Source organism: Loxodonta africana, chromosome 4 (genome assembly GCF_030014295.1).
Source record: "Loxodonta africana isolate mLoxAfr1 chromosome 4, mLoxAfr1.hap2, whole genome shotgun sequence".
Taxonomy (NCBI): domain Eukaryota; kingdom Metazoa; phylum Chordata; class Mammalia; order Proboscidea; family Elephantidae; genus Loxodonta; species Loxodonta africana.
Genome location: NC_087345.1, coordinates 184,804,088 through 184,948,266, shown reverse-complemented (window position 1 = coordinate 184,948,266; position 144,179 = coordinate 184,804,088).

Below are 144,179 nucleotides of genomic sequence, written 5' to 3'. Positions count from 1 at the left end.
AAGCTCCATGAACCCCATATAGGTCAGACTCCAGAAGAAAATCACCAAGACGTATCATAATCACACTCACTAAAACCAAAGACAAAGAAATAATGCTGAGAGAAGATTGAGAAAAACAAAAAGTCACATAGAGAGGGGAAAAATAAGACTAAACTCTGATTACTTGGCAGAAACCATGCAGACAAGAAGGCAATGGGATGACATATAAAAAAATTGAAAGAATAAAATTGTAAACCAAGAATAATATATCCTGCAAAACTTGTATTCAAGTATGATGGTGAAATTAGGACATTTCTAGATAAAGAGAAATTAAGGGAATATAAACAAAATCAAACTTACAAAAATTATTAAAAGGACTCCTTTGGTTTGAGGACAAACAACATCTGACCATAGCCTAAATCTAGGACACAAGATTGCACCAGACAGATACCAACCTAGGAAATGAACTCTCAAGGTCTATTCAAAACCAAAAGATTTACAAAGAGAACCAGTGAGGTTAATCTGTAAATAACAACAGCATCAGAATAAAAGAGAGACTAAACAGTGTAGGTATAGAACTTTCTAAGGGAGAGAAAGGCAAGGTGACACCAAGGAATAAAAAAAAAAAAAAAACTAGTGCAATAGGCTGGTTCAAACCTAGGATGATATGGGTAAATTTCAAGGTGATCACAAAGAAAGTTAACAAACCTACTAATCAAAATAAAGAAGAAAAACATAAAGTCTCAATAAAAACAAAATCTACAAAAACAAAAGAAATGAAACAAAAAAAAATCCACAAACAAAAGGAATTCAGCACAACAGAGTAAGAGAAAATGTCAGCACCACAAAAGAAGCACTACAAAATGATAGCAATAAACTCACACCTATCAATATTTACAGCAAATGCAAATAATTACACTAAATGCACCCATAAAGAGACAGAGAGTGACAGAATGGGTAAAAAACCCGGATCCATCATATGCTGCCTACAAGGGTTACACCTTAGAAACAAAGAAGTAAATTTAATAAAAATCAAAGGATGGGAAAAAATGTATCAAGCAAACAGCTTCCAAAAAAGGGGAGGAGTGGCAATACTAATCTCAGATAAAATAGATTTTAAAGCAAAATCCACTATAAAAGGGAGAGAAGGGCACTATATAATGATTAAAGAAACAATCCATCATGAAGACATAGCCGTAATAAATACCTACACACACAATGACAGGGCTCCAAGATACATAAAACAAACTCCAACAGCACTGACAAGAGAAACTGGCAGTTTTACAATAATAGTAGGAGACTTCAACACACCACTCTCAGTAAAGAACAGAACATCTAGAAAGAAACTCAACAAAGATACAGAAGAACTAAAAAGCACAATCAGCCAGCTTGACCTCATAGACACATATAGAACACTCCTCTCAACAGCTGCAAAGTACACATTCTTTTCCAATGCACTTGGAACATTCTCCAGAATAGAACACATCTTAGGCCACAAAGCAACCCTCAACAAAATTCAAAAATTGAGATATTACAATGCTTCTTCTCTAATCATAACCACCATCAAAGTAGAAATTAACAACAGGAAGAGCAAGGAAAAAAAAATCAATTACATGGAAACTGAATAACACCCTGCTTAAAACCTCTGGGTAAAAGAAGAAATCAAAGATGGTGTCAAAAATTCCTAGACTCAAACAAGAATGAAAACACATCATACCAAAACCTTTGGGACACAGCAAAAGCTGTGTTCAGAGATCAATTTATAGCACTGGATGCACACATCAAAAAAGAAGAAAGGAAGAAAATCAAAACATTAGCTATACATCTCAAACAAATGGAAATAGAACAGCAAAAGGAGACCGCAGCCATTAGAAGAGAGGAAATAATAAATATCAAGGCAGAAACAAGTGAAATTGAGAATAGAAAAACAAAAGAAAGAATCAAAAAAACCAAAAGTTGTTTCTTTGAAAAGATAAACAAAATGACAAACCATTAGCCAAATTGGCAAAAGAAAAGCAGGAGAGGAGACAGAAAACCCAAATAAGAAATGAAATGGGGGACATTACAACAGACCCAACTGAAATAAAAAGGAACATAACAGAGTATTATGAAAAACTATACTCCAACAAATTTGAAAACCTAGATGATATGGACAAATTTCTAGAAACACACTGCCTACCCAAACTAACACAAAATAATGTTGAAAATCTGAACAGACCCATAACAAGAAAAGAGATTGAAAAGGTAATAATAATTAAAAAAAAAAAAAAACTCCCACCAAAAAAAGCCCTGGCGCAGATGGCTGCACTGGAGAATTCTACCAAACATTCAGAGAAAAGCTTACACCAGTACTACTCAAACTATCTCAGAACATACAAAAGGAAGGGATACTTCCAAATTTATTCTATGAAGCCAGCATAACCCTGCTACCAAAACCAAGCAAAAACACCACAAAAAAGAAAATTACAGACCAATATCTCTCATGAATATAGACGCAAAAATTCTCAACAAAATTCAAACCAATAGAATTCAGCATCATATCAAAAAATAGGATTCATACCAGGCATGCAAGGATGGTTCAATATTAGAAAATCAATCAATATAATACACCACATAAATAAAAGAAAAGAAACACATGATCATGTCCATTGATGCAGAAAAGGCATTCAACAAAGTCCAACACCCATTCCTGATACAAACTCTCAATAAAGTGAGTATAAACCCACTGCCGTAGAGTCGATTCCGACTCATAGTGACCCTATAGGACAGAGTAGAACTGCCCCATAGAGTTTCCAAGGAGCGCCTGGCAGATTTGAACTGCTGACCTCTTGGTTAGCAGCCAAAGTAAGTATAGAAGGGAAATTTCTCAACATAATAAAGGACATGTATACAAAGCCAACAGCCAACATCATTCTTAATAGAGAGAGGCTGAAAACACGCCCCTTGAGAAAAGGAAAGAGAAAAAATCTTTGAGGGTTACGAGGGAGGGGAGGGTTGGGGATGGAAAAAACACTAAAGACAATAGACAAGTAGTAACTTTGGTGAAGGGTAACACAGTACACAATACTGGGAAAGCCAGCACAGATTGTACAAGGCAGGGTCATGGAAACTGCATAGACACATCCATATTTCCTCAGGGACCGAATTACTGGGCTGGGGGCTATAAGGACCTTGGTCCTGGGGAACACCTAGCTCAGTCAGCACAACAATAGTTCATAAAGAAAATGTTCCACATTTTCCGGGGTCAAAATTGGTTCAGAAACACAGTCACTCAAGTAAATAACTATTACAGTAATAAGCACAAGAGTAGTGTCTGAGTTCTTTAAAGTCTGTGAGTCGCCATCTAAGATATCCCACTGGTCTCACCCTTTTGGGAAGAAGGGAAAATGAAGAAAACTAAAGACACAAGGGAAAGATCAGCCTAAAAGGCTGATGCATCACAACTACAAAAGCCTGCACCAGTCTGAGTCCGGTACAATTAGATGGTGCCTGGCTACCACCACTGACTGCTCCGACAGGAATCACAGTAGAGGGTCCTGGACAGAGCTGGAGAAAAATGTAGGACAAAATTCTAACTCACAAAAAAAGACCAGACTTACCCACCTGACAGACTGGAGAAACCCAGAAACCCTTTTAGCTCAGTAATGAAGTCAAAGATTAAACCCACTGCCGTCTAGTTGACTCCAAGTCATAGTGACCCCATAAGACAGAGTAGAACTGCCCCATAGGGTTTCTAAGGAGCCGCCGGTGGATTCAAACTGCTGACCTTTTGGTTAGCAACTGTAACTCTTAACCACTATGCCACCAGGATTTCTGTTCAAACATAAGACACGTCAAGAAAACAAAATGAGACTAACAGGGCACACCAGCCCAGGGGCAAAGACTAGAAGGCAGGAAGGGACAGGAAAGCTGGTAACAGGGTAACCACGGTGGAGAAGGGAGAGTGTTGACATGCCATGGGGTTGTTTACTAATGTCTCAAAAATATATATGTACTAACTATTTAATGAGAAGCTGATTTGATCTGTAAACCTTCATCTAAAGTACAATAAAAAGTAAAATAAAATAGAAAAATATAAATGCTGTATTAAAAATATGTGGGAAAATGTTCACTATGTCTAATAACCAGAGAAGTGCAAAATATCATTAGTTGTCTTATTACATATACTAACTAACTAACTATACTCCCAGTGTTTGGTGCTAATAAATGGATACACTCAAAATTGCTAGTGAAAATTAGTACAGTGTTTTTGAATAGCAATTTGATAAAAAGAGAGAGACAGACAGGAAGAGAGAGCGAGAGAAAGCACAAACATATTATGCTCTTTAACCCAGTAATTTACTCCTGAGAGAGAAGTCATCTTAAAAAAATAATAAGTAAACGCATATGAAATATCCATTGTAGTATTATTTATCTTATGGGCAAATTAAAAAAAAATCTAACAATAGGCAAACAAATTAGGGAACACAGTATTGAGAGGAGATTCCGAAACCATTAAAATATCTAATAATAATCTGCTTTCGAAAGGGCAAAATCTTCAAGGGACTGAAGGGAATGGTGACTCATGGTGTTTAGTCAATGTGTTTGTTCAGCGCTGATTTTTATCTTAATATCTTTTGCTTTTATAAAGTTGGGCAAAATTATTTTAACCAATATACCCTGTAAGGTGGAAAAACATTTTGATCCCTTTGTAAGATTAGAAGAAAGAGAGGGAAGGTAATTTAATTGCCCAGAATCACCTTGTAAATTGGCAACAGGAGTTGAACTTTATAACTTGGACTAGCAGATTTAAAACTCAGGTAATAATCTCTTGACCGTACGCATCTGTATTAACTGAAATGTTGCTGTTCTCCAAAGGGTCATACCAGGTGTCTTAGAATCAAAAATAGGTTGCATTTATCTCTCACCCTAAATGACCACATTCTTCGGGGTGCATTATGTCTCAGGAACAGACAATATGAAGGAATAAGGTTACCTGCTGAAAGCCTTAGTTTTTATTTGTTTTGTTCTATTTTAAAGTAAACATATGCTCTATGTAGTTACTTTGATTTCAGCATAGTGTTAAACTCCTGCCTGGTTTAGCAAAGATGGATTCTCCATCTTGAGTTTATTACTTTAATAGTTATTCACTTGAGTGACTGTGTTTCTGAACCAATTTCGATCATGTCGTTGGTCATAGTTAAAGTAAGACAGGCAGACCAGGGTCTTTTCATGTTTCTTACCATGGGTAATTGCTATTTCTACAAATGCCAAAAAGTGCAATGTTTCCAAAGAGTGAACAACACTGTCAGTTGAAGGGCAGCAATACATGAGAACTATTTCAATGCTTTATGGGTATTGATTTAGGAATAAACAAAAAGGAATCCATATTTAATACTCAGTATTGCCTTTTATAAAACTAGTGCTTACAATCGTCAGATATCTTTTAATACGGTGGATCTGGAAAGTGGCTAGAATAGCATCTTGATATTTCTTACAGAAAAAAAAAGAAATCATGATTATCTTTAATTCTTCTTTAGTCTGTTACCTATCAGGCTTGCCAGATCATGTATACCAAAGATAATTGCCTACATTCAAGCCATAGTTCTGGCTTGAAATATGTCCTTTCTTGCTAATTTTGTTTTGTTTTGTTTTGTTTGGGATGAGCTAATGTAACAAAGAAAAAGGTTTTGAGTGGCAGTTGTCCTTATGTCCACAAGGGAATTGTAATACAGGCCATATACTAACCGAGAATAAGTGGCTGTTGATGAAGTCATGAAATGGCCCTGGTGTATTTTTATACATAGCTTAATGCTCAGACAACCGAATACTCAACCAGCAAATATTCAATGACTACTCTGAACAAAACAGTGCTATACAGGAGTAAGGGATGGGACTTAATCTCCCTCCTCTATTCAGGGGGAGATAAGAAAAAAGTCCATCGGGTCTTAAGGGGGACCTGAACAGAAGATGTTTCCATGCAGGTATTGAGGGATCTCATGGATTCCATTTGAAGCTTTCCGCACATAGAGGGAAGGTGCCTCTCTTATGCTCCATCAGGTTTCCATTAACCTGTTCACTCCTGCCGCTCCTGGGAGGGCACAGCACTGCTCACATACAAGGCAGGTGGGGTGGTACAGAGTTCATGGCCAAGCCTGATGAAGGCTTGATACACACAGGAAGGAATACAAGATGGGAATTTGAAACTGTGGCTCAAAGACGAATACTCATAATTATATAGTAAGCAGTCCTTTCAGTTCTGAGGTGGTCTGTCCATGGATCTAATTGTTCAAAGAACAGCAAGACCAGAGTCCATACTCTCTGACCTTGCAGATTCTTCCCCACGAAGGTTACATTGACCAATGGAATTTAGGGTGTTCCTTCAGGAAGAACTAGGAAAGCACTGGAGAGCTGAAATCATCTACTTTATTAGGGTCTTAATTGGTGTAGATTCTTTGCGCAGCTTCTTTTCTGGTTGCTTAGATAAGTGAAGGGCAAACAAAATGATACAGAATTTAAGTCACCATTTTCACCAGTCTTAAAGCTCATACCAGATTTCATAGCCTGGTCTGGCTCAGATGGTGAACTTCTTTGAAGTAAAAATGAAGAAGCAAGACTAAATTAATGTAAGGTGAGTCAAGAGACCTAGCTGACTCTCTGGTTGTGGTGGAAAATGGTAAAAAAAAAATAAACAAAATTTAGAGTTGCTCTTATAACTTGACAAGTTTCACTGTTCTATCCTGTTGTTTGAAGCATAAGGTAGCACAGAAATTGATCATTTGCCACTTGTTAGCCATGTTTAGTTATTTATTTTTAAATATACTTTTTTTTTTCTGGAGCAGTTTTAGGTTTAAAGAAAAACTGCTCAAAAAGTACAGGGTTCCCATATACCTTCTCTCCCTCAGCCAACGGTTCCCCTATTATTGATCTCGCATTTGTGTGCCACATTTGTTACAATTGAGGAACCAATATTGATATATTATTATCAGCTAAAATCCACAGTTTATATTAGGTTTCATTCTTCGTGTTGTACAGTCCTACGGGTTTCAACAAATGTGTAATGTCATGTATCCACCATTACAGTACTATGCAGAATAGTTTCACCACCCTAAAAATCTTCTGCACTCCACCTCTTTTGGGGGGCATATTATTTAAAAAACAACAAGAAAATAAAACATCACAATGAAATAAATGAATAAATGATATGAAAAAAGCAGGTGAGTGAAGAAGACATTTAAATATGCAAAAACGTGATCACTTCTGTAGTGGCCACAAAAATTCAAAATTTAACAACAATGTCATGTGATGTTATAACTATTTCGTGGACAAAAAAATAACAGAAGTATCAAGTGTGGGCAAGGAATTGAGAATGAGAACTGTTCTTTCCCCGTCGAATTGTCTTGGCACCTTTATTGAAAATAAATTGGCCATGGACTCTCATTGACCTTGACTTTCATTTCTATTCCATTCATCTATGTAACTATCTTCGAGCCAGTATTGCACTGTAAGTTTTGAAATCAGGAAGTATGAGTCCTCCAATTTTGTTCTTCTTTTTCTATATTGTTGTGCCTACTCTGATCCCCTTGTATTTCCATAACTTCATTGTAACTGAAAAGTTCTATCTGGTTTATTGTAATTTATGTCCAAAGAAATAGATATGTCCTGCCTCTGGAGGGATTTATCTCAAGTATCTCAGATTTTCTAAAACAATCTCCATTTATGCCTTATATCTCAGCATAATTATTAAATGTGCTGTCCTTGTATTCCCAGAGGAGTCCTACTTTGGAAGATAAAGTATTCATTCTCATTTTAGATCATATTAGAGCTGCAAACCCCTAGGCCTATCAAAATAGGGAATTGAGTCTGTCAGAGAACAGCTACAGTCCATGAGTCCATTTCAAATACATGAAGCTGTTTAAAATCTTCATTCATATCAACCTGTTAAGATAACTGATCCATCGCTTTTAATGTCAAGTTTTGTCTCATAGGATATGCTATGAGAGTTTTAAAAAGTTCTGTCTTCTTCACTTACTTTCTTTCTCCTTTAAGACAAGGGGAAAAGACATAGAGAAAGCATGCTTATTTAATTTCCTTCTTTATTTTCTCCCCAATATTATTACATTTGAAAATACTTTTGAAGATTATTTCTTGTTTAAATATTTTCTATTACTGTCATATGAACAAAGGAGACCTGGTGACACAGTGGTTAAACACTCAGCTGCTAACTGCAAGGTCAGAAGTTCGAACCCATCAGATGCTTTGTGGGAGAGAGATATGGCAATTTACTTCTGTAAAGGTTATCACAGCCTTGGAAACCCTATGGGACATTCTACTCTGTCCTGTAAGGCCAATGTGAGTCAAAATACCTTCAATGGCAATGGGTTAGGTTATAAGGACTTAACATTAAAAGAGTTAAATTTACAAATAATGCCCAATAATACTCAATACTAAATAATACCCAATGAAATGTTATCAGTGCATTGGTCACATGATATAACAATATTAATAGCAACACTGACAATCATGAAATTAGGGAAGTTGTAGCTACATGGATTTATAACTGGATTTTTTAATTACTTTTAACTCTGAAGATTAAAACTTTGTATGAGCCTAGAAAAAAATATATGAGTACAAGCTTCATCTTCCAATCTAATAGCTTTAAAAAGAATTTTCATAAAGGAAAAATTATTTGAAATTGCTGCTAAATATTTTAATTTTAAGTGGGTTTTTAGTTTCCTATCTATTCTTGGGCATTTACTTATAAAGGGCAAATCTCTTCCATATAAAGAAACATTGCAAAAGTTTTGCTTTGCTTGAGGTGACAAATGTTTTAATGTCAAAAAAAAAAAGGAAAAGAATGCATTGGTATTTTACACTTTCTCTTTTCTGTATTTCAGTTTTTTTGTTACAATTAACCAATGAACTCCCAGTAAGGTCGAGAACAAAAGCGCTGAGTGTTGGAGAAGCCTGAAGAATCAAGTCATGGACTGTAGTAAACTCCTAAATTCCTTATGAAGAAAGTTTCAGTGAATATATAAATTGAATATGCATCAAGTTCTATATTTTTTTCAAGTTAAAGATCACTTCTAAAGCAAGATGTCTCTCTGCTTGTGTCTCCTTTTCTCACACACACACACGCACACAACATGCACATACACACACACGTGCACAGGCACATAAAGAGGTGAAAAAAATTCAGTTTTCAGAATTTGTATCACATGCAGATTGTTTAAAGAAATGGAGCATGGGCCAGTTGGTTGCATGCCATTGACAATGTAGGAGGAAATGCAAAGATCAAATAGGATTAACAGAATACGATGAGAATCGCATGGTCCAGTCTACCAAGGAGCCTTTCTGAGGTTATAATTTATACAGTAGAATAAAAACAGTGTACTGGGTTGGATGTAATCTTTTGCTTACAATGAATAAAAAAATCACTTTATAGTTACTCATATTTTGAAAAGTATACCATTCCACCTGAACAAAATACACATTACCTTAAAATATATCATATTAATGAATTATTATTATGTAACTAAGTACTTAGAATAAATGCTTCTTGGGAAATCAGAAATAGCTCAACTAAAAAAGGAGTCTTCTATTCAATAAATGAAATTATATATGCATGAATGTATATATTTCCACATTCGGTTGGATCGCCTTTCTTGGAAATAGGCATCAATATGGATCTCTTCCAGTCAGTTGGCCAGGAAGCTGTCTTCCATATTTCTTGGCATAGATGAGTGAGCACCTCCAGCACTGCATCTGTTTGTTGAAATATCTCAAATGATATTCCATCAATTCCTGGAGCCTTGTTTTTTGACAATGCCTTCAGAGCAGCTTGGACTTCTTCCTTCGGTACCATCGGTTCCTGATCATATACCACCTCTTGAAATGTTTGAACATCAACTAATTCTTTTTGGTATAATGACTCTGTATATTCCTTCCATCTTCTTTTGATGCTTCCTGCGTCGTTTAATATTTTCCCCATAGAATCCTTCACTATTGCAACTCGAGGCTTGAATTTTTTCTTCAGTTCTTTCAGCTTGAGAAATGCTAAGAGTGTTCTTCCCTTTTGGTTTTCTATCTCCAGCTCTTTGCACATGTCATTATAATACTTTAGCTTGTCTTCTATAGCTGCCCTTTGAAATCTTCTGTTCAGTTCTTTTACTTCATCAATTCTTCCTTTTGCTTTAGCTGCTTGAGGTTCCAGAGCAAGTTTCAGAGTCTCCTCTGACATCCATCTTGGTTTTTTCTTGCTTCCCTGTCTTTTCAATGACCTCTTGCTTTCTTCATGGATGATGCCCTCGATGTCATTCCACAACTCATCTGGTCTTCAGTCACTAGTGTTCAGTGCATCAAATCTATTCTTCAAATGGTCTCTAAATTCAGGTGGGATATACTCAAGGTCATATTTTGGCTCTCATGAGCTTGCTCTGATTTTCTTCAGTTTCAGCTTGAACTTGCATATGAGCAATTGATGGTCTGCTCCACAGTTGGCCCCTGGCCTTGTTCTGATGATGATATCGAGCTTTTCCATTCTCTCTTTCCACAGATGTAGTCAATTTGATTTCTGTGTGTTCCATCTGGTGAGGTCCATGTTTATGGTTTCCGTTTATGTTGGTGAAAGAAGGTATTTACTAAGAAGAAGTCGTTGGTCTTGCAAAATTCAATCATTCAATCTCCGGCATTGTTTCTATCACTAAGGCCATATTTTCCAACCACTGATCCTTCTTCTTTGTTTCCAAATTTCACATTCCAATTGCCAGTAATTTTCATTTTACTTGGATCCACACTCAACAGCCATGGAAGCAGCAGTCAAGAAATCAAAAGATGCATTGCATTGGGTAAATCTGCTGCAAAGGACCTCTTTAAAGTGTTGAAGAGCAAAGATGTCACCTTGAAGACTCAGGTGTGCCTGACTCAAGCCATGGTATTTTCAATCACATCATATGGATGTGAAAGCTGGACAATGAATAAGGAAGACCGAAGAAGAATTGATTCCTTTGAATTGTGGTGTTGGTGAAGAATATTGAATATACCATGGACTGCCAAAAGAACGAACACATCTGTCTTGGAAGAAGTACAACCAGAATGCTCCTTGGAAGCAAGGATGGCGAGACTGCATCTTACATACTTTGGACATGTTGTTAGGAGGGATCAGTCCCTGGAGAAGGACATCATGCTTGGCAGAATACAGGATCAGCAGAAAAGAGGAAGACCCTCAACAAGGTGGATTGACGCAGTGGCTGCAACAATGAGCTCAAGCCTAACAACGATTGTGAGGATGGCTCAGGACTAGGCAGTGTTTTGTTCTGTTGTGCATAGGGTTGCTATGAGTCAGACCTGACTCGATGGCACCTAACAACAACAACAACATATGTGTGTGTATATATATATGTGTATATATATATATGTATATATATATATTTGTGCCATATATATGCATACATGAAATCAGTTGTGATTTGGCAAACTCATTCTCTAAGGTACTCTAGTCTATATGCTTATCTATACAATGTCTTCACAACTTGTATTGTTTCTGCACAGGACAAAAACTGTAGACTTTCAGATGATTTTCAAAAAGTGAAAAATTGGAATACTTAACCTATAAATGCTAACAAGCTAGAAAAAAGAATATAAACAAAATTAACAATTATAATATGTAACCCACTGTATTAAGAAACAAGAACTTTTAATGTGCAGTCCTGGTCACTATAAGTCAGAACTGACTCAACGATAATGGATTTTTTTTTTTTTAACCTAAGAAGACCTGCTGGTGCAATGGTTAAACACTCAGCTGCTAACCAAAAGGTAGACTGATTGAACCCGCTAGACGTTCTGTGAAAGAAAGATGTGGCAGTCTTCCTCTGCAAAGATTGTTGTTGTTAGTAGGTGTGGGTCAGGTGGACTCTGACTCATAATGGCCCAGTGTACGACAGAACAAAACACTGCCTGGGCTTGCACCATCCTCTCAATAGTTGCTGTGTTTGAGCCCATTGTTGTAGCCACTTTATCAATCCATCTTGTTGAGTGTCTTCCTCTTTTTCTCTGACACTCTATTTTACCAAGCATGATGTCTTTCTCCAGGAACTGGTCTCTCCTGATGATGTGTTCAAGGCATGTGAGGTGAAGTCTCACCGTCCTCGCTTCTAAGGAAATTCTGACTACACTTCTTCCAAGACAAATGTGCTTGTTCTCCTCACAGTCCGTGGTATAGTCAATATTCTTTGCCAGCACCATAATGCAAATGCATCAATTCGTCTTCAGTATTCCTGATTCATTGTTCAGCTTTCACACGCATATGAGGCAATTGAAAATACCATGGTTTGGGGAAAGTTGCACTTTAGTCCTCAAAATGACATCTTTGATTTTTAACACTCTAAAGAGGTCTTTTTTTTTTTTTTTAAAGAGGTCTTTTCCAGCAGATTTGCCTAATGCAATAAGTCGTTTGATTTCTTGACTGCTGCTTCCATAGAAAATGATTGTGGGTCCCAATAAAATGAAATTTTTGACCATTTCCATTTATTATGATGTCGCTTGTTGGTCCAGTTGTGAAGATTTTTGTTTTCTTTATGTTGAGCTGTAGTCCATACTGAAGGCTTTGACCTTCATCAGTAAGTGATTCAAGCCCACTTCACTTTTAGCAAGCAACGTTGCATCATCTTCATATCACAGGTTATTAATGAGTCTTCCTCCAATCCTCATGCTGTGCTCTTCTTCATATAGTCCAGTTTCTTGTATTATTTGCTCAGCATACAGATTGAATAAATATGGTAAAGGGATCCAATCCTGATTCACACCTTTCCTAACCGAAACGTCAGCAGTTTGTACCCACCAGCTGCTTTGTGGGAGAAAGATGGAGCAGCCTGCTTCCATAAAGATTAACAGCCTTGGAAACTCTATGGGCAGTTCTAATCCATCCGATAGGGTCACTATGAGTCACAACTGACCAAACGGCAATGGACTTGGTCGGGTTTTGGCGAGTACTTACCTAAATGTAAATTGCTTTGTGGTAAAATTGTACTGCAATGAGATGAATTAACACAGTGGCTGCAACAATGGGCTCAAACATACCTACTATTATGAAGATGGCACAGGACCAAGCCATTTCCTTCTGTTATACATACGATTGTTATACATAGGATTGCCATCGGAACTGACTTGATGGCACCTAACAATGCAACAAAACTGTACTAGTCTCAGCTATTTGTTCATGGTGGAAAAGATCCAAAAAGAAAATTTGGGAACAAATAGTAGCTATTTATTTTTATTTTGGCTGATGAATTTACCATTTAATTGTTAGACATAATACCATTCACTGCAACTAGAAAAACCAGCATCCCCCCCACCAGGCTTTTGCAATTGTTTCATGAATCAAAGAGCACTTGTAAGCTGCAAAGGTAATAATAATAAAAATGCACCATAATTTTCTCTAACCAATTATCATATTTCATGCCTTATTATTAAATGGAACTCTAAATTCTTCTACTTAGGTGGAACCATGGATTTTTGTTGTACAAAAGGCCTCATTCAAACATATTGCTATATGATCTATGGGACACACAGTTCCATGAGGTGACTTGGGCCATTTGTGATAATAAAGGCTAAAGCTCAAATGTGTACGCTGGTATCAAGCATTCTCTTTTCTCCACCTCCCACCTCTCACACAATCTGGCAAAACAATATTATCACAATTTTTTTTTTATTGTGTTTTAAGTGAAAGTTTACAAATCAAGTCAGTCTCTCATACAAAAATTTATATACATCTTGCTATATACTCCTAGTTGCTCTCCCCATAATGGGATAGCACTCTCCTCTCCACCCTGTATTCCCGTGTCCATTCAGCCAGCTTCTGTTCCCCTCTGCCCTCTCATCTCCCCTCTAGACAGGAGCTACCCACATAGTCTCATGTGTCTACTTGAGCCAAGAATCTCACTCCTCACCAGTATCATTTTCTATCTCACAGTCCAGCCCAATCCCTGTCTGAAGAGTTGGCTTTGGGAATAGTTCTACCATCAGGCTTACAAAGGTCTGGGAACCATGACCCCCGGGGTCCTTCTAGTCTCAGTCAGACCCTTAAGTCTGGTCTTTTTATGAGAATTTGAGGCCTGCATCCCACTGGTCTCCTGCTCCTTCAGGAGTTTTCTGTTGTGTTCCCTGTCAGGGCAGTCATCAGTTGTAGCCGGGCACCATCTAGTTTCTCTGGTCTCAGGCTCATGTAGTCCTTGATGTATGTGGGCCATTCTGTCTCTTAGGCTCATAATTACCTTGTCTCTTTGGAGTTCTTCATTCTCCTTTGCTCCAGTTGGGTAAAGACCAGTTGATGCATCTTAGACAGCACTTACTAGCATTTAAGACTCCAGAAGCCTCTTACCAAAGTGAGATGCAGAAAGTTTTCTTAATAGATTTTATTATGCCAATAGGTCTAAATATCCCCTGAAACCATGGTCCCCAAACCCCCACACCTGCTATGCTGGCCTTTGAAGCGTTCAGTTTATTCATGAAACTTCTTTGCTTTTGGTTTAGTCCAGCTGAGCTGACCTCTCCTGTATTGTGTGTTGTCTTTCCCTTCACCTAAAATAGTTCTTGTCTACTATCTAAAAAAAAAAAAAAAAAAAATTTTTTTTTTTTTTTTTTTACTATCTAATTAGGGAATACTCCTCTCTCTCCCTCCCTCCCCACTCTCGTAACCATCAAAGAATATTTTCTTCTGTGTTTAAACTATTTCTTGAGTTCTTATAATAGTGGTCTCATACAATATTTGTCCTTTTGCAATTGACTAACTTACTCAGCATAATGCCTTCCAGATTCCTCCATGTTATGAAATATTTCATGGATTCATCATTGTTTTTTATCGCTGCATAGTATTTAATTGTGTGAATATACTATAATTTCTTTATCCATTCATCCGTTGATGGGCATCTTGGTTGTTGCCATCTTTCTCCTGTTGTAAACAGTGGCCTCAATGAACATGTGTGTGCATATATATTGTTAATGGAAAGACTCTTATTTCTCTAGGATGTATTCCGAGGAGTGGGATTGCTAGATCAAATGGTAGTTCTATTTCTAGCTTTTTAAGGCAGTGTCAAATCGATTTCCAAAGTGGTTGTACCATTTTACATTCCCACCAGCAGTGTATAAGTGTTTCAGTCCCTCCACAACCTCTCCAACATTTATTATTTTGTGTTTTTTGGATTAATGCCAGCCTTGTTGGAGTGAGATAGAATCTCACTGAAGATTTGATTTGCGTTTCTCTAGTGGCTAATGATCATGGGCATTTCCTCATGTATCTGCTAGTTACCTGAATGTCTTCTTTAGTGAAATGTCTGTTCATATCCTTTGCCCATTTTTTAATTGGGTTATTTGTCTTTTTGTTGTTGAGTTTTTGCAGTATCATGTAGATTTTAGAGATCACATGCTGATCAGAATTGTCACAGCTAAAAACTTTTTCCCAGTCTGTGGGTAATCTTTTTACAATTCTTTTGAAGTCTTTGGATGAGCATAGGTGTTTGATTTGTAGGAGCTCTCAGTTATCTAGTTTCTTTTCTGGTGTTTGTGCATTGTTAGTAATGTTTAGTATACTTTTTATGTCATGTATTAGGGCTCCTAGCGTTGTCCTTTTTTTTCTTCCATGATCTTTCTAGTTTTAGATTTTATATTTAGGCCTATTATCCATTTTGAGTTAGTTTTTGTGAGCGGTGTGAGGTTTGGGTCTTGTTTCCTTTTTTTGCAGATGGATACCCAATTATGCCAGCACCATTTGTTAAAGAGACTGTCTTTTCCCCACTTAACAGATTTTGGGCCTTTGTCAGTTACCAGCTGCTCATATGTGGATGGATATATGTCTGGATTCTCAATTCTGTTCCATCAGTCTATTATCTGTTGTTATACCAGTACCAGGCTGTTTTGACCACTGTGGTAGTATAATACGTTTTAAAATCAGATAGTGTTTCTCCCACTTTGTTCTTTTTCAGTAATACTTTACTTATCTGGGGACTCTTTCCCTTCCATATGAAGTTGGTGATTTGTTTCTTCATCTCATTAAAAAATGTTGGAATTTGGATTGGAATTGTATGGTATCTACAGATAGCTTTGGGTAGAACAAACATTTTTACCATATTGAGTTTTCCTATCCATGAGCACAGTATGTTTTTCCACTAATATAGGTCTCTTTTGGTTTCTTACAGTAGTGTCTTGTAGTTTTCTTTGTATAGGCCTTTATCACAAATGTTTTAAGTCCTCTTCTTCCCCATCAAATCTGTTTTATGAACCATTGTCTTGAAAAATGGATCCTGGCTCATGTTACTGATTTGTGGTACTCTAGGGCAAAAAAAAAAAAAAAAAAAATTTTTTTTTTTAGGGTCAGCTCATTGGGTTTAGGGGCAGCTCTGTATATATATGGGAAAAGATATCATGATACTGCTGATTTTCTTTTTAGTGACACTTTGGTGATCCTTATGTATTATACCCTGTAAGAAGAGAAATTACCCATTCATGAAGGACAAGAAAAGTTTTTGACAGTTAATTTTGAAGCATATTTTATTTTTAAAATATTGTAGAGGGAACCTGTATGATCCAGTGAACAATGTTTCAATGATGTCCTTGGAACAAATGTGATAGCAGATTTCAAAAGTAGTATATTGGCACTTGCATTTTAAACAAATCTCCCAAGCGAATGTGTTTGCCAAAGTTTGAAAAGTGGTGCAATAAGTGTTGATAAATGCTTATCTGTTGACTCAAATTTAAAAACTTTGGCAAGATTACTTATGTATGACAAAGCTAGAAACTGTAACATAACACTCTAAGAACGATCCCTTTCCCCTTAACCATTAAATTCTATGACCAAACCCTGAGCATAGAATAATAAGTAATGTATATGATATTCCAATCTATAAAAGACACATTTATAGAATTACAGATAAAGGTTTATGCCAATGAAGACTCATGGCTGCAATTTTTGAAAGATTTAGAGCAGGAAGCAGCAATCTACAGCCTGTGGGCCATGGCCTGATTTTTGAAAGATGGGCAAGCTAACAATTGTTTTTACATTTTAAGCCAGTAGTTAAAAAAAAAAAAGTAGAAGAACATGTGATGGGACCATGTTGTTTGTAGTTGCCACTGAGTCAGCTGTGACTCACAGTGACCTCACATACAACAGAAGGAAACCTTGCCCAGTTCTGCACCATCTTCATGAACATTTTTCACTCAAGTTTATTGTTGTAGCCACTATGTATGTCATGTGCTTTCCAACTCAGAGGGTTCATCTCCCAACTGTATGAGACAATAGTCTGCTGTGATCCATAGAGTTTTCATTGGCTCATTTTTGGAATTAAATAGCCAGGCCTTTTTTTCTTAGTCTGTCTTAATCTGGAAGCTCTTCTGAAACCTGCCCACCCACCGGTGGCATAGCTTCTAACATCACAGTAACACAGAAGCCACAGTATGACAAATGACAGATGGGTGGTGAGATAGAGGCCATATATAGCTAATAAAGTCAAAATTATTTACTATCTGGACTTTAAGGAAAAAGTTGCCAATCCCTGATTGAAGGGAATGTTTTTCTTTAATTCTACAATGAAAATGCTTTTGGATTAATTTTAATAATGTTTAAGAAATAAAGAATCTTATCAGAGAAATGTAAACTATTAAAAAAAGGGGGGGGAATTCTACAACTGAAAAGTATATTTGAAATGAAAAAAATTACTAGATGGATTTACCAGCGGCTTGGAGACTACAGAAGAAAGGGTTAGTTGACTTGAACATTAATAGACATAAATTATCCAATATGAACAGAGAAAAAAGGATTTATTTTAAAAAATTAAAATGAGTAGAATAATCCTCAAATCTGAGTAAATATAGCCACTTCACTGTCAGCAGGACAATGTACAGAAAGGTTCACAGTTGGCCCATGAAGGGAATAAGGCAGCAACGGAAGGTTTTTGCTTCAGAAATAGCACTTACACTGGAAAAGTTTATCAAACAAACAGCTTTTCCACATTAGTATTATGTAATGATATTGATATTATTAGTGAATACCAATCTAAGTCTCATTATTGTAGCTAGAATGGTCCTGTGCACATTTTGGATTGGGAGAAATTAGTTCTCTCTTCTACCGAGAATTGAAATAAGATATTGAAGGCAAAACTCTCTTGAAAAATACAAGGTAGTATTGAATTAATTTAAAAATATTTAGAGGTCACTATTTTTTTTATCAGTATGTCACTGGGTTTTTATCTGTATGTCAGTTATTTTATTAGATGCTGGAGTTTTGATGGTTGGTTTAAAAAAACAAAGACATGATACCTCAAGGAGCTTAACATCTAGAAAGAGACATAAATATTGATCAGAAATTAACATAAAAGAATGTGCAATTGCTAGAAAAGAGAGTCTCATGGTATTATTGAAAAACACAATATGGGGAATTGGAATAAATACTGATGTTAGGCAAGGCTCATATGAGTGGTGGTGATTGATTTTAATAGGAAGGGAATTAGGAATTAGAAGATTGAGGCAACACAGTAGTTAACTGGGTGAAGGATGGGGGAGAGTTCATTTGAAGCAGAGGGATGTGCACACTACTTTAGTAACGTTTTGACTCAATATAGTGAGCCATAGGGTTAATGATTAAGGTGAGGCTGGAGTTATTCAACGATGAAGATAATCTTGTGAACTATGTTGCCAAACTGAGTTAAATAAATGTTATTTCTCCTTAATATACACAATTTATATTGTTATTCTAAGTCAAAACACTCAACAATTATACTTTTTTGGTTTACTTTTTATTTTAATTCTAAGTTAAGTATTTAGAAAAAAATGTGCAGAACTTTTATAAAATATGTTCTGCCATTTTAACCAATAGTTGTAGGAAGCATGTGCTTTTACATACATGTCAAAGATTATATGATAGAGTATATGATTTAAGAAAAGAACTATGTGAAAGTGAATACTGAGTTCTGTAGATAGGAGAAAATGACATGTCTGAGAATTAACCAATTTTTCAGAGCATAGGAAAAATTAACTTGCGGCACTATGATTAAGGAAACCCTGGTGGCGTAGTGATTAAGTGCTATGGCTACTAACCAAGGGGTCCGCAGTTCGAATCCTCCAGGCGCTCCTTGGAAACTCTATGGGGGCAGTTCTACTCTGTCCTATAGGGTTGGTATGAGTTGGAACCAACTCGACGGCACTGGGTTTGGGTTTGGTTTGGTTTACTGTTATTAAAGTTTTGCTTAGAGAAGTATTCTACATATTATACAAGAGCTCCTAGTCTGAACATTAATCTATGAATAATGTAGCATTGTATTCCAAAACTTTTTCATAAATATCTCAGTAATTTTGGTTAATTTTAGTGGTTATAAACACTTTATATGTTTCCCCCTTTAGGAGGATCAAATGAATTAAAATTTCTACACATTTGTTCTTTCAACATGTGGATAAGAAAGACATGATTCCTTTTTACTCCTCAATGTGAGTTTATATGGCATCAAGTAGAGAACTGCTTCCTTGCATTTCAGCATTGTTTTTGAAATTTATGGTAAACATTATCTTCTATGAGCATGTAGGGAGAGGCAGGGTACTTGGGATTTCTGATCCACTCCCAGAAAAGTACCTATTTATAAGGAACTCTTTCCCATCACTCACTACATACAGATAGTGCCCACACACTACTCCACACTGACTCTGAGATCAGTCATATTCAGTTTATAATTTTTGGTTTCTTGGGGTGGGTATTACTGTCCACTGTACTTGTGTGTTTGTGTGTGTCTTAGTCACCTAGTGCTGCTCTAACAGAAATACCACAAGTGGATGGCTTTAACAAAGAGAAATTTATTGTCTCATAGTCTAGTAGGCTAAAGTCCAAATTCAGGGCATCAGCTCCAGGGGACAGCTTTCTCTCTCTGTTGGCTCTGGAGGAAGAATCCTTGTAATCAACCTCTTCCTGGCAGAAGAGCTTCTCAAGCGCAGGGACCCCAGGTCCAAAGGATGCGCTCTGCTCCCGCTGCGGCTTTCTTTTCTCTATGAGGCCCCCAACTCTGTGCTCGCTTACCTTTCCTTTTTTCTCTTGAGAGATAATAGATGGTGCAGGCTACACCCTAGGGAGACTCCTTTTACTTTGGGTCAGGGATGTGCCCTGGTAAAGGTGTTACAATTCCACCCTAATCCTCTTAAACATAAAATTACAATCACAAAATGGAGGACAACCACACAATACTGGGAATCACGACTTAACCAAGTTGACAGACACATTTTTTGTAGACATAACTCCTTCCATGACAGTATGTGAGAGAGAGAAAGAAACAGAGAAACAGAAAGGGAGTAGGGGTAAGAGGCAGGGAAAGAGAGAGACCCTCACTTTTGAAAAAAAAAGAGAGTCGTTCGTCAGTTATAGCTATCCACCCTTCTTACCAGCATAGAACAATTGAGACTCAAGTTTTACATGAGGACTGTTTGTTACTAATTTTTCTTTTACAGTGTTAAATGTTTGAAGGTGTACATTGACGTTAAAAAAAAAAAAAAACATATAAATGACTTCAAAAGAAATTGGTAATTCTGATAAAAATGCTTGAGGGAAACAGTGCTAAGAGCTTTATAATACATGATTTTATATAATCCTTACAATTGTTTTCTAATATATAAAGTACTTTATCTCAATTTTATAAGTTAAGAAATTGAATAGGTTATGATCTCTAACTCCTATTATTTGTGAAAAATATCATCTGATTTGATCAAGGTATATAATTTTTTTGCAAAATGTGAATATTTTTGCAATGTGAAACTAATACATTCTGTGAAATATTAAAAATGCATCTCAGAAGAATAATCTTGTCCAAAGGGAACATGTTTATTATTATCAACCTCTCATAATGTACAATTAGTAATATACCATAAAAGTCAATTATAATCCAAAGCAGAGTCACACAAACTGCATGTTCCCCTGACACATACCTCCATCCTTAATGGAAACTCCATGCCAGTAGATTAATTGTTTGGTTACTAAGACATTTTTGGTAAAACTGGATTAAGCAGTCACCTTATAAAAATAATGTCCAGTTTTGTAACAGGCAGCCCATTTATGCTAATGTTGCTTTTTCCTTCACTTTTTACTCTTCAGATGATTCTATGATTTTTCAGTACAACCATTGTTGATCTTATTAATGATACTGCCCACTCCAAACCACTCCCTCAGGCTAGCAGGGCACTTCCCCTTTTAATATATTGCAGTGCACTAATGGGATTACCATTTACTTTTCCTCAGTTAGATGAAGGCAGAAATTTTGACTTCTTAAACATCTTCCCTAACAAGTAATCAATATTAAACAAATACTATAGAAGTCTCATTACAATTTTATTAAAATAGCTGTTATGTTGAGAGAGAATCAGAAAGCCTCCAGAATTCTCACTACTGAAAATAAATATGCATGTCTGAATTACTCAGTTATTAAAAAATATATATATTTATTATGAAATACTGAAGTATACGAGGAAGAGGAAAACATGCTGTTATTTCACTACTCAAACATAGCATTAATAAAATAATCATCTATATAAACCAAACCTGTTGCCCTTGAGTCTCTTCTGACTCATAGCAATCCCATAGGACAGAGTAGAACTGCCCCATAGGGTTTCCAAGGAGCAAGCAGCTGGTGGATTCAAACTGCAGCCAGGCTCATAACCACTGAGTCTATACTACGTTATATTATTGTTATTTGAACATTTGTTCTTGTTACTACATATTACTATGTAATACGTACACATTCTAAATTCTCACTTTCCTGACTTTATGTTAATTTATATAACCAATTGTCTCTTGCTAAACATTTAAGCTATCATTTATTTTTACTCATGTTATAAAATGTTGTGAAAAACTTTCTTATTGACTTAGGCTGTATTTCTAGAGGTGGTATTTCTCGGTCAAAAGGTTTAAACATTTGTAATGTTCCACAACTGCCGTCCATAAAGTTTACATTAATTTGCAACTTTGCTATCAGCATATAGGTGTCTATTTTCCTGCGTTCTTACTAACGTGGGGAATTACTATTTACAGTAATATTTTATGTTTAATTATATCAATTTGGCAGTTAAATCATGCTTCACAGTGGCTTTAATAGTATATTTTATTGTTTAAGGCAATAAAAATATTTTAAGTGTTTACTTTTTTTTGGAGTTTCCTTTTAGGTATCGCTTGTTCATACTTTGCCTATTTCTTTATTGTAGTGTTGGCATTTTTCTTGTGGACTCAGATGGGACTTAAATAAATGAAGAATATTGATACATTGTATCATACGCATTTTAGATTTGTTTTCTATTAATCTTTGCACTCAGAATGTCAACATTCACTCAGGAACAAATTATGTATACAAAATACCATGAAATAAATGGTAGAGTCCATTTGTAAATAACTACGATAAAAGTGTGAAGTTCTTTTATTTGGAAAAAAAAGAATCTCATAAACATACAAGTAAATAATGGATTGCAATTGGTTTTAACAATCCTTGGCAGGATATTATAATGGACAAAATCGTCTCATACTAATATTGGTAATATTAATTGTAGTTAACATTTACTGAGTGCTTTCTATATGTAAGGCACCATGCCAAGCTCTTTACATCCTCAAAACTACCCATGAAGTAGGTACGCTTTTTACCTTCATTTCATAGACAAAGAAAATGACACTTGTAGAGTTAAATACACCAGGTCACAAAATTAGCAGTTGTTCTACCACAGTTTTACTTCAGCTCAGATGACAAACTGTTTTGCCCATAAAATTACCTTCTTTTGTCAAGGAAGAATGAGATAAATAAAACCTTGAATTAATGTATTAAATCGAAGCATATAAAATTACTTTTCTTGTAGGTACATAAAGATCAAACATTGGTAAGCTTATATTGTTCAAACTAATTATTTTGGAACTGTAGCAAAAAGTGAACACAAATTGTCAAATAAGATTAATTACAGGAATACCGTTATAAAAGTCAAATCAATGTATATTATACAGGGCAAACCTAAGACTGATAGAGCTTAAGCAGTTTTTCCAGGAACTTACAAGAATTATAACTTCAGAAACACTACTCCATTACTAATGTCTTGAACATTCAAGGCATTATTTATTTATTTTTCTATTCATCCTTGGTCGATTTCTTTTGCCCCATCACCACCAAAATTTAGCTTTCTCCTTTTGTCTCTGCACTGTTTTTCAAACCATGCCCATTCTCTCTCCCTACTCCTTTCATCTTACTCTGCTTCTTTCCTCCTCTCTGTTTCTCTTCATTTCTCTAAATATTTATTGAGAAACTACAAACACTATGTGGTATTTATTTTCTAAATTTTCGTATGCAGTGGTAAAGGGGACACAGTCTTTTCCTTTAAGGAGTTTAACCTCTAGGAGGCAGTGGACGAGAAAGTAGGCAATTTATTTCCAAGTAAAATGAAATCACTTGGAAGGGTTACTTACAGTAATCTTGGACAATAGTGGGATGCATTTCCTCCTGGGAGAAGACTTGGAAGATAAGATGTCTAAGGAGGTGGAGTACACACAGAGCATGGCAATTTTGTTGACCTTAGGAGGCAGGAATCAGAACTCAGGGCTACTGAACTGATTGAAATCTGTGAAACTAGGGACTGGAAACAGATAACTACACTTAATAACCCTACATTTATAAAATAATTTTAATTTTTAATTAAAAACCTTTCCACTAAGTAAACATTTTGTTGAGATAGTTTCTTAGGTGAAATTTATCAAAAAAACTAAGAAAGAAATAATGCCAATCTTACTCAGGCTCTTTAAGAAATTTGAGGAGCAGGAAACACATTCCACTCATTTTATATGATACCAATATCAATATGGTATTAATACCAAAACCTGACAAAGATATTAAAAAAAAAAGAAATTACAAATATCATTCATGAACATAAACCCAAAATATTAGCAAATCAAATTCATTAATATGTAAGAATAAAATACATCATGATCAAGTAGATTTTTTCTTTTTTGTTGCTGTTGTTGAGAATATACATAGCAAAACACACACCAGTTCGACAGTTTTTATATGTACAATTCAGTGACATTGATTACATTCTTCGAGTGGTGCAACCATTCTTACCCTCATTTTCCAAATTGTCTTCTAAGGTTCCTATTAAATCTTCCCAGTTACTGTCATCCATTTGATCCCATATGGATAGATCATAAAAGAGCACAATGCTCAAGGCAGACAGTCTTTACTAGTTAAGCTAAACTGCTGTTTGGTTTTAAGAAGACTTCAGGGGATATTTTTGGTCTAAGGTTTAAAGATTATCTCAGGGCAATACTTTCAGGGGTTCATCCAGGATCTATGGCTCCAGAAACTCTGGATTCTGTATGAATTTAAAACATTTTTCCTGGCAACCTTTTTAAGAAGCCTTAGTAAGTTAAGGAGCCCTGGTGGAGAAGTGGTTAAAAGCTCGGTTGCTAACCAAAAGTTCAGCAGTTCGAATCCACCAGCCACCCCTTGGAAACCATATGGAACAGTTCTACTCTGTCCACAGGATCACTAGGAGTGGAATTGACTTGATGGCAATGGGTTTGGTTTGGTTTAGTCCACTAAACTGTTGTTTGGTTATTAAGAAGACCTCAGGGGGTGTTTTTGGTTTAAGGTTTAAAGATTATCTCAAGACAATAGTTTCATGGGTTTGTCCTAGGCACCAGAAAGTCTGGAGTCTATGAGAATTTGAAATTCTGCTTTGCAGTTCCCCCCTATTGATCAGGAGTCTTCTGTAGGATATTTTATCAAAATAACACACTGATTTTTATCTCAGAAAGTCAAAGTTGTTTGACATTCACAAATTAATATGTTTTACAATGTTGACAGAACAAAAAAAACCCATATAATCATCTTAATAATTGCAGAAAAAACATTTGCCAAAATTCACTAAGCATTTGCAATAAACATTAGCAAATTAGAAATAGAGGGAACTTTCTCAACTGATAAAATGTACCTACAAAAAAATGTTTAGCTAATATTGTACTTAAAATGAGAAACAAAGCAGGTCCAACACAATGCTACACACAGAAGCACCAAGCCATTTCTCTAGAGCAAAGACCCAAAAAACTAAGTAAAACAGAGACAAAAGTCAATCCTCCAAGCCTAAGCATCAAATGAAGAGATAACTCAACCAAGCGTCGAACGGAATAAGAAACTGGCAGAGAACAGAAAGCCAGGAGAGATACAAGTGAATGTCACCTATCAGCTAACACAGAATAGATTCACCACCTTGTACTCCTGTTGGAGATTAGTGGACAGAAAGTTCAGGAAATCAGATTCAGGGAGCTCCCAGAAGAAGACAGAGCACCTGGTAACCAGTGACACACACAACCATTCTTCCCATTGCTCGGACTCTGCTGCTTCCCTGTGGGCCAACCCACCATTTCCGTCCATGCACCAACCTGCTGCCTCCCTGAACAGGCCTAGGGACCACCGCCCTGGAGGTGCCAGGTCCATGCCATGCAGATTCGCCCCACCCACACCAGTTGGCTCCTTCAGTGCCAGTTCTTGGTTGCTGGTGTTGCTTTTTCCACTTTTTTTTTTGGTTTCTTCCTTGCCTCTCACCTCCTTTCTCTCCAACACCTGGCTCTCTGTGCCATCATTGTTTCCTCTTGGCAGGCTGTGAAGTGCTGCTTAGGCTGGGGAACTGCTCCCCAGTCCATGCCGCCACACAGGTGGGATCCCTGGTGGCTTTTTCAGTGGTGGGATCCTTGGTAGCTTTTTTAAAATTTATTTTTCTTTTATGTTTCTTTGTTTTCTCTTTTTCCCTTTTTTAATTTTTCTTAATTTCTTAGTTCCCCACCTTTTCTACTTACCTTCATTTTCTGTCTCCTGAATACCTGTCACTGTGTGCCGTCTTGGGCCCTTCTAGCCAGGCTGTACTGCTTGCCTAGGGAGCCACTTCCCAGGTCTGAGCAGCTGCATTGGTGGGATCCCTTGGGGGTATTTTTCCAGATTTGCTTTTTTAATTTATTTTTTCTCATTTTATTTTTTCATTTTGTTTTTCTTCATTTCTAGGTTTCTAGTCTCTCCACTCCAATGCCAGGCGCCCTCAGCACTTTTTTTTTTTTTTGGCTACAGTGTCACTTTCCTCTCTCTCTTCTTTCCCATACCCAACCTAGCTCTACACATCACAACCTTCCCCCTCCCCCTCCCTCATGCATATCTGCAATGTGTGATGAACATCACAGCCCTGAGCAGCACAGACAAGGCCTAGTAGATAGAACCTGCCCTGCACTGACCCTCAGCTCAAACTGTCAGCTCCTGTATGTGCCATAAACAACTCATCCCAGCCCCTCCCCTTCAGCTGGACCTGCCCTGCTGCAGCTTAGCTGAATAAGTGGCCCTGCCCAGTGGACCAGGAGGTGAAAAATATAGCACCCAAAGATGAGCAAACAACAAAGAATGCACAGGCTGCCTGCTCAGACATGACATAACCAAATAAAATGAAAGAGCAGAATGAAACAAACAAATATACAATTAATAAATGAAGAAAATAACTACTGAAATGTCCCAAAGACAGGAAACAATATCTAAACATATAAAAAAAGGATAGAAAGTTTCCAAAAAAGTCCAAAATAAAACACCAGATGACTTTCCAGTAGAAGAAAAAGCACTGGAACTACCTGATATGGAATTCTAATCTCTAGTATTCAGAGCTACCCAAGAGTTGAAGCAAAAATCAGACAAAAATGAGGGAAAAACAGACAAATTCTTGGAAAAGGAAGACAAATTCTTGGAAAAGGAAGAGAAATTCATGGAAAATACAGATTAAAAAATGGAAGAATCAGGAAAATAATGCAGGAACTAAGCGTAAAAATAAATTCAAACTAAAATCATACGAAAACAATAATAGAAATTCAGAAGATAAGCAACAAGATCTCAGAAATGGACAATGACATAGAAGGTCCGAGGAATAGGTCTGAAACACTGGAAGACAGGATCAGCAAAATTGAAGACAAATACTTGGATACCACTTTGTTTGAGGAAGAATCAGAAAAAAGAATGAAGAAACCCTGACAGTGATGTGGGATAAAATCAAAAGCAAAAATTTGAGCATGATCTGAGCTCCAGAACAGAGGGAGAAAACAGAAAACACAGAGAGGATCATTGAAGAATTGTTGATAGAAAACTTCCCTAATATCATGAAAGAGGAAAAGTTGACCATCCAAGACTCAACAAACTCCATGTAAGACACACCCTAAAAGAAAATCATCAAGGCATATCATAATCACACTCCCTAAAACCAAAGACAAAGAAAGAATCCTGAGAGCAGCTTGAGAGAAATGAAAAGCCACATACAGAGGGGAAGTAATAAGACTAAACTATGATGACTTGGCAGAAACCATGAAGGTAAGAAGGCAATGGGATGATATATATAAAATCTTGAAAGAAAAAAAATTGCCAACCAAGAATAATACATTTTGCAAAACTCTCTTTCAAATATGATGGTGAAATAAGGACATTTCTAGATAAACAGAAATTAAGGGAATGTATAAAAACCAAACCAAACTTACAAAAATTATTATAGGCAGTCCTTCCATTTGAAAACAAACAACATCAGACCACAGCCTAAATCTAGGACGCGAGATTGTACCAGCCAGATATCAAACTAGGAAATGAGCTTTCAAGGTCTGTTCAAAGCCAAAAGATTTATGACAGAGAAGTTAATCTGTAAATAACAACAATGCCAGAACAATAAAAGGGAATATATGGTATAGGTATAGAATTTTGTAAAGGAGAGGAAGGCAAGGTGACACGAAGTAATAATAGGCTGGTTCAAGCCTAGGAAGGTTAAGTGTAAATTTCAAGGTAAGCACAAAGAAAGAAACGTACTCATCAAAATAAAGAAGAAAAACATAAAGTCTCAGTTAAAACAAAATGTACAAAAAAAAAAGAAAGAAATGGAAAAAAAGAAAACACAAACAACGGGAATTTAGCAGAAGAGTAAGAGGAAGAAAGAAAACATCAACACCACAAAAAAAAAAGCACTACAAAATGACAGCAATAAACTCATACCTATTAATAATTATGCCGAATGTAAATGACCTACATGCACTCATAAAGAAACAGAGAGTGACAGAATGGATTAAAAAACAGGATCCATCAATATGTTGTCTTCAAGAAACACACCTTAGAAACAAAGACATAAATTTATTAAAAATCAAAGGATAGGAAAAAAATATATCAAGCAGACAGCTACGAAAAAAGAGCAGGCATGGCAATACTACTCTCAGATAAAATAGCTTTACAACAAAATTCACAGTAAAAGACAAAGGCACAATATAATGATTAAGGGGATGGCCTATCATGAAGATATAGCCATAATAAATATCTAGGAACCCAATGAGAGGGCTCCAAAATGCGTTAAAAAAAAAAAAAACGCTAACAACACTGAAAAGAGAAATTGACAATTCCACAATAATAGTATGAGGCTTCAACACACCACTCTTGGAAAGGACAGAACATCTAGAAACAAACTCAAAAAAGTTACAGAACATCTAAAGGCCATAATCAGCCAGCTTGAACTCATAGACATATATAGAACACTCCACCCAACATCTGCAAAGTTCACTTTCTTTTCCAATGCACATGGAACATTCTCCAGAACAGAACACATCTTAGGCCATAAAGCAACTCCCAACCAAATTCAAAATATTGAGATATTACAAAGCATCTTCTCTGATCACAACACCATCAAAGCAGAAATTGACAACAGAAAGAGCAAGGAAAAAATCAATTACGTGGAAACTGAATAGCACCCTGATTAAAAACCATTGGGTAACAGAGGAAATCAAAGACAGAGTCAAAAATTCATAGAATCAAACAAGAATGAAAACACATCGTACCAAAACCTTTGGGACACAGCAAAGGTAGTGCTGGAGGTCAATTTATAGCAACAGGTGCACACATCAAAAAGAAGAAACGGACAAAATCCAAATATTAGCTATACAACTCAAACAAATACAGAAGAGCAAAAGAAACACAAGCCACCAGAAGAAAGGAAATAATAAAGATCAGAGCAGGAAAAAAAAAAAAATCAAGAATGGAAAAACAACAGAAAAAAATCAACAAAACCAAAAGTTGGTTCTTTGAAAAGATCAACAAAATCAACAAACCACTGGTCAAACTGACAAAAGGAAAACAGGAGAGGACACAAATAACCAAAATACAAAATGAAATGGGGGACATTACAGCAGACCCAACTGAAATAAAAAGAATCATAGCAGAGTGTTATGAAAAACTATACTCCAACAAATTTGAAAACCTAGAGGAAATAGACAAATTTCTAGAAGCACACTACCTATCCAAACTAACACAAAATGATGTTGAAAATCTGGACACATAAAAAGAGAAGAGATTGGAAAGGTAAAAAAAAAAATTTCCCAACTAAAAAAAAAGCTGCGACCCAGATGGTTTCACTGGAGAATTACACCAAACATTCAGAGAAGAGCTTACACCAGTACTACTCAAACTATTTCAGAACATAGAAAAGGAAGCGGTTACTTTCAAATTCATTCTATGAAAGCCAGCATAACCCTAATACCAAGGCCAGGCAAAGACATCACAGAAAAGAAAATTACAGACCAATATCTCATGAATATAGATGCAAAAATTCTCAACAAAATTCTAGCCAATAGAATGCAGCATCATACGAAAAAAATAATACACCACAACCAAGTAGGATTCATCCCAGGCATGCAAGGATGGTTCAACGTTAGAAAACTAATTAATTTAATCCACCAGAGAAATAAAAGAATCACATGATTACCTCAATTGATGCAGGAAAGGCATGACAAAATCCAACATCCATTCCTGATAACAGCTCTCAATAAAATAGGTGTAGAAGGGAAATCCTTGACATAATAAATGGCATCTATACGGAGAACACTGGTAGAGTAGTGGTTAAGAGCTGCAGCTGCTAACTAAAAATGTCAGCAGTTCGATTCCACCAGGCACTCCTTGGAAACACAAAGGGGCAGTTCTATTCTGTCCTATAGAGTCTCTATGAGTTGGAATCAACTTGACAAAAATGGTGATGGCTTTTGGGTATACAAAACCAACAGCTAACATCATTCTTAATGGAGGGAGGGGAAAACACTTCCCTTGAGAACAGGAACAAAACGAGGATGGGCTTTATCACCACTCCTATTTAACATTCTACTGGAAGTCCTAGCTAGAGCAATAAGGTAAGAAAAAAGAAATAAAGGGCATCCAAATTGGCAATGAAGAAGTAAAACTGTCCCTATTTGTGGATGATAGGATACTATACACAGAAAACCCAAAGGCCCCAGGAGAAAACTACTAGAACTAATAGAAAGATTCAGCAGATTAGTAAAATACAAGATAAATATAGAAAAATAGTTGGATTCTGATAAAGAGAACAATGAAAAGGAAATCAGGAAAATGATACCATTAAAAAAAAAAATTTATAATAGCCCCTAAAAAAAACAAACAAACAAACCCACTGCTGTCAAATCGATTCTGATTCATAGCAACCCTACAGGACATGGTAGAACCGCTCCCATAGAGTTTCCAAGGAGTGCCTGGTGGATTTAAACTGCCAACCCTTTGGCTAGCAGCCATAGCACTGAACCCTGGTGGCGTAGTGGTTAAGCATATGGCTGCTAACCAAAAGGTTAACAGTTTGAAACCACTAGCCGCTTCTTGGAAAGCCTATGGGGGAGTTCTACTCACTCCTATAGGGTTGCTATGAGTCGGAATTGACTCTATGGTTACAGGTTTAAAAAAATAAAATATTTAGAAATAAATCTAAACAAGGATGTAAGGACCTATAAAAAGAAAACTACAAAACACTACTGCAAGAAGCCAAAAGAGATCTACATAAACGGAAAACATACCATGCTCGTGGATAAGTAGATTCAACATTGTGAAAATGGCAATTCTACCCAAAGGGATTTACAAACACAATGCAATTCTGATCCAAATACCAACAACATTATTTAAAGAGATGGAAAAACTCATCATTAACTTTATATGGAAAGGGAAGAGTCCCTGGATAAGTAAAGCACTATTGAAAGAAAAAATAGGAGGACTTGCACTATCTGACCTCAGAACCTACTATACAGCTACAGTAGTCAAAATGGCCTGGTACTCGTACAATGACAGATACATTGACTAATGGGACAGAATTGAGAACCCAGATGTAAATCTATCCACCCATGGTCACCTGATCTTTACCAAGGGTCCGAAGTCCAACAAATGGGGAAAAGAAAGTCTTTTTAACAAATGGGGCTGGCAAAACTGGACGTCCATCTGCAAAAAAATGAAACAGGACTCTTACCTCATGCCATACACAAAAACTAATTAAAAATGTATCAAATATCTAAATATAAAGCCAAATACTATGAAATTCATAGAAGAAAAAATAAGATCAAATCTAGAGGCCCTAACACACAGAATTAACAGGATACAAACCATAATTAACACAGAAACTCAAGAAGATAAGCTAGATAAATGGGACCCTTCAAAAATTAAACACTTATGCTCATCAAAAGACTTCACCAAAAGAGTAAAAAGAGAACCTACAGACTGGGAAAAAATCTTTGGCTATTACAAAGCTGACAAAGGCCTAATCTCTAAAATGTACTGTAAAATCCAACACCTCTACAACAAAAATACAAAAACTCAAATAAAAAATGGGCAAAGGACATGAATAGACACTTCACCAAAGAAGACATTCGAGGGACTAACAGACACAAGAGGAAATACTCAAGATCACTAGCTGTTAGAGAAATGTAAATCAAAGCCACAATGAGACACCATCTCACCTGGTCATTACTGGCACTAATTAAAAAACCAGAAAATAGCAAATGTTGGAGAGCCTGTGGTGAGATTGGAACTCTTATACACTCCTGTTGGGAACGCAAAATGGTACAACCACATACGGAGCTTCCTTAGAAAGCTAGAAGTAGAAATATCATATGATCCGGCAATCTCACTACTAGGAATATATCCTAGAGAAATAAGAGCCGTCACATGAATAGACATATGCACACCCATGTTCATTGCAGCATTATTCACAATAGCAAAGAGATGGAAACAACCCAGATGCCCATCAACAGATGAATGAATAAACACACTATGGTACATACACACAGTGGAGCACTACGTAACAATAAAGAACAATGATGAATATGTGAAGCATCTCACAATGTGGATGAATCTGGAGGGTATTATGCTGAGTGAAATAAGTCAATCACAAAAGGACAAATATTGTATGCGATCACAACTATAAAAACTCATGAAAATGTTTACACATAAAAAGGAACAATCTTTGATGGCTATGTGGGAGGGCAGGGTTGGGGATGGAAAAAAGCTAAATAGGCAATAGATAAGTGATAATTTTGGTGAAAGGTAACACAGTACACAGGGGATGCCAGCACAGCTTGTACAAGGCAGGGTCATGGATGCTCCATAGGGACTCCCTGAGGGGCGAAATTGCAGGGATGGTGGCAGTGGGGACCGTGGTCTCAGGGAACATCTAGCTCAATTGGCATAACATAGTTTATAAAGAAAATGTTCTACATTCAATCTTGGTGAGTGGCGTCTGGGGTCTTAAAAACCTGTGAGCGACCATCTAAGATACTCCACCAGTCTCACCCCGTCGGGAGCAAGGGAGAAAGAAAAAAACTAAAGACACAATGGAAAGATTAGTCCAAAGCACTAATGAACCACAACTAGCACAACCTCCACCAGTATGAGTCCAGAACAAGTAGATGGTGCTGGGCTACCACCACTGAATGCTCTGACAGGGATTACAATAGAGCGTGCAAGACAGGCCTGGAGAAAGATGCAGAACAAAATTCTAACTCACACAAAAAGACCAGACTTACTGGCCTGACAGGTACTGGAGAAACCCCGAGAGTATGGTCAACAAGCACCCCTTTAGCTCAGTAATGAAGTCACTCCTGAGGTTCACCCTTCAGCCAAAGATTAGACAGGCCCATAAACAAAACGAGACTAAAGGGGCACACCAGCCCAAGGGAAGGACTAGAAGGCAGGAGGAGACAGGTAAGCTGGTAATAGGGAACCCGAGGTTGAGAAGGGAGAGTGTTGTTGACCTGTTGTGGGTTGATAACCAATGTCGTAAAACAATATGTATTCTAAGTTTAATGAGAAGCTGGTTTGTTCCATAAACCTTCATTTTATAGTGCACTTAAAAAAAAAATCAGAAATCCAGTGATGATGTGGACTGTCACCACTTCTATTAAATGTCTTACTGGAGTCCCTAGATAAAACAATAATAGAAGAAAATGAGGAAACATCAGAGTAATTGAAAAGAAAGTGGTAAAATTGTCTTTATTATCAGAGGTCATTATCATTTATGTATACAATCCTTAGGAATATACAAAATATGTATCAAATAATAAGTGAAAATAGACTGGTGGCAGGATGCAAGTTCAAAAAATAAAAATAAATTTCATTTTTATATTCTAGCACCAAATAGTTTGAAATATAAATTTAAATATAATAAATGTATTTTTAAGTACCATTTAGAGTAGCATGCTGTTGTTAGTTGCCTTCAGTTCCAACTCATGGCAACCCCATGTGTGCAGAGTAGAACTACTCCACAGGATTTCGAAGGCTGTAATCTTTCAGAAGCAGATCATCATGCCTATCTTCTGAGGCAACTCTGAGTGAGTTCGAACTCACTAACCTCTTAGCTAGCAGTCAAAGGCTTAACCCTTTGTGCCACTCAAATACTTCTTAGAGTAGCATAAAAATTGTAAATTACTTGCATTGAATTTAACAAAATTGTAGATCTCTACACTGAAAACCGTAAAACTTTATAGAGATAAATTAGAGAACTATATAAATTGAAAGATATATCATGTTCATGAATTGGAAGATTTACTGCTGCTATAAATGTCAAGTATGTTGATTCCAAATGTATATCTACAGGTAGAGAAATGGACTCTGGGCAGTCCCATAAATTCAGTGAACTCACCATGACTTGGTCCTGGCTCCTATATCCTCCACATTAACTAGGTTCCAAAATAATGTTTCAAGTCCTAAGGTATCAAGGCCATTTGGACTCTATGTCCAACCTAAAAACCAAACCAAACCCACTGCCGTTGAGTCAATTCTGACTCATAGCGACTCTATAGGATGGAGTAGAACTGCCCTGTAGTGTTTCCAAGGAGCGCCTGGTGAATCCGAACTGCTGACCTCTTGATTAACAGCAGTAGCACTTAACCACTACGCCACCAGGGTTTCCCTACAGTTCCCAGTATATCTGGCTCCTCCCTAGCATGTAGGTGTCCATGTAAACATTCATATGCTCACTTGGAGAAGTACTGGAGAAATCATTACCATACATACTTGCCTTGGTATTTCTGAGTCTTTCCTCATGGAGTCTCAGTCTTCTCTTCAGGAAACGGATTCCAAGTCTAAAAATGAACTCACTTCTAGAAACTGGGGAAAAGATCACAACATTGTTTTTGTGTAGTGGCTCTCAACTACCCGATCATCAATCCATTATTTTGTTTGATTGTATAGAAATCACCAATACCATAGCTCATTACAGAATATATAGTCGAATATTAACCATCTCCATAGATTTCTGCAGGTCAGAAATCTCTGAGTTGGCATTTCATTACAATAATTGTGCCTACCTTACATAATGAAATCAAAGGGCTGAACGAAAGATTCCAAAGGGTGGTTCAAGAAGACAAAGTAAAGTATTATGATGACATGTGCAAAGACCTGGAGATAGAAAACCAAAAGGGAAGAACATGCTCAGCATTTCTCAAGCTGAAAGAACTGAAGAAAAAATTCAAGCCTTGAGTTGCAGTACTGAAGGAATCTATGGGGAAAATATTAAATGATGCAGGAAGCTTCAAAAGAAGATGAAAGGAATACACAGAGTCACTATAACAAAAAGAATTGGTTGATGTTCAACCATTTGAGGAGGTAATATATGATCAGGAATCGATGGTACTGAAGGAAGACGTCCAAGCTACACTGAAGCATTGGCGAAAAACAAGGCTCCGGGAATTGATGGAATACCAATTGGGATGTTTCAACAAACAAATTGCAGTGCTGAAAGTGCTCACTCATCTATGCCGAGAAATTTGGAAGACAGCTTCCTGGCCAACCAACTGGAAAAGATCCATATGCATTCCTATTCCAAAGAAAGGTGATCCAACCAAATTTGAAAACTATGGAACAATATCATTAATATCACATGCGAGCAAAATTTTGCTGGATTGTTCAAAAGTGACCACAGCAGTATATCCACAGGGAAGTGCCATAAATTCAAGCTGGATTTAGAAGTGGACATGAAACAAAGGATATCAATTGCTGATGTCAGATGGATCCATACTGAAAGCAGAGAATAACAGAAAGATGTTTGCCTGTGTTTTATTGGCTGTGCAAAGGCATTTGACTATGTGGATCATAACAAATTATGGATAACATTGTGGAGAATGGGAATTCTGGAACACTTAATTGTGTTCATGAGGAACCTGTACATAGATCAAGGCTCAGTTGTTTGAATAGAATAAGGGGACACTGCATGGCTTAAATTCGGCAAAGATGTGTGTCACAGCTGTGTCCTTTCACCATACCTATTCAATCTGTATGCTGAGCAAGTAATCCGAGAAGTTGGACTATAAGAAGAAGAATGGGGCATCAGGGTTGGAGGAAGACTCATTAACAACCAGGGTTACGCAGATGACAAAATCTTGCTTGCTGAAAGTGAAGAAGACTTGAAACACTTACTGATGAAAATCAAAGACCACAGCCTTCAGTAGGATTACACCTCAACGTAAAGAAAACAAAAATCCTCACAACTGGGCCAATAAGCAATATCATGATAAAGTGAGAAAAGATTGAGGTTGTCAAGGATTTCATTTTACTTGGATTCACAATCAACACCCAAGGAAGCAGCAGTCAAGAAATCAAAAGACGCATAGCATTGGGCAAACAGCTGCAAAAGTTCTCTTTAAAGTGTTAAAAAGTAAAGATGTCACCTTAAGGACTAAGGTGTATCTGACCCAACCTGTGATGTTTTCAATCGCCTCATATGCATGTGAAAACTGGACAATGAATAAGAAAGATTGAAGAAGAATTGACACCTTTGAATTTGGTATTGGCAAAGAACATTGAATATACCATGGACTGCCAAAAGAATGAACAAATCTGTCTTGGAAGAAGTACAAACAGAATGCTCCTTAGAAGCAAGGATGATGAGACTTCATCTCACATATTTTGGACAAGTTGTCATGAGGGATCAGTCACTTAAGAAGGGCATCATGCTTGGTAAAGCACAGGGTCAGCAGAAAAGAGGAAGACCCTCAACGAGATGGATTGTCACAGTGTCTGCAACAATGGGCTCAAGCATAACAACGATTGTGAGGATGGCTCAGGACTTGGGAGTGTTTTGTTCTGTGGTACATATGGTCGCTATGAGTTGGAACTGACTTAACGACACCTAACAACAACAACAACCTGCCATAAGGAAGTCATTCTCCCCCCCAAATACAGTAGAAATAAAAATCATTGCCCTAACCCATACTTTTCACAACCTTGAAGCATATTCCCATCTGATATCAAAATATATTCTCATATACGGCAAGTCAACTCAGTGTAGAGAGAGTGTAACTTTCTCTTATTTAATAGCGGTAATACATGCATAAGAAATAAGTGGCATGTTTGTCAAAACTGTAGGTTTCTGAGGCATATCTCTGATGTACTGATCAGAATATCTTTTGCAATTCCAAGAAATCTTCACTTTTAAAAGGATATCCCCCATGTCATTCTGAAACACACTAAAATCTGAGGAAAAATTACCTCAGTAGGGAAGCTAATCCAAGAAATGACAGACAGGTACAGTGGTCAATTCAAGAAGTAATTTGGACAAATATGGTTACCGTATGTTTATTCAATATGACACAATGAAAAGAGATTCCAAATGGCGGTTAGGCAAACTTGATTTGTGTTTATAAATTCATTGCTGACATGTTGATTCTGACTCATCAGAATTCTATAGGGCAGAGTAGAACTGCCCCATAGAGTTTCCAAGGAGTGGTTGGTGGATTTGAACTGCTGACCTTTTGGTTAGCAGCCATAGCTCTTAACCACCTAGTCACCAGGGCTCCTTGTCAATTTATTCATAATAGTATTAGGTGGTACCAGGATGGATGGGAAGCAAAGTTAGCCCTTCAGAGAAGGGATGTATTAAAAAACCAGATACAGTTTTGGTAACTTGGAGTTTAGAGCAGAGCTCTCCTCTAAGAGAGGAAACTGACGTATGAGTCTGGTAACTAGGCAAATTAGCAAATGTTTATTAAGAGACAAACCCTGGTCTAAGGATAGCACTGACATCAGGTAGGGTTTTAGGAGTTTCTGGGAATCAGGGCCTACATTGACGATCAAATTTTCCATTTGATTATTGGTTCTGTGATCTTACTAATAAGATGATTTAATTCAAAGCTCCGGGAAATTGCAAAATGAGGCTTCTGACATGCCAGATTTGACCCAGAGTCAGCCCCTGTGAGTGACCTGTTGGTAGGTCTGGTTATGAGCTGCTACGTGCACAACAAAAGTAAACCAACGCATTTGAATCAAGATGGTATTCCATCCCGTGACACTTCATTAAGCTCTCCCTAAAGTCCCATATTTTTAAATGTAAACACAATAGTCAGTGAATAATTCATCAGCTACTTCATTTTCTCTTTTACCAGTATGTCTTCCCTCAATATTACTATTTGAGCTTCAGTTTTACCAGTTATCATCAAGTTGACTCTGAATCATGGGGACCTCATGCGTGTCAAAGTAGAACTGTGCTTCATAGGCATTTTAGTCATATAGTGCTGCTATCGGAAACCCTTGTGGTGTAGTGGTTAAGTGCTGTGGCTGCTAACCAAAAGGTCGGCAGTTCGAATCCGCCAGGTGCTCCTTGGAAACTCTACGGGCAGTTCTACCCTGTCCTATAGGGTCGCTGTGAGTCAGAATTGACTCGACGGCAGTGGGTTTGGTTTTGGTTTTTTACTGCTGCTATAACAGAAAGACCACAAGTGGATCATTTTAACAAAGATAAATTTATTTCCTGACAGTAAAGTAGGCTAAAAGTTGAAATTCAGGCTGTCACCTCCAGGGGAAGCCTTTCTCTCTCTGTTGGCCTTCTCATCAATCTTCCCCCAGACTAGGAGTTTCTCTGCGCGGGGATCTTGGGTCCAAAGGACGCACTCTGCTCCTGACACTGCCTTCTTGGTGTTATGATGTTCCCCCTCTCTGCTTGCTTCCCTTTGCGTTTTATGTCTTGAGAGGTAAAAGGTGGTTCAGGCCATACCCCAGGGAAACTCCCCTTACATTGGAGCAAGGATGCGACCTTAGTAAGAGTGTTACAATCCCACCCTAATCCACTTTAACATAAAATTACAATAAACAAACGGGAGGACAACCACACAATACTGGGAACCAAGGCCCAGCCAAATTGATCCATATTTTGGGGGACACAATTCAACCCATGACAACAGGGCTTTGAATGGCTGCTTTTTCAGAAGCAGATCACCAGGACTTTTTTCCTAGGTGCTTCTGGACACAAACTGTCAACTTTTTGGTCAGCAGCAGGTGAGGTAACTGTTTCCGCCACCCAGAGACCCTGCTTCAGCTTTACTTCCCAGTACACTGTCGCTCTTAGATTCTTCCTCTTCCAGGACAGCACAAGTGATGACTCTGGGGGCTTTAACCGAGCAGGTCTTATTAATGCAATTACTGAAAAAATACATTTCAAATGCTACCTTACTTTGTTCATGACATATTTAAAAAGTAATCCCCCCAGTTATAAAAAATGGATATTATTTCCATTTCTGCTTTTGTGCTGCAAGTACCTTAGTGTGGTTGAGAAACGCCGTTCAGTTCTTGATTTTTTAAAAAGTATATGCAAAGCATGTCATTTTCACAGCATGTTTCAATCCATATTAGATTTCTTAACATGGTATCTTATTCCAGTCAAGCTATTTGAAGCTATATTGATTTAGAGATGTTTTAGTCTGTTACTGACCACTCTTTATCTGCGTATGAAACATTTGTGAATTTTGCTTAATGAACCAGTAGCAATTGTTGCAAATATTTAATGCATTTTTCAATAACTATTGAAGTATGTAGCTAATCTTGGTAACATCTTTAATTGGAATCATTAGACAAACACTATTTTCTCAAAAAAGCTTGTTTTTATAACTTTCTTTGGGCTTTTTTTTTTTGGGCTAGTTGCATTTGCTTTTGAGAGCTATCTGAGATGTATATCAGCAAGTATACATCTTTTTTTTTCTTGATATGTTAACGCCCCATCTACAATGTTTTTAAAAAACATAGTCCAGCTTTGAGATGAGTTTTATAATTGCTTTCAAGTCTATTAAAAGTTTTCTAGACATATTACACAAAGGAAAAAAATAAAGTAAGTTTCTAATTAAATTAAAATGTTGTTTAGCTATTTGTGAGGCACCATGTTGCAACAGAAAGAGAGGCAGTGACCTAGTTATTTAATGATTAGAGTTTTAGTCCTGACTGTCAGAAACTAATTCATTTCCTATATCTGAGCTTACATACCCTTGGTCAAAAACTAACATATTTATGTATTGGAAAGGAACCCAGGCTAATCCTGCCACCTCTAAAATGTTTACTTTCTAAGTATCATTTGAAGATGTGGCATTACCAAAAGTCTATATTAGAGAAAAATATCTGAAAATATCAATTCTAAATTATAGTTTGACTGACTCCTTTCCATGTCTGGATGGATTAGCTATTTACTTAACTGACTAAACAGTTACTTGCTTTGTCCTAGAAGGGGAAGATCAGCTCTTCCCCACGGAATATGTTGTTTTTTACCCTCCAACAGGGTCTTAGTGCATGGTACAGCTTAAGAGTCCTAGATGTTGGTAGAAGACGTTAGTGTTTGTCTTGAATCTATAACTGGTTGTGAAATTAGCGACCAGTGGCTTCAGCCTTCACACCCTATTTTTCTTGCGTGGGCTGTGTATGGAGGAACATTGAAGACCACTCAGCCATTGTACTCTCTGGCCTATTGGTGTGGGACAGAGTCCTCTATCATATTATGGCAGTGACTTACAACTATAGACTTCTAGAAGGGCGTGTGAGACATAGGCAACTAAACCAACAAATCTATGAAAATCTTCTGGAAGCAGTTATTACCACCCTGGGAAACAAAGCATCTCATCATTTTGAGGGGTTGAATTGGTAAGCAGTGGGCTGCTTCTTCATTGAGCACAGTGTGCATCTCTGGAAGTATAGTACACATATTCCCAAAAGAAAACATTCGTTTTCACCACTCATCGGGGCCTCAATACGTAGTTTGTTACAAAGGCATTAACTTTGCATAAGAAGAAAAGGGGTTTTGTCCCTGGTCTCCAATTAGAACTGAAAGCACAGTCAGCCTCTCAATAATACACCTTAACTACTACAGGCTTTCATATGAATTTCAGATTCTCTAAGGACATGCATGAAGCTGTCAGGAAAAAATGTGACAAAACATGGTGAGGTTGATGTGGTTGGGTTGATAACAAACCAAGGAAGCTTCTGCTGGTTTTAGATTTCATGCTGTGTGCATCTCAATCAAATATAAGGGTAACACTGGCTAAAGTTCCCCATAAAGGAGCCCTTTCCCTAAAGAACTACAAAAAATGACTCAGATTGTTTCATTTCTGTTTTTCTCATTTATTTTATTTTCTTCCTTTTTGGAAGCCTCTTCCTGAAAATTAGCTGAGCAGTTGAGTTAAGCAAGGGCAAAATTTCCTTTGATGTGAAGCTGGCCTAAATAGTGATTTTGGAACCATCCCAAGTACATAGTAAAGAATGTCTAGCATTCCAGGTCCATTAAGGAGTGATATGTAACCACTTCCAAATGTTTTCTGCTTTACTGATACAAGACCACTTTATAAAGTGGCAGTTAAATACAAATAGGCTTTTAACCTGAAATAGAAGCTCAATATTTCTCTATCCCCTTTAATACAAATACCGTTTTTGAAAACACCAACTCTTTTACCTTGATAAGGTACGTGGCTTAATTGATACTGTCATAATAGAATATTTTTCTCTGTTATTTGAAAGCAGTATAGTAACTGAAACCAATGAAACGATGAAAACACATTCCCCTTTTTTTCCTGTTACTTAATCACTTTGAAATATATTACATTTCTTTTCAATTTCACTAAATATTCTTTTTCATTGTGTGCATGTATATCTTATGTACATTTTGTAGCTTTATGCAATATCAACAATATTATTATAGAGGAAGTGCAAATAATTTAGATCGCCATTTATTCTTAACTCTATTGCTTCACTTGTACCAATTATTAAGTGCAAGATATTTTTGTCTTGTTCTATTCCAGTCTATTACTTTTTATAAATACAATTTTTATTAGGAAACACCATGTAACATTTATTATTTATGTTTGAGATTTGAATAAATATTAAACCAGTTCCCATCGAGTAGATTCCAACTAGTATAAAAAATGACATGCAAAATTTGAACAAATGTATAATCATTTATCTTCTAAACGTGTCTGTTGATGGAGGAAACAGCATAAAGAATTGTGTACCCTGGATTCATAGATCAAGATCCAAAGTCAAATTTCTTCTTGAGCATAGTCCTCTCCGCTCAAACCAATCGTGCTCTATTATACTTTACTACAAAAATATGCCAGACGTCTGGTAAAATATATAAAATATAACAAGATAACATCTTGAAATTGGTAAAACAAAAGTGGAGACACATACAAGATGCAAGTATGTGATTACAAAGCTTCCCTAACAATGGATATACTTAGTTCATGACAGATCTTCTTAACCATAGATGCAGATTAAACAGGTTTAGGTAACTTAAAATACAGATTCCCAGGCCCCTCACACTGAAAATCGGATTTGACTAGTTACTTAGTTACAATAGAGAACAGACCACTTATTAATACTGTCCTTGGCGGCTAACCAGAAAATCGGCAGTTTGAACCCACCAGCCGCTCCTGGGAAGAGAGATGTGGCAGTTTGCGTCCATAAAGACTTACAGCTGGAAATTCTATGGGGCGGTTCTACTCTGTCATATAGGGTCCATATGAGGCGGAATGGCAACTTTTTTTCTTTTTTTTTTTTAAAGTAAGATTAAAAACAAGTTAATTGATTTAGGATAAGCACAACAGTTTGTGGTCCTCGAACTGAGTAGATTTATCACAGGAGCGAAGCCTAAGAAGGACGTATGGTAACATAATGAACAACGTCCTTAGCAGTATCCCTATAAAAGATAGAATCGTGAAATCTGCGGAACTCTCCCTATAACAGCCATGATTTGTAGCACCCCATAGGTTGCATCGCTATTACATTTGTCAGCACTTGTGTTATTAAAAAAAGCTAAAAAATAGAAAATATCCCAGACTGGAGAAATCTACAGAGCTGGAATTTACAGCAGTTTAACACCTAGCATTTAAGGGTTAGATACAGACTAATTCTCACTGTATTGACTCTGCTAAATTGAGCAAAAAGACTTCCATCACTTAAATGAACAGGGGAAACAACCTATAAAAGTAATTAGGAAGGGAAGAAGAGTAAAATTTGTACGATAAATGGTAAGAAGAGAGTTTGTTTTGTAAGGCTTGGACATTTTGCAATAGCAAGGATAGTGTTTTATAAGTATCATCAATCTTTGTAAAGGGCTGAAACTAGTGAAAATTGAAAACAATGAAGCTCTGAAACTCAATCTATGCTGTTTGGCCAGAGAGTCTTAGATTTAGATTTTATGAATCAAAACTTCAACTGTTTATGTCTATGCCTGCATCGTTTGGTGTTGCGGGGACAAAATTACCGTCAAGACCAACTAAAATGTTGGCGTTATTGAGAAGCATCAAATGCTTAACTTTAAAATCACAAAAGACAGGTTGTAAAAGCTTAGTACTGTAACCATCAAAAGGACATATGATACAATATAAAAATCAACACTCTTAATGATGATTCAGGGATCAATTATCAGTGGCATTACGACTAAAGGCAGGATCATTTCTATTGATACTTCCATGATTGTTGTTGCTATAGTTGCTGAATGCTACTGAACCTGCTAGCCAACCTTTATCATGAACATTAAATAACTTCTCATCTCCAGTTTCCAACGTTCTGGGAGAATGGAGGTTGGAAACCTACATTTGAAAGGTTGCCATATGCTGATCTCATATTTTTTTTTTTTTAATGAAAGGCTTGTTACCCAAATATTTCCAATTAATTCAATGAGTATCTTCATATTTTATACAAGTAGAGATATCTCAGATTTTACACTAAAATAAATTTTATTTCATGTGTAGCAAAACTCGGGAGTAAAAGTCTGTAGTCCCACCCTAAAAAATTTTGGAAAACCGTGGCTGGTTACTGAAGTTCCATGTACACTTCTGATCTCCAATCACTAGAGAGAAACGATGAGCTCAGCCCTTGGTACTACTAATAAAGACTCACAGCATCAGACTATTCTAGTCTCCAAGGGGAAGATATAAGTTGTGAGGAACATCTCCTGGAAATTGGAAAATGAAAGAAAAAAAAATTACCTCTGTTTTGGGCAACTATTTTTGTTTTGTTTTAGTAAAATAGAATGTCAGTGCCTAAAGACACTCGAATGTGCTTGAACCCAGTTCTGCAGGACAGACTCAAGGAACCAAAAGATCTAGGTTACTTATTGACAGACTGATAAAAAGATACATGTAAAAAACAAAAACAAAACCCAGTGTGAAGCAGTGAACACAGTAGTAACAAATATAAAAACAATGAGCACAGGCAAATACCAAAGGTGAGAACAGTGAGTATTGACAAAAAAAAAAAACTTATCACTGATCCACCAAAGAAGAAAAAGTACTGAAGAATTAACAGAAAAAATTTTCAAAATCACTATAAACAATGTACGCTCTTTTTTGGGGGGGAGGGGGTACTTTTTTTTATTGTGATTTAAGTGAAAGTTTACAATTCAAGTCAGTTTCTCATGCAAAAATGTATACACGTATTGTTATGTGACCCTAGTTGCTCTCCCTACAATGTATTAGCACACTCCTCTCTACCCTGTATTTCCATGTCCATTTAACCAGCTGCTGCACCCTTCTGCCCTCTCATCTCGCCTCCAAACAGGAGCTGCCCACATAGCCTCGTGAGTCTTCTTGAGCTAAGAAGCATACTCCTCACCAGTATCATTTTATGTCTTATAGTCTAGTCTAATCTTTGTCTGAAGAATTGGCTTTGAGAATGGTTTTAGTTTGGGGCTAATGGAGAGTCCAGAGGCCATGACCTCTGTGGTCCCTACAGTCTTAGTTCAGACCATTGAGTCTGGTCTTTTTACTAGAATTGCAGGTCTGCATACCACTTTTCTCCTGCTCCATCAGGTACTCTGTGTTGTGTTCCCTGTCAGGGCCGTCATTTGTGGTAGCCAGGCACCATCTAGTTCTTCCGGTCTCAGGCTGATGGAGTCTCTAGTTTATGTGGCCCCTTCTGTCTCTTGGGCTCATATTTTCCTCGTGTCTTTGGTGTTCTTCATTTTCCTTTGTTCCAGGTGGGTTGGCACTAATTGATGCATCTTAGATGGCCACTTGATATCTTTTAAGACCCCAGACGCCACTCACCAAAGTGGGATGCAGACCACTTTCTTAATACATTTTGTTATGACAATTGACATAGATGTTCCCTAAAACCATGGTCCCCAGACCCCCAACTCTGCTACTCTGTCCTTCAAAGCGTTTGTTGCATTCAGGAAACTTCTTAGCTTTTGGACTAGTCCAGTTGTGCTGACTTTCCCTGTGGTGCGTGTTTTCCTTCTCTTCACCTAAAATAATTCTTGTCTACTATCTCAGTGAACACCCCTCTCCCTCCCTCCCTCTGTCCCCTTTGTAACCATCAAAGAATGTTTTCTTCTGTGTTTAAAACTTTTCCTGAGTTCATATAATAGTGGTTTCATACAATATTTGTCCTTTTGCAACTAATTTCATTCAGCGTAATGTCTTCCAGATTCCTCCATGTTATGTTTCACAGTCATCTTTGTTGTTTATCGTTGTGTAGTATTTCACTGTGTGAATGTAACATAATTTGTTGATCCATTTATCCACTGATGGGCACCTTGGTAGTTTCCAACCTTTTGCTGTTATAAGAGTGCTGCAATGAACATGGGTGTGCATATATCTATTTGTGTGAGGGCTTTTATTTCTCTAGGATATATTCCAATGACTGGGATCGCTGGATGGTGTGGTAGTTCTATTTCTAGCTTTCTAAGGAAGGGCCAAATCGATTTCCAAAGTGATTAAACTATTTTACATTCCCACCAGCAGTGTATAAGTGTTCCAGCCTCTCCACAACCTCTCCAATATTTATAATTTTGTGTTTTTTTGGATTAATGCCAGCATTTTTAGGGTGAGGTGGTATCTCATTGTAGTTTTGATTTGCATTTCTCTAAAGGCCAGTGGAAACCCTGGTGGCTTAGGAGTTAACAGCTACAAACAGCTATGGCTTTCAACAAAAAGGTCAGCAGTTCGAATCCACCAAGCACTTCTTGGAAACCCTATGGGGCAGTTCTACTCTGTCCTATACGGTTGCTATGTGTAGGAATCCACTCAATGGAAACAGGATTTATTAATGGCTAATGATCGTGAGCATTTCCTCATGTATCTGTTAGCTGCCTGAATGTCTCCTTTGATGAAGTGCCTGTTCATATCCTTTGCCAATTTTTTAATTGGGTTGTCTTTTTGTTGTTGAGGTTTTGCAGTATCTTGTAGATTTTAGAGATTAGATGCTGATTGAATTTGTCATAACCAAAAATTTTTTTCCCAGTCTGTAGGTAGTCTTTTTACTCTTTTGGTGAAGTCTTAGGATAAGCATAAGTGTTTGATTTTCAGGAGCTCCCAGTTTCTTAGTTTCTTTTCTGGTGTTTGTGCATTGTTAGTTATGTTTTGTCTTCTGTTTATGCCATATATTAAGGCTCCTAGCATTGTCCTTATTTTTTCTTCCATGATCTTTAACGTTTTAGATTTTATATTTAGGTCTTTGATCCATTTTGAGTTAGTTTTTGTGCATGATGTGAGGTATGGCCTTGTTTCATTTTTTTGCAGATCAACGTCCAGTTATGCCAGCACCATAGAGACTGTCTTTTCCCTATTTAATGAACTTTGGGCCTTTGTCAAGTGTCAGCTGCTTGTAGGATGATGAGTTTATGTCTGGATTCTTAATTCTGTTCCCTTGGTCTATACATTAGTTGTTGTACCGGTACCATGATGTTTTCATTACTGTGATGGTTTTATACATTCTAAAATCAGGTAGTGTGAGGACTCCCACTTTGCTCTTCTTTTTCAGTAAGGCTTTATTTTTCCGGGGCCTCTTCCCTTTCCATATGAAGTTGATGATTTGTTTTTCCATCTCATTAAAAAATGTCATTGGAATTTGCATAGGGATTGCATTGTATCTATAGATCGTTGAGTAGAACAGGCATTTTTCACAATGTTGAGTCTTCCTACCCATGAGCAAGGTATGTTTTTCCACTTATGTAGGTCTCTTTCCATTTCTTACAGTAGTGTCTTGTAGTTTTCTTTGTATAGGCCTTTTACGTCTCTGGTTTGATTTATCCTTAAGTATTTTTTCTTCTTGGGGACTATTGTAAATGGTATTGATTTGGTGATTCCTTATTTAACATTCTCTTTTTTTGGTGTAGAAGAATCCAACTGATTTTTGTATGTTTATCTTGTATCCTGACACTTTGATGAAATCTATTAGTTCTGGTAGTTTTCTTGTGGAATATTAAGGTTTTCTGTGTATACAATGATATCATCTGCAAATAGATACTTTTAGTTCTTTCTTGCCAATTTGGTTGCCCTATATTTTATTTTCTAGCCTAATTGCTCTGGCTAGGACCTCCAACAATATTGAGTAAGAAAAGTGGTGCAAAAAAGATCCTTATCTTGTTCCCGTCCTCAAAGAGAATGTTTTCAGACTCTCTCCATTTAGGATGATGTTGCCTGTTGACTTTGTATAGATGCCTTTTATTATGTTGAGGAATTTTCCTTCTATTCCTATTTTGCTGAGAGTTTTTATGATGAATGGATGTTGGGCTTTGTCAAAGGCCTTTTCTGCATTAATTGATAAGATCATTGGTTCTTATTTTATTTGTATCGTTGATTACACTGATTTTTTTTCTAATGTTGAACCATCCCTGCATACCTGATACGACTCCCACTTGGTCACGGTGAATTTTTTTTTTTTTTGATGTGTTGTTGAATTCTATTGGCTAGAATTTTGTTGACAATTTTTGCATCTGAGTTCATGAGGGATATTGGTCAGAAATTTTCTTTTTTTGTGGTGTCTTTATCTGGTGTTTCTATCAGGGATATGCTGTCTTCATAGAATGAGTTGGGAAGTATTCCATCCTTTTCTATGCCCTGAAATACCTTTAGTAGTCGTGATGTTAACTTTTCTCTGAAAGCTTGGTCGAATTCTCCAGTGAAGCCATTAGGGCCAGGGCTTTTTTATCTGCTGGAAGTTTTTTTTTAACTATCTTTTCCATCTCTTCTTTTGTTATAGGTTTATTTTGTTATTCTACAATTGTTTGTGTTAGTTTAAACAGGTAGTTTGTTTCCAGAAATTTGCCCATTTCTTCTGGGTTTTCAAATTTGTTGGAGTACAATTCTTCATAGAATTCTGTTATGATTCTTTTAATTTCAGTTGGGTTTGTTGTGATATGCCCCATCTCATTTCTTATTTGGGTTACTTGCTTCCTCTCCTGTTTTTCTTTTGTCAGTTTGGCCGATGGTTTATCTATCTTACTGATCTTTTCAAAGAACCAGCTTTTGCTCTCATTATCTCTTTTGATTGTTTTTCTATTCTTTCTTTCATTTAATTCTGCTCTAATTTTTATCATCTGCTTTCTTCCGGTGCCTGAGTGTTTCTTTTGCTGTTCTCTTTCTATTTGTTCGAGTTCTGGGGTGAATTATTTGATTTTGGCCCTTTCTTCTTTTTGGATGTGTACATTTATTGCTATAAATTGACCTCTGAGCACTGCTTTTGCTGTATGTCAAAGGTTCTGGTAGGATGTGTTTTCATTCTCTTTGGATTCTATGAATTTTTTTTATTTTGTCCTTAATTTCTTCTTAACCCGATAGCTTTTGAGCTAGGTGTTGTTCAGTTTCCATGTGTTTGATTTTTTTTTCCCTATTGATTTCTACTTTTATGGCTTTATGGTCAGAAAAAAATGCTTTGTAATATTTCAATATTTTGGATTCTGTTAAGACTGATTTATGACCTAATATGTGATCTATTCTGGAGAATGTTCTATGTGCCCTGGAAAAGAAAGTATACTTGGATGCTGTTGTGTGGAGTGTTCTGTTGGTTGATTGGGGCATTTAGATCTCCCATATCTTTATTGAGCTTCTTTCTGGTTGGTCTGTTCTTCACTGAAAGTGGTGTGTTGAAGTCTCCTACTATTATTGTGGAGCTGTCTATCTGTCTTTTCAATGCTGTTAGAGTTCGTTTTATGTATGTTGGAGCTCTGTCATTCTGTGCATAAATACTTAATATGTTTATGTCCTCCTGGCGTATTGACCTTTTTATCTTTATATAGTGTCTTTCCTTATCCTTTGTGGTGAATTTTACTTTTATTGCCAGAAATTAATATTGCCACTCCTCTTCTTTCTTGATTGCTGTTCGCTTGATATATATATTTTTTTCCATCCTTTGAGTTTTAGTTTGTGTCTTTAAGTCTAAGGTATGTCTCCTGTAGATAGCGTATAGACTGATTATGTGTATGTGTGCCTTTTTTTCTTTTAAATCCATTCTTCCACTCTGTCTCCTTATTGGTACATTTTGTCCATTTATATTCAGTGTGATTATTGATAGTTATGAGCTTAGTTCAGTCATTTTGATGTCTTTTTTTGTGTCATTGACAGTTTCTTTGTTCCACTTAATTTTCTGTGCTGAGTCATTTTTCTTTACATAATTTATTTTTTTTTCATTGTTTTTGATATTGCATTTGCTGAGTCTTTGTTTTTGTTGTTTTTTATTTTGATGTGTAGGATTGTTATTTTCCTTTGTGGTTACCTTAATATTTGTCCCTCTTTTCCTAAGTTTAAACCAATATTTTATTTCTTTCTATTGCCTTGACTTCCTCTCCACATGAAAGATCTATATTTTTTAGTCCCTTTTTTTTGTTTGTTTCAGTGTTGTCAACTTTTACATATGACATCTCTGTTTCCCTGTTTTGAGCATTTTTGCTTAATTTTTTTGTGTGTGTGTGTGTGTGATTTCCACACCTGGGTCAATATCTGGTTGCTCTGTCCTGTGTTCTAGTTTGGGTTGTTATCTGATATTATTGACTTTCTAACTGGTGGACTGCCTTTAGTATTTCTTGTAATTTTGTTTTGATTTTTGCAAGTTCCCTAAACTTCTGTTTGTCTGGAAAAGCCCTAATTTCACCAGCATATTCCAGATACAGTTGTGCTGTATATATAATTCTTGGCTGGCAATTTTTCTCCTTCATGGCTTTATATATGTCATCCCATTGCCTTCTTGCCTGCATGGTTTCTACTGAGTAGTCTGAGTTTAGTCTTATTGACTACCTTTGTAGACGGCTTTGCATTTATCCCTAGCCACTCTTAAAATTCTCTCTTTATCTCTGGTTTTGGCAAGTTTGCTAATATATGTCTTGGTGACTTTCTTTTGGGATCTACCTTGTGTGGGGTTCGATGAGCATCTTGGATAGACACCTTCTCATTTTTCACAATATTGGGAGATTTTTCTGCCAACAAATCTTCAGCAATTCTCTGTGTTTTCTGTTATCCCCCCCACCCCCATTCAGGTACTCCAATCAATATTGGTTGTTCCTCTTGATACAGTCCCACATAATTCTAAGGGTTTCTTCATTTTTATTTTTTTGTTAATTCTTTTATCCGATTTTTCTTACATAATTTCATGTCCAGTGCTTTATCTTCAGTCTCACTAATTCTGGCTTCTATTTCCTCAAATCTCCTCCTTGAACTTTCTAATGAGTTGTCTAATTCTGTAATTTTGTTGTTAATCTTCTGGATTTTTGTTTGCTGTCTCTCTATGGATTCTTGCAGCCTGCTAAATTTGCCATTGTGCTCTTCTATAATTTTCTCCATTGCTTTGTCTGTGTGTTCCTTGGCTTGTTCTGCATTTTGCCTGATCTCCTTCCTGATCTGTTGAAGAGCTCTGTATATCAATCTTTTGTATTCCACCTCTGGTAATTCCAGGAAGTTCTCTTCATCCAGAAGATTTCTTGATTCTTTGTTTTGGGAGCTTGCTGAAGCCATTGTGGTTTGCGTGATTTGATATTGGCAGTTGTCTACAAGCCATAAATGAGTTATTGTATTTATTTATTTTATGCTTGCTTAACTGTGTTGTAGCTTCTTTTTTTGTTTTGTTCTGTTTTTTGATACGACCAAATAGGCTGCTCTAGTGAGCTAGTTTGATTATTGGTGCCTTGAAGCTCTAGCCTCCTGTCTCTAGATGGTTAAAGCTGTTACTAGGTATGTGAGCCCAGGAGTCCATTCACTTTTCTGGTATGGATTTAGCTTAGGTGTCCAGGTAGTCAGTCACCAAATGTGCAGTGCAGACTCTCACCTATAGTCCTAGAGGAGCAGGGGTGATTGGTGTAGGCACAGGTATCTGGGTGCAATAGGGGGTCATGCACTGAGTAAGGCAGGGAGCTGACAGCCACCCCTGAGTATCTGTGAGGAAAGTGTGTCTCTGTTCCCTAGGGTGCATAGGTGGGTGGGTTTTGCATGTGGACTATGGGTACCCAATGATGTTGACTGTCAGGACTGGGAGGCACCACTTATTCTGAGACCCCTGTTGCAGGTGGCTAGCTGTCATGGGAGGAGCCACTATTCCTCAGGATCTTGATGTGGGTAGATGAGGACCCTGCTTAATAGGCAGAGCGGTGTCAAATGACATGAGCTTGCCTCTCCACCATGTAGCTAAAACAGCTGAAGTTAGACTTCAGGTATATACCCTGTTGTACTCTGCTAATGAGAGCCTACACTGTTGAAATGGTCCCACACAGGTCTAAGCAGAGGTGAGAGGAATTCAAAGTCCATGGACCCCTTATGTCTGTGCCTAGGCAAAGGAGCTGTTTCTGCCCTGAGATCCCAGCTTAGTGGAGCTGACAGATTATTTTTTCCCTGGTTGTTAATTTGTTCCTTCTCCAACCCTGGGAGAATGACTCAGGGTGAGTGCAAGTTCCTTCTTCTAGCCCCAGGGATGCAGCCAGTTGTGACCCAGTGCAGAGTGGGAAGAGAGCAGATAAGTGGGTGAGAGGTTTTTCCTGAAGGGATATTTTTGGATTGGGGTAGGTTAAATGCAGGTACTTATCATTTGCCAATTGTGGGTCGATTCTTTCTTGTTCCAGAGGGTTGAGCAGACTCTCTGCCATTTGGCCTCTCTGATGTGAAAAATGTATCCCAAATACCTCTGCTCACCTCACCACACTCCAACAGCAGTGGAATCGGCCTGTGGAGTGCTGTTTCCCACTGGGTCAGGTTTGGCAATTCCTTGTTGCTTCTGAACCATTTTTCCCTCCCCTGCCACTCAGCCCCATTCTTCGACCCTACTTTTGATGTTTGGGGCTCTTAGCTTGTCATATATAATTGATTCACTTGTTTTTTGGGGTCTTTGTTGTAAGAGGGACCACAGGAAGCATCTGACTACTCCACTGTCTTGGCCCCACCTCTTCTGCTCTTCTTTTTTTTTTAAAGAAAAAGAAAGGGAACATGAGGTACTTGATATTCCAGTGTTTTGCTATGTGAGTGCTCAGAATTAAAGATAATTTCTCTCTGTTTACCAATTATCTCATCCCTAGTCTTCCCTCTGTGTGGTGTGGACTCTGGATTATCTGTGTCAGAGACTCACAAGGTTACATCTCATCTGAGGCTTGACTGGAGAAGAATCTTCTTCCCAGCTTACATGGTTATTGGCAGCATTTGCTTTCTTAAGGGTGTCAGAGAGAGGGCCTCAGTTTAATGTTGACTGTAGGCCAGAGGTTGCCTTACTTTGCTTGCTTCATGTCATTCTCCAAGTCCAGCTCACAATATGTAGCTTGTTTCTTCAAAGCTCCCAAGGGAGAATCTCCTTGAAAGAATCAAATGAAAAATTCGTGCAATATAGTCATGTGCCTGTAATTAAGTACATCCCTTTGCCTATGCTGTATTCTATTGTTTAGAAGCTAATCACAGGCCACACCCACACTCAAGAAGAGAAGATCACGCCAAAGGATTCACAAAGGTATGAATACTAGAAGTCCAGGAACAAGGGGGCCACATTAGATTCTTTCCACCACAAATATAAGATGCAAAATCCTTAATAAAATGTTATCAGATCAAAACAGCAATGTACAAGACAGATTATGCACCATGACAAAATGGGGTTTATCTCAAAAATACAAGATTGGCATAATATTAAAAAAAAAATTAATTCCCACATTAACAGAGTAATGTAGAAATATAGAAAAACTCAATAAACAAAGAAAAGCTTATTCATAATTTAATTCAGATCACTCAGGATATATGATTTCAAAATGTAATGTTAGATAACAATAATTAAGACAGTGTAGTAAGGATAGACAAATAGATCAATCTAACAAGTAGACCACAGTTAATTTTGTCATGTAACTGTGTAGTGCCCTCCTGGTGTGACTGTGAACTCACTACTGTGACTTGCTTTAGCCAATGTGACGTTAACAAATGTGATGTAAGCAGAGAAAAAATGCTTGTGAATTATGATCTGTTATAGATTGAAGTATGTTGCCCAAAAAATACATGTAGTAAATCCTAACCTCTATGCCTGTAGTTATAATCCCATTTGTGAAAGGGTTGCCTTTGTTATGTTAATGAGGCAGGATTAGTGTGGGGTGTATCTTGAGTCAGTCTCTTTTAAGATATGAAAAGGTTAAACAAGCAGAGAAGAGATCAGGATAATATAGATGCCAAGACACATGGAGATCTCCAAAGAATCGGGAAGCAGAAGTTGAAGAGACAAGGACCTTCTTCCAGAGTTGACAGAGAGAGAAAGCCTTCCCTTAGAGCCAGTGTTCTGAATTCTGATTTCTAGCCTTCTAAACTGTGACAGGGACCAGTCCCTAGAGAAAGACATTATGCTTGGTAAGGTAGAGGGGCAACGAAAAAGAAGAAGACCCTCAATAAGATGAATTCACACAGTGGCTGCAACAATGGGCTCAAACATAACAAAGATTATGACATGACGGAGGACCGGGCAGTGTTTCATTTTATTGTACATAGGGTCACTATGATTCAGAAGCAACTCGACAGCACCTAACAAGGGGCTGTGAGAAAATTAATTTCTTTTGTGTGTGTGTGTTTGTACACAGAATGAACACATTTATTCAAATGTAGCAACTCTTCAGAAGCCACTTATATTTATGAACTATTAATTTTCTAAAATTTTGCAATCTAGGTTGTTATCACAAGAGAAATCTATAATTCTGTAGCAGCTTTTGTGATTAGTCCAGATCACTTTTATTCTTAAAGAATCTCTTTACTGATTTTTTTATGCTTTTTTTTTTAATACTTTAGATGATGATTTAGAGAACTAGCTTCTCATTAAACTCTTAGCACACATATTGTTTTATGATATTTGCTAACAACCCCATGACATGTCAAAAGTCTCCCTTCTCGAACTTGAGTTCCCTATTACCAGCTTTCCTCTCCTTTCTTGCCTTCTAGTCCTTGCCCTTGGGCTGGTGTGCTCCTTAAGTCTTGTTTTTTTTTATGGGCCTGTAATCTTTGGCTGAAGCGTGAACCTCAGGAGTGAATTCATTATTGAGCTAAAAGGTTGCCTGGGGGCCATAATCTCCTGGTTTTTCCAATCTCTGTTGGGCCACTAAGTCTGGTCTCTTTTTCTGAGTTAGAATTTTACTCTACATATTTCTCCAGGTCTGTTCAGGACCCTCTATTGTGATGCCTGTCAGACAGTGGTGGTAGCTGGGCACCACCTAGTTGTACTGGACTCAGACTGGTGGAGGCTGTGGTAATTGTGATCTATTAGTCTTTTGAACTAATCTTTCCCTTGTGTCTTTAGTTTTCTTCATTCTCCCTTGCTCCTGAAGGGGTGAGACCAATGGAATATCTTAGGTGGCCGCTCACAGGCTTTTATGACCCCAGATGTTACTCACCAAAATAGAAAGTAGAACATTTTCTTCATAAATTATGTTATGGCAATTGAGCCAGATGTTCCCCGAGACCGTGGTCCCCACTGCCCCCATCCCAGCAATTTGGTCCCTCAGGAAGTTTGGATGTGTACATCGAGAGTCCATGACCTTGCCTTGTACAAGTTGTACTGGCTTCCTCAGTATTGTATATTGTCATACCCTTCACCAAAGTTACCACTTATCTATTTTCTATGTAGTGTTTTTCCATCCCCACCCCTCCCCTCCCTCGTAACCATCAAAGATTGTTTCCTTTCGTGTGTAAACATTTTCATGAATTTTTATAATAGTGGTCTCAGACAATATTTGTTCTTTGTGATTGACTTATTTCGCTCAGCTTGATGCCCTCTAGATTCACCCATGTTGTGGGATACTTTGCAGATTCATCATTGTTCTTTATCAATGTGTGTATGTACCATGGTTTGTTTATCCATTCATCTGTTGATGGGCATCTAGGTTGTTTCCATCTTTTTGCTGTTGTGAACAATGCTGCAGTGAACACAGATGTGCATATGTCTATTCATGTGAAGATGATTATTTCTCTAGGGTATATTCCTAGGAGTGGGATTGCTGGGTCGTACAGTATTTCTATTTCTAGCTTTCTAAGGAAGCATCATGTTGTTTTACAAAATGGTTGTATCATTTTGCATTTCCACCAACAGTGCATGAGAGTTCTAATCTCCTAAAAACCTCTCCAACATTTGCTATTTCCTGTTTTTTTGACTCATGCCAGTGATGCAAGGGTGAGATGGTATCTCATTGTGGTTTTGATTTGCATTTCTATAATGGCTAGTGATCACAAGCGTTTTCTCATGTGTCTCTTAGCTGCTTGAATGTCTTCTTTGATGAAGTGTCCTTTCATTTCCTTGTTCATTTTTTAATTTGATTATTTGTCTTTTTGTTGTAGAGGTGTTGGACTTTTGAGATTAGACATTTGTCACATTTGTAATAGTCAAAAAATTTTTCCCAGTCTGTAGGGTCTCTTTTTACTCTTCTGGTAAAGCCTTTTGAAGAGCACAAGTGTTTAATTTTTAGAGGATTCTGGTTATCTAGCTTATCCTCTGGAGTTTGTGTGTTGTTAGCTATGGTTTGTACCTTGTTAATGCCTTTTATTACAGTTTCTTGCATTGGTTCTATTTTTTCTACTATGATCTTTATAGTTTTTGGTTTTATATTTAGCTCTTTGATCCATTTTGAATTAGTTTCTGTATGTGGTGTGAGATATGGGTCCTGTTTCATTTTTTTTTTGCAAATGGGCCTCCTGTCTTGCCAGTACCATTTGTTAAAAAACTGTCTTTTCTCCATCTGATGGACTTTGGGCCCTTGTCAAAGATCAGGTGAACATAGGTGGGTGGATTTACATCTGGATTCTCAATTCTGTTCCATTGGTCAATGTGTCTGTCACTGTACCAGTACTAGGCTCTTTTGACTACCATAGCTGTAGGTTCTGAGGTTAGGTAGTGTGAATCCTCCTTTATTCTTCTTCAATATTGCTTTACTTATTAGGGGCTCCTTCCCTTTCCATATAAAATTAATGATTAGTTTTTCCATCTCTTTAAAGAACATTGTTGGTATTTGGATCAGGGTTGCATTGTATCTGTAAATTGCTTTGGGTAGAATTGTCATTTTCACAATGTTGAATCTACCTATCCATTAGCATGGTATGTTTGTCCTTTTATGTAGATCTCTTTTGGTTTGTTGCAGTAGCATTTTGTAGTTTTCTTTGTATAGGTCTTTCATATCCCTGATTAGATTTTATTCCTAAGTATTTTATTTTTTTAGGGGCTATTTATTATAAATGGTATTGTTTTCCTGATTTTCTTTTCATCATTCTCTTTTTTGGAATCCAGTTGATTGTTATATGTTTATCTTGTATTATGCTACTCTGCTGAATCCTTCTATTAGTTCTAGTAGTTTTCTCCTAGATTCTTTTGGGTTTTCTATGTATAGTATCATATCAGCTGCAAATAGGGAGAGTTTCACTTCTTCATTACCAATTTAAATGCCCTTTATTTCTTTTTTCTTGCTTAATTGCTCTAGCTAAGATTTCCAGCACAATGTTAAAAAGGAGTGGTGATAAAGGACATTCTTGCCTTGTTTCTGTTCTCAAGGGAAATGTTTTCAACCTTTCTGCATTAAGAATGATGTTGGCTGTTGGTTTTGTATAGATGCCCTTTATTATGTTGAGGAATTTCCTTCTATACCTATTTTATTGAGAGCTTTTTTATCAGGAATAGGTGTAGGACTTTGGTAACTGTTTGCTTGATATATTTTTATCCACCCATTGATGTTTAGTACATTTACATCTTTGTTTCTAAGGTGTGTCTCTTGTTACAGTATATTCATGAATCTTGTTTTTTTATTCATTCCTTCATTCTTTATGGGTACATTTAGGCTGGTTACACTCTGTGTAATTATTGATAGGTATGAGTTTATTGCTGTCATTTTGTAGTGCTTTTTTTGTGGTGCACTCATTTTCTTTGTTTCTCTTACTCTCCTGAGGTGAATTCCTTTTGTTTGTAAACTTTATTTTCATTTCTTTTGTTTTTGTAGATTTTTTTCTAACTGAGACTTTATGTTTTTCTTCTTTATTTTGATGAGTAGGTTTGTTAAGTGTCTTTGTGGTTACCTTGAAATTTGTACTTATCTTCCTATGTTTGAACCAGTCTGTTATGACTTGATATCACTTTACCTCCATTAGAAAGTTCTATACCTACACTGTTTATTCCCGCCTTTATCATTCTGACATTGTTGTTATTTACAGATTAACATCCTCTGGTTCCCTGTTGTAAATCTTTTGGTTTTGAATAGTTTTTGAGAGTTCATTTGCTAGGTTGGTATCTGACTGATGCAACCTTGAGTTATAGATACAGGCTGTGATGTGATGTTGTTTGTTCTCACACCGAAGGACCAGCTTTAAAAATTCTTGTAAGTTTGGTTTGATTTTTACATATTCCCTTAATTTCTGTTTATCTGGAAATATCTTAATTTCACTATTGTATTTGAACGAGAGTTTTACAGAATAAATTATTCTTGGTTGGTAATTTTTCTTTCAAGGTTTTATATATGTCATCTCATTGCCTTCTTGCCTTCATGGTTTCTGCTGAGTAATCTGAGTTTAGCCTTATTGTTTCCCCTCTGTATGTGACTTCTTGTTTTCCTTGATCTGCTTGCAGGGTTCTTTCTTTGTCTTTGGTTTCAGGGGGTATGATTATGATATGCCTCTGTGATTTTCTTTTAGGGTTTATCCTGTATGGAATTTGTTGAGCTTCTTGAATGGTCAGTTTTGCATCTTTCATGATATTAGGGAAGTTGTCTGTCAGCAATTCTTTAATGGTCCTCCGTGTGTTTTCCTTTTTTTCCACCTGCTCTGAAACTCTGATCTCTTGCAAAGTTTTGCTTTAGATTGTATCCCATGGATTTCTTCATTTTTTCTTTGTTCTTTTTTCTTATTCTCCTCAAAGTGGTATTCATGTATTTGTCTTCAATTTCACTAATCTTGTCTTCCACTGTTTCAAACATGCACCTTGGACCATCTATGTCATTGTTCATTTCTGAAATCTTGTTTATCTTTTGTATTTCTAATTGTTGTTTTTGATGATTTCTAGTTGTGAATTTAATTTGACATTTTGTTCTTGTACTACTTTCCTGAATTCTTTCATTTTTTGGACTTTATTTTCTATGAGTTTTTCTGCCTTTTCCATGAATTTGCCTATTTTTCCTCATTTTTGTCTGTGTTTTGCTTCAACTGTTGGATACCTCTGAATATTAGAGATTTGAATTCCCTATCAGGTAGTTCTAGTACCTTTTCATCTACTGGAAAGTCATCTGGTGTTTTATTTTGTATGCCTACTGAAACCATCCTGTCCTGTTTTTTTTTTTTTTTTATATATATATGTTTTGATATTGTCTGCTGTCTTAGGGACATTCGATTGTTATTTTTCCTCATTTATTGATTGTAAGCTTGTTTCTTTTGTCTTACTTTTTTGTTTTATTTGGTTATGTCTGAGCAGGCAGGCCATGCATTCTTTATTGTTTGCTTATTATGGGCACAATATTTTTCACCCCCTTGTCCAATGGGCAGCACCAGTCACTCACCTATGGTGCAGCAGGGCAGGTCCAGCTGAAGGGGAGAGGCTGGGATAGGTTGTTTTTGACATGTACTGGAGCCAACATGGGGTTGGAGCAGGGCAGGTTCTGGTACGATGTGTCTGTGCTCCTCAAGGTGTAATGTTCAGCTTACAGTTCAGGTAGGCAGGAGAGAGGCAGGGGGTTGTAATGTGTGATGCTAAGATGGGTATAGGAACAAAAAGAGAGAGGAGAGAGAAATAGGAGACAAACAAAAGTGTGCTGAGGAAGACTGCCATTGGAGCAGAGACATGAGAATCTGAGCAATCAAGAAAAACAAAAAGAAAAAGATAAAATTTAAATAAATAAAAATTAAAAAGAAAAGAAAAGAAATGCACCTTGGGATCCCACCAGCAAACGGGGAAGTGGCTCCCAGGCTTTGGGGCACAGCACATCTAGAAGGGGTGGAGATGGCACACAGCACCAGGTATTCAGGAGTTAGGAAAAGAAGGTAAGTAGAAAGAGGTGAGAAACTGAGCAATGAATAAAGACAAAAAAGAAAAGAAATGACCCAGGGATTCCAATCATGCAGTGGTGCAGACTGGGGAAGTAGCTCCCAAGATTTGCAGTACGGCCTGGCTAGAAGATGGCACACAGACAAAAGGGAAAAAAGGAAAAAAAAATTCCCATGGGAATCCCATATGTGCAACTGCAAAGACCAGGGAAGTGTCTCCCAAACCGTGCAGTACATCCAGCATAGAAGGGACTCCAAGCTGTGAAAAGAGAAAGAAAACAAGGAAATGGCCAAAACAAAACAAAAAAGGCCCCAAGGATCTCAGGAGTGGTGTGAACTGGGGAAGCAGTTCCCAGTCCAGTGAACGTTCACAGCCTGTCGAGAAGAAGAAAAGATGGCACACAGAGTCAGGTGTTTGAAAGAAAGAAAGGGGGAGGAGGTGAGAGGCAGGGAAGAAACCAACAGAATTAGCAAAAAGCAAGACCAACAACAATGAAATGGCCCTGTAGGAGCTGTCCAAGGTGACTGGCAAATCCAAGCTACATGGAGCCAGCTTATCTCGGGCTTGATCACTCAGTGGAGGCTGAGCAGGGGGGAGAAGGATAGGGGGTGTGAAAGGGTGTAACACTGGTTACCAAGCACTCTCTGTCCTGATGGGAGCTCCCTGAAGTTACTTACCCTTACTCCCTGCCCGTCAATCTCTGACAGGAGTCCAAGATGGCAAATCTGTGCTGCGTTAGGGATAAGGGATCTCCACTTATGTCTCTCCACCCTCTCTGTTCTCTGTCAGTTTCTTAGCCCATTTTGTGCTTGGTTGAGTTCTTTACCTTTTGATTTGACACTTAGGGTTCCAGGGTTGATGTTTTTCTCTGTTTTACTTAGTTTTTCCGGTCTTTGCTGTGGAGGAACAGCATGGCACTTCTGTCTACAGTGCCATGTTGGCTCTGCCCCCAAGAAAATAATTTTTTTATTGTTAAAGCCATCAACTTGTGGTATTTCTATTATAGCAGCACTAGATAACTAAGACATATTCACTTATTCTTGCACCTCCCCCATGACTGTGGCCATAAGAACATGCCCAAGCTGGCCTGATAAAGGATGGAAGACACAGGCACCAGACACTCCCAGTGCTCTCTCCAAGATCCAGTCAACTAACTGCAGTTATGCGAGTGAACCCATCCAGGAAAACAGCATAACTGAGTCCAGTCCAAATTGCAAATCTTCAAATTTATGGGATTAATAACAGCCTATTATCTGAGGCAACTGACTTCGAAGAGGCGTGCAATGAACCATCACTTGTAGTAGATAACTGATACACTTGTAATTAATCTTTCTCAAAATTCCATTTCAAAACTTTCTCATTTTTTATTTTAAAAAGTTATTAGCATTACTGAAATATATTTATATGCGATGGATAATTTTGTGTCAACTGGGGTAGACTATAGTTTCCAGTGGTGTGGCAAAACACTAGACTAGTCAATGTTCCATAATGTCATGTCATGTCATGTCATGTCATGTCATGTCATGTCATGCAATCACTTTCCATAATGTAATCTTAAAGAAATGCAACCACTAATTCAGCTGAAAGGGAACTTTTCTTAGGTTGTGTTCTGCCTTCAGACTATAAATATTTTATCAGAACTTGTTCTTTCTCCACTTTGTACCTTTCTCATCACCTGACCTACAAATCTTGGGATGACTCAAGCCTACAGAAGTCTATAGTCTGCTCTTTCTTTCTCATTCTATAGGTAATATAATATAATAATAAATATATATATATACACACACATGCATTCACATATATATGTATCTATATTTGGTGGTGGTTGCTGATAAGTTGATCCCCTGGTTCTGTTTCTCTAGAGAACCTTGACTGAGACAGTGTGTGAATGTGTGTGTGTGTGTGTATGTGTGTGCACGTGCGTGAGAGGCAGAGAGAGTGAGATAAAAGATTGGAAAGCTTGGTAATTTCCTTTAATAACATAACAGCTAATTTTTCTAGTAATAGTGTTAGTACTGCCCCAAGGTCTCAGATATCCACATTTGATTTTGTAGAGGCTATTTTTATTTATAAATAATTGTTTCCTAGTAAAATTTCTGGAGCCCTGGTTAAGACCTAGAGCTACTAACCAAAAGGTCAGCAGTTCGAATCCATCACCAACTCCTTTGAAACCCTATGGGGCAGTTCTACTCCATCCTATACAGTCACTGTAAGCCCAAAGCAACTCAATGGCAAATGTTTTGGTTTTTTGAGTTTCAGTAAAATTTCTAGACGTTAAAGAGATTTATTTTTTCCACTACTTTTCTGAAATACTACCAAATTTTCTCCAATTTGTGCAAGGAATATTTTTCTACAAAAAGATTTCTATAAGATGGCACTTAACATATGCACCCATCAGGGTCAGATCTTTTGTTTTGAAATATGTGATTCATCTGCCTATTGTCTCCCACATTTTTGTAAAAATGGCTCTGAGAATTGTCTTATTTATTTTCATAGAGAATTTATTTATTTATTTATTTCATAGAGAATTCCTATTTTTTATGCCTTAGTTCATGCCCAACAAGTGCACAATACTTTTAAAAATAACCTATTTTATTTATATTAATATCAAAAACTACTAAATTACAAGTATAATTACTCTCAGCACTTAGAGAGGGCTCTTAAAGTGCAATTAAGAACAATGTCAAATAATGAATGATAATTAATTGCTAATTAGATTTTGCATTTAGCACCTACTCCATCTGAAAATTTGACTCTATGGATCATAACAAATTATGGATAATATTGCAAAGAATGGGAATTCCCGAGCACTTAATTGTGCTCATGAGGAACCTGTACATACATAAAGAGGCAGTCATTCAAACAGAACAAGGAGATACTGCACAACTTAAAGTCAAGAAAGTTGTGGGTCAGGGTTGTATCTTTTCACCACAGCTATTCAATCTGTATGTTGAGCAAATAATCCAAGAAGTAGGACTGTATGAAGAACAGGGCATCAAGATTGGAAGAGGACTCATTAACAACCCGTGTTATGCAGATGACAGAACCTTGCTTGTTGAAAGTGAAGAGGACTTGAAACACTGACGCAGATGAAAGACCACAGCCTTCGATGGATTACACCTCAACATGAAGAAAAATCTTCACAACTGGACCAATGAGCAACATCATGATAAAAGGAGAAAAAGATTGAAGTTCTCAAGGATTTCATTTTACTTGGATTCACAATCAATGCCTATGGAAGCAGCAGTCGAGAAATCAAAAGACACATTGCATTGGGTAAATCTGCTGCAAAGACCTCTTTAAAGTATTCAAAAGCAAAGATGTCACCTTGAGGACTAAGGTGTTCCTGACCCAAGCCATGGTGTTTTCAATTGGCTCAAATGCATGGGAAAGCTGGACAATGAATAGGGAAGACTGGAGAATGGATGCCTTTGAATTGTGGTGCTGGAGATAAATGTTAATTATACCATGTACTGCCAAAACAAAGAATAAATCTGTCTTGGAAGATGCACAGCCAGAATGCTCCTTAGAAGCAAGGATGGTGAGACTAAGTCTCATATACTTTGGACATGTTATCAGGAGGGATCAGTCCCTAGAGGAGGACATCACACTTGGTAAAGCAGAGGCTCATTGAAAAAGAGCATAACAATAATTGAGGATGGCTAAGGACTGGGCAGTGTTTCTTTCTGTTGTACATCGGGTCACTCTGAGTTGTAACTGACTCAATGGCACCTAACAACAACAACAATTACCTGAAAAATTTAACATAAAATATATCCATTCTTATAAGTTTTTTAGCATTTTTTTTAAAACCTACTAGAAACCTCTCAAAAGATATTTTTCAATCCAGTTATTTCCTTTTTTTTAAAATAATTTTTATTGTGCTGTAAGTGAAAGTTTACAAATCAAGTCAGTCTGTCACATATAAACTTATATGCACCTTACTACATACTTCCACTTACTCTCCCCCTAATGAGTCAGCCCGCTCCCTCCTTCCAGTCTTTCCTTTCGTGACCGTTTTGCCAGTTTCTATACCCTCCTATCTCCCCCTCCAGACAGGAGATGCCAGCACAGTCTCAACTGTCCACCTGATGCAAGTAGCTCACTCCTCATCAGCATCTCTCTCCAACCCATTGTCCAATCCAATCCATGTCTGATGAGTTGGCTTCAGGAATGGTTCCTGTCCTGGGCCAACAGAAGGTTTGGGGGTCATGACCACTGGGATTCTTCTAGTCTCAGTCAGACCATTAAGTCTGGTCTTTTTATGAGAATTTGGGTTCTGCATCCTATTGTTCTCCTGCTCTCTCAGGGGTTCTTTGTGGTGCTCTCTTTCTGGGCAGTCATCAGTTGTGGCCAGGCACCATCTAGTTCTTCTATTCTCAGGATGATGTAGTCTCTATCTCATGTAGCCCTGTCTCTTGGGCTCATAATTACCTTGTGACCTTGGCATTCTTCATTCTCCTTTGATCCAGGTGGGTTGAGACTCATTGATGCATCTTAGCTGGCCGCTTGTTAGCATTTAAGACCCCAGACGCCACACCTCAAAGTGGGATGCAGAATGTTTTCTTAATAGAATTTATTTTGCCAAGTAATTAAATGTTCCCTGAAGTCTTAGTCCTAAAACCCCCACCCTTGCTCTGATGATATTCGAAGCATTCAGTTTATTCAGGATACTTATTTGCTTTTGGTCCAGTCCAGTTGTGCTGACCTCCCCTGTATTGAGTGTTGTCCTTCCCTTCACCTAAAGTAGTTCTTATCTACTATCTAATCAGTAAATAATCCTCTCCCACCCTCCTTCCCTCCCCCTCTCGTAACCACAGAACAATGTGTTCTGTCAGTTTAAACTATTTCTCAAGATCTCATAACAGTGGTCTCATACAATATTTATCCTTTTGCATCTGACTAATTTCACTCAGCATAATGCCTTCCAGGTCCCTCCATGTTATGAAATGTTTCACAGATTCATCACTGTTCTTTATCGATGCATAGCATTCCATCGTGTGAATATACCATAATTTATTTAAACATTTCTCTGTTGATGGACACCTTGGTTGCTTCCAGTTTTTTGATATTGTAAACAGTGCTGCAATGAACATGGGTGTGCGTATATTTGTTCATGTAAAGGCTCTTATTTCTCTAGGATATATTCTGAGAAGTGGGATTTCTGGGTCGTATGGTAGTTCTATTTCTAGCTTTTTAAGAAAATGCCAGATCAATTTCCAAAGTGGTTGTACCATTTTACATTCCCACCAGCAGTGTATAAGTATTCCAATCTCTCCACAGCCCCTCCAACGTTTATTATTTTGTGTTTTTTTGGATTAATGTCAGCCTTGTTGGAGTGAGATGGAATCTCTTCGTAGTTTTAATTTGCATTCCTCTTTTTTTTTAATGGCTAAAAATCGAGAGCATTTCCTTATGTATCTGTTAGCCACCTGAATATCTTCTTTAGTGAAGTGCATGTTGATGCCCTTTGCCCAATTTTTAACTGGGTTGTTTGTCTTTTTGTGATTCAGTTTTAACAGACTCATATAGATTTTAGAGATCAGGCGCTGGTCGGAGATGTCATAGCTGAAAATTTTTTCCCAGTCTGTAGGTGGTCTTTTTATTCTTTTGGTGAAGTCTTTAGATGAGCATAGGTGTTTGATTTTTAGGAGCTCCCAGTTATCTGGTTTCTTTTCATCATTTTTAGTAAAGTTTTGTATTCTGTTTATGCCTTGTATTAGGGCTCCTAACATTGCCCCTATTTTTTCTTCTATGATCTTTATCATTTTAGACTTTATGTTTAGATCTTTGATCCTTTTTGAGTTAGTTTTTGTGCATTATGTGAGGTATGGGTCCTGTTTCATTTTTTTTTTTGCATATGGATATCCAGTTATGCCAGCACCATTTGTTAAAAAGACTATCTTTTCCCCAATTAACTGACACTGGGCCTTTGTCAAATATCAGCTGCTCATATGTGGATGGATTTATATCTGGGTTCTCAATTCTGTTCCATTGATTGGTCTATGTGCCTGTTGTACCAGTATCAGGCTGTTTTGACTACTGTGGCGGTATAATAGGTTCTAAAATCAGGTAGAGTGAGGCCTTCCACTTTGTTCTTTTTCAGTAATGCTTTACTTATCCGGGGCCTCTTTCACTTCCATATGAAGTTGGTGATTTGTTTCTCCATCACATTAAAAAATGTCGTTGGAATTTGGATCGGAAGTGCATTGTATGTATAGATGGCTTTTGGTAGAACAGACATTTTTACTATGTTAAGTCTTCCTATCCATGAGCAAGGTATGTTTTTCCAATTAGGTAGGTACCTTTTAGTTTCTTGCAGTAGTACTTTGTAGTTTTCTTTGTGTAGGTTTTTTACATCTTTGGTAAGATTTATTCCTAAGTATTTTATCTTCTTGGGGGCTACTGTGAATGGTATTGATTTGGTTATTTCCTCTTTGGTGTTCTTTTTGTTAATGTAGAGGAATCCAACTGATTTTTGTATTTTTTATCTTGTAACCTGAAACTCTGCCAAACTCTTCTATTAGTTTCAATAGTTTTCTTGAGGATTCCTTAGGGATCTCTGTGTATAAGATCATGTCATCTGCAAATAGAGATAATTTTACTTCCTCCTTGCCAGTCTGGGTGCTCTTTATTTCTTTGTCTAGCCTAATTGCTCTGGCTAGGACATCCAACACAATGTTGAATAAGAGTGGTGATAAACATAATCCTTGTCTGGTTCCCTTTCTCAAGGGAAGTCATTTCAGGCTATCTGCATTTAGGATGATGTTGGCTGTTGGCTTTGTATAAATGCCCTTTATTATGCTGAGGAATTTTCCTTCTATTCCTATTTTGCTGAGAGTTTTTATCATGAATGGGTTTTGGACTTTGTCAAATGCCTTTTCTGCATCGATTGATAAGATCATATGGTTTTTGTCTTTTGTTTATATGGTGGATTACATTAATGGTTTTTCTAATATTGGACCAACCTTGCACACCTGGTATAAATCCCACTTGGTCATCGTAGATTATTGTTTTGATATGTTGTTGAATTCTATCGGTTGTTGAGGATTTTTGCATCTATGTTCATGAGAGATATAGGTCTGTAATTTTCTTTTTTTTTTGTGGTGTCTTTACCTGCTTTTCGTATCAGAGATATGCTGACTTCATAGAATGAGTTCAGGAGTATTCCATCCATTTCTATGCTTTGAAATACCTTTAGTAGCAGTGGTGTTACCTCTTCTCTGAAAGTTTGGTAGAACTCTGCAGTGAAGCCATCTGGGCCAGGGCTTTTTTTTTGTTGGGAGTTTTTCGATTACCTTTTCAGTCTGTCTTTTTTTATGGGTCTATTTAGTTGTTCTACTTCTGATTTTGTTAGTTTAGGTAAGTAGTGTGTTTCTAGGAATTCATCCATTTCTCCTAGGTTTTCAAATTTGTTAAGAGTACAATTTTTTGTAGTAATCTGATATGATTCTTTTAATTTCAGTTGGGTCTGTTGTGATATGGCCCATCTCATTTCTTATTTGGGTTATTTGTTTCCTTTCCTGTATTTCTTTAGTCAGTCTGGCCAATGGTTTAGCAATTTTGTTAATTTTTTCAAAGAACCAGCTTTTGGCTTTGTTAATTCTTTCAATTGTTTTTCTGTTCTCTAATTCATTAATTCAGCTCTAATTTTTATTATTCGTTTTCTTCTGGTGCCTGATGGATTCTTTTGTTGCTCGCTTTCTATTTGTTCAAGTTGTAGGGACAGTTCTCTGATTATGGCTCTTTCTTCTTTATGTATGTGTGTGTTTATTGATATAAATTGACCTCTGAGCACTGCTTTTGCTGTGTTCCAGAGGTTTTTACAGGAAGTGTTTTCATTCTTGTTCCATTCTATGAATTTCTTTATTCCCTCCTTAATGTCTTCTATAACCCAGTCTTTTTTGAGGAGGGTATTGTTTGGTTTCCAAGTATTGGATTTCTTTTCCCTGATTTTTCTGTTATTGATTTCTACTTTTATGGCCTTATGGTCTGAGAAGATGCTTTGTAATATTTCGATGCTTTGGATTCTGCAAAGGTTTGTTTTATGACCTAATATGTGATCTATTCTAGAGAATGTTCCATGTGCACTAGAAAAAAAAGGATACTTTGCAGCTGTTGGGTGGAGTGTTCTGTATAAGTCTTTGAGGTCATGTTGGTTGATTGTAGCAATTAGATTTTCCATGTCTCTATTGAGCTTCTTACTGGAAGTCCTATCCTTCTCCCAAAGTGGTGTGTTGAAGTCTCCTGCTATAATTGTGGAGGCATCTATCTCACTTTTCAGTTCTGTTAAAGTTTGTTTTATGTATCTTGCAGCCCTGTTATTGGGTGCATAAATATTTAATATGATTATGTCTTCCTGGTAAATTGTCTCTTTAATCATTATATAGTGTCCTTCTTTATCCTTTGTGGTGAATTTAACTTTAATGTCTATTTTGTCAGAAATTAATATTGCCCCTCCTGCTGTTTTTTGATTGTTGTTTGCTTGATATATTTTTCTTCCATCTTTTGAGTTTTAGTTTGTTTATGTCTCTAAGTCTAAGGTGTGTCTCTTGTAGGCAGCATATAGATGGATCGTGTTTTTTAATCCAGTCTGAGACTCTCTGTCTCTTTATTGGTGCTTTTATTCCATTTACATTCACAGTAATTATAGATAAGTATGAGTTTAGTGCTGTCATTTTGATTCCTTTTTGTGTGTGTTGTTGACAACTTCATTTTGCCACTTACTTTTTTGTGCTGAGACATTTTTCTTTGTAAATTGTGTGTTCCTCATTTTCATAGTAGTTGAATTTATTTTTGCTGAGTTGTTATGTTTTTCTTGGTTTTTATTTTGACTTATGGAATTGTTAGACCTCTTTGTGGTTACCTTAATATTTACTCCTATTTTTCTAAGTAAAAAGCTAACTTATATTGGTCTATATCGTCTTGTTTTCCTCTCCAGTATGGAAGATCTATGCTTCCTGTATTTAGTCCCTTGTTTTTGATTATTGTAATCTCTTACATAATGACTTCAATGATTCCCTGTTTTGAGCATTTTTTTTTGTTTTTTTAAATTAATCTTATTTTGTTTTTGCAATTTCCTTATTTGAGTTGATATCAGGATGTTGTGTTCTGTGACCTTGTGTTGTGTTGGTATCTGATCTTATTGATTTTCTGACCAAAGAATTTCCTTCAGTAATTTTTGTAGCTCTGGTTTCGTTTTTGCAAATTCTCTAAGCTTGTGTTTATCTGTAAAAGTTTTAATTTCACCTTCATATTTGAGAGAGAGTTTTGCTGGATATATGATCCTTGGCTGGCAGTTTTTCTCCTTCAGTGCTCTATATATGTCACCCCATTGCCTTCTTGACTGCATGGTTTCTGCTGAGTAGTCTGAACTTATTCTTATTGATTCACCTTTGTAGGTGACTTTTCTCCCTGGCTGCTTTTAAAATTTTCTCTTTATTTTTGGTTTTGGCATGTTTGATGATAATATGTCCTGGTGATTTTCTTTTTGGATCATTCTTGTATGGGGTTCAATGAGCATCTTGGAGAGATATCTTTTGTCTTTCATGATGCCAGGAACATTTTCTGCCAACGGATCTTCAACTATCCTCTCTGTATTTTCTATTATTGCTCCCTGTTCTGGAACTCCAATCACATGCAAGCTATTCTTGATAGAGTCCCACATGATTCTTAGGCTTTCTTCATTTTTTTAAATTCTATTATTTGATTTTTCTTCAACTATATTGGTGTCAATTGCCTTATCCTCCACCTCCCCCACTCTGCATTCCAGTTCCTCAATTCTGCTCCTCTGACTTCCTATTGAGTTGTCTAATTCTGTAATTTTACTGTTAATCTTTTGGATTTCTTAATGCTGTCTCTCTATGGATTCTTAAAAAAAAATTACACCTTATTAATTTTTCCACTATGTTCTTCAATAAACTTTTTGATTTCTTCAACTGCTTTATCAGTGTGTTCCTTGGCTTTTTCTGTAGATTGTCTTATTTCATTTCTGAGGTCATCCCTGATGTCTTGAAGCATTCTGTATATTAGTTTTTTATATTCTGCATCTGGCAATTCCAGGATTGTATCTTCATTTGGGAAAGATTTTGATTCTTTTGTTTGGGGAGTTGTAGAAGCAATCATGGTCTGCTTTATGTGATTTGATATTGACTGCTGTCTCCGAGCCATCTATAAGATATTGTAATGATTTATTTTATATTTGCTCACTGAGTCTTATCTTCTTGTTTTGTTTTGTTTCAAGATACCCAGAAGGGCTACTAGATTGCACTATCTTGATTGTTGTAGCCTTTGAATCACTTATTCCTATTACTAGCTGGTTTGAGCTGTTACCAGATATATAAGCCTACGAGTCCATTCACTATTCTTGAATAGAATCAGCTTAGGTGTTCTGATTTTGGGTCACCAAGTGTGTGGTGTAGACTGTCACCTATTCACTTAGAGGAGTAGTGGTGACAGTTTTGTGCACCAGATTCTAGTAGCGGCAGTAGGTCGTAATCCAAGGAGGGCAGGATTCTTACAGCTTCTCCCCACATTCCAGTGAGGTAGGTGTGTCTCTATTCATAGAGCACTTTGGTATGTGGGCTCTGCAGCTGTAGCTTAGGCACCCAATGCTTGTACCTCTAAAGATCAATAGGCATCACTATCCTCAGACTCCTTTAGCAGGTGGCTAGGTGGTGTGGATGGAGCTTCAGCCCTCAGTTCCCCACTGTGGATCAGTGAGGGCTCTGTTTAATAGGTAGAGATGTATCAGACCTGGAAAACTTGTCTTTCCACTGCTCAGCTAAAACAATTACAGTCAGATCTCTTTCAGAATTGCCTTTGCATTATAATAGCCACCTTGTTCCCCGTAGGGATGAAAGCCAAAGACTGTGGATCTCATATGCTTGGCTGGAGCTGGTTCTGTATTTTTATTCCAGTTTAGGGAAGCCGGGGAGGATTTTCCCCACCTGGGTTATTAACTGCTGCTTCTCTCAGGTCAGGAGAATGGGTTAGGAAAAAAAAAAAGAAGAACCTGCAAAGCACTTCACTCCCTGGCCCAGGAAATTCCAGTGTTGATGAAGCTGCCTGGGGCAGGGAGGGGAGGGATCAGATAGATAGGAGAGAGTAGCACAGCAATATAGACAAAGTTACTTATCTTGCTTGGTGATGACAGTTTTATCTGAGATTCTAGAGGGGCTTGTAGCCTGTGTTCACTGGCTGTGTCAAGATTGCCCCCTAGGGTCAGGCCTGTGTCCAGTGTTTGTGCTGCCTCAGGAAGCCATGATCAGCTTCTCTGCTCTTAGTCCAAAGCCCAGCACCAAGGTTTTCTGTCTGGGATGTTGCACTCCAGGCTCCAAAACCTGTTGCTGCTTTCCCGTGATTTCTCCTCCTGTCAGCTGTTTCATTGTGCAGCCTGCATAGGCTGGCTGGGTTTCCACCGAGGTTACTTCAGGGGGCTAGGGCTGCATCCCGTGCTTGCGCCATCTCAGGAAGTCATGCTCAGCTCCTTTGCGCTTAGTCCAAAGCCCAGTGCCAAGGTTCTGTGACTGGGATGCTGGCTCCAGACTCTGAAAACAGTTGCTGCTTCCCCATCGCTGCTTTTTCTCTTGTCAGCCGTGTCAGTGTGCAGCCTGCTTCCGCTGGCTGAGTCTCAACTGAGGTCACTCCAGGGGGTTAGGGGATAGGGCTGTGTCCCCTGCTTACCCCTTCTCAGTAAGCTGCAGTCAATGCCACCACTCTGGCACCAGAAGATTGCGAGGGCTCAAGGCTGTGGCACCGGGCTTGGGTTCCAGAAGAGGTAGCTGCTTCAGGGCATGGCTTTTTGTTCTCGTATCACTTTTTTTTTTTTTTAAAAAAAAGGTCAACTCCTTAGTTCTGTGTTTGATGGTCAGGGCTCATAGATGGTCATGTATGTGATCGATTCACTTGTTTTTTCAAGTCTTTGTTGTAAGAGGGATCCTCGGTAGTTCTACTTAGTCAGCCATCTTGGCCCTGCCTTCAGTTACTTTCATTATAAGAATTGTGAAGGAATTTTGAAAAGCCACATAACACTTAGGAGGAGCAAAGTGACAGTGTTAAAATCCTCAATGATATTTCATAATGGGAGAGAATACCAGAAGAAACCCCAAAGAGTATATTATATCAAAATAATATTTTTCTTGAGTCAGTTGCAAGATCGGAGCTTTAAACAAATACTCAAAAATAAAGCTATGGGCTAAAAACAAAATTTGCTTCAGTTCATGTTAATTGAAAATTTTCTCCTATTGTATTGAGGTATAATTTATGTATAATAAACTACACATATTTAAATTGGACAACTTGAAATTTTTGATATACGTATGTATGCATATATATATGCATATATGTATATATGTACATATAATGAAACCATCACAATAATGATGTGCAAACATTTCCAACTCTCCCAAAAGTTTCATATGCTTCTTGTGCAACTTTTTGCTTCCTTCAACCCTGTCCCAGAAATCACTGACCACCTGCTTTCTGTCAGTATAGATTAATTTGCATTTTCTAGAATTTTATATGAACAGAATCATGGAGCAGGTGCAGTGGTTTATCTGGCTTCTTTCAGCACGATTATTTTGAGATCTACCCAATATGTTGTGTGTATCAGAAATTTGTTCTTTTTAGTGTTGAATAGTTTTCAATTGAATGGGTATACTGTATTTTGCTTATTTATAAACCATTTGATGTACATTTGGGATGTTTCCAGTTTCTTGCTATTGCAAATAAAGCTGCTATGAACAATCATATACAAGTCTTTCTATGGACACATATTCCCTTCTCTCTTGGTCAAATACCTAGTGTTGGAAGAACTAATGGCTGCCTATGTTAAACTTATTAAAAAAAAAAAAAAAAGCCAAGCTCTTCTCCCAATTGGTTATATCATTCTTCCCCACAGTATATGAGAGGTCCAGTGGTTCCAGATCCTCCTTAACACTTGGTATAGTTAGTCTTTTTAACCTTTGCCATTCTAAAAAGTGGATAGTGGTATGTTATTGTGGATTTAATTTGCATTTTCTGCTGGTTAATGAGGGTGAGAATCTTTTTCATGTATGTGTTGGCTCCATGGTTGTGTGGTTGTGAAGTTTTTTTTTTTTTTACATTTTATTCTGGATGTTTTATAGTTTTAGGCTTTATATTAATGCCTATGATCCAACTGGAAACCCTCGTGGCATAGAGGTTAAATGTTATGGCTGCTAACCAAAAGGTTGGCAGTTCAAATCCACCAGAAGGTCCTTAGAAACTCTATAGGGCAGTTCTACTCTGTCCTATAGGGTCGCTATGAGTTGGAACCTACTCAATGGCAAAGGGTGTTTTTCATGACCTATTCCAAGTTTTTATTGTGTATGTGATGAAAGGGTCAATGTCTAATTTTCCAGCTTCATGTTGAAATGACTTTCCACTGTTCATTGAATTGCTTTGTCATCTTTGTCAAAATCAATTTATGATATGCATGTAGTTCAATTTCTAGGCCAATAATTCTGCATCAGGGTACTTTTTTTCTTCCAGGGAGCATTTTGCTGTGCACGGAGGCATTTTTGTTTGCCATGACTGGGATGTGTTACTGGTTTCTAGTGGGTAGAGTCTAGGGATGCTGCTGAACATACTGAACACTGGAAGAAATATTTCTTAAGTGTATATCTGATAGAGGACTTGCAACCAGAGTATATAAAGAAGTTTCAAATGAAATGATAATAGCTAACAACCCATTAAAATGGCAAAAAATTTAAACAGACCATTCATCAAAGCAGATATACAAATGGCAAATAAATGCAGGAAATGATACTCAAGATTATTAGTTTTTAGGCAAATACAAATTAAAATCACAACCCAATACCACTGCATGCCTATTAAATTTCTAAAATTAGAATGGTTAACCATACCAAGTGTTGACAAGAATGTGGAGCAACTAGAACTCTCATACATTGCTCATAGGAAGATAAAATGGTATAAGTACTTTGGAAAAGATGTTAACTGTTTCCTAAAAAAGGTAACATCTATCGTATAATCCAGCAATTACATTCTTGGAAACTTACCCAAGAGGAAAAGAATATGTGCCTGCAGAAAAACTTGTTCACAGCAGCTCTATTTGGAATAACTAAACTGTAAACAACCCAAATGTTCATTAACTGAACAAAATGAGGTATATCCACAAGTTGTGGTATATCCATATGATAGACTATTTGTAAGCAATAAATTGTTGCCACATGTAAAAACATCAATGAAACTGAAAATAATCATGTTGAGTGAAAGAAGCCAAATAAGAGTGCATGCTATATGATTCCATTTACACTATAGGACAAAACGCTTATGTCTTAGTAAAAGCAAATAAGTACTGACAAACAAAAAATATTTCTGATATATTTGAAGTCTTTTTATTTATTATTTTGATGATTCTACAGCTCTATATAATGGCTTAAGCACGATAATGCCCTAGGAATCTGAAGGAGTTGATGCAATTCTCCTTACTCACTGACTAATTATTGGATAAATCCACATTCTTGCGTGTGTTTCTAAATGTAAAAGTAGACAAAAGAGAGCATTTTTGTAATAAGTATTTAACATAATTTCAAAATACTATTAAATTAAACTTGTTTTTCCAATAACACTGGTGAGGAAGTTTATTTCCTGAGCACAAAACAAGAGAATATTAAAGAGGAGAAACATAAAATCCTAATAGTTAAGACCATAGGTAAAGAGCAGCATAGACCTTTAGACATAGTTCATAAATCTGGAAAAAAAAAATGAGGCATAAGGAAATCATATTGATAGATTTAGTTCTTACAAACTTATTTGCTCTTGTTTGCAATGAGAAAAGTTTTTGGACAAAAATTCAGACTAATGACATTCAATATAAATTACTATAGAGGCATTTGACTTCACAAAGTATAGATTATACTAGAGGAGAACACTTAGATGTTTTCTCTTGAAGACAAAGAGCCAATGGTGAAATACACCTACACACACAACAGCAAGTTTTCTAGGTATATCATGATAAAAAAGCTTCAGTTCTTGGGTCAAGCAGACCTATAGTCAAATCCCAACTCTGACATTCATTCATTCATTTATTCAGTTAATTCAGCAATATTTATTGGGAGAAGTCTGTATACAAGTATCTAAAGGGATTTATATATAATCATGATAAAAAAATGTCTTTGGTAAATTCATGGAGTACACTATCTGGTAGAATGTGACAGAGAAAAAACAATAAATATATCAAGTTGTCAAAAGTAGTAGCAAGTAAACAAAGGTATTCATTATTAACATGGAAAAGAGGGGAGATGCAGGTTAGAAAAAAAAAGCTTGTTTTGAGACATAGAAGTTTCTCACACACCAAGTGGAGATGTCAAATTGGAAGTTAGATATATGAGTTTGTAGTTAAGAGAAGGAATAAGGGCTGGTGATATAACTTCAGAGTCATGTAAAACTATGGAAATCACTGAGATTTCCTAGGAATGGTGATAGATAAATGAGATCAGAGTATAATTTGAATTTTGTTAATATTTACTTGTAATTTTAAATAAATACATCTGCCTTAGTTATCTTGTGCTGTTAGAAATACCACAAGTGGATGGCTTTAACAAACAGAAATTTATTCTCTCATAGTTTAGGAGGCTGAAGTCCAAATTCAGGGTGCCAACTCCAAGGAAAGCGTTTCTCTCTCTGTTGGCTCTGGGGAAGGCCCTTGTCAACAATCTTTCCCTGGTCAGGGAGCTTCTCAGCACAGGCACCCTGGGTCCAAAGGTGCTCTCTCTTCCTGGTGGTTCTTTTTTGTGATATGAGCACCTTCTCTCTGCTTGCTGCTCTCTCTTCTTATCTCTTGTAAGATAAAAGACGATGCAGGCCACATTGCAGGGAGATTCCCCGTACATTGGATCAGGTATGTGACCTGAGTAAGGGTATTGCATCTCACCCTAATCCTCTTTAATATAACTTAAACTTGCCTCATTAATCACAGGCAGAGATAAGAATTTACAATACATAGGAAAACTACATGGGATCACAAATTGGAAGACAATCGCACAATACTGGGAATGATGGACTAGCCAAGTTGACACACATTTTGGGAGGACACAGATCTGTCCATAAAATTTTCATGCCTAAATTTGTATTCATTAAAGTCAGCCTCCAAAATTCTGTAGACTTCAGGCCCCATAAACTCTAGAGCCCTCTCCCACACTAATTATACTTGATTACCTGCTTCAAGATCTCACAGTCCCTTGAAGAAGACAAATAAACATAATTGAAAAAAATGAAACAATTGGACTAAACCAAAAGCAAAGAAGGTTTCTGAATAAACTGAATGCTTCGAAGGGCAGTGTAGCTGGGGCAGGAGTCTGGGGACCATGGTTTCAGGGAACATCTAAGTCAATTGGCATAATAAAATCTATTAAGAAAACATTCTGCATCTCACTTTGGAGAGTGGCATCTGGGGTCTTAAACGCTAGCAATCAGCCACCTAAGATGCACCAACTGGTCTCAACCCACCTGGATCAAAGAAGAATGAAGAACAACAAGGACACAGGTGGTTACTAGCCCAAGAGACAGAAAGGGCCACATGAACCAGAGACTACATCAGTCTGAAACCAGAAGATCTAGGTGGTGCTTGGCTACAACCGATGACTGCCCTGACAGGGAACACAACAGAGAAACCCTGAGGGAGCAGGAGAGCAGTGGGATGCAGACCCCAAATTCTCGTAAGACCAGACTTAATGGTCTGACTGAGACTAGAAGGACCCCTGTGGTCATGGCCCCCAGACCTTCTGTTGCCCCAGGACAGGAACCATTCCCAAAGCCAACTCTTCAGACATGGATTGGATTGGACGATGGGTTGGAGAGGGATGCTAGTGAGGAGTGAGCTTCTTGGATCAGGTGGACGCTTGAGACTATGTTGGCATCTCCTGCCTGGAGGGGAGATGAGAGGGTAGAGGTGGTTAGAAGCTGGTGAAATGGACACAAAAAGAGAGAGTGGAGGGAGAGAACAGGCTGTCTCATTAGGGGGAGAGTAATTGGGAGCGAGTAGCAAGGTGTATATGGGTTTTTGTGTGATAGACTGACTTGATTTGTAAACTTTCACTTAAAGCACAATAAAAATTATATAAAAAAAATCAGGCTAATATAGCATACGAGAGAGGTACATAATAATAACCCTAGGAAAGGATCCTTGGCAGAGCTGTTTTCTCTGCTAAATTCTCCACCTGTTTATTGTCAATTTTGTTAAATGTTAACAAATTCTGTTTTTTCTTGATTATAAAAATAATTCAAATTTATTAGAGGAAGTTAGGAAACAGGCAACTATACAGGAGAAAATTAAAGTACCCAAAATATAAACACCCAAATATGAACACTGTGTGGTATTCTCTATTTCTAAACTCATCTCCCCTCTCTCCCCTCTCCTTTCTCCCTGTTTCTCTCATGCACCCTTCTCCTACTCATGTGCACACACATGGATCTGCAGACAGTCCTCAACAAGAATGGGATCGTACTGACTATACAGAAATGTGTCCTCTTCTCTTCTTTTTACATTTAACATTACCATGAACATTTCTCCCTATGAATGCTCTTTACAAGCATGATGGTTTATTTGTATTGATACATATTTACACCCACTGCATTTGAACTGTCTTTTCAATGTTTGGATTTGTCCCAATAATTTCTTACTATAAATAATGTTATGATGAACTTACATGTACATAAATCTTTATGTTTATCTCTCAGTCATTTCTACAAGTAAAAATACCTCCTCAGAGGATTTTAAATTCATTAAGTCACTTAAATAATAGTGGTGAATTATACTCCGTAATGGCCATACAAGGAGCCCTGGTGGCACAGTGGTCAAGCACTTGGCTGCTAATCAAAAGACTGGCAGTTCGAGCCCGCCAGCTACCATGGGAGAAAGATGTGATAGTCTGCTTCTGTGAAGAATACAGACTTGGAGGCCCTCTGGGGCAGTTTTACTCTATCCTATAGGGTCACTGAGTTGGAATCAACTTAACAGCAACAGTTTTAATAGCCACACATACCCAAGTTTTGAAGAAATTCAGATTTTTAACCTTGGAAATGTGTGGTTGTGGTGGTAGGTGTCTGAAGAAGAAATCCCAGCAGAGAGATAAGCACATCCAAAGTCGAACAAGGGAAATAATTTTTGGGCAGGTTAGGAAACTGCATGCTGCTTTGTATATTCGGGGCATTGAGTTCAGTGTCAGTGGGAGGACTGAAGTCTCTATAGGTAGCTAGGTGTTAGGTCTTGGAGAACTTATATGTCTTGTTAAAGAAGTTTCACTTAAGATAGTTCATCTTTAGAAAGATCACTGTAGCAACAGTTGCGAGTATGGATGGAAAGGACATCCGATTTATTGAAAACAATAGATCAGAGCTTGTAGTATGGTAGTATAGAAGACTTCATGAATAGCTTACTCAAAGGCCTTCAAAACTCCTTTCTATTTCCTTGCTATACAGGTATGGAGACTATTCGATTCTCCAGACTCCTTTTTAGCAAACAAGGGCCATATGGTATGATTTTCTCCAATGCTATGTAAGGTAGAAAAACTCTTGATGTGTCTCAGAAAGGAGACAGGCAAGTCCCTTCAGAGATTACTCCTCATTTTTCCTGGATCGTAAGTGTGACAACTGAATGTGATGGGGTTACCCTGAATCCATTAAAACCAAACCCAGTGCCCTCTAGTCGATTCTGATTCACAGCGACCCTATAGGACAGAGTAAAACTGCCCCATAGAGTTTCCAACGAGCGCCTGATGGATTTGAACTGCTGACCCTTTGGTTAGCAGCCGTAACACTTAACCACTAAGCCACTAGGGTTTTCCTTGAATCCATTAGGAACCTTAGGAAAAAAAAACAAAACTATCTTTCAATTTCTTATTAAATGAGTAAGCTTTCTGTTTTTTTTTTTTTTTTTTTCCCCTGTTGCTTGTAATTAATCTAAAGGTAGCAACAACATGTACAGCAGAATGGAGAAAATTCAACAAATTATAGAAAAATTTAAGAAGTAGAATCAACAGTTTTTTGTGAAGAATTAAATATTGAAATGTTTTTAACAACTTGGTGAATAATGGTTTCCTTCATGAAGATGGAAAATGCAAACAAAGACACATGTTTAATGATGTTAAAATGGTGAGTTTTATTTGAATATGTTGAGTTTGGGATGCCTCAGATGGAAATGCAAGTGGCGATGGCCAGTTAGCAGTTTAATAAATATCTACTGTGCAGGAGTGAGACTGGCAGGTGACACAGACTGGGGATATGTGGCATAGAGGTCATATGTGAAGGCATGAGAGGATATGAGAGGTGAGCATTAGGAATAGAAGACAAGGAGAGAACACTGATGAGTAGACAACCAAGGGAGAAAGAAACTGGTAAAGAGTCTATAGAGTGAATTTTACATAAGCTTTTTTTTTTTTTTTTAAGAAGATATAGCAGGTGTTGATGTCCATAAAACCAAGTCAGACCACACTTTCAAGAAATGGTAAACAAAGTCCAATGCTACAGATAGATCACTTTGGTACATTCTGTTTAAGTGGACTGGAAGGAACAGAAGTTATAATTAAAAAATGAATGTGACCAAGGGAATATAGATAGCACTCTGGTTTCTGAACCAAGGAGAAATCCAAACTTGGGAGACCAAAAAAAAAAAAAAAAAAATAGTGGTCGCTCATATTGGAGCAGGTCTTTCTCCCAAAGAGCTAGTATTACCCATTGTCAGAGAGGCTGGGAGAAGAAGCTGAAGCATCTTATACAGAGTGGGTGAGAAACAACACTCATTGGTGCTTGCATACAAATGCCTATTCTCCTAATTTTCACAGTTTGGTTTTTAAAAATTTTAACAAAGCCATTCACAGCACCTTAAAAACAGGTAAAATCTCTTTAAAATAGCATGTTTACATATTACTATTGTTTAATGGCCATTGTAAATAGCAAAGGAATAATCTAAGGAACTTATTTGGACAACTGTTGAAATACACAGCATTAAAATGTTCACAGTTCACGTCATCACAATCCCTAAAAGCCTGAAAATCAACATGTGTCAGGTTGTAATAAGTTTTGATAAATGTTAAATACATTCTTTACTTACACAGAATAATACTTCTTACTCTGGCTTTTGTTTTCTTTCCTCAAATGATTCAACTAACTTTCAATACAGCAGTGTTTTTGATCTAATTGTAATTCTATTCCCTTCATTCTGAAAGGATTCTATGAGTTTTTACAAAATGTCTTATAAAATGAAAGACAAGATAATTGTTTGATTAGCACATGGATGGTTAATGACTGGAAAATGTGGCTGACATAAAGAAACTCATTAAAATATATTGGGCAGTGGGATATAGAAAACAAATGCATTAAAACATTGAAAGAATAATATCTCATTAACCCTAGAGAACCAGAGGGAACCTGAAGTTTTTCTTTTTTTTTTTTTTTCTTTTCCCTAGACCGCACTTGCCATTAAACCTATGAGGAGGCTCCTCCTTCCCTACTTGGTTCATAACAAATTACAGTCTATCACAAATCTTGGTACTTACAAGGCTTTTATAGCAAATGAGAAGATAGTAAAGTTAATGTCCCTTGATGAGAATTTCACTTGCACCAGCTTCATTCTGAGTATGACAAATCCATTCAATAGAAGTCAATCTTTACCCAAAAATGATTTAAAATGGACTATTACATTGGTACAGTAATTCAGCTTTTCCCCTCGGCTATGAGAAAATCATCATGTCTTTAGTAATAAAGACTCTTTAAAACAACTGAATTTCAATACAAAGAATAAGCTCAAAGGCCAAGGGCTAATTTCTCATGAGATTTATCTGTTTTCTCTTGCTCATTATACCTATCATTTTGAGTCTGTTTTGTCCAGTTTCTTTAATTTCTTACCCTTGATGGTCTCTAACTCTACTACTTTTCTTTAGAAGATGGGATTTTTCTTTCTGCTGTAAAGGGCAAATTAATTTACTTCCATGAAAGTTAACTTTGCCACATAAAATTTTTCAGTTAGTGTGTGGCATATGTATTTGAGGCTAAATAATGTAATGAGGAGTTCTTTTTTAATTTTAAAAGTGTGAAATCTTAGACTCTACTCTTTGCACTTCATAAAACCATATGGTCTAAATGATCTTGGAAAATGTAAGAGCTTGGACAATTGAGGATGAGCACAGACTGTTGAAAATCTATTGAAAAATAACTGGACACTATAGCAAAGAAAGTACCAGGCAATACCTAAAGCATCTACAACTCCATTCCTTTGGGTGTTCCAGGCAAGAGATCGAATTTCGGTTAACAAAATCGAACATTGAAAGTATTGATTGTGAGTCGAAAAACTCTCCTCACTATTAGAATTATCCCTTGGCAGATTGTCCATGTATGCCTTAAATACAATAACCAACTAAAACAAACCTGTTGCCATGGAGTCAATGCTGACTCATAGTAACCCTATAGGACAGAGTAGAACAGCCCCATAGGGTTTCCAAGGAGCAGCTGGTGGATTCAAACTGCAGACCTTTTAGTTAGCAGACAAGCTCCTAATCACTGCACCATGAGAGCTCCTAAATACATATAGGAAGGGGTAAACAACCAAACCAGTGTAAATTAGTGAATTGAGGACCCTAACATTTCCTTCTCTAATTAGCCAAATATGCCTTGGTTCAATATGTTAAAATTTCTCTGTTTAACTACAACGGTAAGGTACTTGACTTCAAGAAGCCTAGGAATCCCAATCGATTTTTTTGAGTTTTTATTTAATTTTAAAGTTCTCTTTAAGATTGCTCCTGTAGTTTTTAGCAAAGAAACTGCAGAATAAATACAAAGTTTATGACAAAGTAGCTTTAATGAAATATCAAGCATAAAAAAAATCAATTTGTTTAACTCATTTATGTAATTTAGCGAGAGATGGTAACTGGTATCCAATTTAGAATATTTTAAGTTTTATTTTTCTGGGAGGGGGCCAAGATGGCCGGCTAGGTAGACACTACCTCAGATCCCTCTTGCAACAAAGACTCAGAAAAACAAGTGAATCGATCACATACATAACGATCTACGAACGCTAAACAACAAACACAGATTTAGAGATCGAGAACGAACAAATACAGGGAAGCAGCGACTGTTTTCAGAGCCTGGAGCCAGCGTCCCAGTCAGGAAACCTTGGCGCCGGGCTTAGGCCTGGGCCCAGAGGAGCTGAACTCAAATTCTTGTGATGGCGCAAACAAGGGGCACAGCCCTACCCCCCTGAACTCACCCGGGAAGGGGCCCCAGCCCGTCCACGTGGGCAGCGTGGCGACGTGGCTGGTGGAAGAAGTCCCCGGGAGGCAATGACTGATTTTGCAGCTGGGAGTGCAGCGTCCCAGCCGGGGAACCTCGGCGCCGGGCTTTTGACTGGGCGCTATCAAGGTGCAAGCACAGGGAGCAGCCCAACTCCCCTGAACTAACTCCGGGAGGGGGCCCAGCAGGTCCGGGGGAGGCGCAGCGACGCGGCTGGCAGACAAGAAGTTCCCGGGAGGCAGCGACTGATTTTGGAGCCAGGAGTGCAGCATCCCAGCAGGGGAACCTTGATGCTGGGCTTTGGATTGGCAGCAGAGGATCTGACCGTGGCTTCAGTGGGCCAGACCCTCAGGGGCAATCTCCACACAGCCAGCACACATAGGCGACACGCCCCTCGGGAATCTCAGATAAAATAGTCATTCCAAGCAAGAAAAGCAACTTTGGCTATATTCCGAGGTGCTACTCTCCTATTTCTCTTAACCCTCCCCCACCCTTCCCAGGCGGCTTCATTAACATTGGAATTTCCTGAGCCAGAGAGAGAACGGCTTCAGCTCCGTGGCGGCTTTGCTTTTCTCCTTTTTTTTGGTCTTTTCCTAACCCATTCTTCTGGCCTGAGAGAAGGAACCACAAAAAACCCAGGGACCAAAAATTCATCCCTAATTGGACTAAAAACACAGAACCAGCTACAGCCAAGCATATATGATCCAAATCTCAGCCTTTCATCCTTACAGGGAACAAGGTGGCGGTTATAATCCAAAGGCAGTTCTGATAGGGATCTGACTGTATTTTCTTTTTAGCGGATTTTCTGGAAAAACAAGTTTCCCGGGTCTGATATCTCTGCTTATTCAACAGAGCCCTAACTGACCCACAAAAGGGAACTGAGGGCTGAAGTTCCCCCCAGACCACCTAGCCTCTTGCCTTAGGGGTCTAAGGAGGGGGACATCTACCAATCAGTAGAGGTACTTGCATTGGGGGCCTAAGGTACAGCTGCAGTGCCCTCCCACCAAGGTGCTATAGGAATAGAGACATACCTACCTCACTGACACTTGCGGGAACTCTGTCAGCATCCTGCCCCCCCCCGGAGTGTGAACCCCAGCTGCTAATAGAATCTGGTGCACACAACTATCACCACTACTTCTCGAGGTGGATAGGGGTTAGGGTGCAGCACACACTTGATGACCCAAAGTCAGATTCTACTCAAGAATACTGAATAGACTCAGGTATATATATCTGGCAACAGCCCAAACCAGCTAGTAATAGGTCATAAGTAAGTCAAGGGCTACAACAAACAAGACAGCACAATCTAGTAGCCCATCCACATATATTGAAAGAAAACAAAACAAGATAAGACTCAGTGAGCAATTACAGAATATACCACTACTATATCTTTTTTTAGTGATGGCTCGGAGACAGCAGTCGATATCAAACCACATAAAGAAGCAGACCATGACAGCTTCTCCAACCCCCCAAACAAAAGAATCAAAATCTTTCCCAAATGAAGATACAATCCTGGAATTATCAGATACAGAATATAAAAAACTAATTTACAGAATGCTTCAAGACATCAGAAACAAAATAAGGCAAACTGCAGAAAAAGCCAAGGAACACACCAATAAAACAGTTGAAGAACTCAAAAGGATTATTCAAGAACATAGTGGAAAAATTAATAAGTTGCAAGAATCCATAGAAAGACAGCATGTAGCAATCCAAAAGATTAACAATAAAATTACAGAATTAGACAACACAATAGGAAGTCAGAGGAGCAGACTCGAGCAATTAGAATGCAGACTGGGAAATCTGGAGGACCAGGGAATTAACACCAACACAGCTGAAAAAAATCAGATAAAAGAATTAAAAAAAATGAAGAAACCCTAAGAATCATGTGGGACTCTATCAAGAAGTATAATTTGCGTGTGATTGGAGTCCCAGAACAGGGAGGGAGGACAGAAAACACAGAGAAAATAGTTGAAGATATGCTGACAGAAAACTTTCCAGACATCATGAAAGACGAAAGGATATCTATCCAAGATGTTCATCGAACCCCATTTAAGATTGGTCCAAAAAGAAAAACACCAAGACATATTATCATCAAACTCGCCAAAACCAAAGATAAAGAGAAAATTGTAAAAGCAGCCAGGGAGAAAAGAAAGGTCGCCTTCAAGGGAGAATCAATAAGTTCAGACTACTCAGCAGAAACCATGCAGGCAAGAAGGCAATGGGATGACATATATAGAGCACTGAAGGAGAAAAACTGCCAGCCAAGGATCATATATCCAGCAAAACTCTCTCTGAAATATGAAGGCGAAATTAAGATATTTACAGATAAACACAAGTTCAGAGAATTTGCAAAAACCAAACCAAAGCTACAAGAAATACTAAAGGATATTGTTTGGTCAGAAAACCAATAATATCAGATACCAGCACAACACAACGTCAAAAAACAGAACATCCTGATATCAACTCAAATAGGGAAATCACAAAAACAAATTAAGATTAATTAAAAAAAAATTGCTCATAACAGGGAATCATTGAAGTCAATATGTAAAAGATCACAATAATCTAAAAGAGGGATTAAATACAGGTGGCATAGAACTGCCATGTGGAGAGTGATACAAGGCGATACAGAACAATACAAGTTAGGTTTTTACTTTGAAAAATAGGGGTAAATATTAAGATAACCACAAAGAGGTACAACAACTCCATAACTCAAGATAAAAGCCAAGAAAAATGTAACAACTCAACAAACATAAAGTCAAACACTATGAAAATGAGGATCTCACAATTTACTAAGAAAAAAGTCTCAGCACAAAAAAGTAACTGGAAAAATGAAATTGTCAACAACACACATAAAAAGGCATCAAAATGACAGCACTAAAAACTTATTTATCTATAATTACGCTGAATGTAAATGGACTAAATGCACCAATAAAGAGACAGAAACTCTCGGACTGGATAAAGAAACACGATCCGTCTATATGCTGTCTACAAGAGACACACCTTAGACTTAGAGACACAAACAAACTAAAACTCAGAGGATGGAAAAAATATATCAAGCAAACAATAAGCAAAAAAGAAGAGGAGTAGCAATATTAATTTCTGACAAAATAGACTTTAGACTTAAATCCACCACAAAGGATAAAGAAGGACACTACATAATGATAAAATGGACAATTGATCAGGAAGACATAACCATATTAAATATTTATGCACCCAATGACAGGGCTGCAAGATACATAAATCAAATTTTAACAGAACTGAAAAGTGAGATAGACACCTCCACAATTATAGTAGGAGACTTCAACACACCACTTTCGGAGAAGGACAGGACATACAGTAAGAAGCTCAATAGAGACACGGAAGACCTAATTACAACAATCAACCAACTTGACCTCATTGACTTATACAGAACTCTCCACCCAACTGCTGCAAAGTACACTTTTTTTTCTAGTGCACATGGAACATTCTCTAGAATAGACCACATATTAGGTCATAAAACAAACCTTTGCAGAATCCAAAACTTCGAAATATTACAAAGCATCTTCTCAGACCACAAGGCAATAAAACTAGAGATCAATAACAGAAAAACTAGGGAAAAGAAATCAAATACTTGGAAACTGAACAATACCCTCCTGAAAAAAGACTGGGTTATAGAAGACATCAAGGAGGGAATAAGGAAATTCATAGAATGCAACGAGAATGAAAATACTTCCTATCAAAACCTCTGGGACACAGCAAAAGCAGTGCTCAGAGGCCAATTTATATCGATAAATGCACACATACAAGAAGTTTTATTTTTCTATACTGTGAATGAATAACACTTATCTCTTTTCTGTCCAATGTAATGGGAGATTTCCATGACCAGCTTGTAATATCTTCCATCTACCTGTCCACCTTTATCCCCAAATACCATTCCAACAGTTTGGAAATTTATTAGTGGAAATATATTACAAAATTTCTTAATTTCCAGAATATAGAATAAGCCTATAATAGAGAATAATCAAGTATTCTTAAAGGAACGGCTAAAGAAAGCAGGAAAATAGTGTTGCAAAAAGAAATGTCTAAAATTCTCAGAAAATGCGGATTATTTAAGAACATATGAACTAAAAGTGCCCACTGTTAGCTGTAAGATATTGAAAGATAAAAAAAGTATTATTCCCACATTTACAAAAAAGAAAATCTAGATAAACAGCAAATTATCTCTTTTTTTGAAGCCACTAGAGAACAGAGGACACAGGAAAACCACTTAACTAGAAATATGGAAAGCGAATGGTGCCTGCAGGGATTAATAGGATTTATGCATTTGTTTACCTTGGGAAAATTCCACCACACATACATAAGCTGAAAATATTTAAGGAACTGCTAAATGCTAAGTGTGGGCTCATACAATATTTTGAAGTCCCAAAGGCCAGAGATATAAGGAGAGTTTGCATCCTTTTGCAAACTTTTCCTGCACTAACTTCACTGGCACTCTCAGGAAGATCTAATTATGACTAAGGATGGATATCTCACTTTCCACACCCTTGTGCAGCCCAACAAAATCTTAGCAGAAGGAAAGCCATACTCATCTTCAATCATAAAATCTATTTACTTCTATTTCTACTACTGTACATAAAATGTCTAACTTTCAGCAAAACATTACCAAGCATATGAAAACACAAGAAAAAATCTCCCAAGAATCAATGCAAATATTGGAACCAGGGGTAGATATGACTTAGGTGTTGGAACAGTAAGATTGGAAATTTAAAGTAACAATGATATATATAGTAAAGTTTCCACTGGAAAATGCAGCTACAATGCAAGATCAGATGGGTAATTACATTAGTGACATAGAAATTATAAGAAAGAATCTAATGCAGATTCAATAAATAAAAAAAGCACAGTAAAAGAAATGAAAAATGTCTTCAATGGTCTCATCGTTAGACTTGACACAGTAGAGAAAAACATCAGTGAGCTTGAAGGTTAACAAAAATTACTGAAACTGAAAGGAGTAAAGATATGACGAAAAGACAGAACACTGCATCTAAGAACTGAGAGATACTACAAATTATCTACCATATGTGTAGTTGGAATACCAGAAGAAAAAAAGACTGGAAAAATGAAATATGGGAATGAATAATGGTTGAGTTTTTTTTTTTTTTTAATTAAAGACAGGCAACAAACCACAGATCCAAGAAACTAAGACAATGCCAAACATGACACATTTCAAAACACATACGCTCACACACACACATACATATACACATCTAAGTATATCATACAGAAATTGCTGAAAACTAAAGACAAAGAACATTTTGGATGTAGCCAGGAAAAAAAGACGTATTAACTACCAAGGAAGAAGGGGGAGAGTCAGCAGACTTATCATCAGGAATCATGCTAGCAGGAAGCAAATACAGTGACACCTTTGACATACTGAAAGACAAAAAGCCTACATGAAATTGTATAGCCAGCTAAAATAACTTTCAAATTTGGAGAAGTAATAAAGACTTCAAAACACAAAAAAAACTGAAGAGTTTATTGCAAGCAGAACGGCACTACAAGAAATGCTAATGAAATTCTTCAGGCTGAAAACAAAAATTATATTGGTCAGAAATGTATATTTTCACCAAGAAATAAAGAACACTTGAAATAGAATAAATGAAGGCAAAATAAAATTAATTTTCATTCTATTTTAATTGTTCTAAAATCATGCTGACTGTTATAGGAGAGGTGAAAACTTTTTCTTAAAGGCCAGAGAGTAAATCTTTTATGCTTGCAGGCCATAACACCGTCCTCATAGCACTAAAGCAGCCATGCACAATACTGAAATGAAAGTGTGGCTGTGTTCCAATAAAACTTTATTTACAAAAACAGGCAGCTGGTCTGCAGGTTTAATTTGCTGACCCTTTGTCTAAAGCAAAAAATGGTAGCAATCATTATATGTTTATTATGAAGTAAAGGTAATGTATTTGACAATCATAGCACAAAGACTGGAAGGGAGGAATGGGGAATATAATGCTGTAAATTCTTTACCGTACATATGATGCAGTTTGATGTTATTTGAATGAAGACTCAGATTAATTTAAAGAATGTGTTGTAAACACTAGGGCAATCATACAAACGTTTTTAAAATAGGTGTATAGAGTAAGTCAAAATACGCCTGTTAAATGACAGAGATAGTAAGAGTAGATTAAAAAAGCAAGACTCAACTCTTTACCGTCTAGCAAGAAACATTTAAAATATAAATGTTTAGATAGCACAGAAGAAAAGGGATGAGTGACTTCTATTATATATGGGGTTTTTTGGGGGATGATGAAAATTTTCTAAGATTAGTTAATTATGGTGTTTGTACAACTCTGTGAATATACTGAAAAATCATTAAGTTGTGTACTAAAAAAGGTATATTTTATGGTATATGAATTATAGATCAATAAAGTTGTTATAAAGTAATCTTGTTATTTAACCAAAGACATGCAAGAAAAAATAAAAGGTTAAAGTAATAAAGAGTTGGAGTAACTTGATAATTTTAGACAGACTTCTGAATAAGGAACATTATCAGGCACAAATGGAATATCACAAAATGCTAAAGTGCTAAATTCTCCAAGAACACATAAGAATCCTAAATGTATATGCACCTGACAGAGCTTTGCAATGTGCCATAGTCACAAGTTCTTAGTGAAGTTCATTTGAACAAGGTTAGGCTCGTGTGACAGTTAATGTTGCGTGTTAACTTGGCTGAGCCATGATTCTCAGTGTTTTGGCAGTTATGTAACGATGTAGTCATCCTCCATTATGTGATCTGATGTCATAAGTCATTCAGTTGTAAGGGGAGTTTCCTCAGGGTAGTGGCCTGCATTATATATATTTTGTATATATACATGGAATTTCTGGCAAAGCTTATTTCTGCATCTGGCTCATCATCATCTGACCTCCAGTACTTGTGACCTGAGCCAGTGGCCTGCTGTACTGCCTGCAGGTCTTGAAATTCGTTGGACACTACAGCCTGTGAGCCAGTACCCTGCCATCTTACCTGCTGATCTTGGATTCTTCAGCCCCTGCAGTTATGTGAGCCAGGAGAAGCCTCCAGCCTGACACTTGACCCACAGACTTTGGACTTGCCAGCCTCTACAAACATGTGAACCATTTTCTTGATATCTCTCTTTATATATATATATATATATATATATATATACACTTCAGTGATTTTGCTTCTCTAGAGAACCGAGCCTAAGACACTGAGTACCAAGAGGAGTTGTAGAGAAACAAAATTATGAGGGTGAGTTTTCTAAATTGGTTCTCAAGTCTTACTAGTCTTAAAGGTGCTAATAAGTCTGCCTTCAGCAGTAAAGAGGGTGCTGCTCATCCATGGTGTGAGATGGCAATATTAATATCCAAAATATTATTACCAATACATCAACTGTTGGTGAGAAGCGAGGCTCTGGGCAATCTCATGTTTGATACTTTTCTACAATTTTGTCAGAATGAGAAGCATAGGGAAATTGAGTGGTTGGTCCTTTTTTCATTAGACAAAGTGGTGAAAGAGATGAACTCAGAGCTTCAGAGTCATAGCTCAAGGGCTCCATAAAAGGCCTCAAAATTGTCACTTGTGCCCTGAAAGAAAGCCATATTTCTTGTAGTAACAGAAGTGATATTGCTGAAAACCAGATGCAGAGTCTTATTTTAAGAGTGGCTGAATTACAACACCAGTTGAATCCCCAACTCGAGAGGTGTCTGAAGTGAAAATGAGGGCATTGATAGGAAAGATATGGAATCCAGAAACTTGGGATTGGGAGAAATGGCCAGATAATCAAGAAGCATTGGGCCCCTAAATTCTGTAGAATAACTCCTGCCAACAGAGCCAGCTCTCTCATTTCCATCTGAAGAGATTACTCCATGTTTGTCTGCTAAACCAAGCTCCCCAGTAAAAGCATTAGCCACCTCACCTCCATCTGATGAGATTAATAAAACTGTGTCTGAAGAGTCTTTGTGTGAGTTATCACCTGGGATGGCATCAGAGTCATCACCTGGGGTGACATCTGAGTCATTGCATGGGCCATTGTCAGGGGTAGATGCCTTATGAGACATTGCTGAATGTTTCCAGGACTCCTCCCCACCACCCATTTTTGGACCTAAACCTATAGAGCTAAGTCTCAGTGAGCCCCAAAAGTGAAACACAAAGTGTGACCCAGGAGGAGGTACCCTACATTCCAAAAGAACTGTTTGACTTTTCTAATATCTACAAACAGAAACCTGGGGGTAATGTGTGGGAATGGCTCTCAAGGGTGTGGGATAACAGTACAAGGAACATAAAGTTGGATCAGCCTGTGTTTATTGACACAGGTCCACTAAACACAGATTCTCCAATCAAAGTTTCAGCTTGAGAGGTCAGAAAAGGATCTAATAGTCTACTTTGTAGGATTGCTGAGGCATGGATTACATGTCCTACACTAAATCAAGCTGAACTACCAGACCTGCCTTGGTATACTATAGAAGAAGGTATCCAAAGGTTTAGGGAAATTGGCACGTTAGAGTGGATTTATCAGGTTAGATCCACAGAACTACATATGGAGTGCCAAGGACACGCCTTTTACCACAACAATTACGAATAAATTTGTGAAGAGAGCCCTGGCATCCTTAAGATTGCTGTGACTGCTATTTTATGAAAGTCATATTTGACAGTGGGAACTGCCTTAACTGAGCTAAGACACCTATTGAAACCACCAGTGGCTCCACAGGAGAAAGATGTGGTAATCTGCTTCCACAGAGATTAGAGTTTTGGAAACTATAGGGTTGCTATGAGTTGGAATCGCCTCAATAGCAGTGGATTTGATATTTTTGGGAACTACCATGTGCCTGATTGGAACCCATGGTGTTAGGGGCCAAGGGGCAGCGCTCAATTGACTAAGACAAGGTGGGCATAGTAACTGCAATGGACAGCAGAGACAAAGCAATAATGAGAATTGTCTGAATTCTGTATGGGCTCATGGCATTGGCCAATTAGTTATGGTATGCCTAGGGTGAAATAGATGGGAAATCTACTAAATGTTTACTTGATATGCACAAGTGGAAGAACTATAGGTCAGATGAACTGCAGTCTAATCTGAATGGCTGTAATGGAGAGTCACAGCCTTTCAATCAGTTTCCAGACTTGAGCCAGTTTACAGATCCACAGCCTCTTGAATGAAGGGGAAACCAGCTCCCCATGAAGAAGGACCTCATCACAGTTCCGAAAATTTATACTATAACTCTTTCTCCCAGTCTTTACCCAAGGGATATGCAGACTTTTAAGAGAATAACTGTTTATTGGGAAAAAGGAAATAATCAGACTTTTGGGGATTACTGGACAGTGGTTCTAAACTGACGCTAATTCTGGGAGATATAAAACGTCACTTTGGCCCACGAGTCTGAGTGGGAGAGTGTGGTGTTCAGTTATTAATGTAGTTTTAGCTCAGGCCTGTCTCACAGTGTGTCCAGTGGGTCCCAGAACCCATCAGTAGTGATTTCTCCAGTTTCAGAATGCATAGTTTGAATAGATATACTCAGCAACTGGCAAAACTCCCACATTGGATCCCTGACATGTGGAGTAAGGGCTATTATGGTAGAAAAAGCCACGTGGATGCCATTAGAGCTGCCCCACCTAGGAAAATAGTAAAATGAAAGCAAAACCATATCCCTGGAGGGATTGCAGAGATTACTGTCACCATCAAGGTCTTGAAGGATGCAAGAGTGGTGATTCCTATCACATTCCCATTCAACTCGCCTATGTGGCCTGTTCAAAAAACTGATGGGTCTTGGAGAATGACAGTGGATTATCGAAAACTTAATGGTGGTGACTCCAACTGCTGCTGTGTTATAGATATGGTTTCATTGCTTGAGCAAATTAATACATCTCCTGATATCTGGTATGCAGCTGTTGATCTGGCCAATGCCTTTTTTTTTTATTCTAGTTTTAAAGGAACACCAGAAGCAGTTTGCCTTCAGCTGACAAGGCCAGAAACTGTCCTTCACGGTCCTACCTTGGAAGTGTATCAACTCTCCAACCATATGACAGAATTTAGTCCACAGGGATTTTGATCACCTATCCCTTCCGCAAGATGTAACACTGGTCCATTACTTTGATAACATTACATTGATTAGGTGTACTAAGTAAGAAGTGTCAATGACTCTGAACTTATTGGTAAAACATTTGGGTGCTAGAGGGTGAGTAATTAATCTGACAAAAATTCAGGCACCTTCCACCTCAGAGAAATTTCTGGGAGTCCAGTGGTATGGGGCATGCTGAGCTATTCCTTCTAAAATGAAGAACATGCTGTAATATCTGACCCCTACATCAACTAAAAAGAAGGCACAAGGCCTAGTGGGCCTCTTTGGATTATGGAGACAACATATCCCCCATTTGGGTGTGCTACTCTGGCCTACTTATCAAAAAGCTGCTAGTTTTGACTGGGGCCAGCAACAAGGGAAGCCTCAGCAACAGGTTAAACGCTGTGTAAGCAGGCCTGCCACTTGGGCCTTGTGGTCTGGCTGATCCAATGATGCTTGGAGTGTCAGTGGCTGGCAGAGATGCTCTTTGAATCTTTGACAGGCCTGTATTGATGAATTACAGTGCAGACCCTTAGGATTTTGGAGCAAAACTCTGTCATCCTCTGCAGGTAACTACTCACCTTTAAAGAAACTGCTTTTGGCTTGTTACTGCACCGTAGTAGAGACTGAGCACTTAACCAGGTGCCACCAAGTCACGTGAGGCCTGACCTGCCTATCTTGAGCTGTGTGTTGTCTGACTCACAGAGTCATAAAGTCAACGAGCACAGTAGCACTCCATCATTAAGAAGAAGTGGTAACATACTAGATCAGGCCTGAGCAGGACCTGAAGGCACAAGTAATTGGTATGAGGACATGGCCCAAATGCTCATGGTTTCTACTCCTGTGACAGCCATTAGAACTGCCCCACCTAGGAAAACAGTAAAATGAAAGCAAAACCATATCCCTGGAGGGATTGCAGAGATTACTGCCACCATCAAGGTCTCAAAGGATGCAGGAGTGGTGATTCCTATCACATTCCCATTCAACTCTCCTAGCAATGCCCTTGGTTGTTCACTTGCCTGGAAGGACAAGTGGTCAGATGTGCGACTGTACACTACTTCATGGGCTGTGGACAGTGATTTGGCTGGATGGTCCGGGACTTGGAAGGAACATGATTGAAAAATTGGCAACAAGGAAGTATGGGGAAGAGTTATGTAGGTAGACCTCTCTGAATGGGCCAAAGAAGTGAAGACATTTGTGACTTATGTGGACGCGCATCGAAAGGTGTCTTGGCAGAGGAGGATTTTAACAATCAAGTTGATAGGATGACAAGTTCTGAGGATGACCTAGATGTCCCCCCAGGCTGTGGTCTCCAGCCTCAGCCTCAGCTGCTTAGTCCCTCAAAATGTTTAGAGGTATCCACGAAACTTGCTTTAGTCCAGTTGTACTGACTTTCCCTATATTGTGTGTTGTTCTCTTCATCAAAGGTGACATTTGTTTACTACTTAGTTAGTAATTTCCTCTCCCTCTCCTTCCCTACCCTCGTAACCACGAAAGAATGCTTTTTTCTGTGTGTAAATATTTTCTTGAGTTCTTATAATAGTGGTCTCATAAAATATTTGGCCTTGTGTTACTGGCTTATTTCACTCAGCATAATGCCCTCTGGTTTCATCAATGTTGTGAGATGTTTTGCAGATTTATCTTTGTTCTTTATCATTGCATATTATTCCATTGTGTGTGTACCATGATTTGTTTATCCATTCATCTGTTGATGGGCATTTAGGTTGTTTCCATCTTTTTACTTTTGTGAATAGTGCTACAAAGAACATGAGTGTGCCTATGTCTATTTGTGTAACGGCTCTTATTTCTCTAAGGTATATTCCTTTGAGCGTAATTGTGGGATTGTGTGGTATCTCTATTTCTAGCTTTTTAAGGAAGCACCATATCATTTTCCAAAGTGGTTGTACCATTTTACATTCCCACCAGTAGTGCATAAGAGTTCTAATCTCCCCGAAACCTCTCCAACATTAGCTGTGTTGTGTTTTTTGGATTAGTGCCAGTATTATTGGGGCAAGATGGTATCTCAGTGCAGTTTTGATTTGCATTCTCTAATGGCTAATCACTGCAAGCATTTCTTTATGTGTCTGTTAGCTGTCTGGATGTCTTTGGTGAAGTGTCTGTTCATATCCTTTGCCCATTTTTTAAATTGGATTATTTGTCTTTTTATTGTTGGAGTGTTGCAGTATCTTGTAGATTTTAGAGAATAGAGTCTTGTTAGATATGTTGTCGCCAAAAATGTTTTCCCAGTCTGTAGATTCTCTTTTTACTCTTTTGAGGACGTCTTTTGATGTTCATGAATAGTTAATTTTTACGAGCTCCCAATTGTCCAGTTTCTCTTCTTGTGTTTGTGTATTGTTAGTTATGGTTTGTATCCTATTTATGTCATATATTAGGGCCCCTAGTGTTGTCTCTATTTTTAGTTTCATGATATTTTTCATGTTAGATTTTATATTTAGGTCTTTGATCCATCTTCATTGAGTTTTTTGTATGGTGTGAGGTATGGAGCTCATTTCCTTTTTTTTTTTTTAACAGACTTCCATTTATACTCAAAACATTTGTTAAAACCATATTTTCCCCATTCAATGGACTTTGGGTCTTTGTCAAATATCAGCTGCTCATAGATGGATGGATTTATACCTGTTCTGTTCTATTAATCTATGTGTCTGTTGTTGAACTAGTACCAGGCTGTTTTGACTACTGTGGCTGTATAATAGTTTCTAAAATCAGGTACTAGGAGGCCTCCCACTTTATTTTTCTTCTTCAGTAATGCTTTGATTATCTGGGCCCTCTTCTTTTTGCATATAAAGTTGGTGATTTGTTTATCTTTTTAAAGATTGCTGTTGGTATTTTGATTGGGATTGCACTGCATCTGTAGATTGCTGTGGGTAGAATTGACATTTTCACAATGTTGCATCTTCCTATCCATGAGTATGGTATGTTTTTCTCTCATTATGGAAGTCTGTTTTGATTTTTTGCTGTAGTGTTTTGTAGTGTTCTCTTTATAGGTCTTTATGTCCTGGGCTAGATTTATTCCTTACCTTATGGGGATCTATTGTAAATGGTAATGATTTGGTGATTTCCTTTTTGAAGTATTCTTTGTTGGTGTAGAAGAACACATCTGATTTTTGTATGTTAATCTTGTATCCTGCTATTTTGCTGAAGTCTTCTGTTAGTTCCAGTAGCTTTCTTATGGATTCTCTGAAGTTTTCTGTGTGTAAGAGCATATCACCTGTGAGTAGGGATAGCTTTACCTCTTCCTTTCCAATTTGGTTGCCTTTTATTTCTTTCTTTTCTTTTTTGCCTTTTTGATCTACGTAGGACTTCCAGCACAATGTTGAATATGAGTGGTGATAAAGGGCATCCTTGTCTGGTTCCTGTTCTCAAGGGGAATGCTTTCAGTCTGTCTCCATTTAAAATGATGTTGGCTGTTGGTTTTGTACAAATGCCCTTATTTTGTTGAGGAATTTCCTTTCTCTTCCTATTTTACTGAGAGGTTTTATCAGGAATGGGTGTTAAGCTTTGTTGAATGCCTTTTCTTCATAGATTGATAAATTCATGTGGTTCTTTTGTTTTATTTATGTGGTGGGTTACATTGATTGATTTTCTAATGTTGAACCATCCCTGCATACCTGGTATGAATCCCACTTTGCTATGATGTATTATTTTTTTGATATGCTGTTGATTTCCACTGGCTAGAATTTTGTTGACAATTTTTGCATCTATGTTCATGAGGGATATAGATCTATAAAAAAAAAATGAGTAGTTTCCTTTTTTGTGGTGCCTTTAACTGGCTTTGGTCTTAAGGTTATGCTGGCTGCATAGAATGAGTTTGAGAGTATTCTTTCCTTTTCTGCTTTCTGAAATAGCTTGAGTAGTATTGGCATTAACTCTTCTCCAAAAGTTTGGTAGAATTCTCCAGTGAAGCCATCTGAGGCAGGGCTTTTTGTTGTTCGGAGTTTTTTTTGTTTTGTTTTTTTTAATTACCTCTTCAATCTCTTCTTTTGTTATGGATCTATTTAGTTTTTCTACCTCAGTTTGTGTTAGTTTAGTTAGGTAGTTTGTTTCTAGAAATTTGTCCTTTCCTCTAAGTTTTCAAATTTTTGGAGTGTAATTTTTCATAGTATCCTGTTGAGATCCTTTTCATTTCAGTTGGGCCTGTTGAGACGTCACCATTTCATTTCTCATTTGGGTTAGTTGCTTCCTCTCCTGTTTTTCTCTTGTCAGTTTGGCCAATGGTTTGTCAATTTTGTAGATCTTTTCAAAGGAGTAACTTTTGGTCTTATTGATTCTTTCAATTGTCTTTCTAGTCCTTATTTCATTTATTTGTGCTCTGGTATTAATTATTTCCTTTCTTCTGGTGCCTGAGGGCTCCGTTTGCTGCTTTCTTGCTATTTGTTTAAGTCATAGGATTAATGCTTTGATTTTGGTCCTTCTTCTTTTATCATGGGTGCATTTATTGCTATAAATTGGCCTCTAAGCACTGGTTTTGCTCTGTCCCAAAGGTTTTGGTAGAATGTGTTTTAATTCTCATTTGATTCTATGACTTTTTTCCCCCATCCTTGATTTCTTCTATTACTCAATATCTTTTAATGAAGATGTTGTTTGGTTTCCAATTATTTGATTTTTTCTCCTTGCTGTTTCTGTTATTATTTTATGCTATTATGATCAGAGAAGATGCTTTGTGTTATTTTGATGTTTTGGATTTTGTGAAGGCATGCTTTGTGGCCTAAAATGTGGTCTATTTTGAAGAATGTTCCATGTGCATTGGAAAAGAATGTGTACTTTGCTGCTGTTTGATGGAGTGATCTGTATATGTCTTTGAGGTCAAGTTGACTGATGAGTTTCTTTCTAGATGTTCTGTCCTTCACCAAAAGTTATGCATTGAAGTCTCTTTATATTATTGAAAAATGCTGTTAGATTTTATTTTTAATGAATTTTGGACCCCTGCCATTGGGTGTGTATACTTTTATTATGGTTACGTCCTCTGGTGTATTGACCCTTTAATAATTATATAGTGTCCTTCCTAATCTTCAACAATTCTCTCTGTGTTTTCTGTTAGCTCCTGCTGTTCTGATACTGTGATCACTGTTAGGTTTTTCCTCTTGATGGCATCCCACATAATTCTTAGGCTTTCTTCATTTTTTTTTTTAAATTCCTTTTTCTGATTTTTCCTCAAACAAATTGATGTCAAGGGATTTATCTTCAATCTCATTCTGACTTCCATTGTCTCAATTCTGCTCCTATGACCTTCTGTTGAGTTGTCTGAGAAATTTTATTGTTAACTTTTTGGATTTTTAGTTACTGTTTCTGTTTGGTTTCTAGAAGCCTGTTTATGCTGTTGTTTTGTTCTTCTGGTCTTTGTTGTAAGAGGGATGACACTAAGTGTCTGAGTATTCCACCAGGCATCAATTGGGCTCTTAAATATTTATTGAACACTCCTTACAACAACAGCAGAATGCACATTCTTCTCAAGTACCTGTGAAATGTCCATCAAAGTAGATATATTCTGAGTCATAAAACAAACCTTAACAAATTTAAAAGAATATAAATCACGCTAGATAATTATCACAAAAACATATTCAGAAAATTTTCAAATATTTGGAAATTAAACAACACATCTCTAAATAAGGCGTGGATCAAAGAGAAAGCCTCAAAATAAAGGAAAAATTCTTCATTGGTTTTAAATACATTTGTTAACCTGGTAATTAAATTACTAAAGATCTGAGCTAGTTTGGAATAGGTTGAGAAATGAGTGCAAGGATAATAAGTGAAGGACGCTTGTTTTAACTATGAAGAAAAGGAAGATGTGTTGATAGGTAGATGGGTTCAGGTAAATGAAGTAGTTCTGTTTTGTTTTTTAAAAAACTATGAGTCTTACTGCTTTAAGTGAAGGGAAGGACAACACTCAATACATGGAAGGTCAGCTCAATTGGACTGGACCAAAAGCAAAGAAGTTTCCGGGATAAAATGAATGCTTCAAAGGTCAGCGGAGCAAGGGCGGGGGTTTGGGGACCATGGTTTAAGGGGACTTCTAAGTCAATTGGCAAAATAATTCTATTATGAAAACATTCTGCATCCCACTGTGAAATGTGGCGTCTGGGGTCTTAAATGCTAACAAGCGGCCATCTAAGATGCATCAATTGGTCTCAACCCACCTGGAGCAAAGGAAAATGAAGAACACCAAGGTCACACGACAACTAAGAGCCCAAGAGACAGAAAGGGCCACATGAACCAGAGACCTACATCATCCTGAGACCAGAAGAACTAGCTGGTGCCTGGCCACAATCAATGACTGCCCTGACAGGGAGCACAACAGAGAACTCCTGAGGGAACAGGAGATCAGTGGGATGCAGACCCCAAATTCTCATAAAAAGACCATACTTAATGGTCTGACTGAGACTAGAGGAATCCCAGCGGTCATGGTCCCCAAACCTTCTGTTGGCACAGGACGGGAGACATCCCCGAAGACAACTCATCAGACATGAAAGGGACTGGTCAGCGGGTGGGAGAGAGATGCTGATGAAGAGTGAGCTAATTATATCAGGTGGACACTTGAGACTGTGTTGGCATCTCTTGTCTGGAGGGGGGATGGGAGGATAGAGAGAGAGGGAAGCTGGCAAAATTATCAAGAAAGGAGAGACTGAAAGGGCTGACTCAATAGGGGGAGAGCAAGCTGGAGTACGGAGTAAGATGTATGTAAACTTATATGTGACAGACTGATTGGATTTGTAAACGTTCACTTGAAGCTCAATAAAAGTTAAAAAAAAAAAAAAAAAAAAAAACTATGAGCCTTGAGTGTGTTAGCATGCCAAAAAGAGAGAGAATTTGAAGGCACTAAAACTGTGTGAAGTGATAAATAATATAAATAAATAACTGCAGGAATCTAAGAAAATTGAATAAAATGGAATTCAGAGAACAAAAACGGTAAAGGAGGAAAGAAAGTATATTGATTCAAATAAGATTGTGAATTTGTGGTCAGCAAATTGAAGAGATTCTCATCTAATCGGTGGTGTTGTTATTGCTGCAGTGCCAACTTAGGTTAGGTAATCTTGTACCAGTCAATCACCTTTTGTACCAATCTCCTTTTGCTTCAGTTTTCTTCTTTGAAAATAGAGGTACTTAAAATAATCCAAAATGTTCATTGTAAACAAAGGTGAAATGCTGTTTTGAAGATGAATTGAAAATGCATATCAAAACCATTAACACGGTCTTTGTACACAGTACACAATGAATATGTTTATGATACAAGGATTGAGATACTAGTTTTAACTCTTCAAAGACAGATTTCTTCCATTTTATAGAGGGAATGTTTAAGTACAGAGAAATAGGTAATTTGCACAAATCACCCAGCTATTTAATATAAAGCCTAGGTCAGAGTGTACATAGGCAAACTGCCTTTGCGCTTCTCCTTCATGGCAGAAGTCCTTCTGATAGCTTCTTAAATGTACGTTATATGTGTTGGGATTATTTTTTCCCAACTGCACAATGCATAATAGTGGCTTACATGTGTTTTGTATAAAACTTAGACCTTATTTTCAAATGAATTCTTTTCTTATTAAAGATATGGCTGATTCAATTTTTCCAAAAATGGTGGAGTCCTAGGCTGATATAGTGGTGGATATAATAAATGTAACTCATTCAGTATTCTAAAGGGGCAGCATGCTGTCTGCCTATTTTTAATTATACACATATTTAAAATTTTCTCTAGGGGAAAAATGAATCAAAAGAAAAGTATGAAGTGAGAAAAAAAAAAAAAAAAACCAAGTGCCTTCAAGTCGATTCCGACTAAAACCTCAAAATGAAGTTCTAAATGCAGCTCTACTAGAACCCAAAGAGCCGGTTCTTTCTTTACATTTCATTTTCTAGTTTAAGATTCCACATTCAGCTCTTGCTCCAGAATGTCTATGTAACAGAGATAATCATTACACAGAATATTACACGACCCTTCAATAATACATTGTAGTTTCAGTGCATATCATATGAAGAACATTATAAAAATATTAAGTAAATTAATGTATGTTTGTAATATGTATGATTCCTGTCCATGAAAAACAAGATAATAAGTATTCTGTACAAAATCATTTTAGTAATTTTACCTTTCCAAATTCATCACATAAAACATGAAATAAAACACATTCCATGAATTGGGAAGAGTGAAAATACTCTACTATATCCCATCTTTGGTTCTCAGTTGGAAGGCAACTACTGATCAGTTTTAGCAGAGAATGGCTCAACAGTAAATCACTGCCCACCGGCTAATGCATTTGTGAAAGCTGCTTAAAAATGTGACAGCAGGAAGCTAAGTGGAAAGAGCTAGATACCCAGGAAATAATCAGATATTCATAGCTGTTCCTGCTTCACCTGTATCTGCCAACAAGCTGCGATGATTACATAACTTGGAAGGGGAGGCATCAAGAACGTGCTTTCACATGCATATGAGGCAATTGAAAGTATCATGGCTTGAGTCAGGTGCAACTTAGTCTTCAAGTTGACATCTTTGTTTTTTAATACTTTAAAGAGGTCTTTTGCAGCAGATTTGCCCAATGCAATATGTCTTTTTATTTCTTGAGGGCTGTTTCCCTGGTGGCATAGTGGTTAAGAACTATGACTGCTAACTAAAAGGTCTGTAGTTCAAATCCACCAGGCGCTCCTTGGAAGTCCTATACGTCAATTATACCCTGTCCTATAGGATCACTATGAGTTGAAATCCACCCGACAGCAAGGGGTGTGGTTATCACTATGAGTTGAAATCCACCCGACAGCAAGGGGTGTGGTTAGGTTTGGTTTTGGTGGCCTCCGTGGGTGTTGATTGTGAATCCAAGAAAAATGAAATCTTTGAAAACTTTAATCTTTTCTCCGTTTATCGTGGTGCTGCTTTTTGGTCCAGTTGTGAGGATTTCTGTTTTCTTTATGTTGAAGTGTAAACCATACTGAAGGCTGTGGTCTTTAATCTTCATCAGTAAGTACTTGAAATCCTTCTTTGCTTTCAGCAAACAAGGTTGTGCCATCTGCATAACACAAGTTGTTAATAAGTCTTCTTCCAATCCTGATGCCCTGTTCTTCTTCATGTACTCCAGCCTCTCAGATTATTTGCTGAACATACAAATTAAATAAGTATGGTGAAAGGATACAACCCTGACACACACTTTTCTTGACTTTAAACCGTGCAGCATCCTCTTGTTCTGTTGGACCAACTGCCTCTTGATCTATGTACCGTTTCCTTACAAACACAATGAAGTGTTCTGGGATTCCCATTCTTTGCAATGTTATCTATAATTTGTTATGACCCACACAGTTGGATGCCTTTGCATAGTCAATAAAACACAGGTAAACATCTTTCTGGTATTCTCTGCTTTCAGCCAAGACCTATCTGACATCCTCTTCTGAATCCAGTTTGAATTTCTGTACTGTTGCATTTGCTTTTGAATGATCTTCAGCAAAATTTTACTTGCCTGTGAAATCAATGATGTTTGTTAGATAATTTCCACATTAAGTGGAATCATGTTTCTTTGAAATAGGCATACATATGTATCTCTTCCAGTCAGTTCGCCACGTAGCTGCCTTTCAGATTTCTTGGTATAGACGAGTGAGCACCTCCCATGCTGCTTCCCTTTGTTCAAACTTCTCAACTGACATTCCATCAATCCCTGGAGCCTTGTTTTTTGCCAGTGCCATCATTGCAGCTTGGACCTCTTCCTTCAGTATCATCTGTTCCTGATCATATACTGCCTCCTGAAATGGTTGAACATGGCCCAATTCTTTTCGGTGTAGTGACTCTGGGTATTCCTTCCATCTACTTTTGGTGCTCCCCTTGTCATTTAATATTTTCCGTGTAAACCCAGATGAGTGATTTTCCCTGTAGAATCCTTCAAAATTGCAACTCGAGGCTTGAATTTTTTCTCCAGTTCTTTCATCTTGAGAGACACTGAGCGTGTTCTTCCCTTTTGGTTTTCTTACTCCAGGTCATTGCATATGTCATTATAATACTTTACTTTGTCTTCTTGAGCCACCCTTTGAAATCTTCTGTTCAGCTCTTATGCTTCATCATTTCCTCTGTTTGCTTTAGCTACTACGTTCAAAAGCAAGTTTCAGAGTCTCTTCTGATATCCATTTTGGTCTTTTCTTTCTTTCCTGTCTTTTTAATGGCCTTTTGCTTTCTTTGTATATGATGTCCTTGATGTCGTTCCACAACTTGTCTGGTCTTCTGTTATACGTGTTCAATACGTCAAATCTATTCTTGAGAAAAAAAAAAAAAAAGGTCTGTAAATTCACGTAGGATATACTTAAGGTCATACTTTGGCTCTCGTGGACTTGTTCTAATTTTCTTCTCCGTCAACTTGAACTTGCAGAAGACCAGTTGACGGTCTGTTCCACAGTTGTCTCCTGGCCTTGTTCTGATTGATAATATTTAGCTTTTCCACCATCTCTTCCCACATATGTAGTTGATTTGATTCCTGTGTATTCCATGTGACAAGGTCCACGTATTTTATATATAGATGGATAGATAGATACCATACATGCATATAAAATATAATTAAAAGCTCTCGTTATAATTTCCTAATATTTTAGCAGAGTATTATAAAAGTCTGGCTTTTTTGTCATTTAAAAATAAAGCAAAAGCAAACCTGGTACTAATCATGTTATAATGTTTCTTTTGTTAAGAGTATTGTCTCACATTATCTCAAGATCTATGTACAGCTTTCTCAGAGAATTTGTATAAAAATAAAAAAAAATAACATAGAATCTGTAGAATGTCTTTGTTAGCAGATTGTATAAGCATCTATTTTATCTTTTTACTAGCAAACTGTGAGAAATAGTCCCTTGGTATCTCATTAAGACAGTTTCTGTTGGCTGTCACCTCTGTACATGCCTCAAATTAAGAAAATTGTGAATGAGTATTCCCAGTGACTGATGAATGTGACCAATGGTATCAAATGGGGTTAATGTCCACCCCCCCCCACACACACACATAGACACATCTTCAGAGCAGTTATCCAGTCCCCTCCATAAATCTTAGTTTTATGTGGTGGGTAAACTCTTGCATCCACTCCTTGAGCAGAGGACTAGGATTAGTTGGAGTAAAATCTAAAATGTACTAGTGTTTCTTTGTAAACTGAAAAAATTAAAAAACTAAAAACCATTTAAGTGAGACTCTGATGCTTTGTACCTTTAAATGTCCTTCTCAAAGAAACTCCTTGGTAATTGAGGAGATACTTAATTTTGACATATCCTAAAGGAGTAGTCCCGTAAGTTCATTTAATTTCTTGTATGTTTAGTTGTCAATATTTTTGTGATTTGATATAGTTATATTGAATTATTTGTTGGCTAAGCATACATTTCTAGTACTGATACAGGGGATGTCTCTTAGGTAGCTCTATCATGTACAAATGCAGATTTTTATCATCTCATTTCCTAAAATTTCTTGCTTTGTCTCATAAAGTAGCATGCACTCATCCTTCATAAGCCCGAACAATGTTATCATCTTAGAATCTTAAGCATTAAAAGGGCAAAACATTGACTTTAGAGATGTTTAAAGAAATACAGTTTGTTCAGAGACAACTATTTGAAATACAAAATTCCTACTAAAACCTAATTTTGTAAACAATTTATAATCATATTTCTAGCTAATTTTATCTAGGTTTAACTATACTCAACCATTCTTGCCCCTCGACAATTTTTAACTAAGTGAATTTATTTTATTCCTATCAACAATGATTATTCACCTGTGCATTCATAGTGAAATTAATTCTAATGGAATTCATTAATTTATGCAGTATGTTCTCAAGTGTTCAGGCACGAACAACAATTATTTCATCTCCTGCTTTACAAATGAAATTCATGTGCAATTAATAATATAATTATTATAGTGTGTGAAAAATGTCAAAAATTAAAGCAGTCCTTTGAAAGATAAGTGGTTACTTCTTTTAAAGAATGGGTTAAATATGTGGTAAGAAATATAACACTCATACAGTTTAAACTCTACTTAAAGATCACAAAGCCTGGAGGCCTTGACATTAAATAATAATTTTATTGCTTTCCCTAAACCAATTTTCCCTCTTTTCCAATTTTTTTTTTTTTTGGTATTTTATCTTCTAACTCTTTGAGTCATAAAAAATAACTCCAGATCTGTATGCCTAAGGTGGTAATTTTTTAAAGCTAGTTGAAGGGATAATATAAATTACTCATTTATTTTTTCATTGGGTTTTGGTCTTTGGAAAACAAAGACAAGGAAGAAACATTAGAGATCATCCACTCTATTTATTTTACAGGTGAACAAACTCAAACTCACAGAGATGAAGCACGTTACCCAAAATGAAATGGATACTTAGTGCCAGAGTAGAGGGGATAACAAGGCCTCCCAGTCTAGAGTAGCCAGTTGCCAGGGAGTGGATCCCGACTCATGGTGATCCCATGTGTATCAGAGTAGAACTATGATCCACAGGGTTTTCAATGGCTGATTTTTTTAGAAGTAGATCACCAGGCCTTTCTTCTAAGAAACTTCTGGACAGACTCGAACCTCTACCCTTTCAGTTAACAGCACAGCACATTAACTGTTTTCGCTGCTCAGTGACTTCTGAAGTCTAGAAGTCTAGAGTAGTGTCTACATATTAGTCAATGACTTTATCTTTTCCAAAATTTAATATTAATCTATTTGTATGTTTCTTTAATTTGAATACAAACAAATCTGCAGGGCTTTATTCTTTTTGTACATGCAATTTAAGAAGGCAAATTTCTCCATGAATTAAAGGCCTTCATTTTTCTGAGTTAAAAAATTTAACAAATGGCAAGAATTTGTCCTTCACACACTCACGGTCCCCTGTCAGGTCGCTTTTCCTCCCGGTAACCATTATACCTTCATACTCTCTGGAATCTAATTAGGATAACTCATCAACGATTAAGGTGCATCAAGAACATTTGCAATTCTGAGGATAAAATATTCTTTAAAAAATGTCTCTATAGTGATGGCATCTCAGATAGTCATGTTTATAATTTCTGATGAAGAATTTTTTTCATTACCTCACATATATTTATTGCTTATTTCCTCATGAAGGATCACTGGTGGCACAGCTGTTAAGGTGCTAGCTCGAAAGGTCGGCAGCTAGAATCCACCATCCACTCTGTGGGAGAAAGATGTGGTAGTCTGCTTCCGTAAAGATTTACAGTCTTGGAAACAGTCCTACTCTTTCCTACGGGGTCGCTATGAGATGGAATTGACTCGTCAGCAATGGGTATAGTTGGTTTGTTTATTTCACTATTACATCACATATATTTTTCAAGTATTTATTTATATTCCTTCTTTTCTCAAAAAGGATTCGAAGCCAGTGTTTCTGCATAGGTTTAAGGAACGCCTTCTTCAGCATCTAAAGCCTCTTAATACCATATTGATTCTGAGGAGTCTAGATATTTTTAGTCACTACTTACTACTGACAGCTACAGGGCTGCCCTATGGCATAAGGGGAGAAAGATGAACAATGTATGAAAAAAATCACAAAGCAAAAAAATATATAGTTTAGAGAAAAAAATAGCTAAAACGGCCACAAGTGAGGAAAGCAGCTGAGCATCCAAACAGTCATATATTTTTTAAAGAAATGTTTTGTTTATACAAAAATCAATTCAACGCCATGTACTCAAAGTCTAATAAGCTTCTTTATACTAATAAGTCCAAACATTTTGTCTCTCTTAGTAAGATGTTAATGCAATGCAAATGATATTTCTCTATCCTTAAATAAATGTACCCCTCTTGACTATAAATTAAAAGAAATGATCCAATTATTGGAGTTTAAAATATGCTCTCTTTTTTTTAACCAACTTCTAAATTATATAAATATTAAAATCTAGAAAGAAAACAGAATAAATTACTGGGTCAATACCTTACCATAAACATCTCAAATTAATAATTAACTGCCTACAATCAACTAATTTATTTTGATACATAAAATATAAAGGGTTCCAAATAAATCATTTTAATTAAATCAATTTTATCTGTAATACTGCATATTTTCCATTATAGTTTAATTAGAACTATTTATTTGTAGACTGTTACAAATATATATACCTATAAATTTCTTTCTCCAGAAACACAGTTATGAAAAAGCAAAAAATAATCAGAAAACAAGAAGTAGAATAAATATGGTGTAATGCAGAATGATTAAGCACTTGGCCACTAACTGAAAAGTTGGCGATTAAAACCCATCCAGTGGCTCCCAGGGAGAAAGATGTGGAGATCGTCTCTGCTAAAGTTTGTTGCTGTAGTTGTCGTTAGGTATCATGGAGTTCTGACTTACAGCGACCCCATGTACAACAGAAGGAAACACTGCCTGGTCCTGTGCCATCCTCAAAACTGTTGCTGTGTTTGAGCCCATTGTTGTACCCGCTGTGTCAATCCATCTCCTTGAGGGTCTTCCTCTTTTTTGGTGACCCTTTACCTTACCAAGCATGATGTCCTTCTCCAGGGACTAGTCCCTCCCAATAACAGTCCAAAGTAAGTAAGATGGAGTCTCACCATCCTCACTTCCAGGGAGCACTCTGGCTGTATTTCTTCTAAGACAGACATGTTCGTTTTTCTGGAGGTCCATGGTATAGTCCATATTCTTGGCCAACACCATAATTCAAAGGCATCAATGTTTTTTTCAGTATTCCTTATTCAGTTGTCCAGTTTTCCCATGCATGTGAGGTGATTGAAAATATCATGGCTGAGGTCAGGCGCACCTTAGTCCTTAAAGTGACATCTTTGCTTTTCAACACTTAAGAGGTCTTTTCAGCAGATCTGTCCAATGCAATGTGTCATTTGATTTCTTGAATGCTGCTTCCATGTGCATTGATTGTGGATCCAAGTAAAATGAAATCATTGACACTTCAATATTTTCTACTAAAAATTACGGCATAGAAAACTCTATGGAACAATTCTACTGTGTCACGTGGGATCACAATGAGTCGGAATCAACTCCACGACAACCTACAACAACAACAGTTCCACAGAGTGCTAAGAAGGGCAATAGAAAATAAGTTCTTGAGAAAATATTTTACTTTCTTTTCTGTCTGTGATCTCAGAGTCACTGAACTTACAATTCTGATGAATTGTCTATACCAGTGCTTCTCAAAAGCGGCTGCAGCAGTGAATCGACAGGGAACTGCCAGAAATTCAAGCTGGATTCGGAAGAGGACTTGGGACCAGGGATGTCATTGCTGATGTCAGATGGATCCTGGCTGAAAGCAGAGAATACCAAAAGGATGTTTACCTGTGTTTTACTGACTCTGCAAAGACATTTGACTGTGTGGTTCATAACAAAATATGGATAACATTACGAAGGATGGGAATCCCAAAACAACTGTGCTCATAAGGAACCTGTACATAGATCAAGAGGCAGTTGTTCAAATAGAACAGGGGGATAGTGAGTGGATTAAAGTCAGGAAAGGTGTGCATCAAGATTGTATTCTTTCACCATACTTATTCAATCTGTATGCTGAGCCAATAATCCAAGATGCTGAACTATATGAAGACAAATGTGTCATCAGGATTGGAGGAAGACTCATTAGCAACCTGAGTTATGCAATTGACACAACTTTGCTTGATGAAAGCGAAGAGGACTTGAAGAACTTACTGATGAAGATCAAATACCGCAGCCTTCAGTATGGATTATGCCTCAGCATAAAGAAAACAAAAATTCTCACAACTGGACCAATAAGCAGCACCATGATAAACGCAGAAAAGATTGACGTTGTCAAGGATTTCATTTTATTTGGATCTACAATCAACACCCATGGAAGTAGCAGTCAAGAAAACAAAAGCCTCATTGCATTGGGCAAATCTGCTGCAAAAGACCTCTTTAAGTGTTGAAAAGCAAAGATGTCACCTTGAAGACTGAGGTGTTCCTGACCCAAGTCATGGTATTGTCAGTTGGCTCACATGCATGCAAAACCTGGAGGATGAATTAAGAAGACCAAAGAAGAACTGATGCCTTTGAATTATTGTGCTGATGAAGAATATTGAATATACCATGGACTGCCAAAAGAACAAACAAATCTGTCTTTGAAAAAGTACAACTAGAATGCTCCTTAGAAGAAAGGATGGCAAGATTTCTTCTCACCTACTTTGGACATGTTATCAGGAGGGACCAGTCCCTGGAGAAGGACATCATGCTTGGTAAAGTAGAGGGTCAACAAAAAAGAGGAAGACCCTCAAGCAGATGGATTGACACAGTGCCTGCAACAATGGGCTCAAGCATAACAAGGATTGTGAGGATGGTGCAGGACCAGGCAGTGTTTCATTCTGTTCTACATAGGGTCACTATGAGTCAGAACTGACTCCACGACACCTAATAACAACAACAATGCTTCTCAAACTTTAATATGCATATCAAATGACCTGGGGAGATCTTGCTGAAATAAAGGTTCTTATTCAGTAGGTCTGGAATTAGGGACTTGATTCTGGATTTTTAACCAGCTTCCAGTTGATGCCATTGACACTAGCTTGTGGATCAAAATTTGTGTAGCAAGGTTCTAAGATAAAGTGTCTTCAGAGTGGTCTATTGTTCACTCACCTGCAGCAGACTTAGATTCATTGGATGGGTAATGTAAAAAAAAAAAAAAAAAGAACACTGGGAACCACCCCAGACCCAATGAATCTAATCGAAGGCTAAAGCCCAGTTTTCAGCAAGCCCTCCATGTGAAAACTGGCACTTAGATCATTGATTTTAAGCTGTTATTTTCATTTTTTTTTCTAATTTATGTATTCACAGTAAAAAAAAGCTATAGAACAGTTTTTAGCTAAAATCACAAGTTTTGAAAACAAACTATTTTAAAAAAAACTATATTCAGTTCCAAGTATTTTTCAAAATTCATTTTAATTTCTTCTTTTGCCCATGGGTTATTTATAAGAATATTGTTTATTTTCCAAATATTTGGGGATTTTTTTAGTTTTCTAATTAATGGTTTAATTCCATTTTCTTCAAGAATCATGCTGTGTAGGATTTTAATCCTTAGAAATAATTTGAGATTTTTCTTAATGGCACAGCATATATATATATACTCTATTTTTTGTAAATGTTTTGTGTGAACTAGAAAATAATATGTATTTTCAGAAGATGGGTATAGTATTCTATATATGTAAGTTGGATCAGGTTTGCTAATATCTTTTTGTCCATGAAGATTATTATTTTTGGGGGGGTCTTTTTTTCTTTTGCTTATTTTATCAAAATAAATTATTGAAAAATGTGTTAACACCTTGTACTAGAAGTATATATTTGTCTATTTCCCCTTTTATTTCTTTAGTTTTTCTTTATATCTTTTGTGACTATGTTATTAAATGATTTCAAATTTGTAAATGTTGTATATTCCTGGTGAACTGAACCTTTTATCCCTGTAAAATATCCGTCTTTATCTCTAGTACCACTTTTTGCCTTAAAGTCTTCTTGGCCTGGTATTAATATAGCTACCTGGCTTTTCTTTTGTTTACTGTTTCCATGATAGAACTTTTGCCATCATTTTACTTTAAACCTTTCTATATTCTTAAATTTTAGGTGCGTGTCTTGTGCACAACTTAGAATTGGAATATGTTTGTATGTCTGTATGTGTGTGCAACCAATATGACAATTACTAGTCTTTTTAAAAAAATTTTATTGTGCTTCAAGTGAAAGTCCACAAATCAAGTCAGTCTCTCATTAAAAAACCGATACGCACCTTGCTATTTACTCCTAGTTGCTCTCCCACCAGTAAGGCAGCACACTTCTTCCCTCTACTTTCCATTTGTGTGTCTGTTCGGCCAGCTTCGGACTCCCTCTGCCCTCTCATGTCACCTCCACACAGGAGCTGCCCACATAGTCTCATGTGTCCACCTGATCCAAGAAGCAGACTTCACCAGCGTCATTTCGTATCCCATAGCCCAATCCATTCCCTGTCTGAAGAATTGGCTTCGGGAATGGTTTCTGATAATTACTGGTCTTTTAATTGTAGTCCCCGTATGCTCAAGGTAATTGTTAATGTATTTGTGTTTAAATTTACCATCATACTATTCACTTCCTATATTGAATATTTTATATTATTTCTATTGTTCTGTCTCCCTTTTAGAAACCCTGGTGACATAGTGGTTAAGAGTTATGGCTGCTAACCAAAAGGTCGGCAGTTCTAATCCACCAGGTACTCCTTGGAAGTCATGTGGTGCAGCTCTACTCCGTCCAATAGGGTCGCTCTGAGTCAAAGCGGACTCGACTGCAACGGGTATGGGTTTTATGGTGCTAAGATAAATGGTGTTGCGTTTTTAATTTCAAATTCCAGTTGTTCTTTGCTAATCATAGGAAAGCAACTGACTTTTCTATATAACCTTGTATTCTGCAACATTGCTGTAATTGCTTATTGGTTCCAGAGTTTTGTCGATTCTTTGGGATTATCTACATAAACAGTCATGTCGTCTGTGAACAAAGACAGTTCCATTCCTTCCTTCCCTATGTATATATCTCTCTATATCTTTTATTTCCTGTTCTTGTCTTATTGTGTTAGCTAAGACTTCTAGTACAATGTTGACTACTAGTGGTATGAGGGGACATCCTTGTCTTATTTCTGACATTAAGGGCAGTTCTAGTTTCTCACCATGAAGTATGATGGTAGTTATATAATTTTCTGGATGTTCTCTATCAAGCTGATGAATTTCCTTTCTGTTCTTAGCTTGCTGAAAGTTTTTATCATGAATGGTTGTTGAATTTTGCCACTTTTTTTCTGCATCTATAGATATGATCATAGGTTTTGTTTTTTTTCTTTAATCAGTTGATGTGATGGAGTACTTTAATTTATTTTCAAATGTTGAGACAGCCTTTCATCCCTGAAATAAATCCCATTTGATTGTGGTGAATAATCTTTTTTACACATTGTTGAATTTGATTTCTTAATATTTTCTTGAAGATTTTTGAATTAATTTTTGTGGGCGATATTGGTCTGTAATTTTCCTTTCTTGTAAGATCTTTGGTCACCTTCATTTTTGAAGGACATATTTGTTGAATACGTAATTCTGGATTTGGAGTTATTGTCTCAGAAGTTTATATATTCTTTCAGAAGTTTATGTAAGACCATATCTCTTCATTGCTTCCTTCAACTGTTTCTGCTTATAAGCCAGCTTTTCGTTTTCTCATTGCCTATTTAAAAGTCTGTGTTTTTTCTCTGGTTGCTTTCAAGATTTCTCATTCCCATTGGTTTTCAGCCATGTTACTGCATTTTAACATTGCTAAGTTATTATTTATTTCTAATTCCTGTGTTTTATAAGTTTTATTAATTTGTGGCTTGATACCATTTGTTATTTTTGGAAAAATTCCCAGCTATTTTCTTTTCAAATATTGTTTCTGCCCTATGTTTTCTCCTGTGTTTTATGTAAGACAGTTTCTTCTGATTTATTTTACAGTTCTTTAATCCTCTTTTATTCTGTGTCTGTTCTACTTTTAAGCCCTCCACTGACTCCTTAATTTCAGGATTTTATTTTTCAGTTTTAGAATTGCCGTTTTTTTTTTTTTTTTAATTCCAGTTTGTGTCAAATTATGCATCATGCCTTTTATTTCCTTGAAAATATTAAGAAGAATTATATTAAAGTCCATGAATGATGAATCCGTTATCTATATTTTCTGTGTTTGTTTCTGATTTTGTTGTTATTGTATGGATTTTTATTTTCTCTATTTATTCGATCATTCATTCAATTATTGATTTCTCTCCTCAATTGCCTGGTTATTATTGATTACATGCTGGGAAATGCACACACTGGAAAAAATGTAGAATGATTTGAGGCCTATGAAATTGTTATTATTATTTTTGAAGAGAATTATTTGATAGCTGGTTAGTGACCCTAGAAATTCTGAATCTCCTTTTTGCACTTGCAGGAAAAGATAGGATTTGAAGCTGCTTTGATAGATTTCCAAATAATTCTTATTTCTAGGGTCTAGTCATTTGAGTTCCAGTCCAAAGCCTTAGGGTTGAACAGACAGATCTCCGTTTTTCTGATCTGCTAAACTCCAATTTTTCCCATTAGTCTTATGAATTTATTGTAGGAACTGCTCAGCTTCTTTAAATGTGTATTTTAGTATCAGAGGATGCATCAAAGGCTAATCCCAAAACCAAACCCAACCTACTGCTGTTGAATTGATTCCAACTCATAGCTAACTTATACGACAGAGTAGAACTGCTTCATAGGGTTTCCAAGGAGCAGCTGGTGGATTCAAACTGTTGACCTTTTGGTTAGAGCCAAGCTCTTAACCACTGCGCCACCAGAACTACTGTCTAAGAGTAAAGTGGCCCCAAATGCTGGTTCACCTCTTGAGTCTTCTTTTTCTTTCAGATCTTGGCCCCATAATTTTTATTTTTTAAATTAAAAAAAAAAATCTTACTGCTATTTCAGTTTTGTTTTGTTTTTGCCACATGAACTTTAGAAAAACCTTAATTAATTCTCCCTAAAAAAATCAGTTGGTGTTTTGGGAGATAATCTTTAATTTACATATTGAATTAAAACAAAAAAGTCATCTCTCTGTGTTAAATCCAAAAACATTTTTGGCCAATTAAAATCTATATATTTTCTATTCTTCAATAGTTTTTAAAGTTTTCTTCATAGAGATTTTGCCATTTGTTATGTTTATGTTATATATTTTAGTGTTCGATGTTATTAGAAAAGGCATTTTTTTCTCATAATCAGTTATTTGCATTAGTAAAAGCTATTTGTTTAGCGTGTTAATTATATGTTATATTACTGGATTTCTGTTATATTTTAGTTATTAGTAGAATTCTCTTGGCTTTTTATAAGTTTTTATTTTGAAATAATTATAGATGCTCAAGAAGTTACAAAAGTAATGAACTTTTCCTAGTGTCCCTCTATGCTTAAACTTTATGTAATTACAGTACAATATCAAAACCAGGAAATTGACATTGGTGCAATACGTCTATATAGTTCTGTGCCATTTTTCACATGTCATCACCACCACAATCAAGACACAGAATTATTATATCATTAAAAAAGTCTGCCTTGTGCTGCTAATTTATGGTCCCACTCACCTTCCCACCCTTCCACCATTAATCTCTAACAACCACCAATTTATTTTCTACCTATATAATTTTGTCATCTCAAGAAAGATACAGAAAAGGAAACACACAGCACAGAATCTTTTAAGATTGGCAATTTTCAATTACCGTGATATCCTTTAGGTCTATGTAAGTTGTTGCATGCATCACTCATTTGTTCTTTTATAGTTAAGTAGTATTCCATGGGAGTCCCTAGGTGGTGCAAATGGTTTTTGCTTGACTAATACCTTAAAGTTGATGATTCAAATCCACCCAGTTGTGCCACAGAAGAAAGGCCTGGTGATCTGCTTCCATAAAGATTACAGTCAAGAAAACTCTGTGGAGTAATTCTACTCTGTAACACATGAGATCACCATGAGTTAGAATCAACATGACAGCTTTTTTTTTTTTTTTTTTTTAGTAGTATTGCCACAAGCGGTGATGCCTCATTCTTGTTCCAAATATGGCTTCCGCTGATACTGTCAGGGTGGCATTTTTACAACTGGGCAGTGGTGAAAGTACAGACTCTCTACACCCTTTAGCTAGGGTGGAACAATTATTGCCTGAAATCTCTCTACCTTGAGAAGTTGCACCCTTCCTGGCCCCTTTTCTGGTCATTTGGCTAGGAAGGTCAGGGATTTCTTAAGAATTTTTTTTTCTGCACATTTTGGTATTTCCAGTTTCCCACTTTCTCCAGCACGCAATCTAATGTATAGGATCACACACACACACACACATGGAACTTAAAGCTATGTAGATCCCTGGGTCCTGAAATCTTTAACTTGTCTGCCTTCTTTTCTCCACTTTTTAGTCTTCTCTTATTTGCTTTATATATAATGTCCAGAGTTTTTCACTGTATTTAGTAAGTTAAATAGAGAAAAGTGCATAGTTCATCTTTCCAAAAGTTTTTCATGACATTTTAGGTATAAAGTTATATTAATTGAAATTCACATTTCCTAAATATTTAGATTTAAAATTCAACAGCAGTTGGAAGGTAATGCTGCCAAAAAAGTCTACTAAATTTCAAAAATAGTGGTAAAGAAATTTTGCTGACCTGTATGTTTTGTTGTAAAATGCTGACTTTTAGTAAACAAAGTTGTTTTATGCAGCTGTCAGTTTTATAGTCTTCCTTGCACCTGGTCCTTGGAATGTTCAGTTCTCACATTTCAAGGCAGGAACTGGGGGCTGAGAAGAAGAACCAGGGCAACCAGGAATCTAACCCTGAGAGAGTAGATTCTTGCCAGAAGGCAGGAGAAGGAAGTGCGCTTCTGAACTCTCCAATCTGATTTTCCTTCTAGCAGTAAAAACACATTAATTTCGAGGAAGGCATACATGCAATTTCAATAACTCTTCAATATCTACTTCGTGACAAGCATTTTGCTTGTTTGGAGATACAAAGATGTTAAGGAAATGGTACCCCCTATGTCCGCTAAGGAGCTCACAACCTGAGATTTCGAGAAACAGTACGTTGTCTCATGGCAGTGTAGTTCATAACTGACAAGAAATTCATCAGTGCCACAGGAACATTGGCAAAGGGAGCACGCAGGACATAAAAAAAAAAAGAGAAAATACCACTTGAACCTTACCATTTAAAGGTAAGTCTTTCTTTCCCCAATTAACTGACTCTGGGCCTTTGTCAAATATCAGCTGCTCATATGTGGATGGATTTATATCTGGGTTCTCAATTCTGTTCCATGGGTCTATGTGCCTGTTGTTGTACCAGTACCAGGCTGTTTTGGCTACTGTGGCTGTATAATAGGTTCTGAAATCAGGTAAAGTGAGGCCTCCCACTTTCTTCTTCTTTTTCAGTAATGCTTTACTTATCTGGGGCTTCTTTCCCTTCCATATGATGTTGGTGATTTGTTTCTCCATCACGTTAAAAAATGTCATTGGAATTTGGATCAGACGTGCATTGTATGTATAGGTGGCTTTTGGTAGGATAGATATTTTTACTATGTTAAGTCTTCCTATCCATGAGCAAGGTATGTTTTTCCACTTATGTAGGTCCCTTTTAGTTTTTTGCACTAGTACTTTGTAGTTTTCTTTGTATAAGTCTTTTACATCCTTGGTAAGATTTATTCCTAAGTATTTTAGCTTCTTGGGGGCTACTGTGAATGATATTGATTTGGTGATTTCCTCTTCGATGTTCTTTTTGTTGATGTCGAGGAATCCCACTGATTTTTGTATGTTTACCTTGTAACCTGAGACTGCCGATCTCTTCTTTTAGTTTCAGTATTTTTCTGGAGGATTCCTTAGGGTTTTCTGTGTATAAGATCATGTCATCTGCAAATAGAGATAGTTTTAATTCTTCCTTCCCAAACCAGATGCCCCTTATTTCTTTGTCTAGCCTAATTGCTCTGGCTAGGACCTCTAGCACAATGTTGAATGCGAAGGGTGATAAAGGGCATCCTTGTCTGGTTCCCGTTCTCAAGGGAAATGCTTTCAGGCTCTCTCCATTTAGAAAGATGTTGGCTGTTGGCTTTGTATAGATGCCCTTTATTATGTTGAGGAATTTTCCTTCAATTCCTATTTTGCTGAGAGTTTTTATCATGAATGGGTGTTGGACTTTGTCGAATGTCTTTTCTGCATCAATTGATAAGATCATGTGGTTTTTGTTGTTTGTTTGATTTAAATGGTGGATTACATTAATGGTTTTTGTAATATTAAACCAACCTTGCATACCTGGTATAAATCCCACTTGGTTGTGGTGGATTATTTTTTTGATATGTTGTTGAATTCTATTGCCTAGAATTTTGTTGAGGATTTTTGCATCTGTGTTCATGAGGGATCCCCCAGCCCAACCCAGTGCCATTGAGTCTATTCTGACTCATAGCGACCCTATAGGACAGACATGAGGGATATAGGTCTGTAATTTTCTTTATTTGTGGTGTATTTACCTGGTTTTAGTATCAGGGATATGGTGGCTTCACAGAATGAGTTAGGTAGTATTCTGTCATTTTCTATGCTTTGAAATACCTTTAGTAGTAGTGGTGTTAACTCGTCTCTGAAAGTTTGGTAGAACTCTGAAGTGAAGGTCCGGGTCAGGGTTTTTTTTTGTTGGGAGTTTTTTGAATACCTTTTCTGTCTCTTTTTTTTCTTATGGGTCTATTTAGTTGTTCTATTTCTGATTGTGTTAGTTTAGGTAGGTAGTGTTTTTCTAGGAATTCATCCATTTCTTCCAGGTTTGCAAATTTGTTAGAGTACAATTTTTCATAATAATCTGATATGATTCTTTTAATTTCAGTTGGGTCTGTTGTGATATGGCCCATTTCATCTCTTATTTGGATTATTTATTTCCTTTCCTGTATTTCTTTAGTCAGTCTGGCCAATGGTTTATCAATTTTGTTAATTTTTTCAAAGAACCAGCTTTTGGCTTTGTTAATTCTTTCAATTGTTTTTCTGTTCTCTAATTCATTTAGTTCAGCTCTAATTTTTATTATTTGTTTTCTTCTGGTACCTGATAGATTCTTTTGTTGCTCGCTTTCTATTTGTTCAAGTTGTAGGGACAGTTCTCTGATTTTGGCTCTTTCTTCTTTATGTATGTGTGCATTTATCGATTTAAATTGACCTCTGAGCACTGCTTTTGCTGTGTCCCAGAGGTTTTGATAGGAAGTGTTTTCATTCTCGTTGCATTCTACGAATTTCTTTATTCCCTCCTTAATATCTTCTATAACCCAGTCTTTTTTCAGGAGGGTATTGTTCAGTTTCCAAGTATTTGATTTCTTTTCCCTGATTTTTCTGTTACTGATTTCCACTTTTATGGCCTTGTATTCTGAGAAGATGCTTTGTAATATTTCAATGTTTTGGATTCTGCAAAGGTTTGTTTTATGACCTAATATGTGATCCATTCTAGAGAATGTTCCATGTGCGCTAGAAAAAAAAGTATACTTTGCAGCTGTTGGGTGGAGTGTTCTGTATAAGTCTATGAGGTCAAGTTGGTTGATTGTAGCAGTTAGGTCTTCCGTGTCTCTATTGAGCTTCTTATTTGAAGTCCTATCCTTCTCCAAAAGTGGTGTGTTGAAGTCTCCTACTATAATTGTGGAGGTGTCTATCTCACTTTTCAGTTTTGTTAAAGTTTGTTTTATGTATCTTGCAGCCCTGTCATTGGGCACATAAATATTTAATATGGTTATATCTTTGTGGTCAGTTGTCCCTTTAATCATTATGTAGTGTCCTTCTTTACCTTTTGTGGTGGGTTTAAGTCTAAAGTCTATTTTGTCAGAAATTAATACTGCTACTCCTGCTCTTTTTTGATTGTTGTTTGCACGATATATTTTTTTCCATCCTTTGAGTTTTAGTTTGTTTGTGTCTCTAAGTCTAAGGTGTGTCTCTTGTAGGTAGCATATAGACGGATCGTGTTTCTTTATCCAGTTTGAGACTCTCTGTCTATTTACTGGTGCATTTAGTCCATTTACATTCAGTGTAATTATAGATAAGTATGTTTAGTGCTGTCATTTTAATGCCTTTTTGTGTGTGTTGTTGACGATTTTATCTTTCCACATACTTTTTTGTGCTGAGAAGTTTTTCTTTGTAAATTGTGTGTTCCTCATTTTCATTCTAGTTGAATTTATGTTTGCTGAGTCATTACGTTTTTCTTGGTTTTTATTTTGAGTTATGGAATTGTTAGACCTCTTTGTGGTTACCTTAATATTTACCCCTATTTTTCTAAGTAAAAACCTAACTTGTTTCATCCTATACCACCTTGTTTTGCTCACTGTATGGCAGTTCTATGCATCCTGTATTTAGTCCCTCTTTTTGATTATTGCGATCTTTCACATGACTTCAATGATTCCCTGTTTTGAGCATTTTTTTCTTTTTAAAATTAATTTTAATTTGGTTTTGTGATTTCCCTATTTAAGCTGATATCAGGATGTTCTGCTCTGTGACCTTGTGTTGTGTTGGTATCTGATCTTATTGATTTTCTGGCCAATTTCCTTTAGTATTTCTTGTAGCTTTGGTTTGGTTTTTGCAAATTCTCTAAGCTTGTGTTTATCTGTAAATGTTTTAATTTCACCTTCATATTTGAGAGAGAATTTTGCTGGATATATGATCCTTGGCTGGCAGTTTTTCTCCTTCAGTGCTCTATATATGTCGTCCCATTGCCTTCTTGACTGTATGGTTTCTGCTGAGTAGTCTGAACTTATTCTTATTGATTCTCCTTTGTAGGAGATCTTTCTTTTCTCCCTGGCTGCTTTTACAATTTTCTCTTTATCTTTAGTTTTGACAAGTTTGATGATAATATGTCCTGGTGATTTTCTTTTTGGATCAATCTTAAATGGGGTTCGATGAGCATCTTGGATAGATATCCTTTCATCTTTCATGATGTCAGGGAAGTTTTCTGCCAACAGATCTTCAACCATTCTCTCTGTATTTTCTGTTATCCCTCCCTGTTCTGGAACTCCAGTCACATGCAAGTCATTCTTCTTGATAGAGTCCCACATGATTCTTAGGGTTTCTTCATTTTTTTTAATTCTTTTATCTGATTTTTCTTCAACTATATTGGTGTCAATTGCCTTCTCCTCCAATTGCCCTATTCTGCATTCCAATTGCTGGATTCCACTCCTCTGACTTCCTATTGTGTTGTCTAATTCTGTAATTTTATTTTTAATCTTTTGGATTTCTGAATGCTGTCTCTCTATGGATTCTTAATTTTTCCACTATGTTCTTGAATAATCTTTTTGATTTTTTCAACTGCTTTATCAGTGTTTCCTTGGCTTTTTCTGTAGATTGCCTTACTTCATTTCTGAGATCATTCCTGATGTCTTGAAGCATTCTGTAAACTAGTTTTTTTATATTCTGCATCTGGCAATTCCAGGATTGTGTCTTCATTTGGGAAAGATTTTGATTCTTTAATTTGGGGAGTTATAGAAGCAACCATGGTCTGCTTCTTTATGTGGTTTGATATCAACTGCTGTCTCCGAGCCATCTGTAAGATATTATAATGATTTATTTTATATTTGCTCACTGAGTCTTATCTTGTTTTGTTTTATTTCAGTATACATAGATGGGCTACTAGATTGTGCTGTCTTGATTGTTGTAGCCTTTGAATCACTTATGTCCTATTACCAGCTGGTTTGGGCTGTTACCAGATATATAAGCCTAAAATTCCATTCACTATTCTTAAGTAGAATCTGATTTTCGTTCCCCAAGTGTGTGGTGTAGAGTGTCACCCATTCACTTAGAGGAGTAGTGGTAATAGTTGTGTGCACCAGATTCTGGTAGCAGCAGGGGGTCACACTCCAGGGGGTCAGGATGCTGACAGGCTTCCCCCCAAGTGCCAGTGAGGAAGGTGGGTCTCTATCCATAAAGCACTTTGGTGGGTGGGCTCTGCAGCTGTACCTTAGGCACCCAATGCATGTACCTCTACAGATTGTTGGGTGTCACTATCCTCAGGCACCTATGGCAGGAGGCTAAGTGATTTGGGTGGAGCTTCAGCCCTCAGTTCCCTGTTGTGGGTCAGTGAGGGCTCTGTTTAATAGGTAGAGATATCAGACCTGGAAAACTTGTCTTTCCAGTAATCTGCTAAAACAATTACAGTCAGATCCCTATCAGAATTGCCTTTGCATTATAATATCCACCTTGTTCCCTGTAGGGTTGAAAGCCCAAGACTGTGGATCTCATGTGCTTGGCTGGAGCTTGTTCCATATTTTTATTCCAATTTCTTTGGGAAATCGGGGAAGGATTTTTGGTCCTGTGTTTTTTGTAGCTGCTTCTCTCAGGCCAGGAGAATGGGTTAGGAAAAGACAAAAACAAAACAAAACAAAAAAACCGCAGAGCACTTCACTCTCTGGCCCAGGAAATTCCAATGTTAATGAAGCCTCCTGGGAAGGGAGGGGAGGGATCAGATGGATAGGAGAGAGTAGCACCCAGGAATATAGACAAAATTACTTATCTTGCTTGGTGATGACTGTTTTATCCGAGATTCCTGAGGGGCATGTAGCCTGTGTGCGCTGGCTTGGTCGAGATTGCCCGTGAGGGTTAGGCTCACATCCTGTGCTTGTGCTGTCTCAGAAGCCTTGGTCAGTTCCTCCACTCCCAGTCCAAAGCCCAGCTCCAACGTTCCGCAGCTGGGGCGCCGCACTCCAGGCTCCAAAACCAGTCACTGCCTCCCGGTGACTTCTCATGTCAGCCGCGTCGCTGCGCTGCCTGCGTCACTGGCTAGGATTCCTCCGAGGTCACTTCAGGGGGCTAGGGCTGTGTCCCGTGCTTGCACCGTCTCAGGATGCTTTGCTCAGCTCTCCTGCGCCCAGTCCAAAGCCTGGAGCCAAGGTTTTCTGTCTGGGACGCTGGCTTCAGGCTCTGAAAACAGTCGCTGCTTCCCCGTGGTTGCTCTTTTTCTCATTAGCCACGTCAGTGTGCAGCCTGCTTGCACTGGCTGTGTCTCTGCAGAGGTTACCCCAGGGGGGTAGGGGTTAGGGATGTGTCCCATGCCTACCCCGCCTCAGCAAGCCCAATCAGCCCTGGCACTCGGCACCAGGGAACTGCGAGGGCTCAAGGCTGTGTCGCCAGATGCCGGCTCCAGAGGCAGTTGCTGTCTCAGGACGCAGCTTTTTGCTTACCCGTCCCTCAGGTCAACTTCTTAGATCTGTGTTTGATGGTCAGGGTTTGTAGATTGTCATTTATGTGATCAATTCATTTGTTTTTCCTAGTCTTTGTTGCAAGAGGGATCCGAGGTAGCTTCTACCTAGTCAGCCATCTTGGACCCCACCATAGAATAGACATTTTTATAATGTCAAGTCTTCTTATCCATGAGCAAGGTATGTTTTCCACTTATGTAAGTCTGTTTTTGTTTCTTGCAGAAGTGTACTGTAGTTTTCTTTGTATAAGTCTTTTACATCTCGGGTAACATTTATTCCTAAGTATTTTATCTTCTTGGGGGCTACTGTAAATGGTATTGATTTGGTGATTTCCTCTTCAATGTTCTTTTTGCTTGTGTAGAGGAATCCAACTGATTTTTTTTTTATTGACTTTTATTGAGCTTCAAGTGAACGTTTACAAATCAAGTCAGTCTGTCACATATAAGTTTATATACATCTTACTCCGTACTACCACTTGCTCTCCCCCTAATGAGTCAGCCCTTCCAGTCTCTCCTTTTGTGACAATTTTGCCAGCTTCCAACTCTCTCTATCTTCCCATTCCCCCTCCAGACAGGAGGTGCCGACACAGTCTCAAGTGTCCACCTGATATAATTAGCTCACTCTTCATCAGCATCTTTCTCCCACCCGCTGACCAGTCCCTTTCATGTCTGATGAGTTGTCTTCAGGGATGGTTCCTGTCCTGTGCCAACAGAAGGTCTGGGGAGCATTGCCGCTGGGATTCCTCTAGTCGCAGTCAGACCATTAAGTATGGTCTTTTTATGAGAATTTGGGGTCTGAATCCCACTGATCTCCTGTTCCCTCAGGAGTTCTCTGTTGTGCTCCCTGTCAGGGCAGTCATCAGTTGTGGCCGGGCACCAACTAGTTCTTCTGGTCTCAGGATGATGTAGGTCTCTGGTTCATGTGGCCCTTTCTGTCTCTTGGGCTCTTAGTTGTCGTGTGACCTTGGTGTTCTTCATTTTCCTTTGCTCCAGGTGGGTTGAGACCAACTGATGCATCTTAGATGGCCGCTTGTTAGCATTTAAGACCCCAGACGCCACATTTCAAAGTGGGATGCAGAATGTTTTCATAATAGAATTATTTTGCCAATTGACTTAGAAGTCCCCTTAAACCATGGTTCCCAAACCCCCGCCCTTGCTCCGCTGACCTTTGAAGCATTCATTTAATCCCAGAAACTTCTTTGCTTTTGGTCCAGTCCAATTGAGCTGACCTTCCATGTATTGAGTGTTGTCCTTCCCTTCACCTAAAGCACTTCTTATCTACTAATTCATCAGGAAAAAACCCTCTGCCTCCCTCCCTCCCTCCCCCCCTCGTAACCACAAAAGTATGTGTTCTTCTCAGTTTATACTATTTCTCAAGATCTTATAATAGTGGTCTTCTACAATATTTGTCCTTTTGCCTCTGACTGATTTCACTCAGCATAATGCCTTCCAGGTTCCTCCATGTTATGAAATGTTTCACAGATTTGTCACTGTTCTTTATCGATGCGTAGTATTCCATTGTGTGAATATACCACAATTTATTTACCCATTCATCCATTGATGGACACCTTGGTTGTTTCCAGCTTTTTGCTATTGTAAACAGAGCTGCAATAAACATGGGTGTGCATATATCTGTTTGTGTGAAGGCTCTTGTATCTCTAGGGTATATTCCGAGGAGTGGGATTTCTGGGTTGTATGGTAGTTCTATTTCTAACTGTTTAAGATAACGCCAGATAGATTTCCAAAGTGGTTGTACCATTTTACATTCCCACCAGCAGTGTATAAGAGTTCCAATCTCTCCGCAGCCTCTCCAACATTTATTATTTTCTGTTTTTTGGATTAATGCCAGCCTTGTTGGTGTGAGATGGAATCTCATCGTAGTTTTAATTTGCATTTCTCTAACGGCTAACGATCGACAGCATTTTCTCACGTATCTGTTGGCTGCCTGAATATCTTCTTTAGTGAAGTGTGTATTCATATCCTTTACCCACTTCTTGAATGGGTTGTTTGTCTTTTTGTGGTTGAGTTTTGACAGAATCATATATATTTTAGAGATCAGGCGCTGGTTGGAGATGTCATAGCTGAAAATTCTTTCCCAGTCTGTAGGTGGTCTTTTTCTCTTTTGGTGAAGTCTTTAGATGAGCATAGGTGTTGGATTTTTAGAAGCTCCCAGTTATCCGGTTTCTCTTCATCATTTTTGGTAATGTTTTGTATTCTGTTTATGCCTTGTATTAGGGCTCCTAAGGTTGTCCCTATTTTTCCTTCCATGATCTTTATCGTTTTAGTCTTTATGTTTAGGTCTTTGATCCACTTGGAGTTAGTTTTTGTGCATGGTGTGAGGTATGGATCCTGTTTCATTTTTTTGCTAATGGATATCCACTTATGCCAGCACCATTTGTTAAAAAGACTATCTTTTCCCCAATTAACTGACACTGGGCCTTTGACAACTATCAGCTGCTCATATGTGGATGGATTTATATCTGGGTTCTCAATTCTGTTCCACTGGTCTATGTGCCTGTTGTTGTACCAATACCAGGCTGTTTTGACTACTGTGGCTGTATAATAGGTTCTGAAATCAGGTAAAGTGAGGCCTCCCACTTTCTTCTTCTTTTTCAGTAATGCTTTGCTTATCTGGGGCTTCTTTCCCTTCCGTATGAAGTTGGTGATTTGTTTCTCTATAACTGTAAAAAATGTCATTGGAATTTGGATCAGACATGCATTGTATGTATAGATGGCTTTTGGTAGAATAGACATTTTTACTATGTTAAGTCTTCCTATCCATGAGCAAGGTATGTTTTTCCACTTACGTATGTCCTTTTGAATTTTTTGTAGTAGAGCTTTGTAGTTTTCTTTGTATAGGTCTTTTACATCCTTGGTAAGATTTATTCCTAAGTATTTTATCATCTTGGGGGCTACTGTGAATGGTATTGATTTGGTTATTTCCTCTTCGGTGTTCTTTTTGTTGATGTAGAGGAATCCAAGTGATTTTTGTATGTTTATCTTATAACCTGAGACTCTGCCAAACTCTTCTATTAGTTTCAGTAGTTTTCTGGAGGATTCCTTAGGGTTTTCTGTGTATAAGATCATGTCATCTGCAAATAGTGATAATTTTACTTCCTCCTTGCCAATCTGGATGCCCTTTATTTCTTTGTCTAGCCTAATTGCCCTGGCTAGGACTTCTAGCATAATGTTGAATAAGAACGGTGATAAAGGGCATCCTTGTCTGGTTTCCGTTCTCAAGGGAAATGCTTTCAGGTTCTCTCCATTTAGATTGATGTTGGCTGTTGGCTTTGTATAGATGCCCTTTATTATGTTGAGGAATTTTCCTTCAATTCCTATTTTGGTGAGAGTTTTTATCATAAAAGGGTGTTGGACTTTGTCAAATGACTTTTCTGCATCAACTGATAAGATCATGTGGTTTTTGTCTTTTGTTTTATTTATGTGGTAGATTACATTAATGGTTTTTCTCATATTAAACCAGGCTTGCATACCTGGTATAAACCCCACTTGATCGTGGTGAATTTTTTTTTGATATGTTGTTGAATTCTATTGGCTAGAATTTTGTTGAGGATTTTTGCATCTATGTTCATGAGGGATATAGGTCTATAATTTTCTTTTTTTGTGATGTCTTTACCTGGTTTTGGTATCAGGGAGATGGTGGCTTCATAGAATGAGTTGGGTAGTATTCCATCATTTTCTATGCTTTGAAATACCTTTAGTAGTAGTGGTGTTATCTCTTCTCTGAAAGTTTGGTAGGACTCTGCAGTGAAGACGTCCAGGCCAGGGCTTTTTTTTTGTTGAGAGTTTTTTTGATTACCGTTTCAATCTCTTTTTTTGTTATGGGTCTATTTAGTTGTTCTACTTCTGAATGTGTTCGTTTAGGTAGGTAGTGTTTTTCCAGGAATTCATCCATTTCTTCTAGGTTTGCAAATTTGTTAGAGTACAATTTTTCATAATAATCTGATATGATTCTTTTAATTTCAGTTGGGTCTGTTGTGATGTGGCCCTTCTCATTTCTTATTTGGGTTACTTGTTTCCTTTCCTGTATTTCTTTAGTTAGTCTAGCCAATGGTTTATCAATTTTGTTAATTTTTTCAAAGAAGCAGCTTTTGGCTTTGTTAATTCTTTGAATGGTTTTTCTGTTCTCTAATTCATTTAGTTCAGTTCTAATTTTTATTATTTGTTTTCTTCTGGTGCCTGATGGATTCTTTTGTTGCTCGCTTTCTATTTGATCAAGTTGTAGGGACAGTTCTCTGATTTTGGCTGTTTCTTCTTTTTGTATGTGTGCATTTATCGATATAAATTGGCCTCTGAGCACTGCTTTTGCTGTGTCCCAGAGGTTTTGATAGGAAGTATTATCATTCTCGATGCATTCTATGAATTTCCTTATTCCCTCCTTGATGTCTTCTATAACCCAGTCTTTTTTCAGGAGGTTATTGTTCAGTTTCCAAGTATTTGATTTCTTTTCCCTAGTTTTTCTGTTATTGATTTCTAGTCTTATTGCCTTGTGGTCTGAGAAGATGCTTTGTAATATTTCGATGTTTTGGATTCTGCAAAGGTTTGTTTCATGACCTAATATGTAGTCTCTTCTAGAGAATGTTCCATGTGCTCTAGAAAAAAAAGTGTACTTTGCAGCAGTTGGTGGAGAGTTGTGTATAAGTCAATGAGGTCAAGTTGGTTGATTTTTGTCCCGTCCTTCTCCGAAAGTGGTGTGTTGAAGTCTCCTACTATAATTGTGGAGGTGTCTATCTCACTTTTCAGTTCTGTTAAAATTTGATTTATGTATCTTGCAGCCCTGTCATTGGGTGTATAAATATTTAATATGGTTATGTCTTCCTGATCAATTGTCCCTTTTATCATTATGTAGTGTCCTTCTTTATCCTTTGTGGTGGATTTAAGTCTAAAGTCTATTTTGTGAGAAATTAATATTGGTACTCCTCTTCTTTTTTACTTATTGTTTGCTTGATATATTTTTTTCCATCCTTTGTGTTGTAGTTTGTTTGTGTCTCTAAGTCTAAGGTGTGTCTCTTGTAGGCAGCATATAGATGGATCGTGTTTCTTTATCCAGTCCGAGACTCTCTGTCTCTTTATTGGTGCATTTAGTCCGTTTACATTCAGCGTAATTATAGATAAATAAGTGTTTAGTGTTGTCATTTTGATGCCTTTTCATGTGTGTTGTTGACAAGTTCATTTTTCCACATACTTTTTTGTGCTGAGACGTTTTTCTTAGTAAATTGTGAGATCCTCATTTTCGTAGTGTTTGACTTTGTATTTGTTGAGTCGTTACGTTTTTCTTGGCTTTTGTCTTCAGTTATGGAGTTGTTATACCTCTTTGTGAATACCTTAATATTTACCCCTATTTTTCTAATTAAAAACCTAACTTGTATTTTTCTCTATCGCCTTGTATCACTCTCCATCTGGCAGTTCAATGCCTCCTGTATTTAATCCCTCTTTTAGATTATTGTGATCTTTTACATATTGACTTCAATGATTCCCTGTTATGAGCATTTTTTTTTAATTAATCTTAATTTGTTTTTGTGATTTCCCTATTTGAGTTGATACCAGAATGTTCTGTTTTGTGACCTTGTGTTGTGCTGGTATCTGATATTATTGGTTTTCTGACCAAAAAATATCCTTTAGTATTTCTTGTAGCTTTGGTTTGGTTTTTGCAAATTCTCTAAACTTGTGTTTATCTGTAAATATCTTAATTTCGCCTTCATATTGCAGAGAGAGTTTTGCTGGATATATGATCCTTGGCTGGCAGTTTTTCTCCTTCAGTGCTCTGTGTATGTCATCCCATTGCCTTCTTGCCTGCATGGTTTCTGCTGAGTAGTCTGAACTTATTCTTATTGATTCTCCCTTGAAGGAGACCTTTCTTTTCTCCCTGGCTGCTTTTACAATTTTCTCTTTACCTTTGGTTTTGGCAAGTTTGATGATAATAAGTCTTGGCGTTTTCCTTTTTGGACCAATCTTAAATGGGGTTCAATGAGCATCTTCAATAGATATCCTTTCGTCTTTCATGACATCAGGGAAGTTTTCTGTCAGCACATCTTCAACTATTTTCTCTGTGTTTTCTGTCCTCCCTCCCTGTTCTGGAACTCCAATCACACGCAAGTTATCCTTCTTGATAGAGTCCCACATGATTCTTAGGGTTTCTTCATTTTTTTTAATTCTTTTATCTGATTTTTTTTCAGCTATGTTGGTGTTAATTCCCTGGTCCTCCAGATTTCCCAGTCTGCATTCTAATTGCTCGAGTCTGCTCCTCTGACTTCTTATTGTGCTGTCTAATTCTGAAATTTTATTGTTAATCTTTTGGATTTCTACATGCTGTCTCTCTATGGATTCTTGCAACTTATTAATTTTTCCTCTATGTTCTTGAATAATCTTTTTGAGTTCTTCAACAGTTTTATCGGTGTGTTCCTTGGCTTCTTCTGCAGTTTGCCTTATTTCATTTGTGATGTCTTGAAGCATTCTGTAAATTAGTTTTTTATATTCTGTATCTGATAATTCCAGGATTGTATCTTCATTTGGGAAAGATTTTGATTCTTTTGTTTGGGGGGTTGGAGAAGCTGTCATGGTCTGCTTCTTTATGTGGTTTGATATGGACTGCTGTCTCCGAGCCATCACTGGGAAACTAGTTTTTCCAGAAAATCCACTAAAAAAAAATGCAGTCAGATCCCTATCAGAGTTCTCCCTCTGGCTCAGGCTATTCGGATATTAATGAAGCCGCCTGGGGAAGGTGGGGGAGGGATCAGAGAGATAGGAGAGTAGCACCTCAGAATATAGCCAGAGTTGCTTGTCTTGCTTGAAATGACTATTATACCTGAGATTTCCACGGGGCGCGTCGCCTATGTGTGCTGGCTGTGTGGAGATTTCCCCCAGGGGGTCTGGCCCGCTGGAGTCACCGTCAGATCCTCCGCTGCCAGCCCCACGCCCAACATCAAGTTTCCCCTACTGGGACGGTGCACTCCCGACTCCAAAATCAGTCGCTGCCTCCCGAGGACTCCCCGTCCCTCCAGCCGCGTCGCCGAGCTGCCCTCGCGAACCTGCTTGGCCCTCCCCGGGGTCACCTCAGGGGAGCGGAGCACCAGCTCCCCGCGCCTGTGCCCTGACCGTGTGTCCTGGTTCTCCCCACTCCAAGACCATTCGCTGCCCCCTGGGGCCTCCCCCACTGGCCGCGTCACCACGCTGCCCGCGCGAACCAGTTGGGCCACCCCCCCGGGGCTAGTTCAGGGAGGTAGAGCAGCTCTCCGCGCCTATGCTGTGCCTGCGCCCAGTCAAAATTCCGGCGGGACGGTTCCCCGGCTGGGACACCGCTCTCCCCACTCCAAGACCTGTCACTGTCTCCCAGGGACTTCTCCCACCGGCCGCGTCACCATGCCGCCCACGCGAACCGGCTGGGCCCCCTCCCGGAATGAGTTCGGGGGCCAGGGCTGGGCCCCTTGTTTGTGTCGTCTGCCCCTTGGGCTCTGCCCCAAATCGGGCGCCGAAGGTCACCTGACTGGTACCCTGGCTCCAGGCTCTGAAAACAATCGCTGCCTCCCCATATTTTTTCGTTCTCCATCTCTAAATCTGTGTTTGTTGTTCAGGGTTCGTAGATTGTTATGTATGTGATCGATTCACTTGTTTTTTTCGAGTCTTTTTTGCAAGAGGGATCCGTGGTAGAGTCCACCTAGTCCGCCATCTTGGCCCCACCTCTCCTATTGGCTAGAATTTTGTTGAGGATTTTTGTATCTAAGTTCATGAGGGATTTAGGTCTATAATTTTCTTTTTTTGTAGAGTCTTTACCTGATTTTGGTATCAGGGATATGGTGGCTTCATAGAATGAGTTCAGGATTATCCATCCTTCCCTATACTCTGAGATACCTGTAGTAGTAGTGGTGTTAACTCTTCTCTGAAAGTTTGGTAAAATTCTCCAGTGAAGACCTCAGGGCCAGTGCTTTTTGTTTGTTGGGAGGTTTTTAATTACATCTTTGATCTATTCTTTAGCTACAGGTTTAATTAGCTTTTCTACCTTTTTTTTTTTACCTTGGCTTGTGTTAGTTTAGGTAGGTAGTGCGCTTCTAGAAATTTGTCCATTTTCTTTAGGTTTCCAAAGTTGTTGGAACACTATTTTTCATAGTATTCTGTTATGATTCTTTTAATTTTGTTGAGTCTGTTGTGATTTCACCCATCTCATTTCTTATTTGGATTATTTGCTTCCTCTTCTGTTTTTCTTTTTTTCAGTTTGTCCAAGAGTTTATTGATTTTGCTGATCTTTTCAAAGAACCAGCTTTTTTTCTTGTTAATTCTTTCATTTGCTTTTCCATTCTCTATTTTATTTATTTCTGTTTTAATTTTTATTGTTTCCTTTCTTCTGGTGCCCAAGCTCTTCTTTTACTGCTCTCTTTCTATTTGTTTGAGTTGTGGGGTTAATGCTTTGATTTCAGCTGTTTCTTCTTTTTGGATGTGTGGATTTGTTGCTATGAGTTGACTTCTCAGCACTGCTTTTGCTGTGTCCCATAGTTTCTGGTAAGATGTCTTTTTATGCTCATTTGATTTTTTGAATTTCTTTATTCTGTCCTTGATTTCTTCTATAACCCAGTAGTTTTGAACAAGGTGTTAAGTTTAAATGTATTTGATTTTTTTTCCCTTTACTTTTTCTGTTATTGGTTTCTACTTTTATGGCTTTATGGTCAGATAAGATGCTTTGTACTATTTTGATTCTTTGGATTCTGTTAAAGCTTGCTTTGTGGCCTAATATGTACTTTATCCTGGGAATGTTCCTTGTGTGTTAGAAAAGAAAGTATACTTGGGTCTTGTTGGGTGGTGTGTTCTGTATATGTTTATGAAATCAAGTTGGTTGATTGTGGCATCTAGATCTTCTGTGTCTTTACTGAGCTTCTTTCTAGAAGATTCACTGAGACTGGTGTGTTGAAGCCTCCTACTACTATTGTGAAGCTGTCTATTCCTCTTTTCAGTGCTGTTAGAGTTTGTTTTATGTATTTTGGAGCCCCGTCATTGTGTGCATATTTATTTATTATGGTTATGTCCTTCTGATGTATTAACCCATTAATCATTAGGTAGTGTCCTTCCTTATCCTTTGTGATAGATTTTGCTTTAAAATCTATTTTGTCAGAGATTAAAATTGCCACTCCTACTCTTTTTTGATTTTTGTTAGCTTGATATATTTTTTCCATCCTCTAGTTTTAGTTTGTTGTGCCTTTGAGACTAAGGTGTGTCTCTTGTAGGCAGCATTTAGATGGCTTATACTTTTTTTTATTCATTCTGCCACTCTCTGTCTCTTTATTCTTGCATTTAGTCCACTTACATTCAGTGTAATTACTGATAGGTATGAATTAGTGCCGTTTTGTTGCTGTTTTTATTTGTTTTATGGTGTTGATAGTTTCTTTGTACCATTTAACTTTCTGTGCTGAGTTGTTTTTCTTTATGTATTTTCATTGTTATCGATTTTATATTTGCTGAGTGTTTATGTTTTTATTTTGATGTGTAGTTTTGTTAGTTTCCTTTGTGGTTACCTTAAAATTGACCTCTATTTTTCTAAGTTTAAACCAGTCTTTTATTTCTTAGTATCACCTTAACATCCTCCCCATATAAAATCTCTATGACGACACTATTTAGTCCCTCTTTTTTGTTTTAATGTTGTTATCGTTTACATATTGATGTCTCTGTTCTCCTATTTTCAGTGTTTTAGCTTTGAGTTGTTTTTGTGGCTTCCCTATCTGGGTTGGTATCTTGTTGTTCTGTCTTATGTCCCTGTCTTGGGTTGTTATTTGATGTTATTGATTCTCCAGCTTGAGGATTTCCTTTAGCATTTCTTGTAATTTTGGCTTGGTTTTTACAAATTCTCTTAACTTCTATTTATCTGGAAATGCCCTAATTTCACCTTCATGTTTGATAGACAGTTTTGCTGATGTATAATTTTTGGCTGGCAATTTTTTTCCTTCAAAGCTTTATATATGTCATCCCACTGCCTTTTCGCCTGTATGGTTTCTGCTGAGTAGTCCAAGCTTAATTTATTGACTCTCCTTTGTAGGTGACTTTTCATTTATCCCTAGCTACTCCTAAAATTCTGTCTTTATCTTTAGTTTTGGCAAGTCTGGTTATAGTATGTCTTAGTGACTTTTTTTGTGGGATATTCTGTGTGGGGTTCAGTGAGTTTCTTGGATAGATATCTTCTTGTCTTTCATAATATCATGGACTTTTTCTGCCAGCATATATTCAACAATTTTCTCTGTATTTTGTGTTAACCCATCCTGTTTTGGTACTCCAATCACTCATAGCTTATTCCTCCTGATAGACTCTCACATAATTTTTAGGCTTTCTTCATTTTTAAAAAATGTTATCTGATTTTTCCTCAAATATGTTAGTGTCAAGTGCTTTATCCTCCATCTTGCTAATTCTTACTTACAATGCCTCAGTTCTGCTCCTATGACTTTCTGTTGATTGTCTAATTCTGAAATTATATTGTTAATGTTTTGTATTTCTATTTGCTGTCTCTTAATGGATTCTAGCAACCTATTAAATTTGTCATTCTGCTCTTGTATATCTTTCCTAAATTCCTCTATTGCTTTGTCTGTGTGTTCCTTGGCTTGGTCTGTGATTTGCCTGATTTTCTTCCTGATCTGTTTAAGATCTCTTTATATTAATCTTTTGAATTCTACTTCTGGTAATTCTAAGACCATATCTTCCCCTTGGAGGTTTCCTGGTTCTTTGTTTTGATCACTTGCTGGAGCCATCAAGGTCTGTCTCTCTATGTGATTTGATATTGACTGTTGTCTCCGAGCCATCAATAACACATTATATTTACTGTATGTTTGCTTATTGTATCCTAGCTTCTTGATTTGTTTTGGTTTGTTATGTCCGAATAGGCTGGGCTTGTGATTATTGGTGCTTTGAAACTCTCATGTCCTGTCACCAGGTGGTTAGAGTTGCTGCTAGGCGTGTGATCCCACGAGTCTGTATATTTTTTGTGTGGATTCAGCACAAGTGACCAGTTCATCTGCCACTGAGTGTGAGGTGCAGGCTCTCACCTTCAGTCCTATATGGGCAGGGCTACATAGGGGCATTTGGAGAGGCACAGATATCTGGCTGCAGTAGGGGATTATGTGCTGAGCAAGGTAGGGGCTGATGGCTGCCCCTGAGTGCCTAGGTGGAAGGTGTATCTCTGCCTCTTAGAGCACATAGCTCAGTGGGTTTTGCAACCAGACTTTGGGCAACCAATGCTATTGGCTGTAAGGACTGGGAAGCACCACTTATTCTCGGACCCCTGTCATGGATGGCTGGTGGGATGAGTGGAGCTGCCAGTTCACAGGCACCTGATATGGGTGGTTGAGGACCCTGCTTAATGAGCAAGATGCCATAAAATGTCAGGAATCTGTCACTCCCACTTAGCTGTTGCAGTTGAAAATAAGCTTCAGATATATACTCAGGGCCTATGCTATAGAATGTGCCCATACAGGTCTAGGCGGGATGAAAGGCATTCAAAGTCCATGGACCCCTTATGTCTAAGCCTAGGCAAAGGGCAGCATCTACCCTTAGTTCACAGCTTAGGGGACATGGTGATTTATGAAAGCTACAATAGTTTTCGCACAGTTAACCCTGAGGTCCCAGCTTAGGGAGGCTGGCAGTTTCCTTTTTGTTTTCTTGTTTTGCTGTTCCCTCCCCAAAGCTGGGAGACTGGCTCAGGCCCAACAGGTCCCACTTCCAGCCTAGGAGACACAGCAACCTCTGAACACTGCCTGACTGGCATCTGAGCAGAGTGGGGAGGGTGTAGGTGAGGGGAAGACAGTCACTGTTAACAGACGTCCCAAAGGGGAAAGGGTTATTCTGATCCCACGCAGCAGGTTAGATGCTTGCATTTAACTTTTGCAGATCCAGCGCAGCCTCCCACTGGCTTCAGAGGCTTGTGCGGCCTCTCTGCCTCTAGGTTTCTCCTGATGTGGCAAAACATGTCCTGAGTGCTACTGCTTGCCTCAGCATGTGTGTGTCAAAGGTTCCAGCCTGTAGGGGGCCGGCTAAGTCAGGTCTGGCACTTCTTCGCTCTTTCTGAACTGTCTCTACCAAACCCTGCTGCTCAGTCTGACTCCTCAACTTTGTCTCTGATGTTCAGGGTTCCTAGATTGTTACATATAATCTATTCACTTTTTTTCAGGTCTTTGTTATAAGAAGGACTGCAGGAAGCACCTGTCTATTCTGCTGTCTTGGCCCCACCTCTACGAGGTCTTTCTTAAATGTAGCGTTCACATCTAAAAAACTTGAGATTAACTTCCATGGTTGCTTCCTAGAGTGGCTGTAAAGTAATAACAAAAGTGAACCAGAAAAAAGCAAAAACAAACCCATTCCCCTCAGATTGATTCTGACGCACGGCAACCCCATGTGTTAGAGTAGAACTACTCCATAGGATGTTATTGGCTGTGATTTTTTTACAAAAGCAGATTACTAGAACTTTCTTCCATGACACTGTTGTGTGGGTTCTAACTGCCAACCTTTACGTTAGTAGTTGAGTGCAAACAATTTTTGTTACTTGGCAACCTTATGAATTTGAAATCACTCTCACAGTAGAAAATGTAAATGATTATTAGTGACATGCGAAAAACACCCACAGAGAGCGTGCGAGAGGCAAAAACAAGGAAACTGTAGACCAGACTCATGTTGTATTTTTTCCTATTAAGACACTGGAGATCTATCTATTCTTTGGTAGGAAATGTTTGATTTTTATGAGTATTTTCTTTGGTTTTTCTGATTTTATCTTCAATAATAATGTCCCTTTTTATATATCCCTGAATGGGCAAATATATGGAAATTCAATATTTAGGGTGAATTTCAAAACACAACATCTCTAAAAAATATGAATCTGTTACCTGAGGTCACCCAACTAACATTAAAAAAAAAAAAATTAAGCAGCTATGAATTTAGTAAAATTAATTTGTCTAATCCAAATATAAATTTACACAGTTCTCTCTCTGAAGTTATAATTTAAAGAAGATTCAGAAGAAATTAAAGAACATTCAAAAACAAAAGGTCACTTGAATGATCCTCTAAGATGCAAATAGTGAATGCACACTTGTATTATTTCATGTCCCTGCAATGATCTCCAATGATTTCATTTCCTTTTATCAGCTTGTGTTTTAATGTGGAGGCAAAAGCATCGACTGGGAAGTAAGTAATAAATCATACAACAGCTGTCATTTATCTATTGGATCTATTGTCATTCATATTTAATGTAGCCCATACTCGACTTTTAAAGCTTTTTTTTTTTTTTTTAATAAAGGAGCTCATCATTCACCTTTTCAATGACATCCACGGAGTATATTTATGTTCAAAAGTTTTGCTGGATATTTTGTCTATGTGGTGTGAGCATACATTTGGATTGTTGAATGTGGAAGCTGCTGCAGTGGTGGGTGTGTTCATTCTGCTGCACAGCTCTAGAAGGGAGGGTGTCTCCATTAGACGGTGCTTCTACTCCTCACCAAGGACAAAACTATTTACAATTTCCAGCAAAATATCTGCTTAAAGCCAAAATATGCTACCCAGCAGACAGTTTTTCTTGGAACACAAAAAAACACCCTCCTACCTAAGAAGAATGGTTTAGGATAGGTGTTAGCCAGAGATGAGGCAGGGTATTTCACAAGGGAATCCTCATAGCCTCTCCTTACATTTTCAATTCTTTTAATTTTCTGATCTTTTCATACCACAAAACATTTACTAAAGTGCTTGAAGGTTTTCAAAAATTCCTAATTTTATCATTTCAAAGTTTAGGTTAGCATGTGTGATCAAACAGAAAGTATCGCTGCATTTGGCAATGAAGGGTTGTGGCTACTTAAGAACAGTTTAACTAAGAAAGTTCCATTTTGAAATGTAATTTTCTAACAGTGTGTAAGTTGGTTTTCTAAATATATGCCATGCTGATTTTTAGCTCCTGTCCTATGAATGTTCTGTGATAGGTTACAGTTAGCAAGAATCAAGGTCAGAAAACTAATGGTATTATTCTCATCAATTGTTTCTCTGGTTTGTAAATATAAATTGTCTCTGATTCTTAATTCAAAGAACTGAGGTAGAATTTAAAAGATTGTCGTTTATATTATGTTTATAGTTATGTTTCTTTACAGTTAGTTGTGTTTATAACATGATTTTTGGAGCTAGAACTATGCTCCATACTTGAGTCCCTGTCCTGGTAATATACCTGATACCATGCTTTCTTTGAAACAGGAACCCTGAAAGTGCGCCTTGCAGGGATCTGAAATCCAGGATCCTGTCTGAACTCAGACCTCCTTGTCACCAGTACTTAAAATGCTGGCTTACATGGCTTCTGCCTATAAGCCTGCAGTGCTATCAGCTATGGATCGAATTGTGTCTCTCCAAAACTTTTGTTGGAAGCCTAATCCCTATACCTGTGAATGGAAACCTTGGTGGCATAGTGGCTAAGAGCTACGGTGGCTGCCCCCTATGGGGCAGTTCTACTCTGTTCGATAGGGTCCATATGAGTTGGAATCTTCAGACGGCAACGGGTTATACCTGTGAATGCAATTCCAATTGAGAATAGACTTTTCTTTGTTATGTTAATTAATCCATATCAGTGTAAGTTGTTCCTTAAACCAAATGACTTCTGAGATATAAAAAGAATAGATTAGACATAGAGAGAAGCAAACAGACAAAAGGGGAAGGTAGACGCTGTCTGCTGGAAAATGACACAGGGATCTATATCTAAAAGTCCAGGAACTCCAAGGATCACAAGCTACTAGAAGCTGAAATAGGAACCCTGGTAGCACAAAGGATAAGTGCTCGGCTGCTAATCAACATGTTAGTGGTTTGACCCTACCAGGTGCTCTGCAGGAGAAAAGGCTGGGTGATCTGCCCCACTGGATCGCTCTGAGTTGGACTAGACTCCAGGGCACACAACAATAGAAGTTGAAATAGACAAAGAAGGAACTCCCTCTAGAGTCACATGCTGAATTTGGACTTCTAGCCTACTGAATTGTGAGAAAATACATTTCTGTTCTTTAGAACACCTATTTGTGGTATTTCTGTTACAGCAGCACTAGGAAACTAAGATAATGACCATTGTCTGACATGAACTTTCTGGACTGTGCTTGATCTCTCTGAATGGAAGTTTTCCTATTGTTTCTTCTTGGGGCTGCCCCATCAGACAAATCCTTTTATTCTTCACTCATTGTTGTTGTTAGATGCCATTGAGTCGGTTCCAACTCATAGCAACCCTATGTACAACAGAACAAACACTGCCTAGTTCTGCATCATCCTCACAATCATTGCTATGCTTCAGCCCATTGTTGCAGTCATGTGTCAATCCATCTTGTTGAGGGTCTTCCTCTTTTTCCGTGACTGCCTAATTTACACACCATAATATCCTTCTCCAGGGATTGATCCCTTCTGATAACACGTCCAAAGTGTATGAGATGTAGTCTTTTCATCCATGCTTCTAAGGAGCATTCTGGTCGTACTTTTTCAAGACAAATTTGTTCATTCTTTTGGTAGTCCATGGCATATTCAATATAAGACTAGTATGATACCTTTAAATTTTCATTTTTTTACAGCTTTATTGAAGTATAATTAACATTTGTTTATCTACAAATATTTAAAGTGTGAAACATTTATCACAATCAAGATTATGAGCAAGTTTGTCACCACCAGAAGTTTTTCATGCCCCTTGTCATCCCTCCCAACAAAACCTCACTGTCCCACTTCCTTTCCTACCCTCAGACAACAAATAATCTCCTAGCCTCCTAGCTTGGTTAAAGATTTGTCTTCATTTTCCATAATGGAATTAAACAGCATGTGTTTTTTTTTTGGGGGGGTAGCTGCTTTCATTCAGTACAATTACTCTGAGATTCATCTATTTTGTTTTATGCATCATTCATTACATTTCATTTCTGATTTGTACTCCATCTTATCAATATACAGTTCATTGATGCATTAGCCTGCTGATGGGTATCTAAGTTGTTTACAGGTTTGGCTATCACAAATAAAGTTGCTGTATATATTCACAGATTTAAATGTAAGAGCTAAAATTATAAAAGCTCTAAAAGAAAACATAGGTGAAAATTAGCAACTTTTGGTTTGGCAAATATTACTTAATAATGAAAAAAGATCAAGAACTACAAAAAAAAATGAATGAACTATACTTATCAAAACTAAAAACTTTTGCTTTTTAGAAGACACTGTTAAGAAAGTGAAAAAAACATACTACTGACTTGGAAAAATTGTGTGCAAGAACACATATTCAAGAGAGGATTGTATTGAGAATATATAAAGAACTCTTGCAATGCCAGAAAAAGAAGACAATTTTTTTTTTTTTTTAAATAGACCCATCTTCAAAGAAGATATGCTGATGATCAGTAAACCTACATAAAAAATGCTCAAAATTTTTGGTCTTTATGGAAATACAAGTTAAATCCACAATAGGAGGTCATTAAAAAGACCTACACACAGGGAATCAAGATGGCAGAATAGACAGATGCTTCCTGCAAGCCCTCTTTACGACAAAGACCCAAAAAAAACAAGTGAAATGAGTATATTTATGACAAGCTAGGAGCCCTGAGCATCAAAGGCAAGTTTAGAAAACAAACAGAGGGACAGGGAAAGGAAGAAATGATGCAGAAGCAAGAGGAGTTCTTGGACCTGAATTGCGAGGAGCCCTCAGGCACCATTCCTGGAGCCATGGAGGCAGGCTGGTACAAGCATTTAGCCTCAGTTTCCTCAGGGAGAAACAGCCAGCCACACAGCCTACTCACACCTCTGGAACCAGAGAAGAATGATGTATTTGGCAAAAGCTAAGTACTTGGGTATATTTTACCACGTCCAACCACCCCAAGCCGGCTTCAGTGGCTGAATTCCCTGCACCTGGGATAGGCACTGTTGAGCAGCTACAGCCATCCTTACAGCCTTGGAGAAGGAAAAAATTTTCAATTGGGGGAAGAGATATTTTGCCAGCTTCACTAACTTGGGGATCTCAGGACAGAAGTGGCTCCTGTCCAGGCATAAAATGTCCATGGACTTTCAGCACCTTTCTGCCCTGCATGGACTTGTGCGGGCCTATTTTAGAAGAATAGACCCTTATTGGCAGACTCCAATCATTCCAGCTGTGCAGTAGGGAGGTGGGTGTTTGATGTTTGACATTGCTTTGCCTATTAAACAGGGTTCCTCACCTTCTCACACCGGGGGCCTAAGGACCAGTAGCTCCACTCAGGTCACCTGGCCACCCATGATAGAGGTCCAAGGATAACTGGTACCTCCCAGTCCTTACAACCAAAAGCATTGGTTGAACATGCTCCATTTCAGAACCCACCCACCTGCACGCTCTAGGGAACAGGGATGAACTTTCCTCAGAGACACTCAGGGGTCAGTTCTCAGCCCCTGCCTTGTTCAGAGAGTGACCCCCTGCTGCAATCAGATGCCGGTACCTACACCAATCACCCTTGCCCCTCTAGGACTGTAGGACAAAGCCTGTACCACACACTTGATGATCAGTTACCTCGAAACCTGAGCTGAATTCATACAAGAAAACGGAGTGGACTCCTAGAATGATATACTTGATAACAGCTTTAGCCATCTGGGAACAGGGCGTCAGAGCTCCAAAGGTGAAAATAATCAAGCTAGCTCACTCAAGCAATGCTTTTGGGCATATCAAAACAAAACAAAGCAACAAACTATGACACAGTAAGCAAGTATGAACTAATACAATAACTTATAGATGGCTCGGAGACAACAACCAATATCAAGTCACATAAAGAAACAGACCATGATCACCTCAACAAGTGCTCAAAACAAAGAATCCAGAGATCTTCCAGATGAAAGTGCATTCCTGGAATTACCAGATACAGAATACAAAAGATTAATATACAGAACCCTTAAAGACATCAGGAAGGAAATGAGGCAATACACAGAACAAGCCAAGGAACACACAGATAAAGCAGTTGAAGAAATTAGAAGATTATTCCAGAATATAATGAAAAATTTAATAGCTGGAAAAATCCATAGACAGACAGCAATCAGAAATTCAGAAGATTAACAATAAATTTACAGAAGTAGGCAACTCAATAGAAAGTCAGAGGAGCAGAACTGAGCAAGTAGAAGCCAGAATTTCTGAACTTGGAGCCAAATAACTTGGCACTAATATATTTCAAGAAAAATCAAGTAAAAGAATTAAAAAAAAATGAAGGAAACTTAAGAATCATGTGCGACTCTATCAAGAGAAATAACCTACGAGTGATTGAAGTACCAGAGCAGGGAGAGATACAGAAAATACAGAGAGAATTGTTGAGGACTCGTTGGCAGAAAACGTCCCTGATATCGTGAAAGATGAGAAGATAACTATCCAAGGTGCTCATTGAAATCCACATAAGGTAGATGTTAAAAGAAAGTCACCAAGACATATTATAATCAAACTTGCCAAAACCAAAGATAAAGAGAATTTTGAGAGCAGCAAGGGATAAATGAAAAGTCACGTACAAAGGACAGCCAATAAGAATAAGCTTGGACTACTTGGAAGAAACCATGTAGGCCAGAAGGCAATGGGATGACTTATTTAAAAAATTGAGGGAAAAAAATTGCCTGCCAAGAATCATATATCCAGCAAAACTGTCTCTTAAACAAGAAGGTGAAATTAGGACATTTCCAGATAAACACAAGTTTAGGGAATTCGTAAAAACCAAACCAAAACTATAAGAAATAATAAAGGGAGTTTTTTGGTTAGAAAATCAATAATATCAAGTATCAACCTAAGACTAGAACACTGGCCAGAATAATCAGAAGTCAACCCACACAGGGTAATCAAAAAAACAAAGCAAGATTTAAAAAAAAAAAAAAAAAAAACTCATAACAGAGTAACCGATGTTATTATATAAAAGAAGACAATATTAAAACAATACAGAGAGACTGAGAAAAGTAATCATAGATCTTCCATATGGAGAGGATGATACGGCGATAAAAAGAAATAAAAGTTTGGGTTCAATTTAGAAAAATATGGGTAAATAATAAGGTAACCACAAAGGAGACAAACTAGCCTACTCATCAAAATAAAATACAAGAAAAAAATAGAGACTCAACAGAAACAAAATCAACAACAACGAATATGAGGAAAGGACAATATATAACCTACTGAGCACATAAAACTAAGTGGGAAAAAGAAACTGTCAACAACACAAAAAAAGACATTAAAATGATAGCACTAAATTCATACCTATACATAATTATGCTGAGTGTAAATGGACTAAATGCACCAATAAAGAGACAGAGAGTGGCAGAATGGATTAAAAAACAAGATCCGTCTATATGCTGCCTACAAGAGACACACCTTAGACTTAGAGACACAAACAAACTAAAACTCAAAGGATGGAAAAAAATATATCAAGCAAACAACAATCAAAAAAAAAGCAGGAGTGGCAATATTAATTTCTGACAAAATAGACTTTAAAGTTAAATCCATCATAAAGGATAAGTAAGGGCACCATATATGATTAAAGGGACAGTATACCAAGAAGATGTAACCATAATAAATATTTATGCACCCAACGACAGGGCTGCAAGATGCATAAGACAAACACTATCAGCATTGAAAAATGAGACAGATGGCTCCGCAATAATAGTAGGAGACTTCGACACACAAATTGCAGTGAAGGACAGGACATCCAGAAAGAAGCTCAATAAATAAATGTAAGATCTAAATGCCACAATCAACCAGCTTGACCTTACAGACATACACAGAACACACAACTCAATAGCAATCAAGTATACTTTCTTTTCTCGTGCACTTGGAATGTTCTCTAGAATAGACCACATATTAGGTCATAAACCAAGCCTTAGCAGAATCCAAAACACTGAAATATTACAAAGCATTTTCTCTGACCATAAAGCCATAAGGGTGGAAATCAATAACAAAAAAAGCAGGGAAAAGAAATCAAACACTTGGAAACTGAACAATATCCTGCTCAAAAAAGACTGGATTGTAGAAGACATTAAGAATGAAATAAAGAAATTCATAGAAACCAATGAGATTGAAAACACTTCCTGTCAGAGCCTTTGGGACACAGCAAAAGCAGTGCTCAGAGGTCAATTTATACCAATAAATGCACACATACAAAAAGAAGAAAGGGCCCATATCAAAGGATCATCCCTACAACTTGAACAAATAGAAAGAGAGCAACAAAAGAAACGCTTAAGCACCAGAACAAAACAAATAATAAGAATTAGAGCAGAACTAAATGAAATAGAAAACAGAAAAACAATTGAAAGAATTAACAAGAGCAAAAGCTGGTTCTTTTAAAAAAATGCACAAAATTGATAAACCAACAGACCCAACTGAATTTAAAAGAATCATGTCAGATTACTATGAAAAACTGTACTTTAACAAATTTGAAAGCCTAGAATAAATGGATGAATTCCTAGAAACACTCTACCTACCTAAACTAACACAGAGAGAGAACAACTAAACAGACCCATAACAAAAGAAGAGATTGAAAAGGCAATAAAAAAAAAAAAAACTCCCAACAAAGAAAATCCATGGCCTGGGCAGCTTCACTGCAGAGCTCTACCAAACTTTCAGAGAAGAGTTAACACCACTACTACTATAGGTATTTCAGAGCATAGAAAAGGATGGAATACTACCATACTCATTCTATGAAGCCAACATACTCCTGATACCGAAACCAGGTAAAGACACCACAAAAAAGGAAAATTACAGGCCTATATCCCTCATGAACTTAGACGTAAAAATTCTCAACAAAATTCTACCAATAGAATTCAATAACATATCAAAAAAATAATCCACCACGACCAAGTGGGATTCATACCAAGTATGCAGGGTTGCTTCAACACTAGAAAAACAATTAATGTAATTCATCACAAGAATAAAACTAAAGACAAGAACCACATGATTTTATCAATTGATGCAGAAAAGGCATTTGACAAAGTTCAACACCCATTCATGGAAAAAACTCTCAGCAAAACAGGAATAGAAGGAAAATTCCTCAACATAATAAAGGGATTTATACAAAGCCAATAGTCAACATCATCCTAAATGGAGAGAGCCCGAAAGCATTCCCCTTGACATTGGGAACCAGACAAGGATGCCCTTTATCACTGTTCTTTTTCAGCATTGTGCTGGAGGTCCTAGCCAGAGCAATTAGGCTAGATAAAGAAATAAAGGGCATCCAGATTGGCAAAAAAAAAAAAAGTATTCCTATTTGTAGACGACATGATCTTATACACAGGAAACCCTAAAGAATCCTCCAGAAAACTACTGAAACTAATAGATGAGTTTAGCAGAGTATTGGGATACAACACAAACATACAAAAATCAGTTGGATTCCTCTACACCAACAAAAAGAACATCGAAGAGGAAATCACCAAATCAATGCCATTTACAGTAGTCCCCAAGAAGATAAAATACATAGGAATAAATCTTACCAGAGATGTAAAAGACTTATACAAAGAAAACTACAATACACTTCTGCAAGAAACCAAAAGAGACCTACATAAGTGGAAAAACATACCTTGCTCATGAATAGGAAGACTTAACAGTATAAAAATATCTATTCTACCAAAAGCAATCTATACATTTAATGCAATTCCAATCCAAATACCAACGACACTCTTTATTGAGTTGGAGAAACAAATCACCAAGTTCATATGGCAGGGCAAGAGGCCCCAGATAAGCAAAGCATTACTGAAAAAGAAGAACAAAGTGGGAGGCCTCACTCAACCTGATTTTAGAACCTATTATACTGCCACAGTCGTCAAAACAGCCTGGTACGGGTACAACAACAGATACATAGGCCAATGGAACAGAATTGAGAATCCAAACATAAATCCATCCACATATGAGCAGCTGATATTTGACAAAGGCCCCAAAACAGTTAAATGGGGGAAAAGACAGTCTTTTTTAACAAATGATGCTGGCGTAACTGGATATCCATCTGCAAAAAAATGAAGCAAGACCCATACCTCACTCCATGCACAAAAAAGAGCTCAAAATGGATCAAAGACCTAAATATAGTATCTAAAATGATAAAGGTCTTGGAAGAAAAAATAGGGACATTAGGAGCCCTAATACATGGCATAAGCAGTATATAAAACATTACTAACAATGCAAAAGAAAAAGTAGATAACTGGGTAAAAAAAAAAATTTTTTTTTTTTTTTTTGGGAGCTCCTAAAAATCAAACACCTATGCTCATCCAAAGACTTCAACAAAAGAGTAAAAATATTACCTACAGACTGGGAAAAAGTTTTTGCTATGATATTTCTGACCACCACCTGATTTCTAAAATCTATATGTTTTTGCAAAAACTCGACTTCAAAAAGACGACCCAGTTAAAAAATGGGCAATATATATGAACAGACACTTCACTAAAGAAGACATTCGGGTAGCTAACAGATACGTGAGGAAATGCTGACGATTATCAGCCATCAGAGAAATGCAAATCAACCTATAGTGAGATTTCATCTCACTCCAACAAGGTTGGCATTAATTCAAAAAACACAAAACAACAAATGTTGGAGAGGCTGTGGAGATGTTGGAACACTCATACACTGCTGGTGGGAATCTAAAATGGTACAACCACTTTGGAAATCTATTTGACGCTTCCTTAAGAAGCTAGAAATAGAACTAACATACCACCCGGCAACTCCACTCCTTGGAAAATATCCTAGAGATATAAGAGCCTTTACACAAAAAAATATATGCATACCTATGCTCACTGCAGCACTGTTTTCAATAGCAAAAAGAAGGAAGCAATCAAGGTGCCCATCAATGGATGAATGGATACATAAATTATGATATATTCACACAATGGAATACTACGCATCAATAAAGAACAGTAATCTGTGAAACATTTCATAACATGGAGGAATCTGGAAGGCCTTATGCTAAGTGAAATTAAAACCACATTAGTCAGTTGCAAAAGGACAAATATTATATAAGACCACTCAAGAAATAGTTTAAACAGAGAAGAAAATGTTCTTTGATGGTTACGAGAGGGGGGAGGGAGGTAGGCTGGGAGAAGTATATTCACTAATTAGATAGTTGATAAGAACTACTTTAGTTGAAGGGAAAGAGAACACACAATACAGGAAAGGTCAGGACAACCGGACTAAACCAAAAGCAACAAAGTTTCTAGAATAAACTAAATGTTTCAAAGGCCAGCGTAGCAGGGGCGGGAGTTTGGAGACCATGGTCAGGGAACATCTAATTCAATTGACATAATAAAATCTATTAAGAAAGCATTCTGCATCCCACTTTGGAGAGAGGCATCTGGGGTCTTAAAAGCTAGCAAGCAGCCATCTAAGATGCATCAATGAGTCTCAACCCACCTGGATCAAAGGAGAATGAAGAACACCAAGGACACAAGGTAATTACGAGCCCAAGAGACAGAAAGGGCCACATAAACCAGAGACTACATCAGCCTGAGACCAGAAGAACTAGATGGTGTCCGGCCACAACCGATGACTGCCCTGACAGGGAACACAACAGAGAACCTCTAAGAGAGCGGGAGAGCAGTGGGATGTAGACCCCAAATTCTCGTAAAAAGACCAGACTTAATTGTCTGACCGAGACTAGAAGGACCCTGGTGGTCATGGCCCCCAGACCTTCTTTTGGCCCAGGACAGGAACCATTCTCAAAGCCAACTCTTCAGACAGGAATTGGACTGGACAGTGGTTTGGAGAGGGATGCTGGTGAGGAGTGAGCTTCTTAGATCAGGTGGACACTTGAGACTATGTTGGCATCTCCTCCCTGGAGGGGAGATGAGAAGGTAGAGTGGATTAGAAGCTGGTGAAATGGACATGAAAATAGAGAGCGAAGGGAGAGAGCAATTGGGAGTATGTAGCAAGGAGTATATAAGTTTTTGTGTGATAGACTGACTTGATTTGTAAACTTTCACTTATAGCACAATAAAAATTAAAAATAAGAGATCATATCACCTGTAAAAAAAAAAAAAAAAGATCTACACAAAATAAAAGGTCATTGAAAAGAAAGAAAAGACCAAATGGATATCAGAAGAGACTCTGAAACTTGCTCTTGAACATTGAGTAGGTAAAGCAAACAGAAGAAATGAAGTAAAAGATCTGAACAGAAGATTTCAAAGGCTGGCTTAAGAAGACAAAGTAAAGTATTATAATGACATGAGCAAAGACCTGTAGTTAGAAAACCAAAGGAGAAAAACATACTTGTCATTTTTCAAGATGAAAGAACTGAATAAAAAGTTGAAGCCTCTAGTTGCAATACTGAAGGACCCTATGGGCAAAATTTTGAATGACACAGGAAGCAACAAAAGAAGATGAAAGGAATAAGTGGAATCACTGTTCCAGAAAGAATTGGTAGATGTTCAACCATTTCAGGAGGTAGCATATGATCAAGACCCTATGTTACTGAAGGAAGAAGTCCGAGCTACCCTGAAAGAAGAGGCAAAAAACAAGGTTCCAGGTATTGACAGAATAACATTCGAGATGTTTCAACTAAAAG